General features: G+C 44.2%; 1 protein-coding gene and 2 long non-coding RNA genes across 7 annotated transcripts in view; 1 reads left to right on the top strand and 2 right to left on the bottom strand.

The window, feature by feature from the left end:
* Positions 1-39,028: 39,028 nt before the first annotated feature.
* Positions 39,029-41,620, bottom strand: LOC149438301 (uncharacterized). Its single transcript, XR_016307931.1, has 2 exons — positions 41,549-41,620; positions 39,029-39,308 (listed from the first exon to the last, which is right to left on the bottom strand). It is a non-coding gene; the product is annotated as an uncharacterized LOC149438301 (long non-coding RNA).
* Positions 41,621-49,937: 8,317 nt separating this feature from the next.
* Positions 49,938-117,065, bottom strand: LOC149438300 (integrator complex subunit 14-like). Of its 5 annotated transcripts, none has more exons than XR_016307925.1 (6): positions 116,914-117,065; positions 108,296-108,429; positions 100,347-100,412; positions 94,146-94,772; positions 50,644-50,759; positions 49,938-50,221 (listed from the first exon to the last, which is right to left on the bottom strand). XR_016307925.1 is itself a non-coding variant. In XM_089660008.1 (4 exons), exons 2-4 carry the CDS (start codon positions 108,296-108,298, stop codon positions 94,521-94,523), a joined length of 321 nt encoding a protein of 106 aa, XP_089516134.1. In that variant the 5' UTR covers positions 108,299-108,429; positions 116,914-117,065; the 3' UTR covers positions 93,975-94,520. The 5 variants fall into 5 exon arrangements, 1 of the variants encoding a protein (XP_089516134.1); XR_016307926.1 differs by having other exon boundaries at positions 49,938-50,201; XR_016307927.1 differs by lacking the exon at positions 50,644-50,759.
* A 26,804-nt stretch (positions 117,066-143,869) lies between these two features.
* LOC149438299 (uncharacterized) overlaps positions 143,870-144,179 on the top strand; it is an 11,875-nt gene continuing 11,565 nt past the window's right edge. The window contains exon 1 of the long non-coding RNA XR_016307929.1: positions 143,870-144,076. This is a non-coding gene — a long non-coding RNA (uncharacterized LOC149438299). The remainder of the gene's footprint in view (positions 144,077-144,179) is intronic.

Here is a 144,179-nt window from a genome sequence, read left to right as displayed (position 1 = left end):
AATGTATAAAGAAGGAAAATATCACTTTTTTCCATTTTAAACTGTGATAATTAATGGTACTATAGATTAAAAAAATGCTGTTTTCGATCACAAATTTTTCCAGTTTCACCTGACACTAAGAAGTCTATGAAACATTCATTGTAGGAATGGCAGAGTTGCTCATAGGAGCTGTATGTTTTCAAATAGATTAAGTCCTGTAACATCAGCTCCATCTAGTGGCTGAAATGCTAGCTTTCTGAAATACCTCAATGAGAATACATACTGCATTTTGGCCACTAGATGGAACTGATGATAAAGGAGTTAATCTTTTCAAAAACATATAGTGAAATTTCATTCAGTTTGCATGAATATTTGTGACATTTGTGCAACAAATGTTTTATAAATAGACCCCACAATTATGTTTGTGGTACAAAGTGTTTTTTGAATTATTTTACAGATGAACTCTACTTTCTGTACAGGTTTCCTTTAAATATAGCCCCTCCCTTAATCATCTAAGTCCTCCACTTATCTGTTCACAGCCCACTTTGATTACGCTGGTAAGGTTAGCTGTGTTTTTCAGCTTTTTTTAGTGTTTTTGCATTAGCATGTACAGGTGTTTTGCCACGATTAACTGCGTTTTTCAGCGCTTGTGTTTTTTAGCATTTTTTTACCTAAAAAAATGTTTTTGGTCAAAAAACATCCCAAAATGCGGGTTTGCAGCGTTTTACTGCGTTAGAGCATTTTTAGGCTCATTCACACTTGATTTTTTTATAACGCTGGTAACGTTAGCTGTGTAAAGTCACGTTAAAAACGTGAGTTTCTCAGGTTTTTTAAGCGTATTTGCATTAGCGTGTAGAGGCATTTTGCCGCGATCAGCTACATTTTTCTGCGCTTGCGGTTTTTTTACCACCCTGTACAAAAACGCCGGTTTGCACCGTTTTACCGTGTTTTGCCGCGTTAGAGCATTTTTAGGCTCCATGCACACTGGGCGTTTTGACAACACTGGTAACATTAGCTGTGTAAAGTCACGGTAGTGTTTTTGCATTAGCGCTTAGCTGCCTTTTCCCACGTTTTTCCGCCTTTGCGTTTTTTTAGCATATTAAAAAAACTTTTTTTTTGGGTCAAAAAAAGTCCAAGATGTCTTTTGCAGCGTTTTACCACATCTTACCACTTTTTCAGCGTTAGAGCGTTTTTACAGCTAAAAAACTCCTTTAGAAACCCACTAGTCCTGGGTCTTTTTTCCAGCCAAAAGACGTGCTAGCCAAAACGTTGATTACAGTCTATGTGTGCATGGCCACATAGGATAACATGCTTTTACTAGCTGAAGAAAAAAACTTCAAAAGCCAAAAACAGCCACTGTAAAAATGTCCTGTGTGCAAGAAGACTTACTGTGGGGCAGCTGGGTATCACACACTTCATGTCAGAAAGTCTCCTAGCCAGTTTGCACATACTATATATAGCAGGGGCGGACTGAAAACTCATGGGGCCCCTGGGCAATAGGGGCTCATGGGGCCCCTGTGTCCTCGTCCAAACTCAAACCACACCCAAAAAAGCCTATGAAAGGTACCAGGGGCATCTCATGGGGCCCCTACTGACCCCGGGCCCTCGGGCAGTGCCCGAATTTCCAAATGGTCAGTCTGCCCCTGGTATATAGTAGATTTCTCGCTCATTCTTATGAGGAGTTTTTTGAATGCTCTTAGATTGTAAGCGCCAAGCAGGACCCTCCTATTCCTCTTGTACTGAACTGTATTGTTGCTGTATTGTCTCCCATTATATTGTAAAGCGCTGAGCAAACTGTTGGCGCTATATAAGTAATTTATAATAATAACAATAATAATGTTGAGCTTCAGGTTTATTACATAAATAAAAAACAAAGTTTAACATTAGATAAAACTGAAGTTATCTTTCTTGCAACAGTCACTATTCCCAGCAACACTGCCATTGGAAACCCTACTCTCCGTCCAGAGCTGCCAGTTCTCTTCTGGGTTGAATGAGACCCAGCAACCCATTTCCGATGAGTCCAGGGTGTCATGATTCTAGGGGTGCGTCCAGGGCCAGTTCTTCTAATACAGAAGGCGTGTTACTGACCAGATCACCAGGTGAAAACAGAGGGGGGGAAAGCCTAAAAAAAAAAGAAAACTGATGCAGCCACCACATCTAATGATTGGTAAGCTGCATTATTTTACATTTATGATTTGGGGTTTAATACTGCTTTAACCCTGTTATGTGTCCCCTAAGAGGTTAGATATGATGGAGGTTCCTTCATATCTAAAAAGTCCTGAAGATTTTATACAGTTTCAGGCTTATGAGGATACAGCGTTTTACTGATGAACCTCCCGCTTGGCATTTAGCAGTACTATCCGAGATAGGGAAGCTGATATACTTGAGATTAGTTAAGATCCTTCACTGAAAAAAAGGTGTGCGAATGTACACTTAAAATATCCAGTCATGCGAAACGCACATTCCTGTTCACTTTGAATACCCGGTCATATGCATGTACATTTCATAAATATTCACACATTTTATGAGTGAAGATTATCAACTCCTTTAGTAAATCAGGATCTGTGTATATTATCTGCACAATTAGCCAACCATTGCGGCAAAGTTTATTCAAGTTTTATAAATTTGCAAAATTGTTCTGGGGAAATATCATTTATTGAATCACTTTAATTCTCCTACCCATAAACTTTTATAACACCCACTGAGATCCTTTATGACACCCATCAATTAAATTCATGCTGCGTTGACTATTTTTTTTTTATCTCTTCTCCCCTGCTGGGATTGACAGCACAGGGAGAAAGGATCACAGACTAGGACATTGATTGGCTGCTGCTGCTGGACCTGCCCCTAGTAAAGAGGGGCAGGTCCTGAGGGGGGAAAGATCTTCAAGACCTGTGTGAAGAGTATTGCTGTGGTTGAGGCCAATAAGGGGAGCCTGGCAGAGAGTGTTTGCTTGGAACATAATTAGACTAGCAGCCCATGCACAGGGCCCAGGAGCTAGAGGGCTGCTATGGTGTTTGCCTACAGGTGCTGGAAGAGCCTGGGATCAGGGCTCAGGTGCCACTGCAACTGATTACCAAACTGATTACCTTGCAGGGACCACATGTTGTGTGGTCACTATTGGCTGCTGCAGGGATTGAACAAGCAGAAGAAATGTGCTGCAGGACCACATGGCTGCTTATTTGTGTTGTAAATTAAAGCTCTTCCGAGTTGCTACACTTTTGCTGAGAGCCTGAACTACAGATGACTTTTCTGCAAGACCATGTGGCCAGTGGTGTTTTCATCCCTTGTGCTGCCCTAGGCAACACTAAAATCTAAAGCTCCCCACGGTCACCTTTCCCGCCTGGCCGTAACCACCACCAACACCCACCGCCCCCTCCCACGATCACAACGGAATTCCAGCCTGTGTTCAGCGGTGGCTCTGGGTAAAGAGCGGCTCTGGAGGGGGTGGATGGGGCAGAGAGTGGTACTTCGGCATGAAGGATGTGATGGCCGCTGCATGTGGCTGCTCTGTTACCCTGAGGAACATTTGTCAAAAGTCCCCCAAGGCCTCGTGAGCTATTCCTGTTCTACCATAGCAGAGTGTACTGATGCTAATAAATGATAGGAACCTCCTGCGCTACTCAAAAAAAGGACTAATAACAATTATGAGGAGGAGACTGCTAACACCCAACCATATACAGTTGTGTTCAAAATAATAGCAGTTTGTTGAAAAAAGTGAATAAAGCTCAAAATCCTTCTAATAGCTTTTATTTCCATCCACACAAATGCATTGGGAACACTACACATTCTATTCCAAATCAAAACATGAAGAAAAATACATCAAATTTGTGTTGTTTCTCTAAAAAAATTGAAGAAAAGTGAATATTAGACGGTTCAAAAAAATAGCAGTGTTTGTATTCTTCTTTACAAACTCAAACATTCACTATATAAACTGAAAAATGTTTGAAGATTTTGCTTTCCTTTGAATCACTTCATGAATATTTGGTTGTAGTCGCACTGTTTCTGAGAACTGCTGTACATCTGTGTTGCATGGAGTCACCCAACTTCTGGCCCCTGTGAACAGGTATTCCTGCCCAGGATGATTGGACCACATTCCACAGTTCTTCTCTATTTCTTGGTTTTGCCTCAGAAACTGCATTTTTGATGTCACCCCAGAAGTTTTCTATTGGATTAAGATCCGGGGATTGGGCTGGCCACTCCATAACGTCAATCTTGTTGGTCTGGAACCTAGATGTTGCACGTTTACTGGTGTGTTTGGGGTCGTTGTCTTGTTGGAACACCCATTTCAAGGGCATTTCCTCTTCAGCATAAGGCAGCATGACCTCTTCAAGTATTCTGATGTATTCAAACTGATCCATGATCCCTGGTATGCGATAAATAGGCCCAACACCGTAGTATGAGAAACATCCCCATATCATGATGCTTGCACCACCATGCTTCACTGTCTTCACAGTGTACTGTGGCTTGAATTCAGTGTTTGGGGGTCGTCTGACAAACTGTCTCCGCCCACTAGACCCAAAAAGAACAATCTTACTTTCATCAGTCCACAAAATGTTGCGCCATTTCTCTTTAGGCCAGTCAATGTGCTCTTTGGCAAATTGTCACCTCTTCAGCACGTCTTTTTTTCAACAGTGGGACTTTGCGGGGGCTTCTTGCAGATAGCTTGGCTTCACATAGGCGTCTTCTAATTGTAACAGTACTCACAGGGAACTTTACACCTTCTTTGATCTTCCTGGAGCTGATTGTTGGCTGAGTCCTTGCCATTTTGGCTATTCTTCTATCCAGTCGAATGGTAGTTTTTCGCTTTCTTCTTTCAGGTTTTGGTACCATTTTAAAGCATTTGCGATCCTTTTAGCTGAGCAGCCTTTTCTGCACTTCTTTATATGTTTTCCCCTCTCCAATCAACTTTTTAATCAAGGTACGCTGTTCTTCTGAACAATGTCTGGAACGACCCATTTTCCTCAGAATTTCAGAGAGAAATGCACTGTAACCAGCATGTACAACATTTGCTGCCTTCCTTCCTTAAATAAGGGCAATAATTGCCACCTGTTTTTCAAAGAATGAATGACCTCACTAATAGAACTCCGCACTGCTATTATTTTGAACATGCCCCTTTCAATTAGTGATTCAATTACACAGAATCAGCAGCATGCATGTCATGACTGTTGGGTCTGTTGGATTTCTATTACTCTACTACACCTGCTAGTAAATTATTTGCCATGTAGAAATATCATTTCTACCAAAAACAGTGATTGATCAGGTTAGTGATGTCTGACTGCTATTATTTTGAACACAACTGTACCAAAATGGATAATGTGCAAAATATAATGTGAATTGGTGCAGCGCTACCCCAACACTACACTACTCCTTCACTGTCTTATCCCAAAAATGGATGAAATAAACCAATAAATGATGTACAATAAATACGTAAAATAGAATAGAATGCAAATAAAAACAGTTTGAATCATCCAAAATGACTCATACAAAACGTATAAGTGACTAATGAATGCCACCGGTGCAGTTCAGTGAATACAACAAACCATTCTTTCACAGTTCATAAAGTGAGCAGATATGCTAAGTGATCCATAGTGGAACAAAAATTGAATATATAATGTGTAGATAAAGAAACACCAGTGAAAGAAAAAGTCCTGATGGGACTTCAAAATTTATGAATTATAATAAACATAAAAGGTGAATCCCTAAATGTGGGATCAAAACTCCTGCTAAAAGTAATGGTGACCAAAAAGGCTGTAAATTCTCGTTCTGTGGGGGTTAATAGAGTCAAGGAACTTGTCAAATGCCCATCAAGAATGTAGACTATGCCTGCTTGCTTGCCTGCCCTTCTTCATTCATAAAAGTTGTACTAGTGGTTCCATGAATGAAAAGCACTCATGGAGGAGGTAGACCGTTCGGCCCATTCATCCTCTATTCACTTTTCACTTTAAGCTGTGCTATAGCTTTTGTGAACGGAAGAGGTTGACAGAAAGGGCGGGCATAATCGGCACGCTTGATGAAATTATGCTAGTTATAAAAATCAAAAGTTTAATTTTACATCCCAATGACATAATATTTCAAAACTTTATTCAGTTGTTGACAGACAATACAAAAAAGTATTGTCACTGAAAAGGCTGCATTACCATGTCTACAACAAAAACAACTGATCCATCTCTGTCTGACTTTTTCTCACAAAAACGCAATTGCTAATTGCTTAAGTATAATTACAGGCATGGGTATTTTATATTAAAGGATAAGATCACCTTTGGGAACATGTTACATGTTCCATCTGTTTTTAGGGTTGAACATGTAACGTGTTCCCACTCCTGCAGCCTCTCACTGTAAGCCCTGCACCCTATGAGTACGTGCTAGCACGAAACGCGTGCTAAGTGTACTTACCTACATTTGAAATAAAAGTTCATCTATACAGTATCACACTATGTGGTGTCCCTTATTGGGCTGTCTTTGTGAGTACCACCCTCCGCAGTACCTACCCTAAAGGGGGACCCCGGACGTTCTGAGATTATCTGATGAACCCTGGAGCCTTGCTATAACGGATGACCAGAGGATGTTAGGGAATGCAGCCTGACCAGAATGCAGATGACCTAGATGTATCTGATGGCAAAGGAAACTTCTTTCATGCGTATTTAATACGCACTTCTGGTGAGTGCGCATTCTACTTATTTAATTATCTTCACCTCTGGATCACGTATTATCACCGTTACACGCAACTCTGGGAGCTGGACATTATATTGTGATCATGAAAAATTATATATTCCATATTGTGCTCCATATAACAATATTTGCACATTATATATCTCATTTTCTGCTGACATTTGCATGATATTATTCCTATTCTTAGCGCTGCACCTTTATTATTTCTATATTTCTCTGGAAGGTTTTTTTTGGTTGCCTTTTTGGTGTTCTAGCGGCTTTTATACATAATTTGCATATATATTTTTTTGTTACATTAGCACTCGCTACACAGTCTATACATTGCCTATGATGACCCATCCTAGATCCAGACACTGAGTATATTGCGCATTTTGTGGACCGTTGACTTGATGACCAACTTTGTGCACCCTTAGGATGTCTCGACTAAGTAACAGCAGGATATCGGCACTTTAATCGAGGGCTGGTATTTGGTTGGCTATGTGCTTTAAGTGAGAATGGTAAAAAGCAGCTTCAGGAGTAGGGATCCCCTCTTTGATGATTGGAATCTGGTTGCACTCAGTGATAGTGAGCAAAGATATTTCCACATTGTCATTCATAGGAGCAACTACAAGACCAAGGCTCTCCTACCTAAGATTTCCGTAGTGCCGAAACAAGTGCTTAGAGTATAAGGCAGACCATCTCCAGTTATGTTCAACAGTTCAAAAAACTGTGTTCTTGCAAGAGATCTGTTACTCTGATCATCCAGAATAGTATACAGTCTTATGGCCTTTTCAGGTTGACCTTTGGGGTATACACAGACCAAGCATATCTTTGCACAAGATTTGTCACAGAACCCTTCTCCACAAACCTCTGTACATGTAGAGAACACTGGGGTGGTAGGTGCTGCTTGATCTGGGCGCTCCCCGCCTTGCTTTGCCTCAGGAAGACTGTTTGTGAGCGTAGTAGGGTTGTGCGAATATTGATGAAGAGCTTGCACATGGTCATCACTGTCACACTCTATACATTTGATGATCGCTTTACAGTCCTTTGCAAAGTGTTCTGTGGAGGCACAGCATTTGTAGCAAACCCCAAATTTCTTTAAAAGTTCCTTACGTTCTTGGAGGGTTTCTTTTTTGAAGCCGATACATTTCTTAAGTGGATGTGGTTTGTCATGTATTGGACACTAGCGATTTGTGTCCTCAATTCTCTTGTTTTGATCTGTCTTTTCAAGAACTGTAGCAGGTGCAGGTAGAACATTAGTCCTTTTCACTAACGCTGGACCTCTACGGTCTCTGTGCGACATACATGTGTTCATAGGTCTTGGAGAGAGTGTACTGAGAAGGTTACAGTCCCCATATGAGAAACTTGGGTCATTCTTAGTGTCTGCAATTCTTTTGATGAACTCGCAGAAGTAGGGAAAAGTAGGAAAGGCAACTCTATGTTCTTCCTTATACTTTGATCCAAGGGCTGCCCATCTTTCTTGAATTCCATATGGTAGCTTGAGAACAATAGATTTGATGCCATGAGAGGTGTCAAGGTAACTGATACCAGGTAATTTGATGTCAGCCTTAACAAGTTGAAGCTCTAATAGAACATCGCCAAGTTCTTGAAACTTTAGATTGTCGCTAGCAGAAATCCTTGGGAAGCTTTGCAACCCTTTGAATAAAGAATCTTCAATGGCCTCTGGGCTGACAAAGGTATGTTCAAGTCTGCCCCAAGCAGCATTAAGGCCTGCAGCAGGGTTGTCAATATGAACTGCTTTGAGCCTCTTGATGCTTTCAGTAGACTGATGAGTAGATCTAATTCCTCTGTGGCATTGATGTCTAGGTCACTCATTGTGGCCTTAAAAGTAGATTTCCAGCCTCTGTAATTTTCAGGCTTGTCATCAAACTTGGTGAGTCCTGTCTTAACAAGCTCTCTGTGGAGCATGTATTTAGAAAACTGACATGTCCGTGTTTTCATATTTTGGGTGCATGACTGCATAAGGAACAGAGTTGGTTGTGATGGTTTGTGGACTTATGTGGAGTGACTTGGGAACATATGTTGCTGCTAAGGCATTCAATGCCGGAGCTGGCTTAAAGTCCATTGGCATGTTGGTTTGTAGAGTAGTGCGTTTGCTAGGAGGTATTCTGTTGGTGCCAAAGTAAGGTGGATGGTCTGTTAAATACAAACCAGTGTCTGCGGCTAGCTGAGATGTTGCAGTCTGATGTATTGGAGGATATAAGGGCAAATCGTCTTGAGGTACAGTAGGTGCAGAGAAGAGACTTTGATTGAGTACTTTGGCTGCTGTAACAGGGAGTTGACGTTCTAGAGAGGTGTGTGAAGAATCTGAGACATAAGATACAACTGAGTGTGTATGTGCGGCCTGAGCCTCCATTTCTGCTTTCTTATATGCGGCTTGAGCCTCTATTTCTGTGGCCTGAGCCTCTCTTTGTGCAATCTGAGCCTCCATTTCTGCTTTCTTTTGAGCAAAAGCTGCCTGAATTTTTGAAGCTTCAGCATCAGCATGGGCTTTTATTAGTTGTTGACTGAGTGTAGAAGACCTTGATTTTATGGATTTTGAAGATTTTGAGGAGCATCTAGTAGATGCAGAGCGATAAGATTTATTTTTAATAAATGTATGTTTTTTTGTGATGAGCCCTCTTCTGTGGTCTGGTTTTATGTGATCCTGACTTTACTGGAGGAAAGGAGCTGGTGGTAATACAGCTGGTGGTGATCCTGCCGATAGGAGAATATGATGAGTGGTTGAATATGGTAAGTGATTTAACACATTGGAGAGTGAGCACTGGAAGCACTTTTGTGGAGTTACTTTATCCTTTGGAGCATTTTATATATTTTTTACATCTTCTCTGAGAAGATCTTAAGAAAAAATTGCATCACATAAGACTTTTTTGAAAGTAATAACTACTAACTAGTCCTAACTAACACTATCATGGTACCATGGTACCATGGCTCCAAAGCCTTAGAAGGTATTTCATCCAATAGGGACCTTGAATCAAAGGATCAGCAAACAGCCCTTCAGACTTCAGAAAAATGCCTCTCTAGTAATTTAACCAGCAGACAAAGGCGGATATACGGTCATTATGAATTGGGTGGATTACATGAAAATGAGTTATTATTTTAAGAAATAAAGATTGGTTTGCCCCAATATCTCTTTTTTGGGTTGACCAATATAACAAAAAATTTTGGTCCCTGATTAATGATGCCTTGACTGAAGGTTTAATTCTTAAATCCACTTGGGAATTTATTTATAATAAATTTCCCAGAATCTCTTCTTTATACGCCCTCCCTAAAGTCCATAAACTGATTCCTTTCCTTCCTGGTCATCTGATTATATCTGCCAATCAGAGTCTCACTGAGCATGCAAGGAAATGGGTTGATCAATTTCTTAGACCTTTGTGTCTTAAGTCTTTCATCCTATGTCACGGATACGATACACTTCCTTCAACTTATTGAAAATCTCCTGATATCTCCTGGGGTATGGTCACCATTGATGTGAAGGCCTTATATTGTTCAATTCCCCATAAAAAAGGTCCCCACGTTATAAAAAACTTTTTAGTCAAAGCAATCAATACTTAAAGGATCTTTTTGAGTTGGTATTGCAGGTCCTTTCTTTAATTTTGTACCATAATGTTTTCACCTTCAATGACTTCCACTTCCTCTAGGTGCAGGGGGTGGTGATGGGGACATGCTGTGCCCTATCATAAGCAAACCTTTACCTGGGGGAGTGAGAGCAAATATTTCTGTTGTCTGATGAGTCATCCAATTTTTCAGGGCATATTCTCACTTGGTTGAGATATAGACAATATATTTCTAGTTTGTGACAGCCCTGTTGATAAACTATAGGATTGTTTAAAAATGTGTAATTTGAATAGCTACAATTTGACTTTCACCTTGTCTTTTGATCATCACAAGGTGACATTTTTGGATGTTGAGGTTGAGATTGATGCAAATGGATTATTATCCTTTCATAAACCAACAGTAAGTAACACAGATTTAACGGCGTGTAGCTTCCATCCAAAATTTCTCATCAATTTGATTCCAAATTTGCAATATCTGTGACTTAATCGTAATTGCAATGGGGAAGAGAAATCTAAAATTGCAGCCAATGACTTAAAAAATTGGTTATTAAAGTGGGGCTATTCAAAAACATGTTTGCCTAAGGCTTATAACAAAGCCATACAGCACTCTCGTACAGACTTATTGTTTAAAAATGAGAGGAATGCGCCAAGGGAACAACTCTTAAGAATAATTATCACTTATAATAGTCAACAGTTGATAGTAGGCAAATATACTTTATTAGGAGATATTGGCACTTGTTAACATCTGGCCCTATGATTCTCAAATCATTCCTTCGGAACCACAATATGCTTATCGTCAGGAATCTTCATTGAGAGACAGATTTAGCTATATTTAGCTCTGTGAGGCTCCAGAAATCTTGGCTACCTAGGGGTACCTTTCCATGTAGAATGTGCAAGTAGTCAGTTTATTTGTACTGATAGAAATCCCACATTACCAAATGATCTGATCTTCTCTCTAAAAAATGTTTCCATTGCCAAACCAAGGGGGACATAACTATAAGCTAATGATAGAGAAGGATCAATGAGCACGTAACTGTGGCAGCTGTGGGTAATATTTATTCTCCCATTGGGCACCATGTGGCTCATATGCATAAATACCACATGCACAGTCTGTGCTTCTGGGTATTAGAATGAGTTCTTCCTGATGCCAATGGCAGAGATTGGAATAAATCCATTTTACAACTTGAATCCCAATGGATTCATAACTTGAGGGCCACACAACATCCTGGCCGGAATAACATTTTGAGCTTCTGACCTTTCTTGGTTGGATTCATTTCTGGCAAATCTGAACATTTAATGTAAATGATTGTTTTTTCCATGTGTCATAATGTAGGGCAGCCATGTGTATATTTGCACTGTATTTTGGTGAATGGAAACTTGATTCATTATCATATTGATTATTTGATGTTATTGTTATTCTGTATATATTATAACCTGTAAAGATGCATGCATGTCCCCATTTTTTTTCTTTAAAGTCCCCTTGGTCGGCTCGTTTGAATGCTCAGTACGCCCAGCCCCCATACTTGGTAGTGGGGGCTCTTTTTGCAGTCCTTTCCACATAGCCCATTCTTGGCCTCTGGGTGATTGCTCCTTTTGAAAGCATAGATGGCTGTTTGGCTGTGCAGGTGCTTTGCCCTTACCCAAGATAGATGTGTTATCCCATTTCTCTATCTTTGGGACTGATGGCAGTTGCACTGGAAGTGACATTCACCATGCTGGAAGTGATGTCATTGTTACTCATCTGTACTGCAAGTGGTGGTGATTGTGGCCGGCGTTTCCAGCCACACGTGGGAGTGGCTCTCACTGGGAAAGACAGGCAGGGGAGACCCATAAAGGTAATTCCTACACAGGGGGCCCTCTCTCTATTACCTAGCTGATGCACATATAGAGTAAGTACTCCACTGCTGTTATTGGTCACTGATCATCAGTTGACCCTAAAAGTTGTCTTTATTAAGCTGCCTTTATTATACAGCCAGTGCAGTCCTTGCTGTGGGTCTGTTAGGTGCTATCAAGGCGATCCTAGAAGAAGATTGGTGATCTATTGGTAACAGGTAAAGAGTGTAGATGTCTTGACTTTTTTCCTTCTTTATATTTGTATAATGTATATTTGACTTAATATGCCGTGTTCATTTTTATTTTTTGATAGGTTATTAGTTTCCTTCTCAGCCATTTTAAGGAATTAGCTGGGTCATTTCTCCTTTGTACTCTATCCGATTTCACCTTGAGAGACTCTCTCTGGGACATGCATTCATCTAGTTGTTTTTAGTTTGCATTTATGGGTATGTATAAATGGCCAATGTAGAAATATGATTGGATATCTGTCTGTATAAGTAATGATGTCAATTGCTATTGGTACTTATGTACATTTGTATTTCAGAATACACTGCTTTACTCCTGATGAAGACTCTTTATGAGTTGAAACGAGTTGAGGTCTCAAGTTGCCATCTGAAGATCTTTAACAGATGAAACTCATATAATGCAGATAACCATTGATATACAGGGTTATTTATTGTTTCATATATGAAAACTCCTTTTTAACATTGTTAATAAAGTCATATTTGAGTAATATACTTTTCTGAAAGTACTTTATTTATGATTTACACTTTTTTCAAGCACAAGATTAAATATTCACACAAATACTCATACAGCAATTTATTTGTTGTTTGTGCACACGGTTAGAGAGAGTTGCTTGATATTTACACTTTATACAGACTTTTTATGCTAAAACTTTTATTTTTAATTTAATTTTTATGCTTATATTTTATTTTATGATAATGATGCCTGTGACGGGAGTGACTGTTGGGGGTGGGGGGACCTCTGTATCATCTCCCCAAATCATTATGTTTAACCCACCCTGTGCCTGTTTAAGGGTACAGGGTGTACATGTGAATGTCTGAGTCTTGTGTATAGTGTGTGTTCCTTTGTTCTCGGCCACATGGCTGTCCATTGTCTGTTTGCCATGTGCTACCCCCCATTGTGCTGCGTCTTCCTGTTCAGCCAACTATTATGGGATGTACTGTTTGTGTATTGGTGTGGGGGTTGGTCAATGTCCTTTGCCATGTGCTTCATCCCATTGTTCTGTGTCTTGGTTGGATGGGGAGGGGTGATGAGGTGTTTCCTGCCTATACTGTAGCCCTTCCCACTGATAGGGTGGGCTGATGAGGTGTTTCCTGTTCCTGGTTGTCTTTCCCCGCCCTCTGTATATATTCTGTGTTTTGTGTTAAAATAAAGAGTTGACTTCCTGTATTAAGAAGAGCTGGGTGCTGTCTATTTCCTGAGGGATTTCTAGGGTGTGGTCCGTGGATGGTGTTCGGACAGGGGAAGCTGCGGTATAACGGAATATACCCAAGTGCGGTCGGGTACCGGTTCCGTTACAATGCCTTTATGCAATTTGCGCTGTATTTTAAATTTTTTCTGAATTAATGAATGTTGCCCGTTTTGAGGAACTTACCTCCTGTGTTTAGTTAGAAGAATACAGCTGCTCAGTGTGGGACCCAGAAACAAGTGGAGATCATTGGAGTAGTGGAATAGCAGCAGTGTCTACTTCAGTGATTTCCAGCTTCCAGGGGCATCGGCCAGGCAGGAGCGGACTGACAACTCCTGGGGCCCCGGGCAATAGGGGATCATGGGGTCCCTGTGTCCTTGCCCAAACTCAAAAAAGCCTATGAAAAAGGTACTAGGGGCATCTCATGGGGCCCCCTACTGACCCCGGGCCCTCTGGCAATGCCCGAGTTTCCAAATGGTCAGTCCGCCCTGTGGCCAGGTATGCTATATGCATAATTACATTGGTGCAAGCTGGACCAATGTAACTATAAAATGCCCATGCCCGGAAATAATCTTTATCCACTTCCCGACCGCCCTAAAGCAGAAATACTACTACAGGGCAGCAAAGGTGCGCAAAATCACGTATATATACATGATTTTGCATTTCGGGGTAGGGGACACACGCGAGTCCTACCCACATCGCCATTCATGACCGCGGCTGTCAATCACCGGATTCGCGGCCGGTAATTACTCGCCGGCGCCCAGTGATTTCCGACGATCACCGACTGGGAGGAAGACAATTTTGTTTACTAACAGCCCTCCTCCCTGTTGGCTCTGGCACTCTGTCAGAGCACTCTGACAGAACATTGTGCTTATAGTGAAGCACCAACACACCACCCCCTAGCAAAACACTCCTTCCACATAGTTAACCCTTTGCTCGCCCATTATGTTAACCCCTTCCTGCCCAGTGCCATTAGTACAGTGTCAGTGCTTTTTTTTTTAGCACTGATCACTGTATTGGTGTCACTGGGGATGTCAGTGACACCAAGTCAGTTCCCCCCACTGTCAGAATGTCTTCTGTAGTCCCGCTTTAAGTCGCTGATCACCGCCATTACTAGTTAAAAAAAAAAATCCCAGTATCTATACCGCCATTTGTAAACACTATAACTTTCACGTAAACCAATTAATTTACACGTACTGGGATTTTTTTTTCAGCAAAGACATGTAGCAGAATACATTTTGGCCTAAATTTATGACGAAATTTGATTTTTAAAATTTTTTTACTGGATATGTTTAATAGCAAAAAGTCAAAAATATTTTTTTTTCTCAAAATTTTTATTTTTTTAGCGCAAAAAATTAAAAAATGCATAGAAGATTAAATACCAGAAAGAAAGCTCAATTCGTGGGAAAAAAGGACGTAAATTTCATTTGGGTGCAGCCTCGCATGACCGCACAATTGTCAGTTAAAATAAAGCAGCACCATAATGCAAAAAATGGCCTGGTCAGGAAGGGGGGGGGTGGTAAATCCTCAGGAGGGCAAGAGGTTTAAGTGGCTCTTTTGCCATTAAAAAAGTAAACAACCTTTGCTCTCTTGCAAAACAAAGTTCTTACAAAGTTACCTGTTGTTTGACTGCATCGCCCCATGCACACTGAGGATCTGTTCTTTGGCTGCTATAGAAGTGTGTCAGTGTGAAGATTCTTTGAGCTACCCTGTTGGACTGAATGAAATCTCTTATTCTTACTTGTGCTACACATGATGGCTTTACAACTTTTTTTTTGCTGTAAGTTTGAAAAGTTAAGTTTGAAAAATCTGATTAAAAAATGTTTTAAAAATTAATTTGCGGGTAGTTTGCAATTGCAAAAAAAAGGGAGAAGGGTTTTTGTTTTATTTTATAAAAAGATGATAAATAAGCTTTAGCACGCGGGTCATTTCAGCACAAGTATTCTTAAGGCAGGATTGTAACAAAAATGAGATCTTGTTGGTTGTCCCCGACACCATGACCAGCTCCTTCTTACATCAGTCACTCTACCAGCTGGATTTCTTTGACTATAAAATTATGTATAAAGGGGAAATGATTCTCTTTGAATATATTTTTACTTATGGTAATACTGAAATCATATCTTGTCTTTATATAAAATTATGAAAGAGGAAGGAGGATTTTGTATGGCTCTGTATCACTGCGAGAGGGAGATCATAACCCTGCTGACAGTAATATTTGGCTTCATCTTCTGGCAGAACTCCCTTGATTGTTGTTTTGCCTCAAAACAAAGTGTTTTTAACACTACTACAATCGCTCACTAATACACGGATTAGGCTTAATAAATATTAAAGCAAAACATGATTTATTGAATAAGTTCTGTTAGTATAATAACATAAGAATTGTCAGAATTGCAAATCATATTTAGATCATATTATAGCAAGAATAAAGCATCAATTCATCACCGGATATTGTAGCATCACCTGTTGCCCAACGATTGGGGGACTCAGCAATCAGCAAAGGGGAATCTGGGAAATCACCGCAAGGCACGTCTGCCGCATCTTCAATGAGTCCCAAATTCCCCTAGAATCCCCCGTCTTTTATATACATAATTTGCATTGTCCTTGCCTACTGCCATGCGCAGTAGACTCTGTGTATCTATTGTGACTATTAACTTTGACTTGTTTGACTATATATCTTGTAACTATAAGTCCTTGACTGATTGAGACTGCACATCTGGTAACCGTGAATCATAGATCTAGCCTTGATAGATCTTAACAATGTCCTTGTCTTATTATTCTAAACTCTAGTTAGCCCTCCACTGATATATCCTACTAAAATTATGGCAATTGAGTGTCAATCATCCTTCACACATACATTCTATACACCCATGGCACATATGAAGAGTGAAATCTCTGTATGGAGATCCGGATCTACTGCTGCTGAACCTGTCCGGGACTCCAGATTGACGTCTGGTCACCCAATAGAAAAGCAATGTTGGAGGCTGATCGGCTTTCTTCTGGTACCATTGTATTAAACTGTCATCAGCTGAATCAGTAACATCGGCACACGGGCAGCACAGTGGCTAAATGGTTAGCACTTCCACCTGACAGTACTAGGGTCGTTGGTTCGAATCCCAACTACGGCACTACCTGCTTGGAGTTTACATGTTCTCCCTGTGCCTGCGTGCGTTTCCTCCCACACTCCAAAGACATGCTGGTAGGTTAATTGGATCCTGTCTAAATTGGCCCTAGTATGTATGAATGTGAGTTAGGGACCTTAGATTGTACACCCCTTGAGGGTTAGGGACTGATGTGAATGTATAATATATATGTAAAGCGCTGCGTAAAGTGACAGCGCTATAGAAGTAATAATCACTTGATTTACAATGTATGGCCACATTCTGTCCTGGAGACACGGAGATATATTCTGGAGTCTGAGTCAGCACAATCTCTCCATACGTGGCTTGGAAGACAAAGAAGAAATGTAATCAGTCATTATAACATGTGATTCTAATATTGTTATAATAAAGCTCATTGGTTAATGTTTATGAACACTTTCTGTACCTTGTAAAAGAAGTTAAAAGACTTAGAGTAGGTATGTCACAACAATCATTGTGAAGATTTTAGATTGTAATATACAGATCACAGGTTTACTAAGCTGTTTATATTGCATGAATCCTCCAGGGAGATAACCTCAGAGGTCTTCTATGCAAAATGAGAATATATGCAAATTGCAGAATAACAGGTCCCTCATGGTCTTTAAATAGAGCTTTTCACTCTCACACCTTTCATAGCTATGTAGTTACATAGTCTGGCTGAAAAAAGACAAAAGTCCATCCAGTTCAACCATTAGAAAAAAAAAGTTATAATCCTATACCCACAGTTGATCCAGAGGAAGGCAAAAAAAAAACCCAGCAAAGCATGATCCAATTTGCTCCTGCAGGGGAAAAATTCCTTTCTGATCCCCTGAGAGGCAATCGGATATTCCATTCATAGTGTCATTGTTGTAGTTCATACATCTCATTTACCAGATCCAAGACGTATTGTGAAGTATTGCCGAAGGCCAGGGATGATTAGTTCAACATTCAGTCAATTAAACCAAATGTTCCTATTTTCCTTTATCTCTCATCCCTGCATTTTGTAATGGAATCACAATATCTATGTATACATACTTTTAATGCCAAGTAATGCTCGGCTTCATCTTCTGCCAGAGCTCTATTGATTGTTAGAGTGAAACCCATTCATCTTGGCAAAATGCCTCTAGATCATGCAAAGTCTTTGGGCATCTTGCATGAACCGCACATTTGAGATCTCCCCAGAGTGGCTCGATGATATTAACCACTTTCCCTGCAGAGCATTTACCCGCCTTCCTGACCACACCATTTATTGCGTTACAGTGCTGCAATACTTTAACTGACAATTGCGCAGTAATGCAACACTGCACCCAAAATAAATTTACGTCCTTTTTTCCCACAAATAGAGCCTTCTTTCAGTGGTATTTGATCCACTGTGGGTTTTCTATTTTTTACGCTATAAACAAAAAAAGACCGACAATTTTGAGAAAAAGACTATATTTTTAATTTTTTGCTATTAAACATAAAAAAAAAACATTCAGTATATATACCGCCATTTGTAAAAGCTATAAATTTCACGTAAATCAATTAATTTACATGTATTGGGATTTTTTTTTAGCAAAGACATGGAGCAAAACACATTTTGGCCTAAATTTATGGTGAAATTTGATTTTTTTAGAGACATGTTTAATAGCAAAAAGTTAAAAATATAGTCTTTTTCTCAAAATTGTTGGTCTTTTTTTGTTTATAGCGTAAAAACTTTTTGCTATTAAACATGTCTCTAAAAAAATCAAATTTCACCATAAATTTAGGTCAAAATGTATTCTGCTCCATGTCTTTGCTAAAAAAAAATCCCAATACATGTAAATTAATTGATTTATGTGAAATTTATAGCTTTTACAAATGGCGGTATATATACTGAATTTTTTTTTTCTTTATTAGTAATTACGGCGATCAGCAACTTATAGCAGGACTGCGGGACTGCGGTGGGCATTCTGACACTGGGGGGAACTGACTTAGTGTCACTGACATCCCCAGTGACACCAATACAGTAATCAGTGCTCATAAAAAGCACTGACACTGTACTAATGGCCCCGGGGGAGGAAGGGGTTAACATGTGGGGCAATCAAAGGGTTAACTGTGTGCTGTTTCACTATGTTGGCTGTGTGTGCGCTTCACTGTAAGCACACTGCTTTGTATGGCTCTGCTTTTTAATAAGTGATTGAACAGTACTGACTGGCATATTCAAGGCTTTTTTATGTCCTTTTCCATCTTTATAAAGTTCCATTACTTTGTTACGCAGGACTTTTGACAGTTCTTTTCTGCACTCCATGGCTCAATATCTAGCCTGCTCAGTGCAACCACGTGAAAGCTAACAAAAAACAAAAGCATCCCACATAAGAACATTGATTATTTTTACCAGTCCCACCACCCTTACATCTTTGTTCAAATGGCTCAAAACAACTGTATGTCAGGTGATTGCACCCCCCAATGTCCTTTGGCCTCTATAGAAGTGTGCCACGTGAAGATTCCTCTAGCTACCCTATAGTATTGAATGAAAACTGTAATTCTTACGTACGCGGGATGTGAAGGCTCTAAGAATGTTTCTGTATGCTTTTTTAATAAATAGTTATTATGGGCACTTTGCACTACAAAACATGAAACATGAGGCAAGTTAAAGATTAAGTAAACCCAACATTTCATATTCCTGATATATGCCTGTTGCACCATGTACTTGTATGAAAAGTATTCTGTTCTCTTTGTACTGCTTCCTTTGAGTGAAATTTCTGATGTCCCTGCCAGTCCCTCTGCTTTCCTATTAAAAACTGACCACGCTGGGGTTATGATGTTGCTCAGTATTGGCGTTCTCAGACCCCTACTCTTGGTCTTGTTATCTTTTTCCTTTTGTACTCATCTTTCCTTTTTCTGTTTGTTTTTGGTGCATGGACATGTTTTGTTGCTCCTGTCTTAAACTGTTTATAAATTAATAAAAATATTGAAATTAAAAAAAAACTGACCACGCTAAGCATATGAGCATAGTGTGGTCAGTTATCTAGCTGTGCGAACTCTGCCTGCTCTCCAATGATCACACTACTGCTAACACTCCTATTTATACACAAATGTTTGCCTTTGATTTCTATTTCAAACTAAATGGGTTGTCTTACGAGGTGAGGGTTCATATATACTTTCAGTATGTATGGTGTTTGTGTTTGTTTGTTTTTTTATAAAAAGATGATAATGTCAGTTTAGCACGTGGCCAATATCAGCATAAGCATGCTTGAAGCAGTATTGTTACAAAAAATTTCTATTTTTTGGTTGGTTTGTGCTGGAGTGTCCAACCACCATTTAGGGCCAGTTCACACCATAGAAACGCAGTCCAGATGCATTCCAGATGCGTTTCCACATGTGTATATTTTTTACGTGGTGTTGATGCGTTCCGGTTCATTTTTTGCTCTCTCTTTTTCTTCAATTTAAATAGGAACATGTGCGTTCCAATGTGGTTTTAGTGTTTTTTGGTGCTTTCTGGGGAATTTTTGATGTGCTTTACCGCATTCCAGTGCAGTTCTGTGCAGGAAAAATGCAGCCTGCTCTACTTTTTTTTCTACAACTGGAACGCACTGGAGCTGCAAGCACTGGTGTGAACTATGACATTGACAATCATATGCCCAACTTTATGTGCATTTTGGATGCAGAAAAAAAGCACCCTGAAACGCATGTAGAGTGAACTGGCCCGTAATGTCTATAATCAGCTTCTTCTTACACGCATTCTGGTGTAGGAGAACCCGATTATTTTATATATTTAAAAAAATGTTACTTATGGTAATACTGAATTCACACCTTGTCTGTATAAGTTATATAAAAGAGGAAGGAGGTTTTTGTACGGCTCTGTTTCACTGTGTGAGAGGGTACTCCTTATCATGCTGACAGAAATACTCGGCTTCATCTTCTGCCAGAACTCCATTGATTGTAAGAGTGAAATCTCTGTATGGGGATCCGGATCTACTGCTGCTGAACTTGTCCGGGGCTCCAGACTGACGTCTCGTCACCCAATAAAAAAGCAATGTTGGAGGCTGATTGGCTTTCTTCTGGTACCAGTGTATACGACTGTCACCGTCTGAATCAGTAACATCAGAATTTGATTTACAATGCATGACCGCCTTCTCTCCTGGAGACAGCGATATATATTCCGGAGACTGAGTCAGCACAATCTCTCCATAAGAGGCTTGGGAGGCAAAAAAGTCATTTTAATTAGTCGCAATTATAACAAACAAATATTATTATTATTCTTATGTACGGACCACAATAATGACAGCTTGTGACAATGAAGTGAACGAAGACATGCAATTAGTCATTATAATGATCATTTAAAAACAGGATTCTAATATTGTTATAATAATGTTCGTTAGTCAATACCTATGAAAGGTTTCCATACCTTGTATAAGAGGATACAAGACACAGAGTAGGTATGCCAGAGCGATCATCTTGATGATTTTAGATTGTAATATACAGATCACTGTTTTATTAAACTGTTTATATGACGTGAATCCTCCAGGGGGATAACCTCAGAGGTTTTCTATGCAAATAAAGAATATATGCAAATTCCACTATAACAGATCCCTTGTGTCATTGGTATAATTTGTGCTTTTGACTTTCCGGTTACAAGGGGTGATTACTTCAATATTCAGTCAATGAAATAAAATTATTAAACTGAATTATCAATGTGTTCAGGAGCCATTAATTTCAATGCCCCCTGAAATCTCAGGGCAATTTTTTTCACGGCAATCGCACTGCAAATTCGCAAACAAAATCACAATGCATGTCCCTCAAAAGAAGTTCCAGCGTATTCGGGTGCCATTAAAATGAATGGCACCTGAACACGCTGATAAGTGATTTCACATTTTTACAGTGTGATTTGAAATTGCAGCCAAAATCGTGGCAATTCCGCCTACGATTGAAAATGCTATATGGTAACAGAGCCTCAATGATAACAGTTTAGTACAGTTATTATTCCTGAATACTCCTTCCCTCCAAGACATATACTTATTATTATTATACAGGATTTAAATATTATTATTATACAGGATTTATATATTATTATTATACAGGATTTATATAGTTTTAACAGTTTGCTCAGCACTTTACAATATAACGGGAGACAATACAGCAACAATACAGTTCAATACAAGAGGGTTAGGAGGGCCCTGATCCTTGGAGCTTACAATCTAAGAGATCTGTCCTTCTTCCTCTAAAATCTTCATAGTGCAGCCCACTCAGCGGTATACAGCCTCTTCCTCAGAAGTCTCAGATAGGATTGCATATCTTTGAAGCATCAGTGCAGTATTGGCGAGTAGGGTCATGCACAGCAATGCAATGGTGGCGAGCTGGGTATATGCCAGAGAAGAGTAAAATTTCTAACTCAGGCCTGGAGTTGTGGGTGTGTGGATAGTAGAGCATAGAACACAGAAGGCAGAGCATGTAACTGAGTGCCCCTTTACTCACCATAATCAGATGCAGGTGGGGGCTCCTTTAACTTTTTCCCTCAATCCCTGTGTTCACACAATTGTCATGATTGCCACAATCCCCTGGGTTCCTGTTTCCCTTGCTCAGCAGTTCATGATGAGGCAGAGGTAGCTAGGCTTCTGATCTACAGCCAAGTGTATGGCCAAATCATAGCCGTGTAGAGCTATTTTTTACACTCATTGCGGCTACTGGGGTATGATGGCTCCACCTGTATAGTAATTAGGAGCAGAGTCTCTATAATCTGTGTGATCAGGACAAGATCTCTAACAAGCGCTAGTGCCTCCGCTCAATTGGGGCAACAAGTGAAATCCCAACTGAGAAATGTATCATCCACATAGACAGTAATCCAGACAGCATTGTTTATGAAAGTCCATGTATTGAAGAAATAACATTCAGTGAACCATCCAACATAAAGTATCTTCCAAACAGGAACATTAAACCATTAACAGTCTTTTTTGCATGTCTCAATGAGGGGAGGCTGCAACACTTACAGTCTGAGCTCTCTCTCCCAGGAAATCCAGACCCCTCTCTTTTCCACAAGTGCTCTCTCTGATGACCTCATCCTCAGTGCCCAGAAAGCATAGCAGCCATATTGCAAAAGGGCAAAACAAACACTGCATAACAGAAGTATACACTGGAAAATGGACAAAGAAATGATCATATCACTACAGCCGCAATAGTTTGAACCAGGGGCGGACTGGGCAATAGGGGAGCATGGGGCCCCTGTGTCCCAAAAAGCTATGAAAAAGGTACCAAGGGAATCTCATGGGGCCCCCTACTGACCCTGGGCCTTTGGGCAGTGCCCGAGTTTCCAAATGGTCAGTCCGCCCCTTGGTTTGAACTAAAATGAAAGAGGATTCTGGAAATTATACCAAATATATTAAAAATATAACAGGACATAAAATTAATATATGTCAATTTTTAAGCCTTTGTCCGGGAAATATCTATATCAGGGGAATAAAAATGAATTACACCATCTAACAGAGATTTTAGTTACAGCCTCCAATTTGGGGCACATACAGTATAGCAAGGGATAAATTAGGGCAGGCAAGCCTGGGTGTATATTAGTCCTCCTTAACCCCCCTGGAGGTATTCCCGAGTGTAGCTCGGGGTTAACTTTCAGTACCAAAAGCGGTAACCCCGAGCTACACTCAGGAATACCCTGCAGCATTGCTCTGGGATCCCTCGGTCACTTACCTTGTCCTTCGCTCCCGCGATGTCCCCCCTGCAGCGACTCCGGCCGATGCCGGCATCTTCCGGGTCCCATTCCCTGCGAGCGTCGGGACGTACGGGACATAAGGGGGGACAGAACCGCATATTCAAAAATGTAAAAAGTGACATTCACTAAATACACTAAAATCACATAGTAAAACATTACTGTATCAAACCATTTCACATACATTTTGTCCCGAGTGCTTTGTCCTGTGCCCTGCCTGCATTTTTACTATTCTTTCTGCCTGGAAACTGAGAAATGTCCATGGCGTCCAAAAAGTGTCCCTTTCGGTCAAAAGTGGTTATAGACCAGGTAGAGAACAGCGATAGTAAATTAGAACCTAGAATTCAGATCCATACAGTAAATTAGAACCACTTACAGAATTTAGTGCTAATGATTTGTGGGGAAATTCATCATCAGAAACTGAAAACGATTCTGCGACTAAGCTCAGTGATGTGTGAACTTGGCGCTCTATTTCAAATTTCAGTGTTTTTGGTTTGATTACATTATTGAATTACATTTATTATTATCATATTATTATTTTTTATGATTATTTATTATATTATAATTTATGATTTCGTGTTTCAAAAGGTTAGTCACCAAAGAAATGTCTCAATGAGTATGACACTCCTCCTATACCAACATCGTTGCGCCAATATAATAGAGAGTGAATATAATCACTGGGTGCTGCTATTATTAAAAACTGTAAATAATGCTAAATTGTGATAAGCAAAATAACCACAAATAATAGCGCAATCCTAAATTAAATCAATAAACTAAATTGCACAAATATATATAACCACCACCAAATATGTGCAAATTAATAGTGCAATGACATAAATAAGGAGTCTCAATATAGTCCATTCAAAAAAGTCCATATAACAATGATCCTCAATCAATGAAGTAATGAGATCCTCCTTTATCAAATGTGATATTCAGTGCTCAAAACACCCCATCAAATTGCACACTCACCATGTGCTAGTAATTAACCAGCATATTAGTATATATCCAGCATTCACCAAACAGACTCCAAGAGAAGATCCTCATGTGTTGGTAATTAATAAGCATATCAATATATATCCAGTATTCCACCAAACTCCAAAAGAAGATCCTCTCATATCCAAATTAGCACATGTGGATAAAGAAAATACTCGCCATAGTGTAATATTATCCAACAGATTTATTGTAAAAAAAAATCCTTAAAATCACACTCACAATAAGCAAGTAAGAGTAAAGCGTTTGTTACAGCAGAGCTCTAAGCCCTGTATCCAGCGTCTCACCAGCCTGCCTGCACTCAAGATGGCAATAGTGCGATCACGTGATCCGGACACGTGCGTCGGCGTGCGTGGGGACGTCACCGTCTAGCCACCTCTAACGCGTTTTGTCCAATGTCTTCTTCCGAGGGAGTGGTAAACTGTACATGGAGGGCGCTCTTATAATCCCTCCTAATTGGCCCAATCACAAAAACACCTGAGGGTGCATCACTATCACTAAGCAGGATTCAATGTATATAAGCTCCAGATGACCTGCTCACAATAGCGCCATCTTGTGTACAAAAATCCTTATAACATCAATAATTTAACATAATACTCAAAATTAAATAAATATTCAAAATATATATGTATAACCAAAGAACATATATACATAATATATAAAAATAAAATAATAAAACTTAATTTACATAATAATGAAATTAAATATAAAAAAACAATCAATCAATAAAATATATTATATAATATATAATATATATAATATAAATCATACATCACTAATAAAACAATTCAAATCCAGTTCAACATTTAATCCCTTAGGAGATAAAGCTTCAGTCAAATATATCCATTTTGTTTCACATTTCGATAGTTCCCTAATTCTATTAGAACCCCTCCAAGCTTTAGGAATAGATTAAATAGCCCAAAATGTAATATTAGTTGGATCACAATTGTGGTATTTCTTAAAATGTAGAGATACACTATGATACTTGTACTCCTTACTAATATTCCTTAAATGTTCGAGTACCCTAACCTTAAGCTGTCGCTTGGTTCTTCCAATGTAAATATGGCCACAAGGACATTCTAAGCCATACACTACATGGGTAGAATCACAGGTTAGAAAAGAAGAAATATCAAATTCCCTGAGATTGGAATTGAAAATAAATCTGACCAACCCCTTAAATTTGTGCTTAACCAAACTACACGCAGTGCATCTCTTACATGAATAAAAACCTTTTTTATCTTTAAACATATTCAAATTCTTTGGGGGATCCAAATTTTTTTTAACTATTTTATCACCAATGGTAGGTGCCTTCCTATAAACAAAAACTGGTTTCTCAGGGATCACATTCCCTAATATCTTATCAAGCTTCAAGATGTGCCAATGTTTGTAGAAAATATCCTCAACAGCCTTATATTGTATATGATAATTAGAAATAAACCCCCATTGGTGTCTATCATTTATGACTCGTGTTGATTTATCAGCCAACAACTGATCTCTGGGGATTAACTGGACCTGGTCAACTATGTTCTTAAGTTTATCCACTTTGTAGCCCTTATCCACAAATCTATTAACCAAAATATCCGCTTGAGCTTGAAACACAAAATCCTGACTACAATTCCTTCTTACCCTCATTATTTGACCCTTGGGAATATTCCTCAACCAATGAGGGTGATGACCACTAACTATCGGCAGATAACTATTTCTATCAGTGGGTTTGAAATAAGTTTTGGTAAGTAATATATCATTAGCCCTAAAAATAGTGAGATCTAAAAAGTGCACTGATTCAGTACTATATTGGTAATCTAACTTAATATTATTAGAATTATTATTCAAACCTTCTAAGAAGCCCAATAATCCTCCTTCATCACCAGCCCAGATCATAAATATGTCATCTATAAATCTCTTATATAGCAATACCTGCTCATTTTGATGGTTGAATACAAACCTATCCTCCCATTCAGCCATGAACTAGTTTGCAATACTAGGCGCAAAGCGGGCTCCCATTGCCACGCCCCTCTACTGGGAAAAAAAACTTTGATTATACCAGAAGTAGTTATGGGATAAGCAAAATTCTAAAGTATCCCTCAAAAACTTCTTTTGATTATATGGTAAATCATCCCTCTTACTCAGAGTCCAATTAAGGGCTAACAGAGCATCATCATGTTGTATAATAGTATAAAGAGATGACACATCTGCCATAACTAAATGCAATCCTGAATGGCCTGTAATCTGAACCCCAGAAAGAAATTTGAGCAAATGTTTAGTATCTTGTAAATAGGCCTTAGTAGATGACACACTTGATTGTAAAAACACATCCAAATATTGGCCCAATCTTGCAGATACTGAACCAATACCATTCACAATAGGTCGAGCTGGTGGATTCTCTTTATTTTTGTGGATTTTAGGAAGAGTATCAACACGAGTCATAAATGATAGACACCAATGGGGGTTTATTTCTAATTATCATATACAATATAAGGCTGTTGAGGATATTTTCTACAAACATTGGCACATCTTGAAGCTTGATAAGATATTAGGGAATGTGATCCCTGAGAAACCAGTTTTTGTTTATAGGAAGGCACCTACCATTGGTGATAAAATAGTTAAAAAATTTTGGATCCCCCAAAGAATTTGAACATGTTTAAAGATAAAAAAGGTTTTTATTCATGTAAGAGATGCACTGCGTGTAGTTTGGTTAAACACAAATGTAAGGGGTTGGTCAGATTTATTTTTAATTCCAATCTCAGGGAATTTGATATTTCTTCTTTTCTAACCTGTGATTCTACCCATGTAGTGTATGGCTTAGAATGTCCTTGTGGCCATATTTACATTGGAAGAACCAAGCGACAGCTTAAGGTTAGGGTACTCGAACATTTAAGGAATATTAGTAAGGAGTACAAGTATCATAGTGTATCTCTACATTTTAAGAAATACCACAATTGTGATCCAACTAATATTACATTTTGGGCTATTTAATCTATTCCTAAAGCTTGGAGGGGTTCTAATAGAATTAGGGAACTATCGAAATGTGAAACAAAATGGATATATTTGACTGAAGCTTTATCTCCTAAGGGATTAAATGTTGAACTGGATTTGAATTGTTTTATTAGTGATGTATGATTTATATTATATATATTATATATTATATAATATATTTTATTGATTGATTGTTTTTTTATATTTAATTTCATTATTATGTAAATTAAGTTTTATTATTTTATTTTTTATATATTATGTATATACTGTATGTTCTTTGGTTATACATATATATATATATATATATATATATATATTGAATATTTATTTAATTTTGAGTATTATGTTAAATTATTGATGTTATAAGGATTTTTGTACACAAAATGGCGCTATTGTGAGCAGGTCATCTGGAGCTTATATACATTGAATCCTGCTTAGTGATAGTGATGCACCCTCAGGTGTTTTTGTGATTGGGCCAATTAGGAGGGATTAGGCTCTATAAGAGCGCCCTCCATTTACAGTTTACCACTCCCTTGGAAGAAGTCATTGGACGAAACGCATTAGGGTGTGGCTAGCCGGTGACGTCACCACGCACGCCGACGCACGTGTCCGGATCACGTGATCGCACTATCGCCATCTTGAGTGCAGGCAGGCTGGTGAGACGCTGGATACAGGGCTTAGAGCTCTGATGTAACAAACGCTTTACTCTTACTTGCTTATTGTGAGTGTGATTTTAAGGATTTTTTTTTACAATAAATCTGTTGGATAATATTACACTATGGCGAGTATTTTCTTTATCCACATGTGCTAATTTGGATATGAGAGGATCTTCTCTTGGAGTTTGTTTGGTGGAATACTGGATATATATTGATATGCTGATTAATTACCAACACATGAGGATCTTCTTTTGGAGTCTGTTTGGTGAATGCTGGATATATACTAATATGCTGGTTAATTACTAGCACATGGTGAGTGTGCAATTTGTTGGGATGTTCTGAGCACTGAATATCACATTTGATGAAGGAGGATCTCATTACTTCATTGATTGAGGATCATTGATATATGGACTTTTTTGAATGGACTATATTGAGACTCCTTATTTATGTTATTGCACTATTAATTTGCACATATTTGGTGGTGGTTATATATATTTGTGCAATTTAGTTTATTGATTTAATTTAGGATTGCGCTATTATTTGTGGTTATTTTGCTTATCACAATGTATCATTATTCAGTGAGTTATTGCTAAGAATTACAAAGCTATAATAAAAAAATATATATTTCCATGCAAAAAAATGTACCGCTCTGAACACAGAGATACTGACATAATCGGACCGCTAGGGAGGTTAAAGGAGCCAACGGCACACAGAAGGCCAGCAGAGCACAATGGCAGTTGAAGATATCCAATGTGTTTCCACGCTAGTTACAGCAAGCTAAACAAAAATGGCAACTGCCCCAGGCTTAATGTTTTCTAAATTGCTTCTCAGCTGCCAAATTTGGGATTTTTTTAAAGTTATTATTGGATTGTGCCTTTTCTCTCCAAAAAATTGTGGGATGGTAAAAGTGCTTAAATACTGTGTATGCAATCCAGGAAATATTTTTCTTATTTGTTTTTGGTTAAATAAGGCTCTCTAATGTGAATATTTTGATTCCAAGCTGCTTGCTGCCTCTTCAAAATGTAATAAACCATGAAAATATATGTAATAAACCACTAGAGAGCCTCCAAGAAAAGCATGCTTATATACAGTACATACAAAGATTCTCACCCAATTGGTGCTAATCTCAGATTTCCCACACCATGCCGCACTGCTCATCACCTGCTGCCAGCTGCGTCTGACATCACCACACAACATGGGTGCCACTTATTGTGCATGCATGCGTAGTAGTCCAGTCCTCAACACCAGCTTCCACGTGGCCATATCCCTTTCTCTATGTACAAAGGACCTGCCTACTCTATTTGTCACCTGGAATACTAAACAGGCTAACAGATGTCTGTGTAATATTGCTATCTGGTGTCTCTCAAGTGTAGGCAGGCTGTAGGCAGTCATACCAAGTTTGTCAGCTAGCTAGTCTGCTCAGGTTAGGGAAAAGTTATTGCAGCTTTTTGCAGGGCTCCGCTCTCCTCCTTTTATCATATAAAAAGGAGGAAGGCTCTTCCCAGGCAAGTGCAGCCACATGGGGAGAATCAAGAGGCTCACTGATGAAGCTGTAACCCTTTACAGCCAGCAGCCACTCAGGAGCTCATGGACGATTCTCTCTTGAACCTGCCTGCTAAGATACTGGGACATCGCTTAACCACTAGCCGACCGCGCATAGCCGAAAGACGGCTTCACTGCGGCCGGCCAGTTCTGAGTGGACGTCATATGACGTCCTCCCAGAACGCGCTCTCCTGCGCGCCCCAGGGGGCGCGCACCCGGCGATCGCTGTGATCGCTGTGTCCTACGGACACAGCTGATCACGTGATGTGGTGAAAGGCCGATCCCACCGGCCTTTTACCACGTGATCAGCGGTGTCCAATGACACGCTGATCACAGGAAAATGCAAGTGCCGGTTCTCGGCTGCACTTTCCTCACGCTGTCAGATCGTGAGGAAAGTACTGCCGAGAACCGGCAGTTGTCAGAGCGAAGATCGGCACCGATCATCAGGGCACTGATGATCAGTGCCCTGATGATCGGTGCCCAGCAGTGACCCCCGCAAGTTCCGATGAGCAGTGCGCCCACTAGCCCCGCCCACCCATTCCCAGCAGTGCCCCCACCTGTGCCCAGCAGTGCCCCCACCTGTGCCCAGCAGTGCCCCCACCTGTGCCACTCTGCAGTGCCACCTACCTGTGCCCAGAAGTGCCACCTACATGTGCCCAGCAGTGCCACCCACCTGTGCCCACCCACCTGTGCCCACCAGTGCCACCCACCTGTGCCCACCAGTGCCACCCACCTGTGCCCACCCACCAGTGCTGTCCACCAGTGCCACCCACCAGTGCCACCCACCAGTGCTGCCAGTCAGTGCCACCAGTCAGTGCCCAGGGGTTGTGCCAGTCAGTGCCGCCAGTCAGTGCCCAGAAGTGATGCCAGTCAGTGCCGTCTATCAGTACCCATCATCAGTGTCACCTATCAGTGCCGCCTATCAGTGCTGCATATCAGTGCCGCCTATCCGTGACCCCTAATTAGTGCTGTCTATCAGTGCCGCCTATCCGTGCCACCTCATTAGTACTGCCTATCAGTGCCCTTTAGTGCTGCCTATCAGTGCCCATCAGTGCCGCCTATCAGTGCCCATCAGTGCCGCCTCATCAACGCAAATCAGTGAAGGAGAAAAAATACCTGTTTGAAAAATTTTATAAAAGAAACAAATAAACTTTTTTTTTTTTTCAAATTTTTTGCACTTTTTTAAATTTATAGCGCAAAAAGTAAAGCGCCCAGTGGCGATTAAATACCACCAAAAGAAAGCTCTATTTGTGAGAAAAAAATGATCAAAATTTCATATGGGTACAATGTTGCATGACCGCGCAATTGTCAATCAAAGTGCGGCAGCGCTGAAAGCTGAAAATTGGCCTGGTAAGGAAGGGGGTATAAGTGCCTGGTAGGCAAGTGGTTAATGGAGGGTGTGATAATTGTGTGCACAGATATGGACAATGACAACCATATTTTGTATCAGACTCTGCAAATATCATTCTCATTTCCTCCAGTCCCCCCCCCCCCCCCCACTTGCAGGAATGTGGTCTGTGTGTGTGCTGAGTTCACGAGTGCATAGGGCACAGCTACTGGGCTTTATGGTTGTAACCCCAAATAGCCTGGTTCCAGGATGTCTGATACACCCTTTATGGTTGTAACCCCAAATAGCCTGGTTCCAGGATGTCTGATACACCCTTTCATCTGGCCGGTCCTAAAACTATAACCCAGTCCTTCACTTGACATGGAACCTTATCTCAGTGTGGTTTGGGAGAAAAGGCAACCCTTTTGTTCAGGACACTTGAACTCTGCTTAAACCAAGGACTTCTGCAGGTATCCTACCTTCTGAAACTTCTTTCTTTATCTCTCTGTTGTGTTATTGCTCTCTCTACTTATATATATATATATATATATATTGGCTACAACTTTTCTGTAAATATTTTTATTGCACCATTTTGACCTTTTTAGTAATAAATCCTATTTTCTGAAAAGTGTTGAACTGTTTCTAAAGCTCTTTAATGTAAACTAAGAATCCCTGTCTCTGAAGAGTGCTACTGTGTGTTTTAAAACCTCTGCATATATCTGTCTGCGGTGGCAGTGTGTATATAGACACTTATTCAAACAGCATAATGTTACTGCTAAGATTTGTGAGTTTCATCCTTCTCTGTAAAAAGGTGGTGGTGGCGGTGTGAAGGGTTAATTGTGTAATTAACCTGACCCAGTAACTCAGGTTGCTGGCACATAGATTGTGGTCCAGTGAGCTGGAAAATCTTTGTGCAGGGTGCAGCTGAGAGTGGCATTGTTACGCAAATGGCAGTGCGGTTTTAGATTGGCTGATCCTTCTGTCCCAAGATGGTGAGGAGGGCTAGGGTCTGACTCCGCGCCCGTCACAGAGGGGGACTGCTGAGACCTGCAGTCCACCCAAAGATGTCAATTTTCTCACCTAGACTCAATTTGTAGGAGGGAATGCTGCACCTTCCAGTCCGCTACAGACACTAGGGTTCCAGAAGATCACCAGCAATGGACTTTGCCTGCATGGACTCCCACCTCACAAAGGTATGCCTGGTCAGCCAAAACAAATGTAGTTAGTGTTGGGCAAATAGAATTGTTCACATTGAAAACAAATTGTTTACATTGAACTGTACTGCCAAGTTTCATCAGTAATAGTTACATTAACTGTTTTAAGCCTGGTCTGAAGTTATTCAAAGGGTGCATGATGGTTTTGGAGTATCAGAAAGAACCAGGGTAAGTTAAATACTAAGGGGTAGGACGCTACACTATAACTGGGAGCAGGCCAGCATTATTCATGACAAGGCCACACGGTACGTGAAGAAAGAATTTAACATTGAGCACACATGAGGTCCACACTATGTGCTCAATACGGCCCCATTCTGTTATTGGGCATAACTAGGAGGTAACAGAGGTATGCTGGACTGATGGAACAATGCAACATCTATTAAGGCACACATTTTGTTGCACACAGTCAAGGATCATCTCTAAGTCAGGGAACTGCCTTAATATTAGACTTTTGACATGACTACAGTCATTGCTTGGTCCCGGGTATTGATGAGGGCACCCCACGCAAAAAAAGTTACCCCCATGTGCAGTGCGAGTGACCCTGTCCATAATGCCTGACGTAGCCCAAGAACCAGGTCGGCTTACAATCACGAGAAATATTCACGACTACCAGCCCAACAAATAATACAAAGTACATTTTATTTCTAGATCAAAGATGCCTCATATCTTTTTTTTTCAAATGCATCCAACTAAAATGGCTTACATGATGTGCAAGCATATAAAAAAATGAGTGCGCTGTACACTAAAAAAAACATAAACAATAATAAATCAAATAAATACTGCTATATAAAAAATGTGCATAAATTAATTGAAATTATAAAAGTCCACATTCATATGTTAAATAATTAAAAGTCCCGAAATCCAATAACACAGTGCTGTATGCTAAAGAAATCCTCCAACGGAAAGTGCATAGGTGTCCACAAATGCTTGACACAAAATAAAAAATCAGCCTCTTACCAGACACTTTGATCTCCAATCATGAGATGAAACGAGCAGATGGCGTTCAGATCCACACTGACATCCTAGTTAGCTGTATCAAGGAGGATGAATGTAAGATGAATGGACGATTGCAGGTTCACTTAAATGAATCTATCACATCAAACAGCTCTCCACATCATGCAAGGAAAGGCTCAAAACAGAAGAAGAAATTGACGCGACAAACCAGCAAAAAATCTATTAAAGTATTGCACTTACATAGATAAGGTGCATAAAGGCAGTGTAAACATTTAAAATTCCCGCGGTGTCAGACCACCGGCCAGAACAAGGTGATGTCACAGAAAGCTCTGCCCAACGCGCGCTTCTCCAAAAATGGCGTCCTCTGGGATTGGCGAACAGTCTCATGATGTGCAAGCATGTCTTTGTAATATTTCTGTTTTGTGTCTCTAATTTATCTTTGTTTCTGGGTTAAAAAATGCCTCTGTGTATTTGAAGTTGACTTTTATTTAACTTTGTAGACAATACAGCGTGCTATTTAGCTTAGGCTGCATTCACAACTGAGTGCTTTGTGAACGCATGCAAAAGTGCTTTTATAAAACACGTGAAGCTTAATGCTCAAAATAGTACATGAACTGTGTTGGTCCATTTGTCATGCATAGGACAACCCATTAAAATGTGCGTGTAGTGTGAACTCTTGAAAAATACATTAAAAAGTTCACAAAAAGGCCCATTCAGGAAATGCTAGGTGTGAGCCCAGCCTTAAAGGATATCACATGCTATGCTATGAATAATGTTTTGCTGCTGTTTGGCATTTGTTACAAAGTTGAGGGATTTAGCTTAACATTATTTAAAAGTGTAAACCTTACCCCCAAGCTGTTGAACCCCTTATAAACATTTAGAGCCCCCCCTGCCCCTATGTATGGAGTCATCTACTTACAACAATGGCGATTATATCACCAAGCACGACAGAGTGAGAGAATAATTCTAAGGCCATCATTTACGGTTTGTTTTGCTACTTAGACCTAAAAATGAAGTTTTAATACCACTTTTAGTTACAGTAACCAAAATGTATTATTAACATGTTTTAGGAGTTGTCATTTTAGGAAAGTGTATAAAACGCATAATTTAATTTCAATTATTAGTTTTTGGCTTTGGGGGCTTTATAACAATAATGTTTTCTGCATTTGAGAATCATAAAGTATCTGTGATTTCTAATGCTCTTGGAAAATGTTAAAGTATTAAGTCTTAACCGCAAGACATTTATTTATTTCTAATTAATATGTGATAGAGTGCTTGTGAGCTAAAATGTGGTATTTTATATAAAAAATAAATAAATTAAATTACCATAATAGTGGTGCATCAACACTAAAACACATACTCATAAAACTGTGCAAATTAATTATTAGTAAAAAATATGTGTCACACTCCACAGTGAATTTATGATGACTTGTAAAATTAAATATTTAATATACCAATAAATTTCAATTAATTAATAGTGATATAATGATAATATAATAAATATCATAAAATACACAATAATGCCAAAATAAATCAATCTTATACAATTGCAAGAAAAAGTATGTGAACCCCTTGGGATTACGTGGAGTTTTGCATGAATTGGGCATAAAATGTGCTCTGAACGTCATCAAAGTCACAACAATAGAAGAACGCAGTCTGCTGAACATAATACTACACAAACATTAGATGTTGCCATGGTTTAATTGCACATAACATGTAAACATTCACAGTGCAGGGAGGAAAAAGTATGTGAACCTTTGGACTTAATAACTGGTTGACCCTCCTTTGGCAGCAATAACCTCAACCAAACGTTTCCTGTAGTTGCAGATCAGACCTGCACAACGATCTGGAGTAATTTTGGACCACTCCTCTTCACAAAACTGTTTCAGTGTAGCAATATTCTTGGGATGTCTGGTGTGAATCGCTCTCTTAAGGTCATGCCACAGCATTTCAATCGGGTTGAGGTCAGGACTCTGACTGGGCCACTCCAGAAGGCGTATTCTGTGCTGTTGCAGCCATTGTTTTGTTGAATTACTTGTATGCTTTGGGTCATTGTCCTGTTGCATCACCCATACTTTTTCTTGCAACTGTATTTTAAAGAAAAGTGCTACACTAGTCGTATCAATAGTGCAAAAAATGCTAAAAAAAGTGCTTTAAGTAGTGCTTAAAAAAGTGCTGAAAATCATATATAGATATTAAAATAATTATATGAATCCATGCTGAAAAGATGTCTCCAGGATCTGATGGATAGACCGTACTGCCACCCTTCTCCCACTGGGGGTCTCCCAAACTCCTTCCTGGCCGCACTATGCCTCAGTGGATGGATAAGGTATTTCTCTCCTCGTCCTGCAGGGGTCTGTGTACTGCCTCCACCTCTCCGTGTGTTAAGATGTCATGCAAAAGAATGTGTACATAGTGCCATATCATTTTTATGTAGTGCTTTTATTAATCTGAAAGAATGCGCACTCACATATTAAATTAACATATAACGCTTTAAAATGCCTCAGTGTATACCCAAGCACACTGTCTGTACTCGCCATGAATCCGAAATGGCGTCGTGATGTCAAAGCCCCTCCCCTACGTGTTACGCCACCGGGTCACGTGGCTTCATCAGGGGGAATCGATCCTTTATTTTATTTATTTCTGTTCTAATTTATTTATTTTTAACAAGTTTATATTTAATTTTCATCTTCCTTTTGATTTTCTTTGCTTTCATTTGTTAAAGAATTAGGATTCCATTTATTTTTCTTTATTTATATTTTATTAATAATTTGTTTCCTTATGTTCTTTTTTTTCTGTTTTGAAAATATTTTAGTAATAATTCATTCATTCATTATTCAATAATTCATTCATAATCATTGATGTGATATCCTCAAATTGTTGAAGAGTAAATCTTACCGATCACACCACAGGTAGGTACAAACATATGACTTAAGATATACCTGTAATCAAGTAATATTAGCTACACGTACCAAAGGTGTGAAATGCAGGCATCTATAGGTTAGTACCACTTCATGGCCTTTATGGTTACTGCTAAATTGTTTGAGTTTGAGTTGATGTTTTTCCCAGTTGCTTCCACTTTGTGACAAGCAACTGGAAACAACAGCAACTCAGCGCATGCTGAATCGCACAGTGCACAGAAGTCACCAACTGTCTGCAGAGTCAATAACTAATGACCTCTAAGCTTTATATGGCCTTCAGATTAGCACAACAACAGTGCGTAGAGAGCTTCATGGAATGGGTTTCCATGGCCGAGCAGCTGCATCCAAGCCTTACATCACCAAGTGCAATGCAAAGCATCGGATGCTGTGGTGTAAAGCACGCCACCACTGGACTCTAGAGCTGTGGAGACGAGTTATCTGGAGTGACCAATCATGCGTCTCTGTCTGGCAATCCGATGTGTCTGGGTTTGGCAGTTGCCAAAAGAACGGTACTTGCCTGACTGCACTGTGCCAAGTGTAAAGTTTGGTGGAGGGAGGATTATGATGTGGGGTTGTTTTTCAGGGGTTGGGCTTGGCCCCTTAGTTACAGTGAAGGGAACTCTTAAGGTGTCAGCATGCCAAGACATTTTGGACAATGTCCAATATGGGCATGCCATTCTGATAGTTTGACATGCTCTGCTAGAGGCCTAGCTAGACCCAGGGCACTGGGTAGGAGATCCGAGGTATGTGCCTCAGGTACCTGGGTCCAATGACACTTATGTTTTACAGCCATACAATAAATTGTAGCTCAAGAACATATTTAACCTGGTTCACCAGAGACTAGGGTGTACTTAAAGTGATTCTAAAGGCTTATTTTTTCTTAAAGAAAAAATAACAAACATGTCTATACTTACCTGCTGTGTGCAGTGGTTTTGCACAGAACAACCCAGATCCTCCTCTTCCCGGGTCCTCTGCCAACACTCCTGGCCCCTCCCTCCTGTCAGGTGCCCCCGCAGCAAGCAGCTTGCTATGAGGACACCCGCTGCTCCATGCGTCCATTCACACACAGAGCCACGGCTCGACCCTGCCCCCTCTCATTTCTCATTGGCTCACTGGCTGTGACTGACAGCAGTGGGAGCCAATGGCTCCTGCTTCTGTCTCAGCCAATCAGAAGAGGGAGTCCTGGGATAGTAAGGAACAGTGCACATCGTTGAATCAAGAGGCGGCTTAGGTGAGTATTAGGCGGGGCTGCTGCACAGAGAAGGTTTTTTACCTTCATGCATAGAATACATGAAGGTAAAAAGCCTTGAGCCTTTAGAACCACTTTAAACACCACTGTTGTTCTGCATGAATGCACCATCTTCATGATATGTACAAACTACAAAAAACACCCTTTTTATAAGACTGGAGATACATTGTGCAGAATTCTAATACAAGGTGTGGGGCGAGGAATCTGTGACAGTACAATTTGCATACTTCCTATTTTACATACAGGAACTCTGACCTTATTTCCCTTTAGACTTCATATGATATAAACTCTGTATTCTGGAAACCAATGATCTGTTTGTGTGACAGTCCTGACACATCAAGATGGTCCCTCTGCCATATCTGCTCTGTGTCCTTTATCTTTATGCAAAAGGTAAAGAAAATGTATGATCACTGAAGGATTTCTTTAAAAATCCTTTTATTTTACCAGTCCTTATCTTTTTGTAACAATATTAGAATCATAGAATATTTTGTATATGGAAAAGGTTCAGAAAATGTATGATCTCTGGATGATTGTTCTAAAATCCCTTCTTTATTTTACCAATCCCCATCTTTTTGTGAGAATGTTAGAATCTCATAATATTTCTATGTTTTAATTGCAGCTAATTAAAATTCTTTTTTGTTTCCCAAGCCTCTTATGGAGAGATTGTGATGACGCAGACTCCAAAACATATCTCAGTGTCTCCAGGAGAGAAAGTTCAGATAAACTGTAACTCAAATTCTGATGTCACTTACTCAGATGGTGACAGTCTAATATATTGGTTCCAAAAGAAAGCTGATCAACCCCCAAAACGTCTTATCTATTGGGCAACCAATCGCCAGTCTGGAGTCCCGGACAGATTCAGTGGCAGTAGATCTGGAACTCCGCATGATTATTTCACTCTTACAATCAATGGGGCTCTGGCAGAAGATGAAGCCGAGTATTACTGTATGCAGGGAAAGAGCTTCCCGCTCACACAGTGATACAACGCCGTACAAAAACCTCCTTCCTCTTTTATATAGTTAGTGTATCTGAGTCTACAGACAAGACATGATTGTATTATTACAAATTGTATTAATTAAAAAAAAAAGAAGCATCACCTATTTGATAAGCTTACCTGTCAGCATGACCTAGCCATATCCACTAATTGGAAAGTCCAACACTAACTGTGGTGCAGTTTGTACAGTGCCAAGCCGTCATTTCTAGTCCAATGCTGCCAGTTAAGTTCCAGGCTGTCACCCCCCACAAGACCCGGGCGTTGTTGAGGTGGACTCACTGTGCAGCTCGCCTCATGTTAGTGAACAATTCAGCTCCCACTGTCCAACAGTAAACAAGGTACAAACCACTAACTACCAATGACAGCGGTAATTACCACCAATAATAGGGTCACAAACCAATTAAATGCATACTGTAGACACTTACTGAAGAACACCAATGTATTAAGGGGCACTGAACACCACTGTAATAACGGATACTGACCATTGATCACCAGTGTAAGGGGCACTTATACCCAACTACTGCATTTCATAGTCCTGATTCTTGCACTTTGTATGTTGCATAATCTTGATCCCTGTATTCTATACACTGTGTTGCCTGTTGCATAGTTCACACAATTGTCATGATTGCCACAATCCCCTGGGCTCCTGTTTCCCTTGCTCAGCAGTTCATGATGAGGCAGAGGTAGCTAGGCTTCTGATCTACAGCCAAGTGTATGGCCAAATCATAGCCGTGTAGCGCTATTTTTTACACTCTTTATGGCTACTGGGGTATGATGGCTCCACCTGTATAGTAATTAGGAGAAGAGTCTTTATAATCTGTGTGATCAGGACAAGATCTCTAACAAGCGCTAGTGCCTCCACTCAATTGGGGCTTGTGGTTAACAAGTGAAATCCCAACTGAGAAATGTATCATCCACATAGATAGTAATCCACACAGCATTGTATATGAAAGTCCATGTATTGAAGAAATCACATTCAGTGAACCATCCATAAAGTATATTCCAGATAGGGACATTAAAGCATTAACAGTCTTCTTTTTGAATGTCTCAATGAGGGGAGGCTGCAACACTTACAGTCTGAGCTCTCTCTTTCAGCAGGAAATTCAGACCCCTCTCTTTTCCACAAGTGCTCTCTCTGATGACTTCATCCTCAGTGCCCAAAGAGCATAGCAGCCATATTGGAAAAGGGCAAAACAAACACTGCATAACAGAAGTATACACTGGGAAAAGGGCAAAGAAATGATTACATCACTACATAGTTTGACTACGGCAACAACTTGAATGGTGGTCTAAATGAAGCTGTATGAAAATTATCCGAAAAAAAAAAATAAGATAAATTGAAAGAGGATTCTGGAAATGATACCAAATATATTAAAAATATAACAGTACATAAAATTAATATATGTAAATGCTTAAACCTCTATCCAGGAAATATATATATCAGCGGAATAAAAATGAATTACACCATCTAACAGAGATTTTAGTTGCATGCCTCCAATTTGGGGCACATACAGTATAGCAAGGGATAAATTAGGGCAGGCAAGCCTGGGTGTATACTAGTTCTCCTTAACCTTCCTGGCGGTATTCCCGAGTGTAGCTCGGGGTTAACTTTCAGTACCAAAAACAGTAACCCCGAGCTACACTCGGGATTACCCTGCAGCGTTGCTCTGGGATCACTCTTGCACTTACCTTGTCCTGCGCTCCCGCGATGTCCCCCCTAGATCACCGCCGGCCATCTCCTCCAGTCGATGCCGGCATCCGTCTTCCGGGTTCCATTCCCTGCGAGCGCCGGGACGTACGGGGGGCAGAACCGGCGGGAAATTCAAAAATTTAAAAAGTGACATTCATTAAATACACTAAAATCGCATAGTATAACATTAATGTATCAAACCATTTCACATATATTTTGTCCCGAGTGCTTTGTCCTGCGCCCTGCCTGCATTTTTACTGTTCTTTCTGCCTGAAAACTGAGAAATGTCCATGGCGTCCAAAAAGCGTCCCTTTCGGTCAAAAGCGGTTTTAGACCAGCTAGAGAACAGCGATAGTAAATCAGAACCACTTGCAGAATTGAGTGATAATGATTCGTGGGGAAATTCGTCATCAGACACTGAAAATGATTTTGCGACTAAGCTCAGCGATGTGCGAACTTGGCGCTCTATTTCAAATTTCAGTGTTTTTGGTTTGATTACATTATTGAATTACATTTATTATTAACATATTATTATTTTTTATGATTATTTATTATATTATAATTTATGATTTCGTGTTTCAAATTTGATCATTTGACTCTTGTTCGGACAGATTTCAGTAAGTTATTGCTAAGAATTACAGAGCTATAATAAAAAAACAATATCTTTCCATGCAAAAAAATATACAGCTCTGAGCACAGAGATACTGACATAATCAGACCGCTAGGGAGGTTAAAGGAGCCAGGGGCACACAGAAGGCCAGCAGGGCACAATGGCAGTTGAAGATATCCAATGTGTTTCCACGCCAGTTACAATAAGCTAAACAAAAATGGCAACTGCCCCAGGCTTAATGATTTCTAAATTGCTTCTAAGCTGCCAAATTTGGGAATTTTTTTTAAGCAGAGTCATTACTGGATTGTGCCTTTTCTCGCCAAACAATTGTGGGATGGTAAAAGTGCTTAAATACTGTGTATGCAATCCAGGAAATATTTTTCTTATTTGTTTTTGGTTAAATATGGCACTCTAATGTGAATATTTTGATTCCAAGCTGCTTGCTGCCTCTTCAAAATGTAATAAACCATGAAAATATATGTAATAAACCACTAGAGAGCCTCCAAGAAAATCATGCTTATATACAGTACATACAAAGATTCTCACCCAATTGGTGCTTATCTCAGGTTTCCCACACCATGCCGCACTGCTCATCACTTGCTGCCTGCTGCGTCTGACATCACCACACAACATGGGGGCCACCTATTGTGCATGCAGTCATAGTAGTCCAGTCCTCAACACCAGCTTCCATGTGGCCATATCTCTTTCTCTATGCACAAAGGACCTGCCTACTCTATTTGTCACCTGGAATACTAAACAGGCTAACAGATGTCTGTGTAATATTGCTATCTGGTGTCTCTCAAGTGTAGGCAGGCTGTAGGCAGTCGTACCAAGTTTGTAAACTGGCTAGTCTGCCCATGTTAGGCAAAAGTTACTGCAGCTTTTTGCAGGGCTCTGCTCTCTTCCTTGTATCATATAAAAAGGAGAAAGGCTCTGCCCAGGCAAGTGCAGCCACATGGGGAGAATCAAGAGGCTCACTGATGAAGTTGTAACCCTTTACAGCCAGCAGCCACTCAGGAGCTCATGGAAGATTCTCTCTTGAACCTGCCTGCTAAGATGCTGGGACACAGCTTAATGGAGGGGGACTGCTGAGACCTGCAGTCCACCCAAAGATGTCAATTTTCTCACCTAGACTTGATTTTTAGAAGGGAATGCTGCACCTTCAAGTCCGCTACAGACACTAGGGTTCCAGAAGATCACCAGCAATGGACTTTGCCTACATGGACTCCCACCTCACAAAGGTATGCCTGGGCAGCAAAAACAAATGTAGTAAGTGTTGGGCAAATAGAATTGTTCACATTGAAATCAAATTGTTTACATTGAACTGTACTGCCAAGTTTCATCAGTAAAAGTTACATTAACTGTTTTAAGCCTGGTCTGAAGTTATTCAAAGGGTGCATGATGGTTTTGGAGTATCAGAAAGAACCAGGGTAAGTTAAATACTAAGGGGTAGGACGCTACACTATAACTGGGAGCAGACCAGCATTATTCATGACAAGGCCACACGGTACGTGAAGAAAGAATTTAACATTGAGCACACATGAGGTCCACACTATGTGCTCAACACGGCCCCATTCTGTTATTGGGCATAACTAGGAGGTAACAGAGGTATGCTGGACTGATGGAGCAAGCGCAGGCCTTAGTGCATCCCTCTTAATGCAACATCTATTAAGGCACACATTTTGCTGCACACAGTCAAGAATCATCTCTAAGTCAGGGAACTGCCTTAATATAAGACTTTGATATAACTACAGTCACTGCTTGGTCCCGGGTATTGATGAGGGCACCCCACGCAAAAAAGTTACCCCCATGTGCAGTGCGAGTGACCCTGTCCATAATGCCTGACGTAGCCCAAGAACCAGGTCGGCTTACAATCACGAGGAACATTTACCACTACCAGCCCAACAAATAATACAAAGTACATTTTCTTTCTAGATCAAAGATGCCTCATATCTTCTTTTAAAAATGCAGCCAACTAAAATGGCTTACATGATGTGCAAGCATATAAAAAATGAGTGCGCTGTACACTAAAAAACCATAAACAATAATAAATCAAATAAATACTGCTACATAAAAAATGTGCATAAATTAATTGAAATGATATAAGTCAACATTCATATGTTAAATAATTAAAAGTCCCGAAATCCAATAACACAGTGCTGTGTGCTAAAGAAATCCTCCAACAGAAAGTGCATAGGTGTCCACAAATGCTTGACACAAAAGAAAAAAATCAGCCTCTTACCAGACACTTTGATCTCCAATCATGAGATCAAACGAGCAGATGGCGTTCAGATCCACACTGACATCCTAGTTAGCTGTATCAAGGAGGATGAATGTAAGATGAATGGACGATTGCAGGTTCACTTAAACGAATCTATCACATCAGACAGCTCTCCACATCATGCAAGGAAAGGCTCAAAACAGAAGAAGAAATTGACGCGACAAACCAGCAAAAAATCTATTAAAGTATTGCACTTACATAGATAAGGTGCATAAAGGCAGTGTAAACATTTAAAATTCCCGCGGTGTCAGACCACCGGCCAGAACAAGGTGATGTCACAGAAAGCTCTGCCCAACGCGCGCTTCTCCAAAAATGGCGTCCTCTGGGATTGGCGAACAGTCTGATGATGTGCAAGCATGTCTTTGGAATATTTCTGTTTTGTGTCTCTAATTTATCTTTGTTTCTGGGTTAAAAAATGCCTCTGTGTATTTGAAGTTGACTTTTATTTAACTTTGTAGACAATACAGCGTGCTATTTAGCTTAGGCTGCATTCACAACTGAGCGCTTTGTGAACGCATGCAAAAGTGCTTTTATAAAACACGTGAAGCTTAATGCTCAAAAAAGTACATGAACTGTGTTGGCCCATTTGTCATGCATAGGACAACCCATTAAAATGTGCGTGTAGTATGAACTCATGAAAAATACATAAAAAGTTCACAAAAATGCCCATTCAGGAAATGCTAGGTGTGAGCCCAGCCTTAAAGAATATCACATGCTATGCTATGAATAATGTTTTGCTGCTGTTTGGCATTTGTTACAAAGTTGAGGGATTTAGCTTAACATTATTTAAAAGTGTAAACCTTACCCCCAAGCTCTTGAACCCCTTATAAACATTTAGAGCCCCCCCTGCCCCTATGTATGGAGTCATCTACTTACAACAATGGCGATTATATCACCAAGCACGACAGAGTGAGAGAATAATTCTAAGGCCATCATTTACGGTTTGTTTTGCTACTTAGACCTAAAAATGAAGTTTTAATACCACTTTTAGTTACAGTAACCAAAATGTATTATTAAAATGTTTTAGGAGTTGTCATTTTAGGAAAGTGTATAAAACGCATAATTTAATTTTAATTATTAGTTTTTGGCTTTGCGGGCTTTATGACAATAATGTTTTCTGCATTTGAGAATCATAAAGTATCTGTGATTTCTAATGCTCTTGGAAAATGTTAAAGTATTAAGTTTTAACCGCAAGACATTTATTTATTTATTTCTAATTAATATGTGATAGAGTGCTTGTGAGCTAAAATGTGGTATTTTATATAAAAAATAAATAAATTAAATTACCATAATAGTGGTGCATCAACACTAAAACACATACTCATAAAACTGTGCAAATTAATTATTAGTAAAAAATATGTGTCACACTCCACAGTGAATTTATGATGACTTGTAAAATTAAATATTTAATATACCAATAAATTTCAATTAATTAATAGTGATATAATGATAATATAATAAATATCATAACATACACATTATTGCCAAAATAAATCAATCTTATACAATTGCAAGAAAATGTATGTGAACCCCTTGGGATTACGTGGAGTTTTGCATGAATTGGGCATAAAATGTGCTCTGAACGTCATCTAAGTCACAACAATAGAAGAACACAGTCTGCTGAACATAATACTACACAAACATTAGATGTTGCCATGGTTTAATTGCACATAACATGTAATCATTCACAGTGCAGGGAGGAAAAAGTATGTGAGGCCCTAGCTTAATGACTTCTCCCAGAGCTAATTGGAGCCAGGAGTGAGCCAACCTTGACTCCAATCAGTGGGATGATATTGGATGTGTTGCTGACAGCTGTCCAGTGCAGAACGCTGCATGAGGTAAAGAAGAATCCCAGAGTGTCAGCTAAAGACCTACAGAAATCTCTGGCACATGCTAACATTTTTGTTGACACATCTACAATAAGGAAAACATTAAACAAGAATGGAGTACATGGGAGGACACCACGGAGGAAGCCATTGCTGTCCAAAAAGAATATTGCAGCACGTTTGAAGTTTGCAAAAGAGCACCTGGATGTTCCACAGCACTACTGGCAAAATATACTGTGGACAGATGAAACCAAGATTGAGTTGTTTGGGAAGAACACACAACACTATGTGTGGAGAAAAAAAGGCACAGCACACCAACATCAAAACCTCATCCCCACTGTAAAACATGGCGGAGGGAGCATCATGGTTTGGGGCTGCTTTGCTGCCTCAGGGCCTGGACGGATTGTTGTCATTGATGGGAAAATTAATTCCAGAGTTTATCAAGACATTTTGCAGGAAAACGTACGACCATCTGTCCGCCAACTGAAGCTCCACAGAGGATGGGTGATGCAACAGGACAATGACCTAAAGCATACAAGTAATTCAACAAAACAATGGCTGCAACAGCACAGAATACGCCTTCTGGAGTGGCCCAGTCAGAGTCCTGACCTCAACCCGATTGAAATGCTGTGGCATGACCTTAAGAGAGCAATTCACACCAGACATCCCAAGAATATTGCTACACTGAACAGTTTTGTGAAGAGGAGTGGTCCAAAATTACTCCAGATCGTTGTGCAGATCTGATCTGCAACTACAGGAAATGTTTGGTTGAGGTTATTGCTGCCAAAGGAGGGTCAACCAGTTATTAAGTCCAAAGGTTCACATACTTTTTCCTCCCTGCACTGTGAATGTTTACATGTTATGTGCAATTAAACCATGGCAACATCTAATGTTTGTGTAGTATTATGTTCAGCAGACTGTGTTCTTCTATTGTTGTGACTTAGATGATGTTCAGAGCACATTTTATGCCCAATTCATGCAAAACTCCACGTAATCCCAAGGGGTTCACATACTTTTTCTTGCAACTGTATAGTTAGTGTATCTGAGTCTACAGACAAGACATGATTGTATTATTACAAATTGTATTAATTAAAAAAAAAAAAGCATCACCTATTTGATAAGCTGACCTGTCAGCATGACCTACCCATATCCACTAATTGGAACATCCAACACTAACTGTGGTGCAGTTTGTACAGTGCCAAGCCGTCATTTCTAGTCCAATGCTGCCAGTTAAGTTCCAGGCTGTCACCCCCCACAAGACCCGGGCGTTGTTGAGGTGGACTCACTGTGCAGCTCGCCTCATGTAAGTGAACAATTCAGCTCCCACTGTCCAGCAGTAAACAAGGTACAAACCACTAACTACCAATGACAGGGGTAATTACCACCAATAATAGGGTCACAAATCAATTAAATGCATACTGTAGACACTTACTGAAGAACATGATGATTAGAAATCCTCCTGCGCTTCTATGGACAACCCCCCTCCTAGTTAATAAGCTGCTAACACTCAAACCAATACCCCTGATCAGTGTAGAAATATAAATCTATATGAATTAGTGTAGCGCTTTAAACATAAATATTAATAATATATATAATAATAATAAATGCGACAAGTGCTGTGCTCTTCTCAGTGCTCTTAAACCACTAAGTACACTCTATTAAAAATAAGGTCATAAATCAAAAAAATATATATATTTTAAGTGATAGTGTCACTTCAAACAATAAATAAATAAATCAATATCGGGTGACGGTGCCACTTCAACTTCATTCAATGTCCAATATTCCAATTCACATCCATCTATTCAAAGTGTTCTTTATAAACATGCATAGTGTTTGTAGATAGTGCCACTCGTGAACCAACACACTTCTATCCACTTCGGCTGCAATGCCTGCTCACCTCCTTCCTGCGACCCCAAGGGGCCCACAAGCCTTTAGGATCACCCTGGATCCTCAAGATTCTTGGTTTTGGCACCTTCCTGATATTCCTCCTATCAGGCCTCCTCCACTCCTTCACTGCTATGCCTCCCAGGTTCCTCACCAGCGGTTGTCTGCAAGCTCTCTCTCACAAAGATAGTGAGTGAAAAAACAGATCCTCCATAGTGTAGTATTTCCAATCAGTCGGGTTTATTCACAAATAGCAACAAAAGGTGACTTACATTCGGTTGTACAGCCTCAATGCGTCCCTCTATGGGTAAACTGCAACCTCTGATAGTAACTTCCTGATAACCAGGAAAATGGCGTCCCACACCGGAAGTGCGACACTCCGGATACCGGAAGTAGCGTCTACGCTTTGCCTACGCGTTACGTCACATACCTCGTGACTTCTTCTGGGTATCGCTATGGAGACGCTGTCTTCTTTTATAGTGCGGTGGAAACAACTATCCCGCCCTTTAATCCCCATTCTAATTACGGCCGCCATTTTCTTGGAGCCTAATTTACAGGGACATATATGGTGATACTCTACTAATGTGAATATCCTCTTGCTAATCCTATGATCGCAAACTAAAACATATATAGGCTTTCTTCTCAAGACTAGCCACTACGTTACAAACCTAATACAAATACCTTTATTCACAATAAATAAATGATTAAAAATATACCTTTAAAATATATAATGAAAAATAAAAAATATTAAAAATATACCCATACCATGAAACTAAATGAGAGACCCATAATCCACACTGGTCTCCCCATCCAGTCTATAGCCCAGCTGTATATTAAAGAATACATCCTATACTTAAAAAGCTCAAAATTCATTATAATCGAAATGCATTAAAAATTGTACAAAATCAGTAAACCTCAACCCATCTCTCTACGTAACATATAATTAATACAATAAGATGTGGGCAAATCTAAGTACTTGATTAAATTAAAATAAAATATTCTTAAAAATATAATGATAATGCACAGTATACTCTTCTCACTCGAACAACTAATCTAAAATAAATAAAAAAAAAAAATATTTTTTTTTTTTAAAAAAATGGGTTTTTACCCATGTAGAAAGTGTGTCGGATGTAGGGCCACGAAAAGTGGCAGACGTAAAAAGTTTATAGTGAACACTACTGGACAGGAACACAATATTAGAGACTTCATTACGTGTAAAACTACGGGAGTGGTATATTGCCTACAGTGTGAATGCGGTTATCAATATATTGGGAGGACAAAGAGACCACTCTGGAAGAGGATAGGAGAGCACGTAAGAAATATTTTAAAAGGATTCCCAAAGCATAATGTCTCAAAACATTTCTCTAAGTATCATAATAAGGACCCCACTAAAATGCAGTTCTGGGGTATAGAAAAATATAAAAAGCACTGGAGAGGCAGCAACAAGATAAAAAAACTAAGCCAAGCTGAGTCACGCTGGATACATGACATGAGAACGCTAGTCCCGAGAGGCCTAAATGTTGAGTTTGATCTCAATTCTTTTATTAATGATTATTAATTTGCTTGGTTGATGGATTTTAAGATTTGACTGTTTATTTTTATTGTAATTTATGGGGAAACTGCATACTCAGGTAGTTCATTTATTTTAGATTAGTTGTTCGAGTGAGAAGAGTATACTGTGCATTATCATTATATTTTTAAGAATATTTTATTTTAATTTAATCAAGTACTTAGATTTGCCCACATCTTATTATATTAATTATATGTTACGTAGAGAGATGGGTTGAGGTTTACTGATTTTGTACAATTTTTAATGCATTTCGATTATAATGAATTTTGAGCTTTTTAAGTATAGGATGTATTCTTTAATATACAGCTGGGCTATAGACTGGATGGGGAGACCAGTGTGGATTATGGGTCTCTCATTTAGTTTCATGGTATGGGTATATTTTTAATATTTTTTATTTTTCATTATATATTTTAAAGGTATATTTTTAATCATTTATTTATTGTGAATAAAGGTATTTGTATTAGGTTTGTAACGTAGTGGCTAGTCTTGAGAAGAAAGCCTATATATGTTTTAGTTTGCGATCATAGGATTAGCAAGAGGATATTCACATTAGTAGAGTATCACCATATATGTCCCTGTAAATTAGGCTCCAAGAAAATGGCGGCCGTAATTAGAATGGGGATTAAAGGGCGGGATAGTTGTTTCCACCGCACTATAAAAGAAGACAGCGTCTCCATAGCGATACCCAGAAGAAGTCACGAGGTATGTGACGTAACGCGTAGGCAAAGCGTAGACGCTACTTCCGGTATCCGGAGTGTCGCACTTCCGGTGTGGGACGCCATTTTCCTGGTTATCAGGAAGTTACTATCAGAGGTTGCAGTTTACCCATAGAGGGACGCATTGAGGCTGTACAACCGAATGTAAGTCACCTTTTGTTGCTATTTGTGAATAAACCCGACTGATTGGAAATACTACACTATGGAGGATCTGTTTTTTCACTCACTATCTTTGTGAGAGAGAGCTTGCAGACAACCGCTGGTGAGGAACCTGGGAGGCATAGCAGTGAAGGAGTGGAGGAGGTCTGATAGGAGGAATATCAGGAAGGTGCCAAAACCAAGAATCTTGAGGATCCAGGGTGATCCTAAAGGCTTGTGGGCCCCTTGGGGTCGCAGGAAGGAGGTGAGCAGGCATTGCAGCCGAAGTGGATAGAAGTGTGTTGGTTCACGAGTGGCACTATCTACAAACACTATGCATGTTTATAAAGAACACTTTGAATAGATGGATGTGAATTGGAATATTGGACATTGAATGAAGTTGAAGTGGCACCGTCACCCGATATTGATTTATTTATTTATTGTTTGAAGTGACACTATCACTTAAAATATATATTTTTTTTTGATTTATGACCTTATTTTTAATAGAGTGTACTTAGTGGTTTAAGAGCACTGAGAAGAGCACAGCACTTGTCACATTTATTATTATTATATATATTATTAATATTTATGTTTAAAGCGCTACACTAATTCATATAGACTTACTGAAGAACACCAATGTAATAAGGGGCACTGAACACCATTGTAATAACGGATACTGACCATTGATCACCAGTGTAAGGGGCACTTATACCCAACTACGGCATTTCATAGTCCTGATTCTTGCACTTTGTATGTTGCATAATCTTGATCCCTGTATTCTATACACTGTTGCCTGTTGCATAGTTCACACAATTGTCATGATTGCCACAATCCCCTGGGCTCCTGTTTCCCTTGCTCAGCAGTTCATGATGAGGCAGAGGTAGCTAGGCTTCTGATCTACAGCCAAGTGTATGGCCAAATCATAGCCGTGTAGTGCTATTTTTACACTCTTTATGGCTACTGGGGTATGATGGCTCCACCTGTATAGTAATTAGGAGAAGAGTTTCTATAATCTGTGTGATCAGGACAAGATCTCTAACAAGCTCTAGTGCCTCCACTCAATTGGGGCTTGTGGTTAACAAGTGAAATCCCAACTGAGAAATGTATCAGCCACAGACAGTAATCCACACAGCATTGTAGATGAAAATCCATGTATTGAAGAAATCACATTCAGTGAACCATCCAACATAAAGTATATTCCAGATAGGGACATTAAAGCATTAACAGTCTTCTTTTTGAATGTCTCAATGATGGGAAGGCTGCAACACTTACAGTCTGAGCTCTCTCTTTTAGCAGGAAATCCAGACCCCTCTCTTTTCCACAAGTGCTCTCTCTGATGACTTCATCCTCAGTGCCCAAAGAGCATAGCAGCCATATTGGATAAGGGCAAAACAAACACTGCATAACAGAAGTATACACTGGGAAAAGGGCAAGGAAATTATTACATCACTACATAGTTTGAACTGTAGAGGAAGATGAAAGAAAGAGGGAGATGATCAAGCCAACGGCTAATTATAGGAACTCAGAAAAAAAAAAACATTATCTTGGGAGGCACTAGCAGGAGATGGAATATGTCAGATTGTAATTAATTCTGCTCCCTGGTTTCACGTTGTCTGTGTGTGAATACAGGGTGCTACCAGGGAGAATACGTAATTAGCAGACAGATACTCCTTGCAGTAGAGATTATTTTTTACTTTATATATAGAGAGAATCCATAGAATAAACATGTATACATATATATGTAAATGCAAAAACACAATTGCTATTTAAAATTTAAAAACAGGATGCGTTCATTTTATTATGTGTAGTATAAAATAGTGTATGTTATTATAAAAGATACCTGGGTTGAGCAGATAGAGACTTCAGTATGGCAGAGTTCCCACGGCAAGGAGACATTCAGCCACTGAGTTTGAACTTCAGACTACGGCAACAACTTGAATGGTGGTCTAAATGAAGCTGTATGAAAATTATCCGAAAAAAAAAAAAAATAAGATAAAACGAAAGAGGATTCTGGAAATGATACCAAATATATTAAAAATATAACAGTACATAAAATTAATATATGTCAATTTTGAAACCTCTATCCAGGAAATATCTATATCAGGGGAATAAAAACGAATTACACCATCTAACAGAGATTTTAGTTACAGCCTCCAATTTGGGACACATACAGTATAGCAAGGGATAAATTAGGGCGGGCAAGCCTGGGTGAATACTAGTCCTCCTGAACCTCCCCGGCGGTATTTCCGAGTGTAGCTCGGGGTTAACTTTCAGTACCAAAAGCGGTAAGCCCGAGCTACACTCGGGATTACCCTGCAGCATTGCTCTGGGATCACTCTTGCACTTACCTTGTCCTGCGCTCCCGCAATGTCCCCCCTGCATCATCCCCGGCCATCTCCTCCAGTCGATGCTCGCATCCGTCTTCCGGGTTCCATTCCCTGTGAGTGTCGGGACGTACGGGGGACAGAACCGGCGGGAAATTCAAAAATTTAAAAAGTGACATTCATTAAATACACTAAAATCACATAGTATAACATTACTGTATCAAACCATTTCACATACATTTTGTCCCGAGTCCTTTGTCCTGTGCTCTGCCTGCATTTTTACTGTTCTTTCTGCCTGGAAACTGAGAAATGTCCATGGCGTCCAAAAAGCGTCCCTTTCGGTCAAAAGCGGTTATAGACCAGCTAGAGAACAGCGATAGTAAATTAGAACCTAGAATTCAGATCCATACAGTAAATTAGAACCACTTACAGAATTGAGTGATGATTCGTGGGGAAATTCGTCATCAGACACTGAAAACGATTTTGCGACTAAGCTCAGCGATGTGCGAACTTGGCGCTATATTTCAAATTTCAGTGTTTTTGGTTTGATTACATTATTGAATTACATTTATTATTATCATTAGAGATGAGCGAAGTATTCAAAAATTTGATTCGACTGATTCGGCGAATTCGTGGAAAAAATTTGATTCGAGTCGAATATATTCGCTGTGAATTTAACTTATAAAAGGGTGTTTCTAGGCTTCAGAGAGCCTTTATATTAGTGCAGAACACTGTACCTTTAATTTAAATGCCCTTGGAGTCTGCTGGGGAAGAGAAATAATACTGTCAGTCAGTATGACATGCAGATGAGTGCCGTCGATCTTAGAATCACCGCACACTTCACTCATTTGGGCAGTCACGGGGCCAAAACCAGAGTTTGGAGCCACAGTGTGGCGGTGGAGGCAGCAGCAATGGGAGGCCATACAGCACCCTATGACAAAATGGAACCCAGCAGCAGTGTGAGGAGACCTGAAAGTGGCACATGGCAGAGTGTGGCGATGGAGACAGCAGCAATGGGAGGCCGTACAGGGACCCACGCTGCTGGTGGAGCTGCCACTGCTCCTACCACCCCACCCCTCCCCTGCTGCCATGGCAGCGGAATGCGAGCGCACAGGGCCCACAGTGTCTGAGGATGGACGTTGGCGCAGAAAGGCAGAGACCAACTGACTACATAGGTGGTTTTTATAGTACGTAATTTTGGCCTCCCTCTCAGCAGGTGTGAAAAAGGCCACCATTTTGGAACGGTAGCGAGGATCCAACAAGGTGGACAGCCAAAAGTCATCCCTCTGTCTGATGGTTATTATTCGGCTGTCGCTACGCAAGCAACCGAGCATGCTCTAGGCCATTTGTGCCAAGGAATGCGAGGGACTCCCTGCCTCCACCTCCACAGCATACTGCCACGGTGCGTCTGGGTCCTCTGTCTCCTCCTCCTCCTCCTCTACCAGATGCTCCTGCTCCTCCACTCCTGTCCGCTGAGTGGAAAAACCACCCATTTCACTCAATAATTCCTGAGCACCAATGTCCTCCTCTACCTCCTCCTCTTCTTCCTGTCCTGCCCCCACAGGGGTCATGTGGCGTTGAGATCTGTGCGCCACGTCTACCGCACCCTGACCAGCCATTGTTAACAGCATTTGTTCCAGGACGTGCAACAGAGGAATGACGTCGTTCATCCCATAGTCCTGCCGACTCACGAATAGCGTGGCCTCCTCAAAGGGCCTGAGCAAGCGGCAGGTGTCACGCATGAGCTGCCAATGGCTGACATCGAAGTTACACAGGGGAGTACCTTTATCCGCTTGTAACATCAGGAAATCGGTGATGGCCTTTCGCTGTTCGTAAAGGCGGTCTAACATATGTAGGGTTGAATTCCACCTTGTTGCAACGTCACAGCATGAGGAGTCGGTACAGGGGCCCATGGCAGATTAGGGGCCTGGCCGCAGCAATGTGCGGCCCGTAATCTGCCAGCACCCTATGACAAAATGGAACCCAGCAGCAGTGTGAGGACACCTGAAAGTGGCACATGGCATGACACACTGTGAACCTGGCAGGAGCATGAGGAGGCGGTACAGGGGCCCATGGCAGATTAGGGGCCTGGCCGCAGCAATGTGAGGCCCGTAATCTGCCAGCACCCTATGACAAAATGGAACCCAGCAGCAGTGTGAGGACACCTGAAAGTGGCACATGGCATGACACACTGTGGACCTGGCAGCAGCATGAGGAGGCGGTACAGGGGCCCATGGCAGATTAGGGGCCTGGCAGCAGCTATGGGAGGCCCGTAATCTGCCAGCACCCTATGACAAAATGGAACCCACCAGCAGTGTGAGGAGACCTCAAAGTGGCACATGGCAGAGTGTGGCGATGGAGACAGCAGCAATGGGAGGCCGTACAGGGACCCATGAGACACTGTGGACCTTGCAGCAGCGTGAGGAGGCGGTACAGGGGCCCATGGCACATTAGGGGCCTGGCAGCAGCTATGGGAGGCCCGTAATCTGCCAGCACCCTATGACAAAATGGAACCCACCAGCAGTGTGAGGAGACCTCAAAGTGGCACATGGCAGAGTGTGGCGATGGAGACAGCAGCAATGGGAGGCCGTACAGGGACCCATGAGACACTGTGGACCTGGCAGCAGCGTGAGGAGGCGGTACAGGGGCCCATGGCAGATTAGGGGCCTGGCAGCAGCTATGGGAGGCACGTAATCTGCCAGCATCCTATGACAAAATGGAACCCAGCAGGAGTGTGAGGAGACCTGAAAGTGGCACATGGCAAAGTGTGGCGATGGAGACAGCAGCAATGGGAGGCCGTACAGGGACCCATGACACACTGTGGACCTGGCAGCAGCGTGAGGAGGCGGTACAAGGGCCCATGGCAGATTAGGGGCCTGGCCGCAGCAATGTGAGGCCCGTAATCTGCCAGCATCCTATGACAAAATGGAACCCAGCAGCAGTGTGAGGACACCTGAAAGTGGCACATGGCATGACACACTGTGGACCTGGCAGCAGCAGGAGGAGGCAGTACAGGGGCCCATGGCAGATTAGGGGCCTGGCCGCAGCAATGTGAGGCCCGTAATCTGCCAGCATCCTATGACAAAATGGAATCCAGCAGGAGTGTGAGGACACCTGAAAGTGGCACATGGCATGACACACTGTGGACCTGGCAGCAGCATGAGGAGGCGGTACAGGGGCCCATGGCACATTAGGGGCCTGGCCGCAGCAATGGGAGACGCCCGTAATCTGCCAGCATCCTATGACAAAATGGATTCTAGCAGGAGTGTGAGGAGACCTGAAAGTGGCACATGGCATGACACACTGTGGACCTGGCAGCAGCGTGAGGAGGCGGTACAGGGGCCCATGGCACATTAGGGGCCTGGCCGCAGCAATGGGAGACGCCCGTAATCTGCCAGCATCCTATGACAAAATGGAATCCAGCAGGAGTGTGAGGACACCTGAAAGTGGCACATGGCATGACACACTGTGGACCTGGCAGCAGCATGAGGAGGCGGTACAGGGGCCCATGGCACATTAGGGGCCTGGCCGCAGCAATGGGAGACGCTTGTAATCTGCCAGCATCCTATGACAAAATGGAATCCAGCAGGAGTGTGAGGACACCTGAAAGTGGCACATGGCATGACACACTGTGGACCTGGCAGCAGCATGAGGAGGCGGTACAGGGGCCCATGGCACATTAGGGGCCTGGCCGCAGCAATGGGAGACGCCCGTAATCTGCCAGCATCCTATGACAAAATGGAATCCAGCAGGAGTGTGAGGACACCTGAAAGTGGCCCATGGCATGACACACTGTGGACCTGGCAGCAGCATGAGGAGGCGGTACAGGGGCCCATGGCACATTAGGGGCATGGCCGCAGCAATGGGAGACGCCCATAATCTGCCAGCATCCTATGACAAAATGGAATCCAGCAGGAGTGTGAGGACACCTGAAAGTGGCACATGGCAGAGTGTGGCGATGGAGACAGCAGCAATGGGAGGCGGTACAGGGACCCATGACACACTGTGGACCTGGCAGCAGCGTGAGGAGGCGGTACAGGGGCCCATGGCACATTAGGGGCCTGGCCGCAGCAATGGGAGACGCCCGTAATCTGCCAGCATCCTATGACAAAATGGAATCCAGCAGGAGTGTGAGGAGACCTGAAAGTGGCACATGGCATGACACACTGTGGACCTGGCAGCAGCATGAGGAGGCGGTACAGGGGCCCATGGCACATTAGGGGCCTGGCCGCAGCAATGTGAGGCCCGTAATCTGCCAGCATCCTATGACAAAATGGAATCCAGCAGGAGTGTGAGGACACCTGAAAGTGGCACATGGCAGAGTGTGGCGATGGAGACAGCAGCAATGGGAGGCGGTACAGGGACCCATGACACACTGTGGACCTGGCAGCAGCGTGAGGAGGCGGTACAGGGGCCCATGGCACATTAGGGGCCTTGCCGCAGCAATGGGAGACGCCCGTAATCTGCCAGCATCCTATGACAAAATGGAATCCAGCAGGAGTGTGAGGAGACCTGAAAGTGGCACATGGCAGAGTGTGGCGTTGGAGACAGCAGCAATGGGAGGCGGTACAGGGACCCATGACACACTGTGGACCTGGCAGCAGCGTGAGGAGGCGGTACAGGGGCCCATGGCACATTAGGGGCCTGGCCGCAGCAATGTGAGGCCCGTAATCTGCCACCATCCTATGACAAAATGGAATCCAGCAGGAGTGTGAGGACACCTGAAAGTGGCCTATGGCATGACACACTGTGGACCTGGCAGCAGCATGAGGAGGCGGTACAGGGGCCCATGGCACATTAGGGGCCTGGCCGCAGCAATGGGAGACGCCCGTAATCTGCCAGCATCCTATGACAAAATGGAATCCAGCAGGAGTGTGAGGACACCTGAAAGTGGTACATGGCATGACACACTGTGGACCTGGCAGCAGCATGAGGAGGCGGTACAGGGGCCCATGGCACATTAGGGGCCTGGCCGCAGCAATGGGAGACGCCCGTAATCTGCCAGCATCCTATGACAAAATGGAATCCAGCAGGAGTGTGAGGACACCTGAAAGTGGCCCATGGCATGACACACTGTGGACCTGGCAGCAGCATGAGGAGGCGGTACAGGGGCCCATGGCACATTAGGGGCCTGGCCGCAGCAATGGGAGACGCCCGTAATCTGCCAGCATCCTATGACAAAATGGAATCCAGCAGGAGTGTGAGGACACCTGAAAGTGGCACATGGCAGAGTGTGGCGATGGAGACAGCAGCAATGGGAGGCCGTACAGGGACCCATGACACACTGTGGACCTGGCAGCAGCGTGAGGAGGCGGTACAGGGGCCCATGGCACATTAGGGGCCTGGCCGCAGCAATGGGAGACGCCCGTAATCTGCCAGCATCCTATGACAAAATGGAATCCAGCAGGAGTGTGAGGACACCTGAAAGTGGCACATGGCATGACACACTGTGGACCTGGCAGCAGCATGAGGAGGCGGTACAGGGGCCCATGGCACATTAGGGGCCTGGCCGCAGCAATGGGAGACGCCCGTAATCTGCCAGCATCCTATGACAAAATGGAATCCAGCAGGAGTGTGAGGAGACCTGAAAGTGGCACATGGCAGAGTGTGGCGTTGGAGACAGCAGCAATGGGAGGCGGTACAGGGACCCATGACACACTGTGGACCTGGCAGCAGCGTGAGGAGGCGGTACAGGGGCCCATGGCACATTAGGGGCTTGGCCGCAGCAATGTGAGGCACGTAATCTGCCAGCACCCTATGACAAAATGGAACACAGCAGCAGTGTGAGGAGACCTGAAAGTGGCACATGACATGACACACTGCGGACCTGGCAGTAGCGTGAGGAGGCGGTACGGGGGCCCATGGCAGATTAGGGGCCTGGCCGCAGCAATGTGAGGCACATAATCTGCCATCACTCTATGACAAAATGGAACACAGCAGCAGTGTGAAAAGACCTGAAAGTGGCACATGGCAGAGTGTGGCGTTGGAGACAGCAGCAATGGGAGGCCGTACAGGGACCCATGAGACACTGTGGACCTTGCAGCAGCGTGAGGAGGCGGTACAGGGGCACATGGCAGATTAGGGGCCTGGCAGCAGCTATGGGAGGCCTGTAATCTGCCAGCATCCTATGACAAAATGGAATCCAGCAGGAGTGTGAGGACACCTGAAAGTGGCACATGGCATGACACTGTGGACCTGGCAGTAGCGTGAGGAGGCGGTACGGGGGCCCATGGCAGATTAGGGGCCTGGACGCAGCAATGTGAGGCACGTAATCTGCCAGCATCCTATGACAAAATGGAACCCAGCAGGAGTGTGAGGAGACCTGAAAGTGGCACATGGCAGAGTGTGGCGTTGGAGACAGCAGCAATGGGAGGCCGTACAGGGACCCATGAGACACTGTGGACCTTGCAGCAGCGTGAGGAGGCGGTACAGGGGCACATGGCAGATTAGGGGCCTGGCAGCAGCTATGGGAGGCCTGTAATCTGCCAGCATCCTATGACAAAATGGAATCCAGCAGGAGTGTGAGGACACCTGAAAGTGGCACATGGCATGACACTGTGGACCTGGCAGTAGCGTGAGGAGGCGGTACGGGGGCCCATGGCAGATTAGGGGCCTGGACGCAGCAATGTGAGGCCTGTAATCTGCCAGCATCCTATGACAAAATGGAACCCAGCAGGAGTGTGAGGAGACCTGAAAGTGGCACATGGCAGAGTGTGGCATTGGAGACAGCAGCAATGGGAGGCCGTACAGGGACCCATGAGACACTGTGGACCTTGCAGCAGCGTGAGGAGGCGGTACAGGGGCACATGGCAGATTAGGGGCCTGGCAGCAGCTATGGGAGGCCTGTAATCTGCCAGCATCCTATGACAAAATGGAACCCAGCAGCAGTGTGAGGAGACCTGAAAGTGGCACATAGCATGACACTGTGGACCTGGCAGTAGCGTGAGGAGGCGGTACAGGGGCCCATGGCACATTAGGGGCCTGGCCGCAGCAATGGGAGACGCCCGTAATCTGCCAGCATCCTATGACAAAATGGAACCCAGCAGGAGTGTGAGGAGACCTGAAAGTGGCACATGGCAGAGTGTGGCGTTGGAGACAGCAGCAATGGGAGGCCGTACAGGGACCCATGAGACACTGTGGACCTTGCAGCAGCGTGAGGAGGCGGTACAGGGGCCCATGGCAGATTAGGGGCCTGGCAGCAGCTATGGGAGGCCTGTAATCTGCCAGCATCCTATGACAAAATGGAATCCAGCAGGAGTGTGAGGACACCTGAAAGTGGCACATGGCATGACACACTGCGGACCTGGCAGTAGCGTGAGGAGGCGGTACGGGGGCCCATGGCAGATTAGGGGCCTGGCCGCAGCAATGTGAGGCACGTAATCTGCCAGCACCCTATGACAAAATGGAACACAGCAGCAGTGTGAGGAGACCTGAAAGTGGCACATGGCATGACACACTGCGGACCTGGCAGTAGCGTGAGGAGGCGGTACGGGGGCCCATGGCAGATTAGGGGCCTGGCCGCAGCAATGTGAGGCACGTAATCTGCCAGCACCCTATGACAAAATGGAACACAGCAGCAGTGTGAGGAGACCTGAAAGTGGCACATGGCATGACACACTGCGGACCTGGCAGTAGCGTGAGGAGGCGGTACGGGGGCCCATGGCAGATTAGGGGCCTGGCCACAGCAATGTGAGGCACGTAATCTGCCAGCACCCTATGACAAAATGGAACACAGCAGCAGTGTGAGGAGACCTGAAAGTGGCACATGGCATGACATACTGCGGACCTGGCAGTAGCGTGAGGAGGCGGTACGGGGGCCCATGGCAGATTAGGGGCCTGGCCGCAGCAATGTGAGGCACGTAATCTGCCAGCACCCTATGACAAAATGGAACACAGCAGCAGTGTGAGGAGACCTGAAAGTGGCACATGGCATGACACACTGCGGACCTGGCAGTAGCGTGAGGAGGCGGTACGGGGGCCCATGGCAGATTAGGGGCCTGGCCGCAGCAATGTGAGGCCTGTAATCTGCCAGCATCCTATGACAAAATGGAACACAGCAGCAGTGTGAGGAGACCTGAAAGTGGCACATGGCATGACACACTGCGGACCTGGCAGTAGCGTGAGGAGGCGGTACGGGGGCCCATGGCAGATTAGGGGCCTGGCAGCAGCTATGGGAGGCCCGTAATCTGCCAGCACCCTATGACAAAATGGGACACACCAGCAGTGTGAGGAGACCTGAAAGTGGCACATGGCATGACACACTATGGACCTGGCAGTAGCGTGAAGAGGCGGTACAGGGGCCCATGGCACATTAGGGGCCAGGCAGCAGCTATGGGAGGCACGTAATCTGCCAGCACCCTATGACAAAATGGAACACACCAGCAGTGTGAGGAGACCTGAAAGTGGCACATGGCATGACACACTGCGGACCTGGCAGTAGCGTGAGGAGGCGGTACGGGGGCCCATGGCAGATTAGGGGCCTGGCAGCAGCTATGGGAGGCCCGTAATCTGCCAGCACCCTATGACAAAATGGAACACAGCAGCAGTGTGAGGAGACCTGAAAGTGGCACATGTTTGGGGCATGATTCATGGCGGATTTAGTCAGTTGTGTCAGGAACTGGTGGTTTGAAATCCAGACTAATCCACGCCTGATTCATTTTCACAAACGTGAGTCTCTCCACACTTTGGGTGGACAGTCGTGTCCTCCGCGGAGTTACAATACCTCCTGCCGCACTAAACACGCGCTCCGATGCCACGCTACTGGCCGGGCATGACAGCCTTTCAAGAGCAAATTCAGCTAGTTGGGGCCAAAGGTCAAGTTTCGTTGCCCAGTAGTCAAGGGGATTGTCTACCTCGGTTGGCAGGGTGCTGTCCAAGTAGGCCCAAGCCTGTTGTTTGAGCTCCTGCTCCAGGTCCACCTGATGCTGCTGCTGCTGCTGCTGCTGCGGCTGGTTAGTAGTTTCCTCACTGCGCTGGTGAAGAAAGCTACTCATCATCGACTGCAGACTGAGGCAGCCGCTGCTGGTGGAGCTGCCACTGCTCCTACCACCCCACCCCTCCCCTGCTGCCATGGCAGCGGAACGCGAGCGCACAGGGCCCACAGTGTCTGAGGATGGACGTTGGCGCAGAAAGGCAGAGACCAACTGACTACATAGGTGGATTTTATAGTACGTAATTTTGGCCTCCCTCTCAGCAGGTGTGAAAAAGGCCACCATTTTGGAACGGTAGCGAGGGTCCAACAAGGTGGACAGCCAAAAGTCATCCCTCTGTCTGATGGTTATTATTCGGCTGTCGCTACGCAAGCAACCGAGCATGCTATGGGCCATTTGTGCCAAGGAATGCGAGGGACTCCCTGCCTCCATCTCCACAGCATACTGCCACGGTGCGTCTGGGTCCTCTGTCTCCTCCTCCTCCTCCTCTACCAGATGCTCCTGCTCCTCCACTCCTGTCCGCTGAGTGGAAAAACCACCCATTTCACTCAATAATTCCTGAGCACAAATGTCCTCCTCTACCTCCTCCTCTTCTTCCTGTCCTGCCCCCACAGGGGTCATGTGGCGTTGAGATCTGTGCGCCACGTCTACCGCACCCTGACCAGCCATTGTTAACAGCATTTGTTCCAGGACGTGCAACAGAGGAATGAAGTCATTCATCCCATAGTCCTGCCGACTCACGAATAGCGTGGCCTCCTCAAAGGGCCTGAGCAAGCGGCAGGTGTCACGCATGAGCTGCCAATGGCTGACATCGAAGTTACACAGGGGAGTACCTTTATCCGCTTGTAACATCAGGAAATCGGTGATGGCCTTTCGCTGTTCGTAAAGGCGGTCTAACATGTGTAGGGTTGAATTCCACCTTGTTGCAACGTCGCAGATCAGGCGATGCTGTGGAATTCCGTTCTGCCGCTGCAGCTCATGGAGGGTGTGCTTTGCGGTGTAGGAATGGCTGAAATGCATGCAAAGTTTACGTGACATTTTAAGGATGTCTTGCAGTGGGATGGTGGATTTTAGGAACCGCTTGACAACCAGATTGAACACGTGAGCCATGCATGGCGCATGGCACAACCTTCCTTGACGCAGAGCAGACACCATGTTCTTTCCGTTGTCGGTCAACATGGTTCCGATTTTCAGTTTGCGCGGAGACAGCCATCTGTCGATTTCTCTGTTCATTACACTCAGAAGTTCCTCCCCTGTGTGACTACGTTCGCCAAGGCATACCAGGTGCAGCACAGCGTGACACCGTTGCGCCCTGCACATGTGATATGCCGGTCGGGTAATGGGACTTGGCACGGGGGTGGCGGTTGAGGACACGGCGGAAGAAGAGGTGGTAGAGGCGGACATGTTTGCTGGACCAAGGACGTGCAAACGTGGAGGCAAAAGCGTCGTGACCTGTCCAAGTTCCTGGTGCGGCTGTGCCGGCACCACGTTCACCCAGTGTGCCGTAAATGACATGTACTGTCCCTGACCGTAGTTACAGCTCCACACGTCGGCGCTGCCGTGCACTTTGGCAGAGACCGACATGCTCAAAGACTGGCCCACCATCTCTTCTACATGTGAATGCAGGGCTGGCACTGCCTTTTTGGCAAAGAAATGACGGCTTGGCACTCTCCACCGCGGCGCGGCACAAGCCATCATTTCTCGGAAAGGTGCTGAGTCCACCACTTGGAAAGGGAGGGACTGCAGCACCAGCAACTTGGACAGGAGGACGTTCAGCTTTTGCACCGTCGGGTGCGTGCTCGCAAACTGTTGTCTCTTGGAAACGGATTCCAAGAAAGACTGCTGACGGAATCCGTGAAGAGGAGTAGCAGGAGAAGGAGCATCTGAACGAGCGGAAGATGCCAACGAGCGACAACTCCCCTCAGCAGAGGTGTTGGAGCCTTGACTGGCTGATAGAGGGCGGGTGACGGAGCAAGTAACGGAGCAGGTGATGGAGCGGGGGCTGGGGCAGGCAGAACCGCCGTATCTTTATCACGGTTTTCCCAGGCCACCAAATGGCGACGCTGCATATGCTGACGCAACGCTGTAGTCCCAACATGGGCCCCCTGGCCACGCTTGACTTTCTGGCCACATAGTCGACATACGACTACGTTTACTTCCTCGGGCGGCTTGACGAAAAATTGCCACACCGCCGAGTAGGAAACTTTGCCCCCGCTACTCCTCACTGGCTGACTGCTACTTCCTCCGTGCACACCGGCACCACTACTGGCCGTGGTGGTAGGCTGCAGTGGAGCTGGTGCTCTACTCCAAGGCCGTTTGCCTCCACTGACACTGCTGCGACCCTGCTGCCTCCTGGGCAACCCACCGACTGTTTTGCTCGCTGCCAAGCTGGCACCCTCTTCTCCTGATGATGCGGAAGAAATTGCCTGATGACGACGAGGCTGCCAAGTGCGATCAACCTCCTCATCATCAAGTAGGGTCTCCGCCTCACTACTAGCCCCCTCGGCTGCGTCTGGGTCAGGAGACAGACCTGTCTCTAGACCGGCTACCGAGCCACTCTCCTCGCCAGTACTTCTTTGCCTGGCTGCTGAAGAGGCGGATGTCTCCCCCCGTTCCTGACCGCCCTCTGTTAGCTCTTCCTCACTGTACAGTGGGGCTGAGCCCACAGCATGCGATACTTCGCTTGGTGAGGGAACAGCAAAGGACAGGGGCAGGTAGAGGACACGTGATTTCAGTGGGCTTGCTCCCGGGCCATGCCAACTAACGGTTGTGTCTGACGTACACACCGACCGTTGGCTGTAGGTGTCAGAGGTGACCTGGGAAGAGGAAGACGACCGAGCCAACCAATCGATGACGGCAGGGTTGTCGGTGGAGACACGACCGCTGGATGACACCGGGAGCACTGGCCTCTGGCTGCGACTAGTGCTGCCTCGACCCCTTCCTCTGCTGCCATGTCTGCTCGCTCCTAAAACATTGCCTCCTCTGCCACTCCTCGGCATGTTGTCTGACATACTCTTTAATTCAACGATTATGTGTCCCTGAGTAACAATTCTGTGTCCCTGAGTAACAATTCTGTGTCTGTCCCTGAGTAACAATTCTGTGTCCCTGAGTAACAATTCTGTGTCCCTCAGTAACAATTCTGTGTCCCTCAGTAACAATTCTGTGTCCCTCAGTAACAATTCTGTGTCTGTCCCTGAGTAACAATTCTGTGTCTGTCCCTGAGTAATAACTCTGTGTCCCTCAGTAACAATTCTGTGTCCCTGAGTAACAATTCTGTGTCCCTCAGTAACAATTCTGTGTCCCTCAGTAACAATTCTGTGTCTGTCCCTGAGTAACAATTCTGTGTCCCTGAGTAACAATGCTGTGTCCCTCAGTAACAATTCTGTGTCCCTCAGTAACAATTCTGTGTCCCTCAGTATCAATTCTGTGTCTGTCCCTGAGTAACAGTTCTGTGTCCCTGAGTAACAGTTCTGTGTCCCTGAGTAACAGTTCTGTGTCCCTCAGTAACAATTCTGTGTCCCTCAGTAACAATTCTGTGTCCCTCAGTAACAATTCTGTGTCTGTCCCTGAGTAACAATTCTGTGTCTGTCCCTGAGTAACAATTCTGTGTCCCTCAGTAACAATTCTGTGTCCCTCAGTAACAATTCTGTGTCTGTCCCTGAGTAACAATTCTGTGTCCCTGAGTAACAATTCTGTGTCCCTGAGTAACAATTCTGTGTTCCTGAGTAACAATTCTGTGTCCCTCAGTAACAATTCTGTGTCCCTCAGTAACAATTCTGTGTCTGTCCCTGAGTAACAATTATGTGTCCCTGAGTAACAATTCTGTGTCCCTGAGTAACAATTCTGTGTCCCTCAGTAACAATTCAGTGTCCCTGAGTAACAATTCTGTGTCCCTCAGTAACAATTCTGTGTCCCTCAGTAACAATTCTGTGTCTGTCCCTGAGTAACAGTTCTGTGTCCCTGAGTAACAGTTCTGTGTCCCTCAGTAACAATTCTGTGTCCCTCAGTAACAATTCTGTGTCCCTCAGTAATTCTGTGTCCCTGAGTAACAATTCTGTGTCCCTCAGTAACAATTCTGTGTCCCTCAGTAACAATTCTGTGTCCCTCAGTAACAATTCTGTGTCTGTCCCTCAGTAACAATTCTGTGTCTGTCCCTCAGTAACAATTCTGTGTCCCTCAGTAACAATTCTGTGTCTGTCCCTGAGTAACAGTTCTGTGTCCCTGAGTAACAGTTCTGTGTCCCTGAGTAACAGTTCTGTGTCCCTCAGTAACAATTCTGTGTCCCTCAGTAACAATTCTGTGTCCCTCAGTAACAATTCTGTGTCTGTCAATGAGTAACAATTCTGTGTCTGTCCCTGAGTAACAATTCTGTGTCCCTGAGTAACAATTCTGTGTCCCTCAGTAACAATTCTGTGTCCCTCAGTAACAATTCTGTGTCTGTCCCTGAGTAACAGTTCTGTGTCCATGAGTAACAGTTCTGTGTCCCTGAGTAACAGTTCTGTGTCCCTCAGTAACAATTCTGAGTCCCTCAGTAACAATTCTGTCTGTCCCTGAGTAACAATTCTGTGTCTGTCCCTGAGTAACAATTCTGTGTCCCTCAGTAACAATTCTGTGTCCCTCAGTAACAATTCTGTGTCTGTCCCTGAGTAACAATTCTGTGTCTGTCCCTGAGTAACGTTTCTGTGGCCCTAAGTAACGTTTCTGTGGCCTTAAGTAACGTTTCTGTGGCCCTAAGTAACGATTCTGTGGCCCTAAGTAACGTTTCTGTGGCCCTAAGTAACGTTTCTGTGGCCCTAAGTAACGTTTCTGTGGCCCTAAGTAACGTTTCTGTGGCCCTAAGTAACGTTTCTCTGTCCCTAAGTAACGTTTCTGTGGCCCTAAGTAACGTTTCTCTGTCCCTAAGTAACGTTTCTGTGGCCCTAAGTAACGTTTCTCTGTCCCTAAGTAACGTTTCTGTGGCCCTAACTCTGTCCCTAATACAGAGAGGTCTGCCTCTCTTGAATGACTGGAGGCAAATGCAGAATTCTAAAATGGCCGCCATTTATAGCTCGACCATTACACAGTGCTGGCTGGCTGCTGATTGGCTAATGCGATCACATGTCATTAATGAATGCATTATGGGTCAGCGCGCCTTGTCTGCGCGCCTTCCCAGACATCCCCGCTCCGTCGCCGCACATGTCACCGCCATTTTAGGAAAAATTTTGATTCGCGCATCCGAAGTATGCTAATTTTCGGATTCGGCGCGAATCGAAATTTTTCCAATATTCGAAACGAATTCCACTTCGCCTACTTCGATTCGCTCATCTCTAATTATCATATTATTATTTTTTATGATTATTTATTATATTATACTTTATGATTTCGTGTTTCAAATTTGATCATACTAGACTCTTGTTCGGACAGATTTCAGTGAGTTATTGCTAAGAATTACAGAGCTATAATAAAAAAACAATATCTTTCCATGCAAAAAAATGTACTGCTCTGAGCACAGAGATACTGACATAATCAGACCGCTAGGGAGGTTAAAGGAGCCAGGGGCACACAGAAGGCCAGCAGGGCACAATGGCAGTTGAAGATATCCAATGTGTTTCCACGCTAGTTACAACAAGCTAAACAAAAATGGCAACTGCCCCAGGCTTAATGTTTTCTAAATTGCTTCTCAGCTGCCAAATTTGGGAATTTTTTTTAAGCAGAGTCATTACTGGATTGTGCCTTTTCTCGCCAAAACATTGTGGGATGGTAAAAGTGCTTAAATACTGTGTATGCAATCCAGGAAATATTTTTCTTATTTGTTTTTGGTTAAATATGGCACTCTATTGTGAATATTTTGATTCCAAGCTGCTTGCTTCCTCTTCAAAATGTAATAAACCATGAAAATATATGTAATAAACCACTAGAGAGACTCCAAGAAAAGCATGCTTATATACAGTACATACAAAGATTCTCACCCAATTGGTGCTAATCTCAGGTTTCCCACACCATGCCGCACTGCTCATCACCTGCTGCCAGCTGCGTCTGACATCACCACACAACATGGGTGCCACCTATTGTGCATGCATAGTAGTCCAGTCCTCAACACCAGCTTCCACGTGGCCATATCCCTTTCTCTATGCACAAAGGACCTGCCTACTCTGTTTGTCACCTGGAATACTAAACAGGCTTACAGATGTCTGTGTAATATTGCTATCTGGTGTCTCTCAAGTGTAGGCAGGCTGTAGGCAGTCGTACCAAGTTTGTAAGCTAGCTAGTCTGCTCAGGTTAGGGAAAAGTTACTGCAGCTTTTCGCAGGGCTCTGCTCTCCTCCTTGTACCATATAAAAAGGAGGAAGGCTCTGCCCAGGCAAGTGCAGCCACATGGGGAGAATCAAGAGGCTCATTGATGAAGCTGTAACCCTTTACAGCCAGCAGCCACTCAGGAGCTCATGGAAGATTCTCTCTTGAACCTGCCTGCTAAGATGCTGGGACATCGCTTAATGGAGGGTGTGATAATTGTGTATTTTGTATCAGACTCTGCAAATATCATTCTCACTTCCTCCAGTCCCCCCCCCTCCCCCTTGCAGGAATGTGGTCTGTGTGTGTGCTGAGTTCACGAGTGCATAGGGCACAGCTACTGGACTTTATGGTTGTAACCCCAAATAGCCTGGTTCCAGGATGTCTGATACACCCTTTCATCTGGCCAGTCCTAAAACTATAACCCAGTCCTTCACTTGACATGGAACCTTATCTCAGCGTGGTTTGGGAGAAAAGGCAACCCTTTTGTTCAGGACACTTGAACTCTGCTTAAACCAAGGACTTCTGCAGGTATCCTACCTTCTGAAACTTCTTTCTTTATCTCTCTGTTGTGTTATTGCTCTCTCTACTTATATATATATATATTGGGTACATCTTTTCTGTAAATATTTTTATTGCACCATTTTGACCTTTTTAGTAATAAATCCTATTTTCTGAAAAGTGTTGAACTGCTTCTAAAGCTCTTTAATGCAAACTAAGAATCCCTGTCTCTGAAGAGTGCTACTGTGTGTTTTAAAACCTCTGCATATATCTGTCTGCGGTGGCAGTGTGTATACAGACGCTTATTCAAACAGCATAATGTTACTGCTAAGATTTGTGAGTTTCCTCCTTCTCTGTAAAAAGGTGGTGGTGGCGGTGTGAAGGGTTAATTGTGTAATTAACCTGACCCAGTAACAATCGCTCTCAGGCTGCTGGCACAGAAGGACTTTGACAAACTCAGTGTACCTTCTTTAAATAGTGAGGATGAATTACTACACAGTGTCTGCAGCTATAGAGGTCAGTGAGGACCGTTTTTTAAAGTGTTACATAGTTAGTCTGGCTGAAAAAAAGACAAAAGTCCATCCAGTTCAACCATTAAAAAAAAAGTAATAATCCTACACCCACAGTTGATCCAGAGGAAGGCAAAAAAAACCCAGCAAAGCACGATCCAATTTGTTTCTGCTGGGAAGAAAATTCCTTCCTGATCCCCCGAGAGACAATCGGATATTCCCTGGATCAACGTCACCTATAAATGTTAGTAGAACAATTGATTTCATTATGCCCTATCAGAACGTGTGCAGAAAAACGGACGTCTCTGCACCATGGTGTGAGCCCTGCAGAGACACTTTTGCCCCCTTTACCCCAGGTTCACACCTAAGCGGTTTCCGCAGCATTTTGCAGAAACGCACAGCAGTCCATTGAACATGATTTTTCTATGGGACACGTTCACATCTCTGCGTTTTCACCCAGTGTGTTTTTTTGCAAAGGGTCAGGGACTTTTTTTTAATGGAAAAAGTTGCATTTTTGTTCCTATAAACGTTAATGGAAAAGCTGCAGAAGGGCATTTAGTGCGTTTTTGATGCTTTTTGCGTTTTTGAATCTGCCCAGAAACTTGAAATTAAAAAAAAAAAAAAATGAAAACCGCACTACAGAAACAGAGCAAAAGCAAACTGCATAGGTGTGAACCTGACCTTAGGCTGGATTTGCACTTTTGTGATCCTTTGCGGTGTCTTAACTGATGCACTTTAACCCCTTCTCCTCTTTCGATTGGGACCTTTCCCGATCATGTGACACGTCATGACGGTGGTCACGTGATCTCTAAAACCCGTCCCGGCTTCTGAAACTCTTAAAGGGCCGGGAGGCGGGATGGGTTTTAGGGATCATGTGACCTCCGTGACGACGTGCGACATGATCGTGAAAGGTCCCGATCGAAAGAGGAGATTGGGACCTTTCCGTGAGTACCGGACATGTGTGCTGGGAACGCGCAGGGTGCGCGCTCTTGGCACATATGTTTTTTCTTACCTGAACGCAAATGTGCGGCCGCTCGGCGTCTAGGCCCAGACGCCGGGAGGCCGCACATTTGTGTGCTGCCGACGTGAAGAGGTTAATGTGCATTGCATTGTGACAGTCCATTTATTACTCTTCATCCGTGCGCCACAACATTTCTTACATACGTTTTTGTGTGCTGAAATTAGTTGTGCTTTTTCCCCCTCTACTGTTCTGTGCGTTAAGCTGCCATTTAGGCCTCATTCACACGGTCACAGAGAGCGGTACACTGCCAAGAATCGGTGTATTTGTGCAGCTGGGATTCTCAGGTGGTAAGAAAACGCTGCACATGTTCGGCCTCAGCCGCATACTCTGAGTTTTGGGTGAAATGCGTCAGTTGGTTGTCTTAGACCAGGGGTGGGCAACTGTGGCCCTCCAGCTGTTGTAGAACTACAAGTCCCATGAGGCATTGCAAAACTGATAGTTACAAGCATGACTCGCAGAGGCATGATGGGACTTGTAGTTCACCAACAGCTGCCCACCCCTGTCTTAGACCATCCTAAGCTACCCCATGCCAGTGCTTTTAGCCCCACCCTCTGGGCTTCGTTGAAGATGTAGTCTATGATTAAAGTGATATTATAGGCAATTTAAAGAAGAAAAAAAAACCCAAACAAACCTGTCATACCTATCCCCATCCTCCTCTTCTTGGGTCCCCCTCCCTCTGCCAAGTGCCCCCCACAGCAAACTGCTTGAGCCTGAGTAGGCTCACTCCTAGGCCGCTGCTTTCTGTGTCCATTCACACACACACAGCCATGTCTCGGCCATACCCACCCCCCTTCCTTGGCTCACTGGCTGTGATTGACAGCAATGAAAGTCAATGGCTCCTGCTGCTGTCTCCGCCAACGAGGAGGGAGAGTCCCTGGAGAGCCGAGGCTCTCATGCACATCGCTGGATTGAAAAGGGGCTCAGGTAAGTATTTGGTGGGGGTTGAGCCTTTAGAACCACTTGAAGATCAACTCTGAACATGCAGAGGTATGCCAGTACTCAAAGCGGGCACTGGCTGTGCTGGGAGGCCGTCATGTATGTAACCTCACACAGAAATGTATCCCCGGCCTCATTTAGATGTCATCTGGGAAATTCCCGGCCGCAAGCTAAATGTAAACAAAAGGGCCGCGGATGCAGGGGACGTCATTACCAAAATACGGGCAAGCCCCACCATATTTGGGAAATTACATGGTCCTTGTTATTAGGGAGCCTGATGGGGAACTGAGAGACGAGTTCCCCATCCGGTCCACTCCCGGGTGGAGGGACGTGCCAGACGTATCAGAGGCTGTGACCTCGGTAGAGGCTGTTCTTACATCCGGCCATTTGATGAGCCGGACGTGTGTGGCGTCTTCTTAGCGCATGGTTGTAGTGTTCTCTAGATCGCCTTTTGGATGGCCGGCACCCCTTTTGTGGATCACCGAAATGGCAATAACAAGCGCCTCAAGAGGTTGGCATTCACCCGCGTTTGCGTTCAGCTGGGGCCAGCTGCTTCTCCAAGGGACACTTGTCTGTCCCTCATCACCATTCCAAAGACAAGCTGGGAGGTGAATTGGCCCTAGTTCAGTAACACCTCGGTTTACTCATTTAATTTGTTCTGCAGGACTTTTCTTATAGCAAACAATTCGTAAACCGAAATGCCGTTTCCCATAGGAATGCATTGAAAACCAATTAATCCGTTCCAGAGGTCAGAAAAAAAAGCTACTAAAATACCGCATGAGTTATTTTATTAAGTAATGCGGTATTTTACTAGTGACAACCATGTGTTAATGTTTCAGCTGTCAGCGGAGTTCCCCACTGACAGCTAAATGTAAATGAATTGCCGGCAATTATAATAATTAAAAAAAACGGCGTGAGGTCCCTCCTCCCATCTATACCAAGCCCTTCGGGTCTCGTGTGGATTTTGAGGGGAACTCTCATGCCTAAAAAAAAAATGGTGTGGCGGTCCCCCCCAAAATCCATACCAGACCCGAGGGGCTTGGTATAGATGGGAGGGAGGAACCCAGGCCTTTTTTTTAAATTTATTATGGTGCTGATTTTTAAATGTATTTACCGCTTTTTTTTTTTTTTTTTGTCACTATAGCTCAGAGAATTAGCTGTCACTTTCCCCCTAACTAAAAGAAAATCATTTTATTTATTTCAGGTACTTATATATCGCCGTCAATTTACGCCGCGCTTTACATATATATTGTACATTCACATCAGTCCCTAACCCTCAAGGGGTGTACAATCTAAGGTCCCTAACTCACATTCATACATACACATACTGGGGCCAATTTAGACAGGAGCCAATTCACCTACCAGCATGTCTTTGGCGTGTGGGAGGAAACTGGAGTACCCGGAGGAAACCCACGCAGGCACAGGGAGAACATGAAAACTCCAGGCAGGTGGTGCCATGGTCAGGATTTGAACCAGCGACCCTAAGGGGGGACTCTGATGTAAGGGGATGCTGATGGGAACCCTGATGTAAGGGCGGGTCTCTCATGGGGACCCTGATGTAAGGTAAGTCTCTGATGAGGACCCTGATGTAAGGTAAGTCTCTGATGAGGACCCTGATGTAAGAGGATGCTGATGTGTGTGTAGCACTGCGTTAATTGACAGCGCTATATAGGTGCCTGTAGTAAATTAAAAAAAAAAAATAGATAAAAAATCACCTGTAACTACATAGTTAGTCTGGCTGAAAAAAGACAAAAGTCCATCCAGTTCAACCAGAGAAAGAAAAAAAAAAGTTATAATCCTATACCCACAGCTGATCCAGAGGCAGACAAAAAAAAACAGCAAAGCTTGCTCCTGCAGGGAAAAAAATAATTTTTTGATTCCCCGAGAGGCAATCGGATATTCCCTGGATCAACCTGACCTATAAATGTTATATCCAGTTATATTCTTTCCTCATAGCTGAGCTCCTCCATGCCTCTTATCAGTTTGGTTGCCCTTCTCTGTACTTTCTCCAGTTCCCCAATGTTCTTTTTGTGAATTGAATTGGTGCTCAAAACTGAACTTTATATTCCAGATGAGGTCTTACTAATCATTTGTACCGGGGGGGGGGGGGGGAATGATATCTCTCTCTCTGGAGTCTATACCTCTCCTAATACAAGAGAGGATTTTGCTCGCTTTAGATCCCGCAGCTTGGCATTGCATGCCATTATTAAGCTTGTGGTCTACCAGAACTTCCAGATCCTTCTCCACCATTGACCCCCCCCCCCAGATCCTTCTCCATTGATTCCCCCAGTTGTACCCCCCCCCCCAATATGTATGAGGCATGCCTATTCTTAGCCCCCCAGTGCAGAACCTTACATTTATCAACATTAAACCTCATTGGCCCCATAGTCCCCCAATTACACAGAGCATTGAGGTCGGCTTGTAAGTTGGAGACATCCTGTAAGGACGTTATTCCACGGCACAGTTTGGTGTCATCTGCAAAGACTGAAATGGGATTTATAATCTCAGACCCTATATTGTTTATAAATATATTAAAAAGTAAGAGTCCCAACACTGAACCTTGGGGTACACCACTGACAACCCTAGACCATTCAGAGTATGAATCATTACCCACTACTCTCTCAATACAAACTTTTAGTCAGTTTTCTATTCATTTACATTCAGATTTTTCCAGCCTGTAGACTTTACCTTACACATTAGCTGTGTGTGGGGAACTGTGCCAAAAGCTTTTGCAAAATCCAAGTATACCACGTCGACCACCACCCCTCTGTCCAAGTATACCACGTCCACCACCACCCCTCTGTCCAAGTATACCACGTCCAATGCCACCCCTCTGTCCAAGTATACCACGTCCACCGCCACCCCTCTGTCCAAGTATACCACGTCCAATGCCACCCCTCTGTCCAAGTATACCACGTCCACCGCCACCCCTCTGTCCAAGTATACCACGTCCACCACCACCCCTCTTTCCAAGTACTCCACTGCCACCCCTCTGTTCAAGTATACCGCGTCCACTGCCACCCCTCTGTCCAAGTATACTGTGTCCACCGCCACCTCTCTGTCCAAGTATACCACGTGCACCGCCACCCCTCTGTCCCAGTATACCACGTCCACCGCCACCCCTCTGTCCCAGTATACCAGGTCCACCGCTACCCCTCTGTCCAAGTATATTACGTGCACCGCCACCCCTCTGCCCAAGTATACCACGTCCACCGCCACCCCTCTGCCCAAGTATACCACGTCCACCGCCACCCCTCTGTCCAAGTATACCACGTGCACCACCACCCCTCTGTCCCAGTATACCACGTGCACCGCCACCCCTCTGTCCCAGTATACCACGTGCACCGCCACCCCTCTGTCCAAGTATACCGCGTCCACCGCCACCCCTCTGTCCAAGTATACCGCGTCCACCGCCACCCCTCTGTCCAAGTATACCATGTCCACCGCCACCCCTCTGTCCAAGTATACCGCGTCCACCGCCACCCCTCTGTACTCGATGTGCAGTGACACACTTACAGCCGCAGCATCTGTCAGCCTGTCATTGACTTGTACTGGCTGCTGGTGGCTGAACCCAAACTTCTGTGAATCCCGGCTGCAATAATATGCCAATTGCTAGCGGAGTCCAGCCTTCTGTGTGACCAAAGCCTTCCAATAAATGGTGTTGACCATAGAATGGGCTCATTACTATAATGCACAAGTCAGAATGAGCCCTAAGGGTCTGTTCACACTTGACTCAAAATGCTGCCGCTTAACAAATGCACATATAGCGGTAATAGGTGTATTTGACTCACATGTAACACTCGTTAAAAATGATACCCTAAACACCCTATGTGCGTTATTGGTGCGTTTGAGGCACGTTAAAACCGCACCACAAATGCCTATAATACAACGTAACGTTAATGCACCGCAAAGGCCTGTCAGCGTGTTTGTGGAGCGTTACCATAGGCTTGAATGGGAGGCATTGAAAGACTTCGAACTCCTCCAGACTCAACATCAGGCTTCACGTTTGAAGCAATGCTAACGCTTTGTTTAGCTAACGTGAACGGCACTGTGGGCTGTCCATAGTATCATTTGCCTAGACGTTTGAGAAGCGGTAAAGGGTTACTAAACCCCGGACCCCGCATTCACTATATCCGCTCTCCCCGGACCCCGCATTCACTGTATCCGCTCTCCCCGGACCCCGCATTCACTGTATCCGTTCTCCCCGGACTCCGCATTCACTGTATCCGCTCACCGGACCCCGCATTCACTATATCCGCTCTCCCCGGACCCCGCATTCACTATATCCGCTCTCCTTGGACCCCGCATTCACTATATCCGCTCTCCCCGGACCCCGCATTCACTGTATCCGCTCACCGGACCCCGCATTCACTATATCCGCTCTCCCCGGACCCCGCATTCACTGTATCCGCTCTCCCCGGACCCCGCATTCACTGTATCCGCTCTCCCCGGACCCCGCATTCACTGTATCCGCTCTCCCCGGACCCCGCATTCACTGTATCCGCTCACCGGACCCCGCATTCACTATATCCGCTCTTCCCGGACCCCGCATTCACTATATCCGCTCTCCCCGGACCCCGCATTCACTGTATCCGCTCACCGGACCCCGCATTCACTATATCCGCTCTCCCCGGACCCCGCATTCACTGTATCAGCTCACCGGACCCCGCATTCACTATATCCGCTCTCCCCGGACCCCGCATTCACTATATCCGCTCTCCCCGGACCCCGCATTCACTATATCCGCTCTCCCCGGACCCCGCATTCACTGTATCCGCTCTCCCCGGACCCCGCATTCACTATATCCGCTCTCCCCGGACCCCGCATTCACTGTATCCGCTCACCGGACCCCGCATTCACTATATCCGCTCTCCCCGGACCCCGCATTCACTGTATCCGCTCTCCCCGGACCCCGCATTCACTGTATCCGCTCTCCCCAAACCCCGCATTCACTGTATCCGCTCTCCCCGAACCCCGCATTCACTGTATCCGCTCTCCCCAGACCCCGCATTCACTGTATCCGCTCTCCCCGGACACTGCATTCACTATATCCGCTCTCCCCGGACCCCGCATTCACTATATCCACTCTCCCAGGGCCCCGCATTCACTATATCTGCTCTCCCCGGACCCTGCATTCACTATATCCGGTCTCCCCGAACCCCGCATTCACTGTATCCGCTCTCCCCAGACCCCGCATTCACTGTATCCGCTCTCCTCGGACCCTGCATTCACTGTATCCGCTCTCCCCGAACCCCGCATTCACTGTATCCGCTCTCCCTGAAACCCGCATTCACTGTATCCGCTCTCCCCGAACCCCGCATTCACTATATCCGCTCTCCCCGGACCCTGTATTCACTATCTCTGGTCTCCCACAGTACACACAACATGGAAATGCAATTATTTTAGTAAATATAAACTGCTAAATACCTCTTCTCACCAGCAGTATATAGCAGTCTTGTGACTTCTATCAGTGTCCAGCAGAGCACTGGTTAAAGCTTGTAGGAGTTTTCATTCTCCCAATTGTCCTATGAGGCTGCATAACTCCTGACCCTCTTGTCTGGACAGTGCTGATTGGCCCTGTGCTGACCACATGCAATCTCCCCAAAAAAAAAACCTCAAGCAATACACACCAAACTGAGCATGTGCTATCAGAAGATGGATTAGGGACAGTGTAGGATCAGAGAAGACAGGATCAAACAGCCTTTTTACACAATGCTGAGGATTAACCCCTTAGGTTCCACAGTGAGTATAACAAGCATGCTTTACTGCATCTACAGACTGATTGTACTGTTGTGGGTATATTAACACTTTAATGGTTTTAAAGTGATTTTAAACCATTTTTTTTTTTACTTACCAGTTCTGTGTAATGGTTGCACACAGAGCAGCCCCGAGCCTCCTCTTCTAGGGTCCATCATTATCTTTGACTCCTACAAGCACTTGCCAACCAGCTGTAGTACATATAGAAGCCAAACTAATTTGGTCTATTCTGGTATAGGGGTGCACAGCACATCCCCCCCCCCCCCGAAACACACACACACCCCCGCTGTATCCACTGGACACAGCAAATCGCGGATCCTGGCACTCGCCGCCTGCTGATCATGTGATCGATATGCAATCACAAAATCAGTGTCAACAGAGCTGTTCTGAATGCATTCATTCATAACATCTGTGGTTCCTAGACTGTGAATGGCCCACAGCTGTCACATGGTGCCAGGGCCAATCACAGCGCTTTGTACCATATGATTAGCTGTAGCCAATCACCGATCACTAGTGAGCACAGCAGTCATGTATGTAACCGGTTCATGACAGTTGAAAAGTTTGCTGTTACAATGATCTTCATTCTTGCAAGAACACTTATTGTTATCTCACATATATATTGTTATTATAGCTAAATTGACCCCCCTAACTCCTCCCACAGTTTTACACTACATAGACAGTAATATACTGAAACGTGCGGATTGTTCCCGATTGGTGTGCTATTACTTTGTGGAACGTTTCGCCGAACGGTTCACGAAATATCGCCATTTTTGTGGTGAACTTTTCCCATAGGAATGAATGGCAGAATGTTCAAAACTAGAGTGGGAGCTGAAAGATCAGGACATGATTTCTAAACTGCCATCACTCCCTCATTTTCAAGCCCACCTACACAAATCGTATATCAAAACGTTCAGCTATCCCTGCTGCCACTAAAAATGTCCATGGCTAAGCCATAGTCCTGATAGTTTTCACAATATGACCATTTGTTTGCAGCTCACGCCGACCATTGACATTCATTGAAACTCCACTCTAGCCACCTCAAATTTGAAGGGCAATTTCTAAACTGCGACTGTGCCGTCATTTGTAATATTTCAGAGACATGCTATACATCAAAATGTAGGTCTGGGTCTTGTGATTCTCACAATATCTTTGGTGTAGGAGTTATACTTTTTAAACTACAACCGTTTGAAGATGGCAACCGCCAGTGAAGTGAGCAAGTTGGAGCAGTTTGTTTTTAACCGCTCTTCTCTGCCCTTGCTGTAGAGTGAGTTGCCATAGGAACCCAGGTGTGTGATCAGGCAGCAGAGTGACAAAAGAGGGAGTGTGAGCTGAAAAATAAAAGTTGAAATACATTTCTCACTCTATCAAGCTTGCCATGTGCACTTTTTAAATTTGATCAATCAATTGGTTAGTGTAATGTTCACTATCTTTACTCACTCCAAATACTCCACACAGTTACTCTGCCCACTCCATAAAGTTACTCCGCCCACTCCAACCACACAACAGTTACTCCGCCCACTCCAACCACACAACAGTTACTCCAGCCACTCCAACCACACAACAGTTACTCCAGCCACTCCAACCACACAACAGTTACTCCAGCCACTCCAACCACACAACAGTTACTCCGCCCACTCCAACCACACAACAGTTACTCCAGCCACTCCAACCACACAACAGTTACTCCAGCCACTCCAACCACACAACAGTTACTCCAGCCACTCCAACCACACAACAGTTACTCCGCCCACTCCAACCACACAACAGTTACTCCAGCCACTCCAACCACACAACAGTTACTCCAGCCACTCCAACCACACAACAGTTACTCCAGCCACTCCAACCACACAACAGTTACTCCGCCCACTCCAACCACACAACAGTTACTCCGCCCACTCCAACCACACAACAGTTACTCCGCCCACTCCAACCACACAACAGTTACTCCGCCCACTCCAACCACACAACAGTTACTCCGCCCACTCCAACCACACAACAGTTACTCCAGTCACTCCAACCACACAACAGTTACTCCGCCCACTCCAACCACACAACAGTTACTCCAGCCACTCCAACCACACAACAGTTATTCCAGCCACTCCAACCACACAACAGTTATTCTAGCCACTCCAACCACACAACAGTTACTCCGCCCACTCCAACCACACAACAGTTACTCCAGCCACTCCAACCACACAACAGTTATTCCAGCCACTCCAACCACACAACAGTTACTCCAGCCACTCCAACCACACAACAGTTACTCCGCCCACTCCACCCAGTTACTCCACCCACTCCAATTGCAGACTACTGGTGGAGGCAAGAACACTTCACACAATTTCCCCAGAAATTTTAGCTTTTCTAGTTTAGTATTGTCCTCCAAATTTAATATGGTTTCTGTGGCTTCATTCCACATCTGTCAGAATTTTGCCCAGTAAATACAAATTTAAGTCCTCGCGCACACTGGACGTTTTCAGAAGGCTGGTAACGTTAACGGTGTAAAGTCACGTTAAAAATGTGTGTTTTTCAGCTTTTTTAAGCATTTTTGCATTAGCATTTAGCGGAGTTTTGCCACATTTGCATTTTTAAAAAAAAAATAAATTTTTTTTTTGGTCAAAAAAGTCCAAAAAACACAAGTTTGCGGCAGTTTACAGCGTTTTGCCACATTTTTTCAGCATTTAGAGCATTTTTACAGCTAAAAATCTTCTCTAGAAGCCCGCTAGTCCTGGGTTTTTTTTCCAGCCAAAACAAAACGTTGATTACAGTCTATGTGTGTATGGACACATAGGATAACATGCCGGGGATGGACACATAGGATAACATGCCGGGGATGGACACATAGGATAACATGGGGGGGATGGACACATAGGATAACATGCCGGGGATGGACACATAGGAGAACATGCCGGGGATGGACACCTGGGATAACATGCCGGGGACGGACACATGGGATAACATGCCGGGGACGGACACATGGGATAACATGCCGGGGACGGACACATGGGATAACATGCCGGGGACGGACACATGGGATAACATGCCGGGGACGGACACATGGGATAACATGCCGGGGACGGACACATGGGATAACATGCCGGGGATGGACACATGGGATAACATGCGGGGATGGACACATAGGAAAACATGCTGGGGGGTTTACTGGCTGTAGAAAAAAATGTCAAATGCCAAAAACAGCCGCTGTAAAAACGTCCCGTGTGTGTGAGGACTAAAGCTGAACTCCAAGTACCAAAAACCCATTTAAATATATTCCTACCCATACAAGATGTAAATCTACTTTGAGTGCACCCAATGCCTTTGCACACCAAATTGCATGGCTCCTGTGGACAATGGGGCTATTTACTAAAACTGGAGAGTGCAAAATCTGGTGCAGCTCTGCATAGTAACCAATCAGCTTCCAGGTTTTAGGGCTCATGTACCCTGCAGCTGATAAACTCACGTTTAGGAACTTTTCTGCATTTTTTTCAGCAGCCCCTGAATTCTCCCTAATGTTTTCCTATGTGTCCATGTACACATCGTTGTTTACAGGCAGTTGAGTTTACAGTTGTTTTTTTTAATGCACCAAACTTGCGTTCAGGAGTAGATTTTATCAGCATTTCAAATGCCAAATGCTTGTAAACGTATGTAAACGCATTTAACCGCGTTTGCGTTTAGAAGCGTTTTTTTTAACTGTTCCATATCCAGATGCTGTCCAGAGCTTTTTTTCGCTGCCGCCCTATTTGTCCTGTGGATCACCGCCGCAGATGTCAGTTGCCGAGTCACAGCCGCTCATTAGTGGCTATGTTCCGGCGATCGGCGGTAAACGGTGACAGAGAGCACAGCTGCAGTAGCTGTGCTGTCTGTCACCTCTCTGTCAGCTCGAGGATGAGCTGATCGAGAAAGAATAGTTTCTCTTTCTCGATCAGCCTTGTCCCGCCCAGTACACACCCCGCCCCGCCCCCTAGTAAAACACTCCCCTCACTCCTATAACCCTTCCCTGCAAAATAAAGTTAACCCCTTCCTCCCCATTGCCATTAGTACAGTGTCAGTTTTTATTTTTTTTGCACTGATCACTGTATTAGTGTTTTTGGGGATGTCAGTGACTAGAGATGAGCGAATTATTCAAAAATTCGATTCGGCTGATTCGCCGAATTTCAGGAAGAAATTCGATTCGATGCGAATTTATTCGCTACGAAGTTAACTTATAAAAAGGGTTTCTAGGCTTCAGAGAGCCTTTAAATTAGTGCAGAACACTGTACCTTTAATTTAAATGCCCTTGGAGATGAGGAAGGAGAAGGAGAAGGATGAGAAGAAGGAGAAGGATGAGAAGAAGGAGAAGGAGAAGGATGAGAAGAAGGAGAAGGAGAAGGATGAGAAGAAGGAGAAGGATGAGAAGAAGGAGAAGGATGAGAAGAAGGAGAAGGAGAAGGATGAGAAGAAGGAGAAGGATGAGAAGAAGGATGAGAAGAAGGAGAAGGATGAGAAGAAGGATGAGAAGAAGGAGAAGGATGAGAAGAAGGAGAAGGATGAGAAGAAGGATGAGAAGAAGGAGAAGGATGAGAAGAAGGATGAGAAGAAGGAGAAGGATGAGAAGAAGGAGAAGGAGAAGGATGAGAAGGAGAAGGATGAGAAGATGGAGAAGGAGAAGGATGAGAAGAAGGAGAAGGAGAAGGATGAGAAGAAGGAGAAGGAGAAGGATGAGAAGAAGGAGAAGGAGAAGGATGAGAAGAAGGAGAAGGAGAAGGATGAGAAGAAGGAGAAGGATGAGAAGAAGGAGAAGGATGAGAAGAAGGAGAAGGATGAGAAGAAGGAGAAGGATGAGAAGAAGGAGAAGGAGAAGGATGAGAAGAAGGAGAAGGAGAAGGATGAGAAGAAGGAGAAGGAGAAGGATGAGAAGAAGGAGAAGGAGAAGGATGAGAAGAAGGAGAAGGATGAGAAGAAGGAGAAGGATGAGAAGAAGGATGAGAAGAAGGAGAAGGATGAGAAGAAGAAGGATGAGAAGAAGGAGAAGGATGAGAAGAAGGAGAAGGATGAGAAGAAGAAGGATGCTGTCCAGATGCTGTCCAGAGCTTTTTTTCATCATCAGAAATGCATGCAAAGTGTTTTCCATGTATTCAAATGGACCCGGTACACCAGCGCAGTCAGTTCTAGGTTTTGCGTGAAGGAAAAAAATGGTAGAACGTGCCGCATTATGCTCATGATGGATCCATAGTGAAGACAACCAGAAAAGACCGGTCATCTCAACACATACTGCTCTCTCTGCTTCTGCTCTCTCTATTTCTTCTAAAATGTCTGAAATAGTTAATTTTTTACTATTTTTCAGTGCATTCTGGGCATTTTGGAAGGTCTCCTGAAGTTATCTTAACCGCATGCTGCCCAACCACTGTACATATACGGCGGCAGGGCGGCACTAACAGGCAAAACCACGTTTTAAAATGTGTGTTTTGTAAACAAATAGGGGGCACGCGCGAGGCGCGCTGCCGCCCTATTTGTCCTGTGGATCACCGCCGCAGATGTCAGTTGCCGGGTCACAGCCGCTCATTAGTGGCTATGTCCCGGCGATCGGCGGTAAACGGTGACAGAGAGCACAGCTGCAGTAGCTGTGCTGTCTGTCACCTCTCTGTCAGCTCGAGGATGAGCTGATCGAGAAAGAATAGTTTCTCTTTCTCGATCAGCCTTGTCCCGCCCAGTACACACCCCGCCCCGCCCCCTAGTAAAACACTCCCCTCACTCCTATAACCCTTCCCTGCAAAATAAAGTTAACCCCTTCCTCCCCATTGCCATTAGTACAGTGTCAGTTTTTATTTTTTTTGCACTGATCACTGTATTAGTGTTTTTGGGGATGTCAGTGACTAGAGATGAGCGAATTATTCAAAAATTCGATTCGGCTGATTCGCCGAATTTCAGGAAGAAATTTGATTCGATGCGAATTTATTCGCTACGAAGTTAACTTATAAAAAGGGTTTCTAGGCTTCAGAGAGCCTTTAAATTAGTGCAGAACACTGTACCTTTAATTTAAATGCCCTTGGAGATGAGGAAGGAGAAGGAGAAGGATGAGAAGAAGGAGAAGGATGAGAAGAAGGAGAAGGAGAAGGATGAGAAGAAGGAGAAGGAGAAGGATGAGAAGAAGGATGAGAAGATGGAGAAGGAGAAGGATGAGAAGAAGGAGAAGGATGAGAAGAAGGATGAGAAGAAGGAGAAGGATGAGAAGAAGGAGAAGGATGAGAACAAGGATGAGAAGAAGGAGAAGGATGAGAAGAAGGATGAGAAGAAGGAGAAGGATGAGAAGAAGGATGAGAAGAAGGAGAAGGATGAGAAGAAGGAGAAGGAGAAGGATGAGAAGAAGGAGAAGGAGAAGGATGAGAAGGAGAAGGAGAAGAAGAAGGATGAGAAGAAGGATGAGAAGAAGGATGAGAAGAAGGAGAAGGATGAGAAGAAGGATGAGAAGAAGGAGAAGGATGAGAAGAAGGATGAGAAGAAGGAGAAGGATGAGAAGAAGGATGAGAAGAAGGAGAAGGATGAGAAGTAGGATGAGAAGAAGGAGAAGGATGAGAAGAAGGAGAAGGATGAGAAGAAGGATGAGAAGAAGGAGAAGGATGAGAAGAAGGATGAGAAGAAGGAGAAGGATGAGAAGAAGGAGAAGGATGAGAAGGAGAAGGATGAGAAGAAGGAGAAGGATGAGAAGAAGGAGAAGGATGAGAAGAAGGAGAAGGATGACAAGAAGGAGAAGGAGAAGGATGAGAAGAAGGAGAAGGAGAAGGATGAGAAGAAGGAGAAGGATGAGAAGAAGGAGAAGGATGAGAAGAAGGAGAAGGATGAGAAGAAGGAGAAGGAGAAGGATGAGAAGAAGGAGAAGGATGAGAAGAAGGAGAAGGATGAGAAGAAGGAGAAGGATGAGAAGAAGGATGAGAAGAAGGAGAAGGATGAGAAGAAGGATGAGAAGAAGGATGAGAAGAAGGAGAAGGATGAGAAGAAGGATGAGAAGAAGGAGAAGGATGAGAAGAAGGAGAAGGATGAGAAGAAGGATGAGAAAAAGGAGAAGGATGAGAAGAAGGATGAGAAGAAGGAGAAGGAGAAGGATGAGAAGAAGGAGAAGGAGAAGGATGAGAAGAAGGAGAAGGATGAGAAGATGGAGAAGGAGAAGGATGAGAAGATGAAGAAGGAGAAGGATGAGAAGAAGGAGAAGGAGAAGGATGAGAAGAAGGAGAAGGAGAAGGATGAGAAGAAGGAGAAGGAGAAGGATGAGAAGAAGGAGAAGGATGAGAAGAAGGAGAAGGATGAGAAGAAGGAGAAGGATGAGAAGAAGGAGAAGGAGAAGGATGAGAAGAAGGAGAAGGAGAAGGATGAGAAGAAGGAGAAGGATGAGAAGAAGGAGAAGGATGAGAAGAAGGATGAGAAGAAGGATGAGAAGAAGGAGAAGGATGAGAAGAAGGAGAAGGATGAGAAGAAGGAGAAGGATGAGAAGAAGGAGAAGGATGAGAAGAAGGAGAAGGATGAGAAGAAGGAGGATGAGAAGAAGGAGAAGGATGAGAAGAAGGAGAAGGATGAGAAGAAGGATGAGAAGAAGGAGAAGGATGAGAAGAAGGATGAGAAGAAGGAGAAGGATGAGAAGAAGGAGAAGGATGAGAAGAAGGAGAAGGATGAGAAGAAGGAGAAGGATGAGAAGGATGAGAAGAAGGAGAAGGAGAAGGATGAGAAGAAGGATGAGAAGAAGGATGAGAAGAAGGATGAGAAGAAGGATGAGAAGAAGGATGAGAAGAAGGATGAGAAGAAGGAGAAGGATGAGAAGAAGGATGAGAAGAAGGAGAAGGATGAGAAGGATGAGAAGAAGGAGAAGGATGAGAAGAAGGAGAAGGATGAGAAGAAGGATGAGAAGAAGGAGAAGGATGAGAAGAAGGATGAGAAGAAGGAGAAGGATGAGAAGAAGGATGAGAAGAAGGAGAAGGATGAGAAGAAGGAGAAGGAGAAGGATGAGAAGAAGGAGAAGGATGAGAAGAAGGAGAAGGAGAAGGATGAGAAGAAGGAGAAGGAGAAGGATGAGAAGAAGGAGAAGGAGAAGGATGAGAAGAAGGAGAAGGAGAAGGATGAGAAGAAGGAGAAGGATGAGAAGAAGGAGAAGGAGAAGGATGAGAAGAAGGAGAAGGATGAGAAGAAGGAGAAGGAGAAGGATGCGAAGAAGGAGAAGGATGAGAAGAAGGAGAAGGATGAGAAGAAGGATGAGAAGAAGGAGAAGGATGAGAAGAAGGATGAGAAGAAGGAGAAGGATGAGAAGAAGGAGAAGGAGAAGGATGAGAAGAAGGAGAAGGATGAGAAGAAGGAGAAGGATGAGAAGAAGGAGAAGGAGAAGGATGAGAAGAAGGAGAAGGATGAGAAGAAGGAGAAGGAGAAGGATGCGAAGAAGGAGAAGGATGAGAAGAAGGAGAAGGATGAGAAGAAGGATGAGAAGAAGGAGAAGGATGAGAAGAAGGATGAGAAGAAGGATGAGAAGAAGGAGAAGGATGAGAAGAAGGATGAGAAGAAGGATGAGAAGAAGGATGAGAAGAAGGAGAAGGATGAGAAGAAGGATGAGAAGAAGGAGAAGGATGAGAAGAAGGATGAGAAGAAGGAGAAGGATGAGAAGAAGGAGAAGGAGAAGGATGAGAAGAAGGAGAAGGAGAAGGATGAGAAGAAGGAGAAGGAGAAGGATGAGAAGATGGAGAAGGAGAAGGATGAGAAGATGGAGAAGGAGAAGGATGAGAAGATGGAGAAGGAGAAGGATGAGAAGAAGGAGAAGGATGAGAAGAAGGAGAAGGATGAGAAGAAGGAGAAGGATGAGAAGAAGGAGAAGGAGAAGGATGAGAAGAAGGAGAAGGAGAAGGATGAGAAGAAGGAGAAGGATGAGAAGAAGGAGAAGGAGAAGGATGAGAAGAAGGAGAAGGATGAGAAGAAGGAGAAGGATGAGAAGAAGGAGAAGGATGAGAAGAAGGAGAAGGATGAGAAGAAGGAGAAGGATGAGAAGAAGAAGAAGGATGAGAAGAAGAAGAAGGATGAGAAGAAGAAGAAGGATGAGAAGAAGGAGAATTCCAAGCCGGCAAAAAGTGTATCTGCAGAGCTCCGCTATTTCTTAGCGGAGCTCTGCAGATACACTTAGCGGAGCTCTGCAGATACACTTTTTGCCGGCTTGGAATTCTTCTTATTTTCATCCTACTTCTTCTTCTTCATCCTCATCCTCTTCTTCTTCGTCTGAGGATGAGGATGAAGAAGAAGAAGAAGAAGTAGGATGAAAATAAGAAGAATTCCAAGCCGGCAAAAAGTGCATCTGCAGAGCTCCGCTAAGTGTATCTGCAGAGCTCCACTATTTCTGACAGTTCTGTGACATTCCCTCCATACAGCGGTTGAAACATTGTATCTATTTGTTTCCATAAATGGAAACAAATAGATACAATGTTTCAACCGCTGTATGGAGGGAATGTCACAGAACTGTCAGAAATAGGCTTCTGAGGATGAGGATGAAGAAGAAGAAGAAGAAGTAGGATGAAAATAAGAATTCCAAAATTCAAAAAGTGTATCTGCAGAGCTCCGCTAAGTGTATCTGCAGAGCTCCTCTATTTCTGACAGTTCCTTCACATGTACAGCGGTTGAAACATTGTATCTGTTTCCGAATAAAAACATCTGTATCCTAAATGGAAACAAATAGATACAATGTTTCAACCGCTGTACATGTGAAGGAACTGTCAGAGAACTGTCAGAAATAGCGGAGCTCTCTGCAGGGACACTTTTGCCGGCTGATCGGGAAAAATCCGATTCGCGCACCCGAAGTAGGCTAATATTCGGATTCGACGCGAATCAAATTTTTCCTGAAATTCGAATCGAATTCCACTTCGCCTGGTTCGATTCGCTCATCTCTATCAGTGACCCCAAGTCAGTACCCCCCAATGTCAGAATGTCCGCCGCAGTCCCGCCATAAGTCGCTGGTCGCTGCCATAAGTCCCTGATCGCCGCCATTATTAGTATAAAAAAAACCCTAAAAATTCCAGTATCTTTCCCGCCATTTGTAAACGCTATAACTTTCACGTAAACAAATTAATTTACACGTATTGTTTTTTTTTTTTAGCAAAGACATGTCACAGAATGCATTTTGGCAGAAATTTATGACTAAATTTGATTTTTGCATTTTTTTTTTTACTGGACATGTTTTATAGCAAAAAGTCCAAAATATTGTTTTTTTTTCCTCAAAATTGTCAGACTTTTTTTTTTATAGCGCAAAAAATAAAAACCGCACAGGCGATCAAATACCACCGAAAGAAAGCTCAATTTGTGGGGAAAAAAAGGATGTAAATTTCATTTATGTACCATATTGCATGACCGCGCAATTGTCCGTTAAACTAGCGCAGTGCTGTATAGCAGAAAAATGGCGTAAATTGCAGTATCTATACCATAGTTTGTAGACGCTATAACTTCCACACAAAGCAATCAATATACACTTATTGGGATTTTTTTTTACCAAAAACATGGAGCAGAATACATTTTGGCCTAAATTTATAACCAACTTTGAGTTTACTATATATTTTTTATAGCTGAAAATCAAAAATATTGTTTTTCTTCAAAATTTTTGGCTTTTTTTGTTTATAGCGTGAAAAATAAAAAGCGCACAGGTGATCAAATTACACCGAAAGAAAGCTCTATTTGTGTGAAAAAAAGGACGTAAATTTTGTTTGGGTGCAGCATTGCATGACCGCGCAATTATCAGTTGAATTAGTGCAGCGCCGAGTAGCAAAAAGAGGCGTGGTCATTAAGAGGGGTAAATCCTCAGGAGGGCAAGTGGTTAAAAAAACGCTTCTAAATGCAAACGCACATAAACACGGTATGCAAACGCAGCTAACAGACATTTTTTAACCTACGTTTTCCAGCAGTCAGTTTCCATCGTTCAGAAGTGTTTTCCAGATTCCCCCGTGTACATGGGGCCTTATTGTCAAAGCTTAACTGAACAAGCTGAAGTCAGAAGCTGATTGGCCGCCATGCTCAGCTGCACCAGATTGTAAGTGCTCCAGTTTTAATAAATCTAAATGTCTGCTTATCCCAAAGTTCAACCCATTAATCAGGAATTTCCCAAAATTCAAACTGTGAATGACCAGCATAACGGTTCGAATTTGGAAAAATCCAAACCCATATTAGCCACCTCCCGCCCGCCATATAGTAGTATGACGGGCGCAAGGTGGTTCTCTCGTTCTGGGATGACGTCCTCCCATTCTCACTGCGCATGCGCGGCTCAGGGAGCGCGCAGCGTGGCGATCGGCGGTGCGCTGTGTCCTTCAGACACAGCGGATCACCGATCACGGAAAGAGCCGAAGATGTCGGCTCAGTCATGTGATCAGCTGTGTCCAATCACAGCTGATCACATGTAAACAGGGAAATGTCGGTTATCGGCATTTCTCTCCTCTCGAGCTGTCACGCTGACAGAGGAGAGGAGAGCCAGAAATTGGCTTTCCGCGGGGGGGGGGGGGGGGGGGGACGACATGTACACTGTGTGCCCTGATGATCAATGTAGCCCCAGCAGTGCCACCTGTCAGTGTCCGCCAGTGCCCATCAGTGCCACATCAGTGCTCCATATCAGTGCCCATCTGAGCTGCCTTTCAGTGTCACCCGTCAGTGCCACCTATCAGTGCCAGTCAGTGCTGCCTATTAGTGTGCATCAGTGCCTGTCAGTGCCGCCTAACAGTGCCAGTCAGTGCCGCCTAACAGCGCCAGTCAGTGCCGCCTATCAGTGCCATGTATCAGTGCTGCCTTTCAGCGCCCATCAGTGATGCCTGTCAATACCCATCAGTGCCACCTACCAGTGCCTCCTCATCAGTGCCACCTATTAGTGTCAATTAGTGCAGCCTATCAGTGCCCATCACTGCAGCCTCATTAGTACACATCATTGAAGGAGAAAAATAAAATAACTTATTTACAAAATTTTATAACAAAATTTTCAGTGGTTTTTGGTTTGTTTAAGAAAAAATAAAAAACCCAGCGGTGATTAAATACCACCAAAATAAAGCTCTATTTGTCACAAAACAAAATGATAAAAATTTCATATGGGTACAGTGTTGCATGACTGCGCAATTGTCATTCAAAGTGCAACAGCGCTGAAAGCTGGAAATTGACCTGGGCAGGAAGGGGGTAGAAGTGCCCGGTAGGCAGGAAGGGGGTATAAGTGTCCTGTAGGCAGGAAGGGGGTAGAAGTGCCCTGTAGGCAGGAAGGGGGTACAAGTGCCCGGTAGGTAGGAAGGGGGTAGAAGTGCCCGGTAGGTAGGAAGGGGGTAGAAGTGCCCGGTAGGCAGGAAGGGGGTAGAAGTGTCCTGTAGGCAGGAAGGGGGTAGAAGTGCCCTGTAGGCAGGAAGGGGGTAGAAGTGCCCGGTAGGCAGGAAGGGGGTAGAAGTGCCCGGTAGGCAGGAAGGGGGTAGAAGTGCCCGGTAGGCAGGAAGGGGGTAGAAGTGCCCTGTAGGCAGGAAGGGGGTAGAAGTGCCCTGTAGGCAGGAAGGGGGTATAGGTGTCCTGTAGGCAGGAAGGGGGTAGAAGTGCCCGGTAGGCAGGAAGGGGGTAGAAGTGCCCTGTAGGCAGGAAGGGGGTAGAAGTGCCCTGTAGGCAGGAAGGGGGTATAGGTGTCCTGTAGGCAGGAAGGGGGTAGAAGTGCCCGGTAGGCAGGAAGGGGGTAGAAGTGCCCGGTAGGCAGGAAGGGGGTAGAAGTGCCCGGTAGGCAGGAAGGGGGTAGAAGTGCCCGGTAGGCAGGAAGGGGGTAGAAGTGCCCGGTAGGCAGGAAGGGGGTATAGGTGTCCTGTAGGCGAGGGGTTAATAACACAACATTACCACCTTGAGGTTTCTTGAATTTCGATTCTATACTTGTATATATGGAGAGGCGGCACCAGCTACTTCCTGAGATGACAGCAGACACTTAAATTGCCACATAACAAAGTGCTGGGAGGATTCCATGAAGGAAAAATGAAGGCTTTGTTAACTAGTAGCCGACCGCAGATAGCCGAATGACGGCTTCACTGCGGCCGGCCAGTTCTGGGTGGACGTCATATGACGTCCCCCCAGAACGCGCTCTCCTGCGCGCCCCAGGGGGCGCGCACCCGGCGATCTCCGTGATCGCTGTGTCCTACGGACACAGCTGATCACGTGATGTGGTAAAAGGCCGATCCCAGCGGCCTTTTACCACGTGATCAGCGGTGTCCAATGACACGCTGATCACAGGGAAATGCAAGTGCCGGTTCTCGGCTGCACTTTCCTCACGCTGTCAGATCGTGAGGAAAGTACTGCCGAGAACCGGCAGTTGTCAGAGCGGGGATCGGCACCGATCATCAGGACACTGATGATCAGTGCCCTGATGATCGGTGCCCAGCAGTGCCACCCGCAAGTTCCGCCCACCTGTGCCCAGCAGTGCGCCCACTAGCTCCGCCCACCTGTGCCCAGCAGATCACCCACCTGTGCCCAGCAGTGCACCCACCTGTGCCCAGCAGTGCACCCACCTGTGCCACTCTGCAGTGTCACACACCTGTGCCCAGAAGTGCCACCTACCTGTGCCCAGAAGTGCCACCCACCTGTGCCCACCCACCTGTGCCCACCAGTGCCACCCACCTGTGCCCACCCACCTGTGCTGCCCACCAGTGCCACCCACCAGTGCCGCCCAGCAGTGCCACCAGTCAGTGCCCAGGGGTTGTGCCAGTCAGTGCCGCCAGTCAGTGCCCAGCAGTGATGCCAGTCAGTGCCGTCTATCAGTACCCATCATCAGTGTCACCTATCAGTGCCGCCTATCAGTGCCGCCTCATCAACGCACATCAGTGAAAGAGAAAAAATACCTGTTTGAAAAATTTTATAAAAATTTTTTGCAATTTTTTTATTTATAGCGCAAAAAGTAAAGCGCCCAGTGGCAATTAAATACCACCAAAAGAAAGCTCTATTTGTGAGAAAAAAATGATCAAAATTTCATATGGGTACAATGTTGCATGACCGCGCAATTGTCAAAGTGCGGCAGCGCTGAAAGCTGAAAATTGGCCTGGTAAGGAAGGGGGTATAAGTGCCTGGTAGGCAAGTGGTTAACCATTAGCCGCCCGGCCAATGGCCATTTGGCGGCTTCAGATGTGTATCTGCATTCTGGGTGCCCGCCATTTGGCGTGCTCCCGCACATGCGCCGTTTGCGCTAGTGCAGAGCGGCGCAGCAGTGCGATCTGTCATCGGCCGTGCACCTCGATGACAGATCCGAGTACCGGCTCCCATTGCTGGTACCATGTGACCTGCTGTGACCAATCACAGCAGGTCACATGACAGTTGTATACAATGGATGGCTTCATTCATGCCATCCATTGTATACTAGTGCCTAGCTGTGAATGGTCACAGCTAATCACATGCACATGTCATGTGATTAGCTGTGACCAAATCACAGCTAAGCACAAAAAAAAAAAAAGCTGAATGAATCGATTTCATTCAGGTAAATGCTTGCTTATAGCAAAGTAATTCTTTGCTATAAGCAAATTGTGTAAAAAAAAAAAAAATAAAAAAAAAATACTGATCACTTCCCCAAAGTAGTACAATGTTACTATGGTAACATTGTACTATTTTGGTCATAGTGAAATATGAAAAAAAATCTTTAAAAAAATAAAAAAAAATGTAATAAAAAATTAAATATAATAAAAAAATAAAAAAAAAATATATATATTTTTTTTTTTTCATACTGTCACCAGTCAGTGTCCCTGTTCACCGCCATGCCAGTTATATGATGTTGCTGTACTGCACTGGTGACAGTATGTAAAAAAAAAATAGTGAAAATAATTTTTTTCATTTTTTCATTTTCCGAAAAATTATGACAAAAAAATACATCTTCAAAAAACTCGCCATTCCTCTTATGAAGTACGTCGGACTGTCTACTCTGCAAAAAGGGGTCATTTGGGGATATCTGTACTGTCCTGACATTTGGGGGGATATCTGTACTGTTCTGACATTTGGGGGGATATCTGTACTGTTCTGACATTTGGGGGATATCTGTACTGTTCTGACATTCTTAGACCTCAAGAAATTAGATTGGCTGTCAGTACTTCAGGATTGATCAATATTCAGATCTATACCATAGTTTGTGAACTCTATAACTTTCCTAAAAACTAAATAATACATCCTAATTTGGGTTATTTTCACCAAAGACATGGAGCAGAATACATCTCGGCCTAAATTTATGAAGAACAATTATTTATTTGTAAACTTTTATAACAGAAACAAAGAAAATGTGTTTTTTTTTCAAAATTTTTGGTCTTTTTTTGTTAATTTAGCAAAAAATAAAAACCCCAGCGGTGATTAAATACCACCAAAAGAAAGCTCTAGTTGTGTGAAGAAAATGATAAAATTTTAGTTTGGGTACAATGCTGTATGACCGCGCAATTGTCATTCAAAGTGTGAGAGCGCTGAAACCTGAAAAATGGCCTGGGCAGGAAGGTGTAAAATTGCCCGGTATTGAAACGGTTAAAGCAGAATCCCCCCCCCCCCCCTCACCTTTGTAGTTAAGAAAGCTGTCATTTTACAGGCGGTTGCCCTGGTCCGGCTCCTGTGTCCAGCTATGGCATGAAAAGTCAGTTGAGAGCTCTCATAGGCACACTGGTGACAGTTATCAGCAGAGGTATGATTTGAAAGTTACTGGCTGAACCTGCTCATTTGCATATCTTTGCAAAGGATTCTGGGAAATGGGTTTTGCCACCTCAGGGTTGATCAAATCTGAATTATTTGTGTTTTTAGATGGTTTACAGAGCCAGAAAGATTTGGATGCAAACATACAAGCCAAAAGAAAGATTTTAATGTTAAATTCAAATTTGACTCTCCATAGGTTGATATTTTGGTAGTTCGGTGCGGTATAAAAAGACTCGAAGCTTACTGAGCAGATGGAGAGGTTGGGAAAGCTCAATGGACACCAAGTGAAGGCTCTCTCTAGGGCCAACTCAGTGACACTACTGAGGTGTAGATTCCTCTGAGGGAAGTTCATTGATACTGATGTGAGGATCTATCTGAGGGAAGTTCAGTGATCACTGACAGGAGTGAGACTCCCCCATGAGTGCTTACTACCATGAGGATCTCTCTGGGGAGTTCAGTGATACTGACAATGAGGATCTGATCTAATGAAGTTCAATGACAGGGTGAGGATGTCACCGAAGTTCAGTGACACTGAGGCTTGGAAGTTGAGCGTAATGGTTGTTCCCTGTACCTCTCATTTTTAAGTGTTTTTGCAAGACCCCTTACATATATATTCTTATTATAGACAAATTTACCCCGCTAACTCCTCCCACAGTTTTTACACTACATAGTAATATACGGAAACGTGCGGATTGTTCCCGATTGGTGCGCTATCACTTGAATGGTTCACGAAATATCGCGTTTTTTGTGGTGAAATTGGTCCCATAGGAATGAATGGCGGAATGTTCAAAACTAGAGTGGGAGCTGAAAAATCAGGACATGATTTGTAAACTGCCATCACTCCCTCATTTTCAAGCCCACCTACACGTATCTTATATCAAAACGTTCGGCAATCCCCGCTGCCACTAAAAATGTCCATGGCTAAGCCATAGTCCTGATAGTTTTCACAATATCACCTTTTGTTTGCAACTCACACTGCCCATTGACTTTCATTGAAACTTCACTCGCAGCCACCTGAAATTTGAAGGGTCATTTCTAAACTGCGACTGTGCCTTCATTTTTAATATTTCAGAGACATACTATGCATCAAAATGTAGGTCTGGTTCTTGTGATTCTCACAATATAGCTCTTTGCAGTAGCATTTATACTTTTAAAACTACAAGTGTTTGAAAGTGGCAATCGCCAGTGAATTTGGCAAGTTGGAGCAGTGTGTTTATAAAAGCCCCTCTCAGCTTCCTGTGACTGACTCAGTGAGTTGCCATAGCAACCAAAGATGACTCACCAGGCAGCTGAGTGACCCAGGCTAGACTGTGAGCTGCAAAATACAAGTTGAAATGCATTTCTCAGTCTATCAGGCTTGCCATGTGCACTGCTTACATTTCATCAATCACTTGGTTAGGGTTGGATGCAAGAACACGTCACACAATTTCCCCAGAAATTGTACCTTTTCTAGTTAAGTGTTCTTGCATGGCGACCACTTCCTGTTATCTCACATATATATTCTTATTATTATAGCCAAATTTACCACCCTAACTCCTCCCACAGATTTTACACTACATAGACAGTAACATACCGAAACGTGTGGATTGTTCCCGATTGGTGTGCTATTACTCTGTGGAACGTTTCGCCGAATGGTTCACGAAATATCAGCGTTTTTGTGGTGAAATTGGTCCCATAGGAATGAATGGCGGAATGTTCAAAACTAGAGTGGGAGCTGACAAACCAGGACATGATTTCTAAACTGCCATCACTCCCTCATTTTCAAGCCCACCCAGGGGCGGACTGACCATTTGGAAACTCAGGCACTGCCCGAGGGCCCGAGGTCAGTAGGGGGCCCCATGAGATGCCCCTGGTACCTTTTTCATAAACTTTTTTGAGTTTGGGCAAGGACACAGGGGCCCCATGAACCCCTATTGCCCGGGGGGTCAGTAGGGGGCCCAATGAGATGCCCCTGGTACCTTTTTCATAGGCTTTTTTGAGTTTGGGCAAGGACACAGGGGCCCCATGATCCCCTATTGCCCGGGGGCCCCATGAGTTGTCAGTCGGCCCCTGAGCCCACCTGCACAAATCTTATATCAAAATGTTCAGCTATCCCTGCTGCCACTAAAAATGTCCGCCCACTCCAGTTGTAGACTACTGGTGGAGGCAAGAACACTTCACACAATTTCCCCAGAAATTTTAGCTTTTCTAGTTCTTATTTTTATTCTTATTATAGCTAAATTTGCCACGCTAACTCCTCTCACAGTTTTTACACTACAAAGACAAGTAATATATCAAAACGTGCGGATTGTTCCCGATTGGTGTGCTATTACTTTGTGGAACGTTTTGCCGAATGTTTCACGAAATATCGTGGTTTTTGTGGTGAAATTTCCTATAGGTCCCCTATAGGATAAGCTGGAGCGTGGTGGATTGCCCTCCTCTGGATGCTGGGGTGGTCAACAGGGTTTCTGGGGAATTAAATGCTCGGTACAGAGTAAAAAGGGATATTGCCCATAGTGTAGTAATTAAATACCAGATTTTATTAAAGGGTTAAAATTCCAGACAGCATTCCAAAATTAACAGGAGATACATGCATCTTAACCTCTTCACGCCGGCCGAACGTAAATGTGCGGCCTCCCAGCGTCTGGGCCTAGACACCGAGCGGCCGCACATTTGCGTTCTATTAAAAAAAGACATATGTGCTGAGAGCGCGCGCCCTGCACGCTCCCAGCACACATGTCCGGTACTCACGGAAAGGTCCCGATCTCCTCTTTCGATCGGGACCTTTCTTGATCATGTGATGGGGTGTCACGGCGGTCACATGACCCTAAACCCTGCCCCCCGGCTGCTGAAACCCTTAAAGGGTCGGGAGGCACCGGCGCAAAGGGGTTAAAGCTGCTTGATGACTAACCAGCTTGTGTATAAAGATGGCCGCCGGACCTCCGTGATCCGGCGGCGTCACGTCACAGCGTGCAGGCTCCTCCTTCATATTTATTTCATTTAGGATTGATGTATATGTGCCTACAAAGTCCACTGGTCCACAAACCTCACTAAAACTGAAGAGCGTTTTGAAAAATAATCCCCCCTGTGAGCAAAAGGCTTATTACTTTGCAAATTACAGCTCAGCCCTCCACAAGGGGGTAAGGTCATAGGTCAGAGATGAGTGATCAGATTCTTGGAGATTCTTGGAAAAATCCAAGAACTTCAAAATGTGCCGATATCCCCACCCCCACATAGCACCAGCTTAAGGTTGCCCTTAGAAGGTTTAATCTGTTTTCAGAATGATGGATGGTAAAAATTCAGCCTTTGCCATAATGGTGTCCCATCAAGACCTGCCAGAACATTTATTCCGGACTTAAGAGGATGTTTGACACTAGCAGACATTCAGCGATGAGCCTTCTATAGCAAAAAGTAATGATCACTTACTGGTACAAGAGAGATTTTAACACATTTAGGAAACCCTTTGTATACAAGTCGTTTAGATACCTGTACATCCTTGCTACTGGTATAGTGCAATTCTTGCAAAAAATTTTCCCATCAGTCACAAAACATGGAAATTAGGGCCACATATTGCCACAGGAAAGTGGAAACAGGCAAGCCTTGTAATCCTAGGATCCGCAGACCTGTGTGGTTCCTGATGTTACTATATACAGTACACATATCAATAGAGATTACTGTGCTTCCACATTTCGGGCAGCTATACCTGAGCCAACGGGTTCTCAGTCCTGGCCCATTACCAGTGAATTATTTTGTGGCAGGTTCTGGAAGTCTGCAGTGGTTTACTTGCTAGAAAGCCAACCGGCTTTCCAAGGTGGAGGAGAAGTCCTCCGCTGAGGCCCCACAAGGATATAGATCCGGTCTTCACATTCTTTCAGAGCCACGGCCAGAGAAGTCCGTCTGCAGAGGCGCAATGTTATTGTCATAGGAAGCGTGGTCAGAGGTTCCAGTGCTGGCCAGTTTGAGTTGAGCTGCTGCATGTGAGAGCTGGAAGGCGGCATCAGGATGAGCGTTGTCAGGAAGCAGAGTACATTCCCTCTCCAGCATATCAGACACTCCCTTCAAGAGGTCCAGGAACCCGAAGGCAAGTGCTGCCTTTCGAAGACGATTCAACTCCTGAGAGAAAAATCACAAGCAAGAATGTCGCGTGAGATAAGAAAGACACAAAGCGCCATTAAAAGTAGCATCCTATATTGGAAGTACAGGAGCAGGCAGCAGAAGAGGCTATCACCACCCTGTATGCCCATCTTCTACATTGAATGTATTCTTATGGGAACAAAACCAGCTTCTTCTATGTATTCATGCCAGCATGTTTGCAGATTCTTCCAGCAAGAACGCGATGCAAGTGATGCGGTGCTGAAAACTCTCTTCTTGCAGAATACGTTTTAGGTCTGTGGGGACAATTCGCAAAGCGGTATCTTACCTCATCCAAGTATGTTTCAAAAAAAATTGTTGGCATTCACTAAAAAAAGTGTACCAAAATACAGCATGAGTTAGTGAAAACATGCGGTAATGTAACGAGTCATCAGCTGCCAGCAGGTTGTCACGCCCTCCCTGCCAAAACCATACCAGCCCACATGCCCTTTTGACAAGTCCTTTATTAAAAAAAACAAAAATATAAAAAACATCCCCTGGTTTAGAGCCCTCGTCAATCACAATGCCCGCTGCCACCGCCTTCCCAACAAACAAAAAAAAAAAAAAAAAAAGGGCTCCGCTCCCGACAAAGACTCCCCGTCTGACAGCTCTGCTGCCTGACAGTTCTTAAATAACTAAGGGGCAAGGTCAACCGGTGACCACGCCCCCCTAGTGGTATCAATGACTGGAGCAGAGCTGCCCCCCCATGTTGAGAAGGGGGGGGTGACTGCTTGTTCGCCCTCAGCCCCAACACCCACCCACCCCTTCCTGACCTGCATGCTCAGAAATCCCCACACCTTTTTTTTTCGCTTGCCGTGGAGGTTCCCCTCAAAATCCATACCAGACCCAAAGGGCTTGCTATGGATTTTTTTTTTGGGGGGGGGGGTGGGTTTGGAGAACGCTACTCCATACTGTTTTTTTCTTATTTTTTAATTGCTAGCAATTTTTTTTCTTCAGCAGGTGCCCAGCGGATGACTCGTTACATTACTGCATTTTTACAACGGGGCCTGGGTAGCAGGGGGAAACATATAGTGCAGGCTGAGGCTTATGGGTGTGGCGGGGGTGGGGGGGTCAATTACTGGAACTTCCTAACAAACAAACCAAAGAAAAAAAAAAAAAAAGGGCTCTGCTCCCGACAAAGACTCCCCCACAGCTCCGCTGCCTGACAGTTCTTAAATAACTAAGGGGCAAAGTCAACCGGTGACCACGCCCCCTTGTGGCATCAATGGGGGAGCAGAGCTGCCCCCCCATGTTGGGAAGGGGGGGGGATGACTTCTTGCTTGCCCCCAGCCCCAACACCCACCCCCCCCCCTTCCTGACCTGCACGCTCAGAAATCCCCACACTATTTTTTTTATTTTGCTTGCCGTGGAGGTTCCCCTCAAAATCCATACCAGACCCAAAGGGCTTGCTATGGTTTTTTTTTTTGGGGGGGGGGGGGGGGGTTTGGAGAACGCTACTCCATACCGTTTTTTTCTTATTTTTTAATTGCTAGCAATTTTTTTTTTTCAGCAGGTGCCCCAGCAGATGACTCGTTACATTACTGCATTTTTTCATTACGAAAAGGATCCTGTTGTGTGCTGGCAGCAACCGGTGGGAAGGAGAGGAATACAATGGGGCCTGGGTAGCAGGGAGAAACATATAGTGCTAACTGAGGTTTATGGGTGTGGCGGGTCAATTACTGGAACCAATCCCCTGTATAGCTCTCTCTGCAGCAGCTGAATGCCATCGGGAGGGAGAGGAGAAAAAGACAGATTTCAGCTACTGCAGAGAGTCATACATGGAATCTGTTCCAGTAATTGCCCCCACTGTGCCAATCACCCTCCCTGCCCACATCAGATTCACCCAGCTGCCTGGGCCCCCCTGCTAGCCTGGGGCCCATACAGGAGGACAGGTGGTACCCCTTTATCCACGACCCTGTGTGACTGGGCAGACCATCACAACCCCCCGGATGATATAGCCCAACTAAAGCAATAGCAGGGCTGGGCAGAAGGGTTTAAAAATGTGTGAATTTTAAAACATACATGTTCCAAGGGTAACCTGCTAATACAGTATGCAATACATGGCCAAAAGTTTGTCGTGTCCAGACAATCACAGCTAAATAAGCTTGTTGGATGTCCCATTTAAAAATCACTGGCAATTATATGGCGCTAAATCCAAGAGCTCCACCCCCCTCATCTGCTACACTGCTATAACAGCCGCCACCATCCTGGGAGGACATTGCGCCAGATTTGTTTTAGTCATTTAGCCTGAAAGAGCACCTGTGACATCAGATATTGATACTGGATTAGAAGACTTGGCTTGCATTTGCATTCTACCAGAAAGGTGCCTGTGCAGTTCCTCCACATCAAGCCATGGGATCGATTTACTAAACTGGAGCACTCAGAATCTGGTGCAGACGTACATGGTAACCAATCAGCTTCCAACTTCAGCTTGTTCAACTAAGCTTTGACAATAAGGCTCCATACACACTGGGGGGAGGGCGTTTTGAAAACGCTGCTCAGGAAAAACCTGAGTTTTTCAGCGTTTTTAGCATTAGAGCGTTTTTACAGCTAAAATACTCCTCTAGAAACCCACTAGTTCTGGGGTTTTTTTCCAGCCAAAAAACACCCCTGCCAAAAAATGCTGATTCCAGTCTATGTGTGTATGGACACATGCGATAACATGCTGGGGGGTTTACTGGCTGTAGAAAGAAAAACAAAAAACATCAAAAGCCAAAAACAGCAGCTGTAAAAACATCAGGTGTGCATGAGGACTAAAACCTGGAAGCCCATTAGTTTCTATGCAGAGCCATACCAGATTTTGCATGCTCTATTGTTAGTAAATCCCCCCACCTCCATTGTGTCTATAAACCTGGCTTTGTGCACAGTTTTGCTGAACAGAAAAAAAGACCATCCTAAAACTGTTGCCACAAGGTTAGTAGCACACAATTGTCTAAAACAGCCTCTGTGAACCTTTTTAACACAGAGGAAGCCTTGATTTAACTTTCCGGTCTCAGGGAACCCCTGCTAAAAATGGCTTTATTTACTATTCATGATGCATTAGTGTGATAGTCAGAGGTAAGAATTCTCCTCACACTTGTGGTCATTGGGAAGAATGCTCCTCACACTTGTGGTCATTGGGAAGAATGCTCCTCACACTTGTGGTCATTGGGAAGAATGCTCCTCTTACTTGTGGACAGTGGGAAGAATGCTCCTCACACTTGTGGACAGTGGGAAGAATGCTCCTCACACTTGTGGACAGTGGGAAGAATGCTCCTCACACTTGTGGACAGTGGGAAGAATGCTCCTCACACTTGTGGACAGTGGGAAGAATGCTCCTCACACTTGTGGACAGTGGGAAGAATGCTCCTCACACTTGTGGTCAGTGGGAAGAATGCTCCTCACACTTGTGGTCAGTGGGAAGAATGCTCCTCACACTTGTGGTCAGTGGGAAGAATGCTCCTCACACTTGTGGTCAGTGGGAAGAATGCTCCTCACACTTGTGGTCAGTGGGAAGAATGCTCCTCACACTTGTGGTCAGTGGGAAGAATGCTCCTCACACTTGTGGTCATTGGGAAGAATGCTCCTCACACTTGTGGTCATTGGGAAGAATGCTCCTCACACTTGTGGTCAGTGGGAAGAATGCTCCTCACACTTGTGGTCATTGGGAAGAATGCTCCTCACACTTGTGGTCATTGGGAAGAATGCTCCTCACACTTGTGGTCATTGGGAAGAATGCTCCTCACACTTGTGGTCATTGGGAAGAATGCTCCTCACACTTGTGGTCATTGGGAAGAATGCTCCTCACACTTGTGGTCAGTGGGAAGAATGCTCCTCACACTTGTGGTCATTGGGAAGAATGCTCCTCACACTTGTGGTCATTGGGAAGAATGCTCCTCACACTTGTGGTCATTGGGAAGAATGCTCCTCACACTTGTGGTCATTGGGAAGAATGCTCTTCACACTTGTGGTCATTGGGAAGAATGCTCCTCACACTTGTGGACAGTGGGAAGAATGCTCCTCACACTTGTGGACAGTGGGAAGAATGCTCCTCACACTTGTGGACAGTGGGAAGAATGCTCCTCACACTTGTGGACAGTGGGAAGAATGCTCCTCACACTTGTGGTCAGTGGGAAGAATGCTCCTCACACTTGTGGTCATTGGGAAGAATGCTCCACACACTTGTGGTCATTGGGAACAATGCTCCTCACACTTGTGGTCATTGGGAACAATGCTCCTCACACTTGTGGTCATTGGGAACAATGCTCCTCACACTTGTGGTCATTGGGAAGAATTACCCCCTTACAGATTGCTAAAAATATCAATGGTGTCAGCGGGAACTTACCTGAGAGGCAAAAATTGCTCATTGCTCAAGGAACCCCTGGCAACCTCTGGAGGAACCCTGGTTGAGAAACCCTGGCCTAAAATGTCTGAATACTGTAGCATTATTAGTACCCTTCACGGGAAACTACGAGAATCACATTTGGAGTGATGTCCACATACTGAATTTTTTGCATATAGTGTAACATACCTAAAAAGCTGGCTCAACAGCAAAACATCAGCTATAGTTCGGTATACTACCGGTACAAAATGAACAGAAAGCTGACTAGGCACAGCATCAGTGAACATCTTCCTGCAATACATCATTAAAAAAAAAAAAAAAAAAAGAAAGAAGAAGAAGAGCAGGCCAGCTGAGACATGATCAAAAGTTATTGCTTAATTTATTAAACACATCTTTGGAAAATACTAAAAATTAAGAAAAATTGTTACTCAAAAGATAAAGATCCCTTATAAATAAACGAAGGTGCTGTAAAATGTCCAGGCTTGGCTTCTCAACCTCAAAACAGATTCAGAGAGGCTACGGAGATGGAGCACAAGTCAGGATGGAAGAGCCGGGGATAATACCTCTATTATTCTTTTGCTTCCACTTCCTCTTTTAGGTTTGTTTGCACAGCATCCTACTAATCAAAGAATTGTTTCATCTTAAAGCAGAGTTCCACTCAATCTGTAAAAAAATAAAAGTCAGCAGCTACAAAAACTATAGCTGCTGACATTTAAAAAAACAGCCACTTACCTGTCCCACGATCCCGCGTTGCCCCCCGCCGCAGCCTTTTTCACCGTCCGTCGTGTATTCCAGGCGCCGGCATCTTCAGTGTGGGCACACCACTTCAAGATGGCGACGGCCTCACCACAGCTGGTTTCACCGGCCGTCTTCTCTCCCCGGCGCCGGCATCTTCAGTGTGGGCACCCGGCTGTGACAGCTTGCGGCTTCACAGCCGGGTGCCCACTGCGCATGCGCGAGTAGAGCTGCGCTTCCTGAATGGCCCCGTCGTCTTCTGGGACCTGTCACGTGTCCCACAAGACTTCGGGGAGGGAGGACAATTTCCGTTTCCGATCTCCTAGGCGATTGCAGTGGAAGTGGGAGCGGGGACCTGTCAAATTCGGGTACCAGCTCCTCAAAGGTACCAATCCTTAATGGGGAGCGGGGGACCAATCTTTAAAGCAGGACTTCCCCTTTTGGGTGGAACTCCGCTTTAATAAATAAAGAACTAAAAGATATTGGGAACTTTATCTTACTTTGTAGAACGTCTGCGTTTTCTCCGGAAGTTTCCTGGCATTCCGCAGAATCTTCTGCACATCAGTCTAACAAAAAAGAAAAAGAAAAAAAAAGTAAAATGTGGCAAACAAGCAAGAGGGTTCCATACACTACTGATTTTAACAACTGCAAGAACTGCTAATTTTTAATGCTGACAACTACGGTACAATATGAGGGCGTCAATTCAAAACGGCTTTAATGCCATTTTTCTGGTGGTAGTTCCTTTAACCATTTGCCGCCCGCCCTATGGCCGAATGGCGGCCGGCAAATGTCATCAGCGTTCCGTCCTCCCGCACATGCGTATTTTTCGCGCTTGCAGAGCCGCGCAGCGGCGCGATCTGTCACTGGCCGTGTACCTCGGACACGGCCAATGACAGCGATGACAGATCTGTGTACCTTGGACACGGCCGATGACAGATCTGTGTACCAGCCCCGTTGCCAGTACCATGTGACCTGCTGTGACCAATCACAGAAGGTCACATGACAGTTGTATACAATGGATGGCTTCATTCATGCCATCCATTGTATACGAGTGTGGCTAACTGTGAATGGTCACAGCGATCACATGCACAAGCTGGGCCAATCACAGCCCAGCTGTGTCATGTGATTAGCTGTGGCCAAATCACAGTTAAGAAAAAAAAACCCTGAATGAATCGATGTCATTCAGGTAAATGCTTGCTTATAGCAAAGTAATTCTTTGCTATAAGCAAATTGTGTAAAAAATAAAAAAATACTGATCACGTACCCAAAGTAGTACAATGTTACTATGGTAACATTGTACTACTTTGGACATAGTGAAATATGAAAAAAAAATCTTAAAAAAAAGAAACAAAATGTAATAAAAAATAAATAAATAAAAAAATATATATATTATTTTTTTTTCATACTGTCACCAGTCAGTGTCTCTGATCACCGCCATGCCAGTTATAAGAAGACGCTGTACTGCACTGGTGACAGTATGTAAAAAAAAAAAAATTGTGAAAATAATTTTTTGCATTTTTTCATTTTCCGAAAAATTATGACTAACAAAAATACAACTTCAAAAAACTCGCCACGTTTCTTATGAAGTACGTTGGACTGTCTACTCTGCAAAAAGGGGTCATTTGGGGGATATCTGTACTGTTCTGAAATTCCTGGACCTCAAGAAATTAGATTGGCCGTCGGTACTTCAGGATTGATCAATATTCAGATCTATCCCATAGTTTGTGAACTCTATAACTTTCCTACAGACTAAATAATACATCCTAATTTGGGTTATTTTCACCAAAGACATGGAGCAGAATACATCTCGGCCTAAATTTATGAAGAACAATTATTTATTTGCAAACTTTTATAACAGAAACAAAGAAAAACGTGTTTTTTTTTAAATTTTTGGTCTTTTTTTGTTAATTTAGCAAAAAATAAAAACCCCGGCGGTGATTAAATACCACCAAAAGAAAGCTCTAGTTGTGTGAAGAAAATGATAAAATTTTAGTTTGGGTACAATGTTGTATGACCGCGCAATTGTCATTCAAAGTGTGAGAGCGCTGAAACCTGAAAAATGGCCTGGGCAAGAAGGTGTAAAATTGCCCGGTATGGAAATGGTTAAGAACTACGGTACGCGTTATGCTACCATACGCCGCTTCAAGAATCTATCAGTGACAAATTCTTAAAGAATTAACAAGTTTTCTGTTTAGGAAACTGGCAGCAATTAAAGTGATACTTTTTTTTTTTTGTAATTATTTATTGGTGAAATTAACATACAATAAAAAGAACCAGGAGAAAGATTCACCAGAATACAGAAAAAAAACCAATATAAACATCTAGACCAAGCCTGAAATAGTCACATAGAATCTTTAGGGGTTCATCAAGTTTGCATGTGAGAAAAAAGTATCAAGAGCGAATGAAACAGCACATATACTGTATGACAACAAAACAGGACCAGAACAAATCATCGGGTGATCGTTTAAATGACATCCTAAGAAAAGGAGGATTATGCCAAAGCACAAAGAGAGCGGATCGAATGTATAGTTACAAAGATGTGAAAGAACGTAGAGATAATATCAAACCGACAGAGAAAAAACTCTACCAGTATCGTAAAGACATAATAGAATGGGGGGAAAAAGTGAGGGGGGGGGACCCCACAGTAGGATACTGTAGGGGCTGGGACAGAAAGGAAAAAGAAAAACAAAGTTAGAAAGGCGCAGAGAGAGTTAAATGAAAAGGAGAAAATAGAGGGAGAGGAGAGATGGGATACAGGAGAAACAGAACAAGAGCCTTGGGGGTTGCATCCCCTCCTGGAGTGAGAGGTCAAGCCAGGTTACATAGTTAGTCTGGCTGAAAAAAGACAAAAGTCCATCCAGTTCAACCATAGAAAAAAAAAAAAAAGTTATAATCCTATACCCACAGTTGATCCAGAGGAAGGCAAAAAACCCAGAAAAGCATGATCCAATTTGCTCCTGCAGGGAACAAATTCCATCCTGATCCCCCGAGAGGCAATCGGATATTCCCTGGATCAACTTTACCTATAAATGTTATATCCAGTTATATTCTGTGTATCCAGGAAAGAATCCAGGACTTTCCTACAGCAATCCACTGAGCTGGCCACAACCAACTCTTGAGGGAGTCTATTCCACATTCTCACAGCTCTTACTGTGAAGAAACCTTTCCGTGTTTGGAGATTACATTTCTTTTCCTCCAGACGTAAAGAGCGCCCCCTTGTCCTCTGTGATGACCTCAGGGGGAATGACTCTACACCGAGTTCACTATATGAACCACTGATGTATTTATACATGGAGATCATATCCCCCCCTTATGTATTACACATGGAGATCATATCCCCCCTTATGTATTATACATGGAGATCATATCCCCCCCTTATGTGTTATACATGTTGATCATATCCCCCCTTATGTATTATACATGGAGATCATATCCCCCTTATGTATTATACATGGAGATCATATCCCCCCTTATGTATTATACATGGAGATCATATCCCCCCTTATGTATTATACATGGAGATCATATCCCCCCTTATGTATTATACATGGAGATCATATCCCCCCTTATGTATTATACATGGAGATCATATCCCCCTTATGTATTATACATGGAGATCATATCCCCCTTATGTATTATACATGGAGATCATATCCCCCTTATGTATTATACATGGAGATCATATCCCCCCTTATGTATTATACATGGAGATCATATCCCCCTTATGTATTATACATGGAGATCATATCCCCCCTTATGTATTATACGTGGAGATCATATCCCCCCTTATGTATTATACGTGGAGATCATATCCCCCTTATGTATTACACGTGGTGATCATATCCCCCCCTTATGTATTACACGTGGAGATCATATCCCCCCTTATGTATTACACGTGGAGATCATATCCCCCCTTATGTGTTACACATGGAGATCATATCCCCCCCTTATGTGTTATACATGTTGATCATATCCCCCCTTATGTATTATACATGGAGATCATATCCCCCCTTATGTATTATACATGGAGATCATATCCCCCCTTATGTATTATACATGGAGATCATATCCCCCCTTATGTATTATACATGGAGATCATATCCCCCCTTATGTATTATACATGGAGATCATATCCCCCCTTATGTATTATACATGGAGATCATATCCCCCCTTATGTATTATACATGGAGATCATATCCCCCCTTATGTATTACACATGGAGATCATATCCCCCCTTATGTGTTATACATGTTGATCATATCCCCCCTTATGTGTTATACATGGAGATCATATCCCCCTTATGTATTATACATGGAGATCATATCCCCCCTTATGTATTATACATGGAGATCATATCCCCCCTTATGTATTATACATGGAGATCATATCCCCCCTTATGTATTACACATGGAAATCATATCCCCCCTTATGTATTACACATGGAGATCATATCCCCCCTTATGTATTAAGCATGGAGATCATATCCCCCTTATGTATTATACATGGAGATCATATCCCCCCTTATGTATTACACATGGAGATCATATCCCCCCTTATGTATTATACATGGTGATCATATCCCCCCTTATGTATTATACATGGAGATCATATCCCCCCTTATGTATTATACATGGAGATCATATCCCCCCTTATGTATTATACATGGAGATCATATCCCCACTTAATCTCCTCTTCTCAAGAGAGAATAAATTCAGAGGCAAGACATTCAGTGAGGGCGAGTAGATTCGGTCAGGTATTCATCTGCAAATTGAAAATATTGCCAAAGGTGCCAGGTGTCCCAAAATATCTCCTCATTATACAGGGTGGCTGTGAGATCCTCCATGTCCCTAAGCTCGTTCACCTTGCAAAACTACAATGAAAGGGTAGAAGGGTGGTTGCCTTTTCACCATATAGGAATACATGCCTTGACCATGTTAAGCAGCGATAGAAGCATTATATTTTTTTGATGGGTCTCCCCGAAAGATGCAACTGGCAGCCCGCCGGGTCATCATGCAGGTCCATAGCGGTAAGTTGTTTGATAATGTCAGTCACCCCTCACCAAAAGGGCTGAAGCCTTGGGCACTGCCAGAAGACATGGAGGAGAGTGCCACCATTGGCTCCAAATCGCTAACACACATCAGGAAGCTACGACGAAATACGGTGAAGTTTAGATGGCACCCGGTACCAATGCGTGAGGAGCTTATACTTGGTCTCCTGTACTTTGGTGGCTAAAGAAGACTTATGGGCAAAGTGCAAGATCTTTTCCCATAGTGACGTGGTAAAGGAGATGTCCAGGTCACACTCCCATTTAGATAGGAAAGGAGGAACAAAGTTGGGTTCCGGGTGAATAAGAGAAAAGAAGATGATGGAGAGGCTATGGTGAATTGGTTCTCCCTTGTGACATAGAGCTTCAAAAGGCAGTCAACTTTCAAGAAATACCAGGAGCACGCAAAACAGAACGCAGTTAGGAGCGGAGCTGAATACCTCTCCAGAAACTCAATGGGGGATCCACCAGTCGAGTAAAATCATTGGCAAGAAGGACCCTAATGGGATTGAGAAAGTCCACTAAGTGAGAGTAGCCAGTAGTTGTGAGACAAGCAAATTGAGGGTCTTCTTGTCCTGGAGGGAAGTCAGGCTATCCCAGAATGGTAACCAGAGAATAAGGCGCCGGAGAGTTGGACATGTTGCGGAATGCTTCTAGAGTAACTACAAGAGTGGCACCAAGAGTTAGGCATGCTACTAGGTCGGGAGGTAAAGGACATCGCATCCACGGCCAACTCAGGGCCGTGCCCCCAGAGTCCTCCAATTCCATGGCAATCCAGTGCTTGGCAACACCATGGCAGTGCCAATCAGCCAGGCGAGTGAGGTGAGCGGCTCTATAATTGGAGCAAATATCCAGCAAGCCCCCACGTCCACATGTCTTAGGCAGGGTCAGAACATGGAAAGCCAAATGTGACCCCCCCCCATGTGACCAGATATAAGTGCGGAATAGGGCATTGACCTTCCGAAAGGACGTGGGAAGCTTGATGGGGAGGGCTTGTAATAAGTACAGTATACGGGGCAGCACTGTCATCTTAAGCGCACTACATCGACCAAACCATGTCAGCGTAAGGGATTGCCATCGGAGAAGGTCTTCCTTAAGAGCAGAATCTGGCATAATATTAGTGCCCAGGTACCTGATCGAGTCCGTGGCCCAATGGAAAGAGAAGGAAGGGCGAAGGTGACTAAGGACCGTGGACTTGGTGGAAATGTTCGGTGCCGAGGATTTCATGAGGCTGATTTTGAAGTAGCAGAGGCTACCATAGTCCCCAAGCGCCTGCAAAATATTGGGCAATAAGAGGGTCGTTAAGAAAAAAAGATAAGATCGTCCGCAAACGCGGCCATTTTATGTTCCCCAGATGGTTTATGAAAACCAGAGATATTACAATCTGCTCGGATCTGACACAGAAAGGGCTCCAGCGACAAAATCAGAGGAGTGCGCAGCATGGAGCAGAGTCTAAAGACACTATTGGACTGAACAACACATATAGATCTGCACACTGCCGTATGTTGTCAGTCAAAATTGGAGCAGATCTGATAGGGGAACCAATTTCTCAGTTCCCCCATCAGGCTCAGCCCATCTTCAGTATAAAACGGTCCAGCCAAGCATCTGTCAGTGTGATGGGCGCAGTGTTGGGGGCAGTAGTGTGTAGTATGGATCCTCTGCTCTGTGTACTTTTCAAGTTCGGAGTCTTAGAACGTACTAAACTCAAGCGGTTAGCTGACAGCCAGACAACAAGCATTTTCAGAAAGAGGTCAGCAGTCGCAGCCTCTATTATTTTTGTGCTTTCCTCAATAAGTATGGCGGCTGTGGCTTTAAAGCAACTTTGTTCCCAACTCTTCAAACCAACAATAAATCCACCCTGTAAAGAAAGAAGATGAATACATACTTATGTGGGTGGTGTTGTAAATCTTCACTATCATGAAGGAGTTGAGCAGTCACCACCACCAGCACACTTACAGCTGTCTTGGAAACCTGGTTCCTGGCCATGAACGGTGATTCCGTCTGCTGGACCCTACATTTTCTACTGTATGCAATACTGAACTAGAAACATGACATACTTTCCGGAGTCTTGGATACCTGGTTCTCCGCCATGCACAGCGATTCCTTCTTCTGGACCCTACATTACTACTGTATGCAGTACTGACCTGAGAACATGACATACTTTCCAGTGTCTTAGATACCTGGTTCTCCACCATACACAGGGATTCCGTCTGCTGGACCCTACATTACTACAGGATGTAGTACTGAACCAAGAACATGACATACTTTCCGGAGTCTTAGATACCTGGTCCTCCACCACGCATGGTGATTCCTTCTGCTGGACTTTACATTACTACTGTATGCAGTACTGAACCAAGAACATGACATACTTTCCGGTGTCTTGGATACCTGGTTCTTCGCCACGCATGGCGATTCCTTCTGCTGGACCCTACATTACTGCAGGATGTAGTACTGAACCAAGAACATGACATACTTTCCAGTGTCTTGGGTAGCTGTTTCTCCACCATGCACGGCAATTCCTTCTGCTGGACCCTACATTACTGCAGGACGCAGTACTGAACCAAGAACATGACATACTTTCCGGTGTCTTGGATACCTGGTTCTACAACACGCACAGCGATTCCTTCTGCTGGACCCCAACATTACTGCAGGATGTAGTACTGAACCAAGAACATGACATACTTTCCGGTGTCTTGGATACCTGGTTCTACAACACGCACAGCGATTCCTTCTGCTGGACCCTACATTACTGCAGGATGTAGTACTGAACCAAGAACATGACATGCTTTCCAGTGTCTTGGATACCTGGTTTTCCGCCACGCACAGCGATTCCTTCTGCTGGACCCTACATTACTGCAGGATGTAGTACTGAACTAGGAACATGACATACTTTCCGGAGTCTTGGATACCTGGTTCTCCGCCACGCACGGCGATTCCTTCTGCTGGACCCTACATTACTGCAGGATGCAGTACTGAACCAAGAACATGACATACTTTCCAGTGTCTTGGATACCTGGTTCTCCACCATGCACAGGGATTCCTTCTGCTGGACCCTACATTACTACTATATGCAGTACTGAACCAAGAACATAACATACTTTCCAGTGTCTTGGATACCTGGTTCTCCACCATGCACAGGGATTCCTTCTGCTGGACCGTACATTACTACTATATGCAGTACTGAACCAAGAACATAACATACTTTCCAGAGTCTTGGGTACCTGGTTCTCCGCCATGCACAGCGATTCCTTCCGCTGGACCCTACATTACTACAGTATGCAGTACTGAACTAGAAACATGACATACTTTCTGGTGTCTTGAGTACCTGGTCCATCACCATGCACTGTGGTTCCTTCTGCTGGACCCTACATTACTACAGGACGCAGTACTGAACTAAGAACATACCATCAAGGCAGTTACCTGCAGCCCACTAGGTTTAATCCATACGGTTACATTCTGTGCATAGCTTCTCTTTGACTTGGGTTGCAGGGGAAATGGGCTCTTGTTGTCTTCTTCGCCATATGGATTCTCCTTGGCATCTAAAAAAGAAATGTGTTCTCAGCAGTGTGCATAAAAATCAATGATTTTTTTAAAAAAATAAAAAAAATCTGATTTTTTTTATTTAAATCTGATTTTTTTGATTTAAATCGGATTTGTTTTTATATAAATTGGATTTTTTTAAATAAAATGCTTTTTGAGGAAAATATATTACCATCCAAAGGTTATTCCATCATGAAATAAAGATTAGTTTTTTAATTATGTAGAATAAGGCTGTATATGTTTAATTTTTTTGGTAAATAAATTCCATGAATCCATTCACAATGTCAGGCTCTTCCAGAGGTTTTTGTAAGATTATTGGGCAGTTTCTCTGCCTACAAGATATTATCACAGATGATTGGTTTACTTTTGCAGTTCTCAAAACTGAATTGGACTCAGCAGAGATCACATGCCTCTTCTTCACAGCAAAAATGTTATAACATGAACAGAGTTAAGAAAAAGACCTTCATCCTAACTTCTACAAACCTATGAATACAGAATCAACCCCTTCACTGCCAAGGTGCAAGAAGTTCAGTGAATAGAATAGAAACAATATTTTTCTGATTGTTTGGAGTGGAATAGATCTGCACAAGAAGAAAGTGAAACTAAGTGTGAGGAGGAAGGGGCTGACAGTGCGAGGAGGGAGGGGCTGACAGTGCGAGGAGGGAGGGGCTGACAGTCTAAGTTTCTTAAAATATATATATTTTGTTTAGCCAAATTAGTTACCAAACATGGATGCTTAAGCAAATCACATATGCTGGAATGTTATTGTTTCAGTTGAATAAATCTATTTAAATTGTTATTATTAAGGGAATGATTATTTTTCTCCTTCCTAAGTACAACAGAATAGTTGTCCAAATACTAATGATTAACCTATTAAACTGGGGATAAAAAAACTAATATGAAAAGTTGTTATTCTAAAAATCTTCATCTACTTGTATATTAAAGTTATAGCAGCAAGAATTAGTCTTTATGTAGAAAACTAGGATTTAAATCAAGCCTTACTGACTAGTGATTTAAATCAAATCCACCCTGATTCTCAGTATATGACGAATGAATATTTTACATTTTGACCACTTGCCCTACAGAGGATTTACCCCCCTTCCTGACCAGGCCATTTTATGCGATACGGCGCTGCGTTACTTTAACTGACAATTGCACAGTCATGCAACCCAAATGAAATTTACGTCCTTTTTTTTCCCCCACGAATATAGCTTTCTTTCAGTGGTATCTGATCGCCTGTGCGGTTTTTTATTTTTTGCGCTATAAAAATAAACAAAAAAGAACCAACAATTTTGAGAAAAATAAATATATATTTTTTTTTATTAAACATGTCCAGTAAAAAAAAAAAAATAAAAAATTAAATATCAAGTTTCGTCATAAATTTAGGCCAAAATGTATCCTGCTCCGTGTCTTTGCTAAACAAAAACCCAATATGTGTAAATTAATTGGTTTACATGAAAGTTATAGCGTTTACAAAAGGCGGTATATATAGACTGGGATTTTTTCTTCTACTAGTAATGGCGGCGATCAGCGATTTATAGCGCGACTGCAGTGGGCATTCTAACACCGGGGGGGGGGGGGGGGGGGGAACTGACTTGGTGTCACTGACATCCCCAGTGACACCAATACAGTGATCAGTGCTAATAAAAAGCACTGACACTGTACTAATGGCACTGGACAGAAAGGGGTTAACATGAGGGGCGATCAAAGGGTTAACTGTGTGCAGTGAGGTTTTTTTTACTAGAGGGCTGTGTGTGTGTGTATGTGTGTTTCACTGTAGTCGCACTGCTCTGGATGGCTGTGCAGTGTGCCTGAGCTGACAGGGAGGAGAACAGTTAGCAAACAAACAGTCCTCCTCCGTCTGTGATCATTGGATATCACCGGGTGCCGGCGGGGGGAGCAGGTACCCGAATTTGACAGGTACCAGCTCCCACTTCCGGTCCGATCGCCTAGGTGATCGGAAGGTGTCCTCCCTCCCTCCCTCCCTGTAGTCTTTTGGGACACGTGACAGGTCCCAGAAGACTACAGGACCATTCATGAAGGGTGCCCACACTGAAGATGCCGGCCTTCTGGAATACAGGACGGCCGGTGAAACAGGCTGCGGGGGGGACACACCACAGGACCGAGGGACAGGTAAGTGGCTGTTTTTTAAGTCAGAAGCTACAGTTTTTGTAGCTTCTGACTTTTAATTCTTGATAGGTTGAGTGGAACTCCGCTTTAAGATTTGACAACAAAACCTGGAAGCCGATTGGTTACTATGCACAGCTGCACCAGTTTTAGTAAATCCCCCCTAATATCTCCCAGACCAGTAACAACCAATTATGCTAGAATGTTAAAACTGCCTAAGCAAGTAAAGGTGCTGGAGATGAAAACGAACTGCAGCTTTAACTATAGTTGGTTACTGTCTCCAAATATCACCCAAACCGTACTCTCCACTCCTCGCACGACCTCCTGCTCTCTAGCTCCCTTGTCTCCTCCTCCCATGCTCTTCTCCAGGACTTCTCCAGAGCTTCTCCCATCCTCTGGAACTGGAATTCTCTACCCCAATTTATCAGACTATCACCTACTCTGCTCACTTTTAGGCGATCTCTGAAAACATCTCTCTTCAGGGAAGCCTATTCTGCCCTCAGCTAATAATGGAATATTCTATTCCTCCTACCAGTCCATCCCCCACAGTTACTACCTTTTGTACCACTAGCCCCTCCCTCTTAGATTGTAAGCTCCCAGGATCAGGGTCCTCCTATCCCTTTGTATTGAACTGTATTGTTGCTGTATTGTCTCCTGTTATATTGTAAAGCGCTGAGCAAACGGTTGGTGCTATATAAATCCTGTATAATAATAACAACAGTTGGATATAGGTGTGGGCTATTTACATAACTTGCAAAGCCTGGCTGAAAAACTTTCAGGGACAGCATCAACCCATCCTGCCTTGTTGCTAGGACGTTTCTAAGACACTGCCAGTCGTACCTGATTCCCCCCACCCCCCCAATCATCACAGGAGCATGCTCTCTAACCCCTGCACATGTGCAGTCCACTATCTTCTCCACTGCAGCATCACTGAGCTTAGAGCTACTGCGACAGGGGAGAGAGCACATGTGTAAGGGGTTTGAATGAGAACTACTGTGTGAGCTGTGATCATTGGTGTCAGTGGTGTCAACCCCATCATTGGTGTCAGTGGGAGGAATAGTGTCCCAACATTGGTGTCAGTGGGGGGAGGAATAGTGCCCCATCATTGGTGTCAGTGGGGGGGGGGGTAATAGTGCCCCATCGTTGGTGTCAGTGGGAGGAATAGTGCCCCGCCGTTGGTGTCAGTGGGGGGGGGGGTAATAGTGCCCCATCGTTGGTGTCAGTGGGAGGAATAATGCCCCATCATTGGTATCAATGACACCAATGATGGGGCACTATTCCTCCCACTGACACCAATTACACTTGCTGACCCTGTTCTAGTATGGTGCTGCTGCAGCCAGCATATGTGGTTGCAGCAGCACCTCTACACTGAACACTTACCTGCTGCTACTGCACTCGATTTTCGTGGGGCCACTCGGCTCCGCCCCCTCACCGGCGATTGGCCGCCTGTGTGCCTTTCCTGAGCTACAGTTCTGGCGGCCAATCACCGGTGAGGAGGCGGAGCCGAGCAGCCACCCGAACATCCAGTGGCCGAACTGAGGGAGCAGCCGAGCTTCCTGGACCGGATCGTCGTGGGACCGGAGCCAAGTAAGAGACAAGACCTGCCCACCCCTGTACTTAGTGTCTCTTCCGTTGGAAGGGGGGGGGCAGCACCGCGCCGCCCCCCTAAAAAGTGTCAGTATGCCGTATACCGGCGTATAAGACGACCCCCGACTTCAGAGAAGATTTTCAAGGGGTAAAAAGTCGTCTTATACGCCGGCAAATACGGTATATACATGTGCCTACTGGCAAACTTGGAAGGGACATACCTAGGCACAATATTACATAGAATGATGAAAGAATGTATTGTAGCACTCGGGGTGCCCATGCTCAGTACTCATATTCCCCATGCTCAATGTTACGGTGACTAGCTGTGCCGCGCTCCATGGTCCTGCGCGGGCTCATGGCTCTCTCTCTCTCTCCACTGTACAAAACAGGATTTCCTGCCTCCCAGCAATGCACCCATGAAGCCTGAACATGTGACCCCAAAAACGCAGTGTATTTTCAATGTTTTTTGTTGTGTTACCACTGAATTCTATGGAAGGTGCAGGACTTTTCAAACTGAAGCACAAATGCAGCACACTAATGTGAACAGCTACATACGATGTAACCACTTCCTGTCAGGCCCATGTATATAAACGACCGGACGGTGGCAGTGCAGGGGCGGGTTGCCATTCATAAATGGCACCCACCATTTAAGCCTGTGCGCGCTCCCTGGGAAGGCGATCCAGAACACCGATCGCTGTGCGGGACCTCTGTGTGAGGTCGTGATCACTGATTGGCCAATCAGTGACCACATGAATAGTAGTAAGCAAAATGTCCCTTTCTGACATCATTGCTTACTACTAGTGAAATCTGTGAATGATCACAGAGATCACATGGTACAGGGCTATTCACAACAGCCTTGTACCATGTGACAAGCTGTGACCAATCACAGCTCTCACAGTATTTCTCAATGTCTGCAAGAATGCAGCCAGAGAGAAGGAGAAATGATTGCTTTTATAGCCTTTATGGCTATAAAAGCAATCAGTGTAAAAAAAAATCATCACCCCCCCACAAGTAGTACTGTGTCACTATGGTGACACTGTACTGCTAGCGTGACAGTATGTAAAAAAAAAAAAAACCATAAAAAAATATAAAAAAATAAAATAAAAATTTACAAAAAATATAATTTTTGGTTATAAACTAATTTGGATAATTGTTTTAACTAAAAAGATAGATGAATACATTTTGGCCAAGATTTACGAAGAAAGATTATTTATCTGCAAAATCTTATAAGAAAAGCACTTTTTTTCAAAATGTTTGGACTTTTTCATTTACATAGCAAAAAAAAATCCCAGTGATGAATAATTACCAGCAAAATAAAGTTTTGTCTGTCTCAAAAAAAAAAATGCTAAAAAATTAATATGGGTACAGCGTTGCATGACTGCGCAACTGTCATTTCAAAGTGTGATAGCACTGAAAGCTGAGAATTGGCCTGGACAGGAAGGGGGTGAAAGTGTCCGGACTTGAAGTGGTTAAAGGGGCATCATTTTCATGTGCTTTTGTTGTGCTGGACAGATGCGTTTTATCACAAAAAAAGCGCATTAGTGGAAAGAGGCCTTCCCCCCCCCCCCCCCCCGGGTCACATAAAAGCAGATTTTGAATTTATGCGACTTACAGTGAAGTCGGGTGACCTGCTGATTTCATTGCGATTTGCAAGACGTCTGACACAGATGTAAATCACACCAAACGTAGTGCATGTAGTACTGTAGAAATCGGTACGTCTCTGACCAAGTCAGAACCGCACCGATATGACCGCTCTAGTAGCGGACAATAGGGTGTGACTTGGCCTATGATTTCAAGTCGCCTGGCATGCAAATCGCACCCGATGTGACCGGGGTTTAGGCAAATGACTCAATGTCCCGTCTTTTACAGGCATGAGGGTGCACAGGTGTTGCATCCATCCCCATACCAGCGTCCCATTTTAGTCTATTGGGACACACGGCTGCATGGACACAGCTGCTGTGGCCCTATATGACATGTGGTTGCGGGTCCCCAAACGCACACACTGTTCTGAACATTCAGTTTAAAAAGATGGAAAGTACATTCATAGAAAACAAAGGTGTGCAAAATCTTACAGTTCCATTTCCTTTCAAAGCTGCCACAGCCTGAGTGGAGTAGCAGTCCTATAAAAGGACCTTTGCTCTGTGTGTGGAAGCAGTGGTCTCTCTCCTGGGGTGTGACACCCCCCCTGCTGAGTCAGAATCAGTACTCTCCAATCAACAGGACACTCATTGATTGCTTCACTGATTGCAGAGCCATATACAGTATCTGACACAGCAGGGGCCCTGTGTGTTGGACCATTGCAGAGAGACCACTGCTTCCACACATAGAACAAAGGTCCTTCTCTTCAGCTCATACCCAACATTGGGCTTCAACATTCTGACTTGTACCTAATGTAGCACTACCCCCTTAGGAGTTGCAATAGATTTGGGTCCCCCTATAGTCCTGCACAGCCAAGCAACACACATTTTCCACTCAGACTTGCATCAGGAGGCAGTGACCAGTCCTTGAGCTTCGTTTTGAAGTTTTATTAGGGGGTTCAGAACTTGGATGGGGTGAGGGGCGTATAGGATGGCCGGGGGGGAACGGCAACAGAAGGCAAATTCCTTAGCAATGATGTACAAGTCTATACAGCAAAATGTCTCTTCTGGAGAGCTAGCCAGCGTCCCCTGTAGTACCGCCCCCGAGGACTCCTCTCCTCATCCACATGTACTGGGTGCATCATTGGGCAGGGAATCCAATGCTTGCCACTGCAGAGTGTACAGTCCCGGGTAAGAGAACAAATCGAACTTCCCACCAGAGGGCTCCTCTTCCCTTACTGGCAGGGTGCAGGCTTCTTCACTTGGTCCCCTCCTGTGCTGCCAGTGACTGCTACCAGACCTTCTAGCTGGGCCGCTCCTTCCCTGCTGTACAGGTGGGCCTCTCTCAGGGGACAGAAGTCCCAAATTATCTTACAGGGTCCTGTGCCTGTAGGTGAGCCCCTCTCCATCCGGGCACCCTAACATCCTATCCTACTAACTGCTCCTCCATGTACCCCTCCACTGAATGCCTGCTATCCTACTAACTACCCCTCCATGTACCCCTCCACTGAGTGCCTGCTATCCTACTAACTACCCCTCCCTGTAAAGCGCCACTGAGTGCCTGCTATCCTACTAACTACCCTTCCCTGTACCCCTCCACTGAGTGCCTGCTATCCTACTAACTACCCCTCCATGTACCCCTCCACTGAATGCCTGCTATCCTACTAACTACCCTTCCCTGTACCCCTCCACTGAGTGCCTGCTATCCTACTAACTACCCCGCCCTGTAAAGCGCCACTGAGTGCCTACTATCCTACTAACTACCCCTCCCTGTAAAGCGCCACGGAGTGCCTGCTATCCTAATAACTACCCTTCCCTGTACCCCGCCACTGAGTGCCTGCTATCCTACTAACTACCCTTCCCTGTACCCCGCCACTGTGTGCCTGCTATCCTACTAACTACCCTTCCCTGTACCCCGCCACTGTGTGCCTGCTATCCTACTAACTACCCCTCCCTGTACCCCGCCACTGTGTGCCTGCTATCCTACTAACTACCCCTCCCTGTACCCCGCCACTGAATGCCTGCTATCCTACTACCTGTCCCTGCACCCTGCCACTGAATGCCTGCTATCCTACTAACTACCCCTCCCTGTACCCCGCCACTGAGTGCCTGCTATCCTACTAACTACCCCTCCCTGTAACCAACCACTGAGTGCCTGCTATCCTACTAACTACCCCTCCCTGTACCCCGCCACTGTGGGGGGAGGGAGGTCCTTGTAGAAGCAGCCCGGTGTAGCGGCAAGATGTGTATCCTATGAAGAAATGTCTCCCCTGAAGCAACTGCGCATGTGCCGGTTTTAGACAGAAGAAGCCGATCGCCATCATTAGCACAGAGCTGCCACAGTTAACCCCTTACAGGCTGCACTGCTGAAGCTGATTCCGCGGATCACTAGCCGCCGACGCTCCCGTAAGATGGATCCAAGCTGCGTACTGGGGAGCATAATGGATCGGAGAGAGGACAGTGACATGAGGACTGTGAAATGGGGGGGGGGGGGCACAGTGACATGGGGAGGACTGTGAAATGTGGGGGGAGACAGTGACATGGGAGGATAGTGACGTGGGGAAGCAGTGACATGGAGAGGACGGTGACATGGAAGAGAACACTGACATAGGGGGGAGTGACATGGGGGGATGAGAGATATGGGGGGGACTGACATGGGGAGGGCAGGGGCATGTGGGGGACCTGACATGGGGTAGACAGTGACATTGGGGGGCGTGACATGCGGGACAGTGACATTGGGGGGAAGCATGAAATGGGGAGGAAAGTGACATAGGGAGGGGGTATTGACATGAGGACAGTGACATGGGGAGGACAGTGACATGTGAGGGGGTCAGTAATATGGGGGGGCAGTGTCACTCACACTGTCATCCCCATGTCACTGACACCGCCCCCCATGTCACCACACTGACACTGCAACCTCCATATCACTGCCACTGCTCCCCCATGTCACCGGCACTGTCCTCCCATTCATGTCACTTCACAGCTCCCCCCATGTCACTGACATTCCTCTCCCCCCATATCACTGACACTGTCCGATGTCCCTGCAGAGAATTTGGCATGTAACAGCCCCCATTTGTGGGATACACAAATTACCTCTACACCGGCCTCCCTGTCAATCTGGCCCCTTGTGCCTCTCAGTCCCCCTGCGGTCCATGCTGAGACTTGCAGTCCAGCCACCGAGCTTCTCCTTACCCCATGAAGACAGATCTCATCTCCCTGGCCGAGGCTCTGTCCTCCGAGATAGAAGCACATGTCCCCTGTCTGGTAACCTCCCACTCTCACAGCACTTCCGGATACAGGGCTAAGCCACGCCCACCGTCTGCACAGGAAAAAGGGGCGGAGTCCTAGCTGAGGCACCTGCGCACACAGGACCTGCGTGTCAGTCAGAGCCAGGCTGAGCTCAGAGGAGGATGCAGGGTGGAGAGCGGGAGGAGTCCGGAGGAGCGACACACCCCCGGCCACTACCAATTCATGTAAATCTATTTCCAGAGTCACCGCTGGAAATAGATTTCCAGCGGTGACTCTGGAAATAGTGAGTCACTGGGAGAAAACTCCCAGTGATTTCTCTGGGAGTTGCTTTTCTCCCTGGAACAACGAGAAAAGCAACTCCCAGAGAAATCACTGACAGGGGCGGACTCCCATAATAGGCACACCCACTTTTCATAGTGAAAGACTATTTCTGCCTCAGAACAGATCCCTCTCCACCAATGGACGGGATTTCTGTTCAGTGGGCGGGGCGAGGGAAAGTTTTCTTGCCATGTGTGCCGTCCAATCACATCTCTCCCTTCTCCGTCCAATCACATCTCTCCCTTCTCCGATGACAAGAGCGAGCCCACAACTACGAAAAGTCCCAACATGTCCAGCTTAGCCAAGAAGAGGACTTCTACCGCTGGATGGACCTCCCCCCCGATGTCTGTACACAGCGCCACACGGGACCGTCCTCTGAGAGCCGGGCTGAGGGGAGGATGGAGAGCCAGGAGCACGGAGGCAGGTAAGAAATCCCCTTCTATCTCCTATTATTCTTCTATCTGTGATTGGGGGGATTTTATTATTGTCTGTTATTAGCGATTCTATCTACTGCTAATATTTGATGTACTATTATTATTGTTTATTTCTATTGGGATGATTATTTATATCTATTCTTTTATTATTCTTCGTTACATTACATATAACGAAGAATAATAAATTCTTACATTGTACGCCCATTGAGGGTAAGGGACCGATGTGAATGTTCAATATATATATGTGTAAAGCGCTGCGTAAATTGACGGCGCTATATAAGTACCTGAAATAACTAATAATGAGTTGGACCGCACTTTACAGAGGAGCCTTGGTGAGGCAGTACGGCTTCCACATACATTTGCAAATGTCTGCAACTAAAATCTATATGAGCAGATATAGATTTTTCCGTAGGTTACCGTGGTTATATAGCTTGTAAAGTTCATGGACTTACTGTGCAATGGGCTAAAGAGAGCTTGTAGACAGTCCTCCTTTGGGCTACCTCGAGGGGAATTTACTTAAAATGGGTGCAGACAGGATCCGAAGTTGTTGTGCATCGTAAACAATCAAATTCTCACCAGCTTGTTGAGTGAAGGTTTGAAATGGACACAAGGAGCTGAGTGGTTGCTATACTCAGTGGCTCCAGATTCTGTCTTCTCCCTTTTTAAGTAAACTCCCCCTCAAAATACTACAAAGCTCTTTACTGCTGTCCCGTCTGTGTGTGCACGCTCGACTGTAAAACGGGGAAGAAGGTGTACCCCTTTACGGAGGATAGACAGCAGGACCTGTTCGCCTAAAATGTGGTTTTCCCATGGGCGTGGTCAACCTACCGTTCTTTTCACAACACTCTTGTGAGAGAGGTGGGTGGTTAAATTTGCCAGACAAGCAACAAACCACTGGCTGTTGTATTGCAGAACGGGTAGGGCGGTTGCGTGCCTCTCGCGCGCCCCCTACTTGTTTTGCAATATCACGTTTTAAACGTGATTTTGCCCAGCGGTGCCACCTTGTGGCCGTTTTTCCGCGGATGATTATTTATATCTATTCTTTTATTATTCTTCGTTACATTACATATAACGAAGAATAATAAATTCTTACATTGTACGCCCATTGAGGGTAAGGGACCGATGTGAATGTTCAATATATATATGTGTAAAGCGCTGCGTAAATTGACGGCGCTATATAAGTACCTGAAATAAATAATAATGAGTTGGACCGCACTTTACAGAGGAGACTTGGTGAGGCAGTGCGGCTTCCACATACATTTGCAAATGTCTGCAACTAAAATCTATATGAGCAGATATAGATTTTTCCATAGGTTACCGTGGTTATATAGCTTGTAAAGTTCATGGACTTACTGTGCAATGGGCTAAAGAGAGCTTGTAGACAGTCCTCCTTTGGGCTACCTCGAGGGGAATTTACTTAAAATGGGTGCAGACAGGATCCGAAGTTGTTGTGCATCGTAAGCAATCAACTTCTCACTTCAGCTTGTTGAGTGAAGGTTTGAAATGGACACAAGGAGCTGAGTGGTTGCTATACTCAGTGGCTCCAGATTCTGTCTTCTCCCTTTTTAAGTAAACTCCCCCTCAAAATACTACAAAGCTCTTTACTGCTGTCCCGTCTGTGTGTGCACGCTCGACTGTAAAACGGGGAAGAAGGTGTACCCCTTTACGGAGGATAGACAGCAGGACCTGTTCGCCTAAAATGTGGTTTTCCCATGGGCGTGGTCAACCCACCGTTCTTTTCACAACACTCTTGTGAGAGAGGTGGGTGGTTAAATTTGCCAGACAAGCAACAAACCACTGGCTGTTGTATTGCAGAACGGGTAGGGCGGTTGCGTGCCTCTCGCGCGCCCCCTACTTGTTTTGCAATATCACGTTTTAAACGTGATTTTGCCCAGCGGTGCCACCTTGTGGCCGTTTTTCCGCGGATGATTATTTATATCTATTCTTTTATTATTCTTCGTTACATTACATATAACGAAGAATAATAAATTCTTACATTGTACGCCCATTGAGGGTAAGGGACCGATGTGAATGTTCAATATATATATGTGTAAAGCGCTGCGTAAATTGACGGCGCTATATAAGTACCTGAAATAAATAATAATGAGTTGGACCGCACTTTACAGAGGAGCCTTGGTGAGGCAGTGCGGCTTCCACATACATTTGCAAATGTCTGCAACTAAAATCTATATGAGCAGATATAGATTTTTCCGTAGGTTACCGTGGTTATATAGCTTGTAAAGTTCATGGACTTACTGTGCAATGGGCTAAAGAGAGCTTGTAGACAGTCCTCCTTTGGGCTACCTCGAGGGGAATTTACTTAAAATGGGTGCAGACAGGATCCGAAGTTGTTGTGCATCGTAAGCAATCAACTTCTCACTTCAGCTTGTTGAGTGAAGGTTTGAAATGGACACAAGGAGCTGAGTGGTTGCTATACTCAGTGGCTCCAGATTCTGTCTTCTCCCTTTTTAAGTAAACTCCCCCTCAAAATACTACAAAGCTCTTTACTGCTGTCCCGTCTGTGTGTGCACGCTCGACTGTAAAACGAGGAAGAAGGTGTACCCCTTTACGGAGGATAGACAGCAGGACCTGTTCGCCTAAAATGTGGTTTTCCCATGGGCGTGGTCAACCCACCGTTCTTTTCACAACACTCTTGTGAGAGAGGTGGGTGGTTAAATTTGCCAGACAAGCAACAAACCACTGGCTGTTGTATTGCAGAACGGGTAGGGCGGTTGCGTGCCTCTCGCGCGCCCCCTACTTGTTTTGCAATATCACGTTTTAAACGTGATTTTGCCCAGCGGTGCCACCTTGTGGCCGTTTTTCCGCGGATGATTATTTATATCTATTCTTTTATTATTCTTCGTTACATTACATATAACGAAGAATAATAAATTCTTACATTGTACGCCCATTGAGGGTAAGGGACCGATGTGAATGTTCAATATATATATGTGTAAAGCGCTGCGTAAATTGACGGCGCTATATAAGTACCTGAAATAAATAATAATGAGTTGGACCGCACTTTACAGAGGAGCCTTGGTGAGGCAGTGCGGCTTCCACATACATTTGCAAATGTCTGCAACTAAAATCTATATGAGCAGATATAGATTTTTCCGTAGGTTACCGTGGTTATATAGCTTGTAAAGTTCATGGACTTACTGTGCAATGGGCTAAAGAGAGCTTGTAGACAGTCCTCCTTTGGGCTACCTCGAGGGGAATTTACTTAAAATGGGTGCAGACAGGATCCGAAGTTGTTGTGCATCGTAAGCAATCAACTTCTCACTTCAGCTTGTTGAGTGAAGGTTTGAAATGGACACAAGGAGCTGAGTGGTTGCTATACTCAGTGGCTCCAGATTCTGTCTTCTCCCTTTTTAAGTAAACTCCCCCTCAAAATACTACAAAGCTCTTTACTGCTGTCCCGTCTGTGTGTGCACGCTCGACTGTAAAACGGGGAAGAAGGTGTACCCCTTTACGGAGGATAGACAGCAGGACCTGTTCGCCTAAAATGTGGTTTTCCCATGGGCGTGGTCAACCCACCGTTCTTTTCACAACACTCTTGTGAGAGAGGTGGGTGGTTAAATTTGCCAGACAAGCAACAAACCACTGGCTGTTGTATTGCAGAACGGGTAGGGCGGTTGAGTGCCTCTCGCGCGCCCCCTACTTGTTTTGCAATATCACGTTTTAAACGTGATTTTGCCCAGCGGTGCCACCTTGTGGCCGTTTTTCCGCGGATGATTATTTATATCTATTCTTTTATTATTCTTCGTTACATTACATATAACGAAGAATAATAAATTCTTACATTGTACGCCCATTGAGGGTAAGGGACCGATGTGAATGTTCAATATATATATGTGTAAAGCGCTGCGTAAATTGACGGCGCTATATAAGTACCTGAAATAAATAATAATGAGTTGGACCGCACTTTACAGAGGAGCCTTGGTGAGGCAGTGCGGCTTCCACATACATTTGCAAATGTCTGCAACTAAAATCTATATGAGCAGATATAGATTTTTCCGTAGGTTACCGTGGTTATATAGCTTGTAAAGTTCATGGACTTACTGTGCAATGGGCTAAAGAGAGCTTGTAGACAGTCCTCCTTTGGGCTACCTCGAGGGGAATTTACTTAAAATGGGTGCAGACAGGATCCGAAGTTGTTGTGCATCGTAAGCAATCAACTTCTCACTTCAGCTTGTTGAGTGAAGGTTTGAAATGGACACAAGGAGCTGAGTGGTTGCTATACTCAGTGGCTCCAGATTCTGTCTTCTCCCTTTTTAAGTAAACTCCCCCTCAAAATACTACAAAGCTCTTTACTGCTGTCCCGTCTGTGTGTGCACGCTCGACTGTAAAACGGGGAAGAAGGTGTACCCCTTTACGGAGGATAGACAGCAGGACCTGTTTGCCTAAAATGTGGTTTTCCCATGGGCGTGGTCAACCCACCGTTCTTTTCACAACACTCTTGTGAGAGAGGTGGGTGGTTAAATTTGCCAGACAAGCAACAAACCACTGGCTGTTGTATTGCAGAACGGGTAGGGCGGTTGCGTGCCTCTCGCGCGCCCCCTACTTGTTTTGCAATATCACGTTTTAAACGTGATTTTGCCCAGCGGTGCCACCTTGTGGCCGTTTTTCCGCGGATGATTATTTATATCTATTCTTTTATTATTCTTCGTTACATTACATATAACGAAGAATAATAAATTCTTACATTGTACGCCCATTGAGGGTAAGGGACCGATGTGAATGTTCAATATATATATGTGTAAAGCGCTGCGTAAATTGACGGCGCTATATAAGTACCTGAAATAAATAATAATGAGTTGGACCGCACTTTACAGAGGAGCCTTGGTGAGGCAGTGCGGCTTCCACATACATTTGCAAATGTCTGCAACTAAAATCTATATGAGCAGATATAGATTTTTCGGTAGGTTACCGTGGTTACTGTATATAGCTTGTAAAGTTCATGGACTTACTGTGCAATGGGCTAAAGAGAGCTTGTAGACAGTCCTCCTTTGGGCTACCTCGAGGGGAATTTACTTAAAATGGGTGCAGACAGGATCCGAAGTTGTTGTGCATCGTAAGCAATCAACTTCTCACTTCAGCTTGTTGAGTGAAGGTTTGAAATGGACACAAGGAGCTGAGTGGTTGCTATACTCAGTGGCTCCAGATTCTGTCTTCTCCCTTTTAAGTAAACTCCCCCACAAAATACTACAAAGCTCTTTACTGCTGTCCCATCTGTGTGTGCACGCTCGACTGTAAAACGGGGAAGAAGGTGTACCCCTTTACGGAGGATAGACAGCAGGACCTGTTCGCCTAAAGTGTGGTTTTCCCATGGGCGTGGTCAACCCACCGTTCTTTACACAACACTCTTGTGAGAGAGGTGGGTGGTTAAATTTGCCAGACAAGCGACAAACCGCTGGCTTTTTTATTGCAGAACGGGTAGGGCGGTTGCGTGCCTCTCGCGCGCCCCCTACTTGTTTTGCAATATCACGTTTTAAACCGGGGCACCTTACAAGGGATCGTAGGAACCTTACATGGGACCTGAGCACCTTACATGGGATCAGAGCACCTTTCATGGGACCGGGGCACCTTACAGGGGAAAAGGGCACTTTACATGAGCTCAGGGCAAATAGCAGGGCAGCGGTCATTTTATTTGCAGAGCTAAGTAGGTCATCTTCTGAGTCCTCTTCCGCCATGCTGTTCTCCGCTGGCCCCTCCACCAATTCTCTCTTCTAGTCCATCCCAGGTGATGTCATCTGCAAGCACCCGGGATGGACAAGGGGGGGGAGAGGGGCCGGTGGGAGCAGCAGTGCACTGTTTACTTGTAGCTGTGCGTGAGTCAGCAGAGGGGATGCGATCTACCTTTCAGCTGCCTGTAACTGATGAGTAGATCTCTGCGGGACCCCTGGGGACCTCTCGTGGAACCTTATGGTTCCCCAGATCCTTGGCTGAAAAACACTGCTCCAGTGAATGCTATTGATTCCTTGATCAAGGAGCAATTCCTGCCACTCAGATAAGTAGCCACTAAATCCAAAGATCTCTTTCTTGTAAGAGGCAGTTATTCCCACTGACCACAAATGTAAGGAGCATTCCTCTCCTTGTTCTTTTATGTATAGTGAGCTATGAGATGCAGTAATATTTAGAAGGGGTTCTCTGAGACCAGAACATTATTTCAAAGGTTCTTCTGTCTTAAAATATAGGACTGCAATTCATCTACAATGCCATTTTAGTTTAAAACTCCTATAAAGCCTCAACAGAAACTTCAGATTTGCAAGGATTTGTATTTAAAATTGCACTATAGGCAAAACTTTTTTTTCCATTTTAGATAGAGTAAGGGAGGGTTACAACCCCTGTCAGATTTATTTTTGCTGTTTGTGTCCCATTGGGGAACTTTCCCTTCACTTTCTGTCCCATAGCAGAAAACAAAAGGAAATCCCTGCAAAGTAAGGGAATCCATTGCCACCGGTCACCAGAACTTGTGTCCCCACTGGAAGATTTCCCTCTCTATCACTTTTCTGGTAACAACCCAAAGTTTGAGATTTTCTGTTACTTTCACTTTCAATGATAATGGTAAACAGGACAAATAGAGAGGGGGAATCTTCCTGATGGGGCACAGACAGCAATAAAATCCTGACAGGTGTTCTAACCCCTCTCCACTCGATCCAAAACTAAAAAAAAGTTTTGCCTTTAGTTATACTTTAATAGTGACTTTTAGATTGTTCATTTAATAGAAAATCAATTTGGGCACTCTGTGCAGAAATAGAATTATCAGCAGGGCCGAAGCTGCCATTAGCTGAACTAGGGCACAGCAACCCACATGGAAGAAAAATATATTTGAAAAATATTTTTTATAAAATATTCTTCCCAAATATATTGACATATATTTGAAATACTACACATTTGGCAGTATGCATGCTACTGATTCTGTGTAATTGAATCACTAATTGAAAGGGGCATGTTCAAAATAATAGCAGTGTGGAGTTCTATTAGTGAGGTCATTCATTCTTTGAAAAACAGGTGGCAATTATTGCCCTTATTTAAGGAAGGAAGGCAGCAAATGTTGTACATGCTGGTTACAGTGCATTTCTCTCTGAAATTCTGAGGAAAATGGGTCGTTCCAGACATTGTTCAGAAGAACAGCGTACCTTGATTAAAAAGTTGATTGGCGAGGGGAAAACATATAATAAAGTGCAGAAAATGATAGTCTGCTCAGCTAAAATGATCGCAAATGCTTTAAAATGGCAACCAAAACCTGAAAGACGTGGAAGAAAGTGAAAATCTACCATTCGAATGGATAGAAGAATAGCCAAAATGGCAAGGACTCAGCCAACAATCAGCTCCATGAAGATCAAAGAAGGTCTAAAGTTCCCTGTGAGTACTGTTACAATTAGAAGACGCCTATGTGAATCCAAGCTATCTGCAAGAAGCCCCCGCAAAGTCCCACTGTTGAAAAAAAGACGTGCTGAAGAAGTTACAATTTTCCAAAGAGCACATTGACTGGCCTAAAGAGAAATGGCGCAACATTTTGTGGACTGATGAAAGTAAGATTGTTCTTTTTGGGTCTAGTGGCCGGAGACATTTTGTCAGACGACCCCCAAACACTGAATTCAAGCCACAGTACACTGTGAAGACAGTGAAGCATGGTTGCGCAAGCATCATGATATGGGGATGTTTCTCATACTACGGTGTTGGGCCTATTTATCGCATACCAGGGATCATGGATCAGTGTGAATACATCAGAATACTTGAAGAGGTCATGCTGCCTTATGCAGAAGAGGAAATGCCCTTGAAATGGGTGTTCCAACAAGACAACGACCCCAAACACACCAGTAAACGTGCAACATCTTGATTCCAGACCAACAAGATTGACGTTATGGAGTGGCCAGCCCAATCCCCGGATCTTAATCCAATAGAAAACTTGTGGGGTGACATCAAAAATGCAGTTTCTGAGGCAAAACCAAGAAATAGGGAAGAACTGTGGAATGTAGTCCAATCATCCTGGGCTGGAATACCCAAATTTGATCTATTTTTCTTCATGTTTTGATTTGGAATAGAATGTGTAGTGTTCCCAATGTATGGAAATAAAAGCTATTAGAAGGATTTTGAGCTTTATTCACTTTTTTCAACACACTGCTACTATTTTGAACACAACTGTAAATAGATAGATAGATAGATAGATAGATATATATATATATGTATCCATATGAAACATGCACACATCACCCCCATACTTAAAACGCCCTCCCTGGACTCCAATGACCCGAACAACCTCAGACCCATCTCCCTGCTCCCATTTACATCCAAACTCCTCGAGCACCTAGTATACACCCTCCTAAGCTCTCACCTCAATGACAACAACCTCCTCGATCCCCTACAGTCCGGCTTCCGTCCCCTACACTCCACCGAAACTGCCTTACTCAAACTCTCCAACGACCTGCTAACCGCCAAAGCTAATGGCCACTATTCAGTGCTCCTACTCCTTGACCTCTCTGCGGCCTTCGACACAGTCGACCACCCCCTCCTCCTCAAAAAACTACACTCCCTCGGCCTCAGAGATTCTGCTCTCTCCTGGCTCTCATCCTACCTGCCACAACGCTCTTTCAGTGTTACCTATAATGGTACCACCTCCCCCTCTCTTTTGGGGTCCCTCAAGGCTCCGTCCTCGGGCCCCTTCTCTTCTCCATCTACACCTCCTCCCTTGGCCAACTCATACACTCTCACGGCTTCAACTACCACCTATATGCCGACGACACACAAATTTATCTCTCAACCCCCCACCTCACCACCTCATCACACCTACTGAGCGACATATCTGACTGGATGTCGCTCCACTTCCTTAAACTGATCCTCTCCAAAACCGAGTTTCTTGTCTTCCCCCCAGCCCGGACACCACCCTCCATTGACTTCTCCATCACATCCAACAACGCCACCATCAAACCCGCCCCGCAGGCCAGAGTACTTGGTGTCATTCTGGACTCCAACCTATCCTTCCAGCCCCAAGTCCAATCTTTAACAAACTCATGCAGACTCCACCTCCGCAACATCGACAAAATACGCATTTTCCTAACCCCAGAAACCACTAAACAGCTCATCCACTCCCTCATCATATCACGACTCGACTACTGCAACTCCCTCCTCACTGGCCTGCCTCGCCGCTGGCTATCCCCGCTTCAGTCGATCCTGAATACAGCTGCCAGACTCATTCACCTTTCCAACCGCTCCATCTCCGCCACCCCCCTCTGCCAATCCCTCCACTGGCTTCCGATTGCGCAACGGATCAAATTCAAAATCCTAACACTGACGTACAAAGCTGTCCATAATACTGCCCCAAACTACATCACCGACCTAATATCCAAGTACCGCCCAGCACGCACACTCTGCTCCTCACAAGACCTCCTTCTCTCTAGTTCCCTGGTCTCCTCCTCCCATGCCCGCCTCCAGGACTTCTCCAGGGTGTCACCCATCCTCTGGAACTCCCTGCCCCAACCCATCAGATTATCACCTACTCTCCTCTCCTTTAGGTGCACCCTGAAAACCCACCTCTTCAGGGAAGCCTACCCCACCCCCTGCTAACTTGCTGACCTCCTCCACTCTTCCTACCACTCCTTCCCCACAGTTATCTCCTCCTGTGCCACCATCCCCTCCCTCCTAGATTGTAAGCTCCAAGGAGCAGGGCCCTCGATCCCCTCATGTTTTGCATTGTATTGTTATTGTTCTGTCACATGTTCTGTCCCCCTTTGTAATGTACAGCGCTGAGCGAACTATTGGTGCTTTATAAATACTGCATAATAATAATAATAATATATATAGATACTGTTTGTTGAAATGCATTTTTATTACAAAATATATGAAAAATATTTTTAAAAATACATTTTTAAATAAACTGTATGTCTTTAAAAAATACATTTAATCTACATTTGGAATGCGTTTAGAAATATATGTAAAAATATATGTTAAAATGACTTTTTTATATGTTTCATATATTTTGTAATATATAAAAAACACATTTCAACATGCAGTGTATATATATATATATATATATATATATATATTGAAATATATTGAATACGGCCAAAATTGTAGCATTACAAATATATGTCAATATATTTGGGAAGAATATTTTTAAAATATATTTCAAATATATTTTTCTTCCATGTGGGAATGGCTGCTGGTTTACCTACTCTCTGCCAGCTTCCTAACACTCAGGTGGCTTCCCATTTCCAGCGATGCACTACAGCATAGACAGCATAGAGATCAGGCTGATAGCGATCACTCCCACCCGTGCACAAAGCCTCCCTGTCCCTGGTCTGTCTTCCAGTCCCCAGGCGTGCCCAATGCCATCCCCCCTCTTGTTTGTGCACCTCGCCCCCCATGTGATTGGAGACCCGTGGCGCTCCTGACCCTGCCCCCATCCCCCATCCAGAAAATAGACAGGCTTGGAGAAGTGGGGAGTAGAAGGGAGAATGGTCAAGAAACTGCATCAGACAGCTACACACAGCGTGCCGCTACACCGAGCCCCAGGGCACACGTAGCACCCGGACCCCAATCCTGGGACACTTGCTAGGAGCATCGCTGGTCTCCCAAGCTTCTGCACTTGAGGGGGAGAGGACGGCGGGCACTGACAGTGCAGGTACCCTGCTGGCGGCATCCATCCCTCACCCCTGGTGAAGTCGGGCTGCATACTCCCATGTATCACCCTGTGTGCCAGCGCTGAGTCTGCATCCAGGAGACTGAAGGGAGGTGAGGTTAGAGAGAGAAGAAAGTCACAGGAAGGAGAAGGGAGAGGTGAGAGGGATACTCATAATACACCTAGAGGAGAGGGATACACATAATATACCTAGAGGAAAGGAGAGAGGGATACTCATAATATACCTAGAGGAGAGGAGAGAGGGATACTCATAATACACCTACAGGAGAGGAGAGAGGGATACTCATAATATACCTAGAGGAGAGGAGAGAGGGATATTCATAATATACCTATAGGAGAGGAGAGAGGGATACTCATAATACATCTAGCGGAGAGGAGAGAGGTATACTCATAAAATACCTAGAGGAGAGGAGAGGAGAGAGAAATACTCATAATATACCTAGAGGAGAGGAGAGAGGGATACTCATGATATACCTAAAGGAGAGGAGATAGGGATACTCATAATATACCTAGAGGAGAGGAGAGAGGGATACACATGATATACCTAGAGGAGAGGAGAGAGAAATACTCATAATATACCTAAAGGAGAGGAGAGAGGGATACTCAAGATATACCTAGAGGAGAGGAGAGAGGGATACTCATAATATACCGAGAGGAGAGAGGGATACTCATGATATACCTAGAGGAGAGTCGAGAGGGATACACATAAAATACCTAGAAGAGAGGAGAGAGGGATACACATAATATACCTAGAAGAGAGGAGAGAGGGATACTCATAATATACCTAGAGCAGAGGAGAGAGGGATACACATAATACACCTAGAGGAGAGGAGAGAGGGATACTCATAATATACCTAGAGGAGAGGAGAGAGGGATACTCATAATACACCTAGAGGAGAGGAGAGAGGGATACACATAATACACCTAGAGGAGAGGAGAGAGGGATACTCATAATATACCTAGAGGAGAGGAGAGAGGGATACACATAATGCACCTAGAGGAGAGGAGAGAGGGATATTCATAATACACCTAAAGGAGAGAAGAGAGGGATACACATAATATACCTAGAAGAGAGGAGAGAGTGATATTCATAATACACCTAGAGGAGAGGAGAGAGGGATACTCATAATATACCTAGAGGAGAGGAGAGAGGGATACTCATAATATACCTAGAGGAGAGGAGAGAGGGATACTCATAATATACCTAGAGGAGAGGAGAGAGGGATACACATGATATACCTAGAGGAGAGGAGAGAGAAATACTCATAATACACCTACAGGAGAGGAGAGAGGGATACTCATAATATACCTAGAGGAGAGGAGAGAGAAATACTCATAATACACCTACAGGAGAGGAGAGAGGGATACTCATGATATACCTAGAGGAGAGGAGAGAGGGATACTCATAATATACCTAGAGGAGAGGAGAGAGGGATACTCATAATATACCTAAAGGAGAGGAGAGAGGGATACTCATGATATACCTAGAGGAGAGGAGAGAGGGATACTCATAATATACCTAGAGGAGAGGAGAGAGGGATACTCATGATATACCTAAAGGAGAGGAGAGAGGGATACTCATAATATACCTAGAGGAGAGAGGGATACTCATAAAATACCTAGAGGAGAGGAGAGGAGAGGAGAGAGAAATACTCATAATATACCTAGAGGAGAGGAGAGAGGGATACTCATGATATACCTAAAGGAGAGGAGAGAGGGATACTCATAATATACCTAGAGGAGAGGAGAGAGGGATATTCATAATATACCTAGAGGAGAGGAGAGAGGGATACTCATAATATACCTAGAGGAGAGGAGAGAGGGATACTCATAATATACCTAGAGGAGAGGAGAGAGGGATACACATGTCCAGACTTGAAGTAGTTAAAAAAATGCTCAGAAAGCGTGGCAAAAGCGCGGTAAAATGCTCGGTAAAATGGCCAATGCAATATTGCTGTGTTTTTGCGACGGATCAGTGTGAAAGTACTGTAACTGTTTCGCTTTAATTAGCAGAGCATGTGTTTCTGTGACACTTTTGCATCCAGACCATGAATAACTTTTGGGTTGGGAAAGAAAACTTTACAAAACGAAAACAAAATCCCGAGACATTTGGCTCCGATTTCTCTTCCTCCTTTGCCCAAATAAACGTTTAATAACTCATTCAGACTTATTGTGCGTCTGTCAATTTCTAGCGGGAAGGACCGAGGGAAATAGTGTTGGGGGCCCGGTTGGTTGTAATATATAAGAAGCACGGCCCTTGTAAAAGTTATTTCTCAATGTTTGCAATAAAACCCATCGTAAATGTTGGGGAAAGTGTCGGGACAGGATCAGAACATTTTGCATCTTTTTTATTTTAGCAGCTTGCGGAACTATCAGATAATTACCAGGGCCGTCTATTCCATATGGATTGTGTTGCACTAGATTTTAATTACATCATTCATTATTAAATGGAAAATCACAGTTTCTGGAAACCAGTGGGGAGTGTATATACGTCCTCTACCTGGAAGCACGCAGTGTTCTGGTCTTGAGCAGGAAGGGGGAGCGGTGCCGTTAAAGTATATCTAAACCCACAATCAAAAAATGTATTATATTGCAGCTTACCAGTCTATAGGCGTGCCGGCTCTTACCAGTCTATAGGCGTGCCGGCTCTTACCAGTCTATAGGTGTGCCGGCTCTTACCAGTCTATAGGCGTGCTGGCTCTTACCAGTCTATAAGTGTGCTGGCTCTTACCAGTCTATAGACGTGCCGGCTCTTACCAGTCTATAGGTGTGCTGGCTCTTACCAGTCTATAGGTGTGCCGGCTCTTACCAGTCTATAGTTGTGCCGGCTCTTACCAGTCTATAGTTGTGCCGGCTCTTACCAGTCTATAGGTGTGCTGGCTCTTACCAGTCTATAGTTGTGCTGGCTCTTACCAGTCTATAGTTGTGCCGGCTCTTACCAGTCTATAGGCGTGCCGGCTCTTACCAGTCTATAGGCGTGCCGGCTCTTACCAGTCTATAGGTGTGCTGGCTCTTACCAGTCTATAGGCGTGCTGGCTCTTACCAGTCTATAAGTGTGCTGGCTCTTACCAGTCTATAGGTGTGCTGGCTCTTACCAGTCTATAAGTGTGCTGGCTCTTACCAGTCTATAGACGTGCCGGCTCTTACCAGTCTATAGGTGTGCTGGCTCTTACCAGTCTATAGGTGTGCCGGCTCTTACCAGTCTATAGGTGTGCCGGCTCTTACCAGTCTATAGTTGTGCCGGCTCTTACCAGTCTATAGGTGTGCTGGCTCTTACCAGTCTATAGTTGTGCTGGCTCTTACCAGTCTATAGTTGTGCCGGCTCTTACCAGTCTATAGGCGTGCCGGCTCTTACCAGTCTATAGGCGTGCCGGCTCTTACCAGTCTATAGGTGTGCTGGCTCTTACCAGTCTATAGGCGTGCCGGCTCTTACCAGTCTATAGACGTGCCGGCTCTTACCAGTCTATAGGTGTGCCGGCTCTTACCAGTCTATACGAGTGCTGGCTCTTACCAGTCTATAGGTGTGCCGGCTCCAGGGGCGGACTGACCATTTGGAAACTTAGGCACTGCCCGAGGGCCCGGGGTCAGTAGAGGGCCCCATGAGATGCCCCTGGTACCTTTTTCATAGGCTTTTTTGAGTTTGGGCAAGGACACAGGGGCCCCATGATCCCCTATTGCCCGGGGGCCCCATGAGTTGTCAGTCTGCCCCTGGCCAGCTCTTACCAGTCTATAGGCGTGCTGGCTGTTACCAGTCTATAAGTGTGCTGGCTCTTACCAGACTATAGATGTGCCGGCTCTTACCAGACTATAGACGTGCCGGCTCTTACCAGTCTATAGGCGTGCCGGCTCTTACCAGTCTATAGGTGTGCTGGCTCTTACCAGTCTATAGGCGTGCTGACTCTTACCAGTCTATAGGCGTGCTGACTCTTACCAGTCTATAGGCGTGCTGGCTCTTACCAGTCTATAGGCGTGCTGGCTCTTACCAGTCTATAAGTGTGCTGGCTCTTACCAGTCTATAGGTGTACTGGCTGTTACCAGTCTATAGGTGTGTTGGCTCTTACCAGTCTATAGTTGTGCTGGCTCTTACCAGTCTATAAATGTGCTGGCTCTTATCAGTCTATAGGCGTGCTGGCTCTCACCAGTCTATAGGTGTGCTGTTTCTTCAGTCCAAGAATATTTTAAAGCAGAACTCCGGTTAAAATCTTTATATTCCCATGCAGTGGGGCTGTGCATGAGTTAAATGCTCATTTTGGCTCAGGTAAAAGCTGTACTTACCCATGCCTACAATCCTCCGGAAAACCGCACTCCCCCACATCCAGTGGTGGATTGTTCCTGCTGTCCTCATGTCAGGAGCTGGTCTATGGGCGTGATGCGTCATAAATAGCCCATTCATGAGACCACTAGTGTGCGGGGGGGGGCAGGGGCCAGTCTTGCGCTCAGAGGATCGGCGGATTAGGTAAGTATATCTTTGCTTTCTGAGCCCCTAGACAGAAATGAGCATTTAACCCATGTAGTGCAGGCACAGCCCCACTGCAGGGAAAATATTAATGTTGCCCAGATTTCTTCTTTAACCCCTTGACGCCGACTTCACACAAATATGCGGCCTCACAGAACTTGGCTTTTTTCCGTGGGGCCGCATATTTGCGTACCTGTCTTTCTGCTGGGAGTGTGCCGCACAGCATGCTCCCTGCACAAAGACCGCGGTGTCACTGAGAGCCCCGGGTCCCGTTCTAACGATCGAGACCTGGGACTCCAGATTCCGGGTCACATGATCGCTTTGATAGCCTCTGATTGGCTATCACAGTTGTCAGTCACTGTACAGCCTGGCCGCCTTATGTTTTTTTTCTCTCTATGAATGGAGGAGAGATACATTGTATCTCTCTAACTCCTGGCATAGAGGGAAAAATTGTTTTGTAAAAATTAAAATAAAATAAATATTAAAAAATAAAATAAAAAAATAAAGAAAAAATAGCTAGATCAAGGTTTGATCTAGTTCAGTGCCAGGGTAAGTGTTTGGGTTAAGGTCAGGGCCAAAGGTCACGGTCAAAAGGTCAGGGTTTAAAAAAAAATTGGTATCAGTGTCAGTTAGTGTCAGTGTGTTTTATTTAAATAAAACAAAAAACAAAACGCGCACTATTGTTTCTGGGCTGTACTTTGAAAACGTGCAGTTGCCACGAAACGCGTTAGTGAGATGCTATTTGACCCACAACCACTACCCACATGGTCCACACCTTGACACGGGCGGCCATCTTTGGAAGTGTACATTGCACCATGTAAGTGCGTTTTTTGTCTACTACTCCATAATAAAAGTTATCACACTATCGGAAGCCTCTCTTTTGGGTTATTTCTGAGCCCTGAAGGTGATTCCTGGTCCTTGAGCGCACATCGCACCCCGGGAGGTCGCTGACACAAGGATTCTACTGCATACCGGATGAACGTTTACTCCACCGGATACCTGGGAATTCCATAACTGGAGAGGACACGGATGACTCTGGTGACCATAGTAGAGACGACCACCATTCCGGCAGGTTCCTTGATCCAGTGACCAGGAGTAGGTCATTTTACTCCAATGCGCTTTTATTTGCGCTATCTGGTTAGTGCATTCCACAGCCATATTTCCTACCACAGATGTCACAGATTTACGTCACTCCGATGATAGATTGACTTTGACACCTTTATCACCATTTATACCTTCTTAACCATGAGAATGTTATAATATTGGTTGCATAAGACTATTATGGTAGCTGCGTTTATATCTTATTAAGTGGTCACTCCGTATTATGAGATAGATCTATTCACTCTAGCGCTGCATGTTTTTGTATATGATTGTCCACCACGAGGCGTTTTGGAGGCTTGCCTTTCATGCCAGCTGCTTCTCTATTTCGCTCTAAATACTGTCCAGCGCTCGTTATACTCCTTTTTCCAGCAAATAACATACACATATATGGTATCGCTGCGATCGTCAAGAGCTGAAGAATTTATTTTGGGTTGTTTTTTGATGGTAGGTTATGGTAGTAACAAGAAACACACAGCTAAATTTAAAAAAAAAATTTTTTTTACTATTTTGGGCAAGTTTTTCTTTGATAATAAAAAAAAATCAGGAGATATCCATTGCCATTTACCACCAAATGAAAGCCCAATTTGTCCTGAAAAAACACGGTATAATTCACCTGGATGTACAAAGTAGTTGTGATGATATGTACGGTTTTACTAACACATGTCAACGTTGCAAAATTGTGCTTAGGCATTTAGATTTGTTTTACCCTTAGGCGTGAAGGGGTTAAGCAAGCACAGAAAATACCCGTTGATCCTGCCAGAGATGCAGTGTCCTTCTTACTGTCTGTATACCTCCCAACTTTCTGAGACGGGAATGAGGGACACTTATTAGCAAAATATGTAGGCATAGGACACACCCCCTGCCACGCTCCCTTAGAGGAGTATTATACAAAAAAAATGATTAGTTAACATTTCAGGCAATCAAAGGGTTGCGTTCTGTGTTGTGTTTTACATAATGTGCTGTGTGTGTTTTACTATGTAAACATGCTGCTTTGTATTGCTCTGCATAGCAGAGCAATAAAAAGCAGCATGTCGGTGCTGGCAGGGGAAAGATCTGCGTTGTTTACACAGAAGACTCTCCTCTGTCAGCTCTGCTGATGATCACCAAGTCCTGGCAGAGAAATATCGTCCGGAACCCGGTGATTAACATGCTGAGGAGCCAATAGTGCCATGGGTAGGGAGTGCACGTGCAAGCTCCACCTACCCAGAAGTGCAAATCATGTATATATGTGTGATTTTGCACATCCCTGCCACCCTGTAGCGGTACTTCTGCTCTAGGGCAGTCGGGAAGCGGTTAACCCCTTCCTGCCCAGTGTCATTAGTACACTGTCAGTGCTTTTTAATTAGTGTCACTGGGGATATCAGTGGCAGTTAGTTAGTTCTCACCCAGTGTCAGAATGCCCGCCGCAGTCCCACAGTCCTGCAATAAGTCGCTGATCGCCGCCATTATTAGTAAAAAAATTCTCCATATTGTGTAAAAAGGATGTTTGATCCTGTCCTCTTTGATCCTCCCCTTATTTTACTGTCCCCAGTCCCTATGCCATAGTTGTAGCAGCAGTAATAAGTCTGAACATGCTCAGTTTGGTGTGTATTGCTAGAGAGGTCTTTTTTTTTTTTGGGAGGGTGTATGTGGTCGGCACAGGGCCAATCAGCACTGTTCAGACAGAGGGTCAGGGGTTATGCAGCCTCATAGGATGGTCAGAGGAGAATTAAAACCCTCCTACAAGATTAACCAGTGCTCTGCTGGACACTGATAGAAGTCACAAGACTGCTCTAACTGCTGATGAGAAAAGGCATTTAGCAGTTTATATTTACTAAAATAATTGCATTTCCATGTTGTGTGTACTGTGGGAGACCAGATATAGTGACTGCAGGGTCCTGGGAGACCAGATATAGTGAATGCAGGGTCCGGGGAGACCAGATATAGTGAATGCAGGGCCCGGGGAGACCAGATATAGTGAATGCAGGGTCCAGGGAGACCGGATATAGTGAATGCAGGGTCCGGGGAGACCAAATATAGTGAATGCAGGGTCCAAGGAGACCAGATATAGTGACTGCAGGGTCCGGGGAGACCAGATATAGTGAATGCAGGGTCCTGGGAGACCAGATATAGTGAATGCAGGGTCTGGGGAGACCAGATATAGTGAATGCAGGGTCCAAGGAGACCAGATATAGTGACTGCAGGGTCCGGGGAGACCAGATATAGTGAATGCAGGGTCCTGGGTTTAGGAACACTTTAAGTTCCTGCATATTATATTTCTTTTAGTTTAGGGGGTTAAGCCTAAAACCTGGAATTTTAGCTATGAATACACTTTGTGCCGTGTTGGTCCTGGCGTTTAGTCGCGGCTTGAACGTCAGTCTACAGAGGAAGTGAACCTCTCGAGAACTTTGCAATTCAGCACATTGCTCCGCCATGCCAGCTACATCTTAGTACCTGATGTGCGTGTAGTGCAAGGAATGTCAGGATTGTTGATTTTGGTTTCTTTTCCTGGACTGTAACATTGCAAAACCCATTGGGGAGCCTAAATGGATATAAAACATTAACATTCAACTCCACTCCAAAAAAAAAAAAACTATATTCCAAGTTAACTATATTTGTTACATGGATTTCCACAAACTCTGTTCCAGATCTTATAACCTGAACTTACTGAAAATTGGATGGCCGCAGAATCAAAAAATGTAAATCTCGGAGGTTCTGATTTTACTATAAATACACAGTTGTGCATGAAATATTGCACTAGAGATTTGCACGATGGAAAAACTAGTTTTGTTTTGGATTTATTTGTTAAGTTAATCATTTTGTGTTGTCATATTTATTACTTTAGACTGATTTGTTTTCAGAATTAATTTCATATAGTCATTATTTTCAAATTGATTTGAAATTCGAATTTTGGAAGCTTGCTATATTCGTTCTATTTTATTCTGGTCTATTTTTTTTGTTTTCTATTCTATTCTAGTTTTTTACTTTCTATTCTATCTTATTCTTTTATAGTCTATTGTTTTATTTTCTGTTCTATTCTGATTTCTATTCTCTTGTATTCTATTCTATTCTATTCCTTTATTTTATATTCTAGTTTTTCTATTCTATTATTTTATTTTCTGTTCTACATTATTCTTTCTATTCGGTTCTATTCTATTACTTTATTTTATATTATTTTCTATTGTGTTCTTTTCTATTCTTTTATTTTCTATTCTATTCAGTTCAGTTTTGGGCACCAGTTCAGAAAAAGGATATCGAGGTACTGGAGAAAGTGCAGAGAATGGCAACCAAACTGATAAGAGGCACGGGGGAGCTCAGCTATGAGGAAAGATTAGAGGAACTGAATTTATTCTCTCTTGAGAAGAGGAGATTAAGGGCTCGTTAACTAGAATGCAGTGCTGGAGAGCCGTGTTCCTGCGCAGCTTCCCACACCACATTCCGATTTCAATGCCCTTGCGATCTGCTTCGGGGTCAGTTCCAAGTTAACGACACCCTAAATGCAGGTCGCAAATGTAGTAGAATCATCATCTTATTTCACTTTTATACATACTTACTGTATTTGTTGCAATATGTTTCCATTTTGAATTCAAATTAATTTTCAAATTCAAATAGTTTGTTTCATTATAATTTATTTAGGAGGAGCCTTCGCACGCCTTGACGTTACGCCGCCGGGTCAGGAGGTCCGGCGGCCCACCCATGTTTCTCACTGGTCAATGTTTAGAACCTTTTTTTTCAAGCTGCTTTTACTGGCTACAGGCTGCAGGCATGTGTTTTGTAACTCCTATGGTTTTTACGTATTGGATTTAATAAATATTTTAAAAAACATACTACACTATGAGTATTTTTACTCCTTACACCTGGCACTGAGTTCCCATACCTCAGCCCCAGCATTTTTAGGTTCTCTGTGCGGACCCAAGGAGCAGTGTGATCCGACCAGACCAGTATCGCCTTACCACCGACGGACCATCTGGGTACTATAAAGCAGCGCCTACATGGGACCCCGGCTACATGTAACCTGTACATGCGCATTCTAATTGCGCTTCTGGTAAGCGGGCAATTTATCTATTCCTGGGATTGGATTACACCTATACTCCCTGCGAGTCCCCCATCACTGAACTGTCTATCATCTTTAATACTTTTATATTTGACGATTGTATATATTTCAATTGCCACTTGGACATTGTCTGTAGCGCTGCACTTATATTGTTTCTATTTTGGTTGGAAGGGCTTGTAGTTCCTTTTTGTGCATTTGCCGCTCACTGGAGTGCGCTCACTTTTCCTATTTATACACTATATAATTTATTTTGGATTCCCTGAAATTCATTACTATTGATTTGTAAATTCGAATGCATCCAAATGTTCTAATAATGAAAATGTCAGCAGAATTGCGATTTGTAACAAAATGAATTGCACAGGTCTATATTGCACGCCTGCACCCCTTTAGATGTTAGTAGTCACTGGAAGCACTTTTTCTATTGGTTGAACTCGATGGACTTACTCATCATACTCAGATGCAGGCACAGGCCCCTTTAACTTCATTTCTCACAACTCACTGGATTCTTGGACATCATCAAGCTCAGATGCCTCAGCTCTATCAAGTGATGGCTTCCGCTGTCAGAACTGGCATGAAGGCAACTGGGCCAAAGCCTACAAGCCTTTAGCATCTCCAAAAAACCGAGCTGCTGTGGGGAGCCCCTCACCATTGCTATTAGAGTACTCCAATTCCAGTGGGGTGGCCCTTTTTCATTAGGGCCTTGGATCCCTCTTGCTGTTCATCTGTGTTACAAGACTTACCTTGGACTTCACTAAGAGGGGCACTCTGTTCATTTTGACCTGGACATCGGAAAGCCCAGGAACATGACAAGAAGGACCCTGTGGTGGCCTATTACTGTCGCTTGTATTCTATGCAAACTGGAATGAAGTTGTCAGCAAGAGCCCAGACTGTAGGAAATTCCTTTCAAAACTCATGGATCAGTTGGAAATGCTATCCTAACCTCCAGAGAGGGAGCCTCCATTAGACCCAGAGGACTGCACCTGCCTATCCCACTAAAGGGAACTCTGGAGTATCCTGATAACAACCAGCTTACACCTTAGGATCCATCTACCCACAGAGGCACTAGATTCCTGCCATCACCCCACGATGACCATTTGATGACATCAGGATAAATTTATAACGCGCATTTACTTGCACTTTCTGGTGAGTGCGCATTGCTTATACACCTATATTTACCTTCTCCAGGAAGTCACAGGAGTAACGAGCACCTTGGTCACCTGATGAACTTATTTATGATTTATTATGATCAGTGAAACTTGATCTTATTTTATGTTTATCATTATACTCTACTTTTATATATTTATATCTTTCTTAGCGCCGCACATCACCTTTATACTATTCATTTCAGGGTTATTTTGGCTACCTTGTGCTTGGCTGCTTTCACTTTTAAAGTGATTTGTGCGCTCACATTTTACACATTGTTACACTTAACCACCAAAATAAAGTTTTATCTGTCTCAAAAAAATGCTAAAAAATTCATATGGCTACAGTGTTGCATGACCACGCAATTGTCATATTGTCATTCAAAGTGTGATAGCACTGAAAGCTGAACATTGGCTTGGACTGGAAGGGGGTGAAAGTGTCCAGACTTGAAGTGGTTAATTCTTCCTTTTTTTTTTTTTCTTTTTTCTTTTTATAAAATTGCAAAGCAATCATAGACATAAAATGGTGGCTTCAGTCATGGTGATGGGATCAAGATGCCTCGATTGAATTCAACGAACAAATAGGAGCTCCTTTAACGAAATTGCAGATTTTTTTCCAATTTTCTCTTTTAGTAAACTGTATTGAAAGTGGTAATTTATTGCTCAGTATCAACTTCACATTCTGCTGAACTCTGGTGATCAATCAAACCCATGGGAGGTACATTTCTTTGTTTCCAGTAAGTTATTTAGAGGGGTACTTGCTACGTCCGGTGACTCAAAAATGTTTGAAATTGACCAAAAATTGCCATATGTTTGGGCAGCCTTATAGTGTGCATGAGTGTAGTAAGGACAGTTGATTATAAGCTCGTTTAGTGTGGTGTAATTATGGAAATGAAAACAAATGGGTTTAGAAGTGTCTGTTAAAAAATAGTATTTTTGGGGGTGGAAGAGTTACTAGTTTTTGGTCCATCGTTTGGACTTCAATTGAAACAGCTGAAAAATGTGTCTACGGGACCTACAAGGTAACATTCCCGTACTATTGTACATAAAAACACACGTGCAAGTGTCAAGGTCCTACCTTTCCTCAGACCTTGTGCTGCTCCATGTGCTGGCATCCATCTTAGGTGTCTGCAAAGCATTGTGGGATCCTTTATGCTTTCAGCCCTCTGCGGCTCCTCCCCCAGAAGGTGGCGGCTTATCATATACAAGTCTGCTGTTTGTGGCTGTCCATTGCATTCGTGTCCTGTCTGTTGCACAACAGCAAGCTCTTGTTTAGCTACTCATTGCTTTCCTGGATACCGACTTGGCTTTGGCTAAGACTCCTCCTGGCTTCTGACCCCGGCTCTGGCAACCATTCTTCCTGGCTCCTGATCCCAGCTCTGGCGATGATTCTTCCTGGCTCCTGATCCTGGCTCTGGCGATGATTCTTCCTGGCTCCTGATCCCGGCTCTGGCGACGATTCTTCCTGGCTCCTGATCCCGGCTCTGGCGACGATTCTTCCTGGCTCCTGATCCCGGCTCTGGCGATGATTCTTCCTGGCTCCTGACCCCGGCTCTGGCGATGATTCTTCCTGGCTCCTGATCCCGGCTCTGGCGACGATTCTTCCTGGCTCCTGATCCCGGCTCTGGCGACGATTCTTCCTGGCTCCTGATCCCGGCTCTGGCGATGATTCTTCCTGGCTCTTGACCCCGGCTTTGGCTACGATTTCCGCTGTTGGACTTGCATAGACTCTTGTCTTATTTTTATATTAATAAACCTACCTATAATTGCACCTCCTTGTGTGTCTGGCTCCTCACTCCCTGACAGCAAGCATGCAAAAAAATATGCCTCTACATAGCTTGGCTATGCTCACACTAGGGCTGTCCATACATTAGTAGAACTTTGTACAAATGTTCATACAAAAATTCTCATCACAAAAACCTTTCTTACCATCAGCTAATTTAGTAGTAAAGCTTTTAAAGTGGAGCTCCAACCAAAAAAGGAAGTTCCACTTTAAGGCCTCGTCCCCCGTTCCTCCCTAAGGATTGGCACCTTTGGGGAGCTGGTACCCGAATTTGACAGGTACCTGCTCACACTTCCGCTGCGATCGCCTAGGCGATCAGAAGTGGAAGTTGTCCTCCCCTCCTTCCACCCGAAGTCTTCTGGGACACGTAACATGTCCCAGAGGACTGCGGGACCGCTCACAATGCGCAGCGCCGCTTGTGCATGCGCAGTGGGCACCCGGCTGTGAAGCCACAAGTTGTCGCACCCGGGTGCCCACACTTAAGATGCCGGTGCTGGGGATATAGGACGGTCGGTGAACCCAGCTGCGACGACGGCACCGCTGTATCCTAGGTGAGTGACTGTTTTTCAAAGTGAGCAGTTTTTGGAGTTGCTGACTTTTATTTTTTTTCACAGGCAACTGGAGCTCTGCTTTAATAGTTAGACTAGATGTGCTATTTGAATGTCATCCCAGACATGAGTACAAATCCACTTGAGGACCAAGCTTATTCTGACACTTCTCTCCTACATGTAAAAGTCAGTGCTTTTTTGCTAGAAAATTACTTAGAACTCCCCAAAACATTTTATATATATATATATATTTATTTATTTTCAACAGAGGCCCTAGAAAATAAAATGGTGGTCATTGCAATTTTTTATGTCACACAGTATTTGCGCAGTGGTTTTTCAAACTCAATAAAAAAAAAACCCATGTTAAACAAAAAAACACAATATATAACCCATTTTTTTTTAAATATGAAAGATGAGTAAACAGATACCTAACATGTCATGCTTTAAAATTGCGTCAAACTAGGGTACTTAAAAAAATCTGAATTTTTAAAGGTTACCTTTGTGGTAGAAATAAGCAGTGACAGGTCCTCTTTATGGAGAAATCTGGGGTCAATAAGACCTTACATCTCTCCTTCACAATGGAAAGCATTAGGTAAAAAAAATAAATATTGGCATTGTTTACATCGGGCCGGAACTGGAAGTGACGTTGCTCTGGTCCTCCTAGGCCATAGAGATGAGCAGAGCCTATCTTTCCTCTGCTCATCTCTGTGGCCAGCCACCAAGATGCACTAGATCAGTTCCTGGGCTCACTGATCATCCAGGTAAGCTTGATAACCACCGAAAAGTGACGATGGGGGACGATCCCTCCCACTTCTTCTAAGAGTGATCCAGCAGCTAATCCACCACTCAGATCACTTTTACAGAAAGACCGGCACCTGAACAAAATTTTAATACCAGGGATATGGCATCTAGCTGCACCCATAACCCTGGTATTAAATGTATAAATAATGACGTATTTTCCCAGTTAGGCAGTTGGCAAGTGGATATGTACGAAATATACAATGTTTCCCAAACAAAAACCACATTCACCATTAGAATTTTGTTTGTTTATTTATTTCAGGTACTTCTATAGCACTGTCAATTTATGCAGCGCTTTACATATATATTGTACATTCACATCAGTCCCTAACCCTCAAGGGGTGTACAATCTAAGGTCCCTAACTCACATTCATACATATACTAGGACCAATTTAGACAGGATCCAATTAACCTACCAGCATGTCTGTGGAGTGTGGGAGGAAATTGGAGTACCCGGAGGAAACCCACACAGGCACAGGGAGAACATGCAAACTCCAGGCAGGAGGTGCCATGGCTGGGATTTGAACCAACAACCCTAGTACTGCCAGGGGGAAGTGCTAACCATTTAGCCACTGTGCTGCCCTACATTCCAGAAAATGTTTCCATCCTACTCCTTTTGACTGCGGCCAAAACTGAACAACAATTTGACTCCAGTAACCATTCAAAAATTGTAACGCACATCCCAAAAGCAAAAATTTCAGTACAAAATTCTATTAGTGTCTGGCCAGCTGAGGTGTGAAATATCCCCACATATCTCAGAGAGCAGCAGATGTTCCTTATCACTCCCATTCTAATCTGCTAGCCCTGTACTATCCATCAATCAAATGCACCCATGATACATCATCGGGGTGTGAAAAGTATTGTTTATTTAATAAAGGTTTATCTTTCACACAACAATCTGGGCCCTCTAATCTCTAACACAGATCAGGTAGCGCCTCCACCCACTCCTGGTCATCCATTTACTCTTCCATCCGTTTTTTTTTTCCCACTGAATTTATTTGAAATTGTGGGCAGTTTTTACTAGCTGGAGCTTCCATTACACTTTACAGGAGTCTCGGGTCAAAAGTGCGCTTTGTGTAAAAAGTAACAAGGTAATATCAGATGGTGTCCGTGTGAAAGGTGCCATCACCCCGGCCATCAAACACATATGGAGAAATAGAATTCAGCTCCTTGCTTTATCTTAGGCCCAGCTATCGCCATTAATCTCATGGACAATTATCGTTAAAAAGACTTTTTGTTTAAAGCAACTCGTTGTAAGAAAAAAAACATCTAAGATTTTAATCATTTTAGACTGTAGGCTATTAGGAACAGGGCCCTCCTAACCAGGGGCAGACTGACCATTTGGAAACTCGGGCACTGCCCGAGGGCCCGGGGTCAGTAGGGGGCCCCATGAGATGCCCCTGGTACCTTTTTCATAGGTTTTTTTGAGTTTGGGCAAGGACACGGGCCCCATGATCCTCTATTGCCCGGGGGCCCCGTGAGTTTTCAGTCCGCCCCTGCTCCTAACCCTCTTGTCTTAATTTGTATTGTGACTGTATTGACTCCCTGTATATATTATAAAGTGCACACAAACTGTTGTCACTATAAAAATCCTGTATATTAATAATAATAAAATCACCCCATAAAAGTAGAGATGTAATATTTGCCTGTCCTGTCAGTGAGTCCGGTCTTCACAAGCTACGCTAACTGAAGTATCTTCAACATCTGACAACGTTTCAGGAGTGCCAGACACCAGTGAAGCCTGGTGTCATACAGTACCGTTCCTGGGAATGCATCTGGCTTCTCTCCCGCCTTAGGCTCCATGTACACGGGACACTTCTGAATGATGGAAACTGACTGCTGGAAAACGTAGGTTAAAAACTACTGTTTAGCCACGTTTGCATACCGCGTTTCTGAGCATTTCCATTTTAAAGATAACCTCAGGAGACCTTCCAAAATGCCCAGAATGCAC

The sequence above is a fragment of the Staurois parvus genome, unplaced genomic scaffold (genome assembly GCF_062004578.1).
Source record: "Staurois parvus isolate SC_StPar_1 unplaced genomic scaffold, SC_StPar_1.0 ptg001195l, whole genome shotgun sequence".
NCBI classification, from domain to species: Eukaryota; Metazoa; Chordata; class Amphibia; order Anura; family Ranidae; genus Staurois; species Staurois parvus.
This window is presented reverse-complemented; position numbering and strand designations above follow the sequence as displayed.

Coding starts and splice junctions, on each gene's coding strand:
- LOC149438300 (XM_089660008.1), bottom strand. Junction 94,773..100,346: donor AAACGCAGACGTTCTACAAA/GTAAGATAAAGT, acceptor TTTTTCTCTCAG/GAGTTGAATCGTCTTCGAAA.